This window comes from Hyaena hyaena, unplaced genomic scaffold, assembly GCF_003009895.1.
Source record: "Hyaena hyaena isolate Hyena2069 unplaced genomic scaffold, ASM300989v1 scaffold_86, whole genome shotgun sequence".
NCBI classification, from domain to species: Eukaryota; Metazoa; Chordata; class Mammalia; order Carnivora; family Hyaenidae; genus Hyaena; species Hyaena hyaena.
The window spans coordinates 2670294-2814472 of record NW_024080721.1 but is presented as its reverse complement, the minus strand read 5'-3'; the positions used below and the strand labels follow the sequence as shown (position 1 = coordinate 2814472).

General features: G+C 44.1%; 1 protein-coding gene across 3 annotated transcripts; it reads left to right on the top strand.

The window, feature by feature from the left end:
- Positions 1-45482: 45482 nt before the first annotated feature.
- On the top strand, positions 45483-131440 carry CAB39 (calcium binding protein 39). Of its 3 annotated transcripts, none has more exons than XM_039234591.1 (9): positions 45483-45558; positions 81907-82062; positions 106815-106979; positions 109121-109239; positions 114138-114306; positions 121488-121547; positions 124158-124223; positions 128164-128307; positions 128878-131440. In XM_039234591.1, the coding sequence occupies exons 2-9, from the start codon at positions 81949-81951 to the stop codon at positions 129064-129066; spliced, it is 1026 nt and encodes a 341-aa protein (XP_039090522.1). In that variant the 5' UTR covers positions 45483-45558; positions 81907-81948; the 3' UTR covers positions 129067-131440. The 3 variants fall into 3 exon arrangements, with proteins under 3 accessions (XP_039090522.1, XP_039090523.1, XP_039090524.1); XM_039234592.1 differs by lacking the exon at positions 45483-45558 and adding an exon at positions 46438-46581; XM_039234593.1 differs by lacking the exon at positions 45483-45558 and adding an exon at positions 54794-54911.
- Positions 131441-144179: the final 12739 nt, after the last annotated feature.

Sequence of the window (144179 nt, the reverse complement as noted above, 5' to 3'; positions counted from 1 at the left end):
ATTTTTTTATTAAATTTTATTTATTTCTAGGAGAGAGAGAGAGACAGCGTGAGCAGGGGAGGGTCAGAGAGAGAGGGAGTCACAGACTCTGAAACAGGCTCCAGGCTCTGAGCTGGCAGTCAGCACAGAGCCCGATGCGGGGCTCGAACCCACGAACCATGAGATCATGACCTAAGCGAAAGTCGGATTCTTAACCGACTAAGCCACCCAGGCGCTCCGCAAAATTTAAATATTTTTAAGTGAGCTATGGAGAGGAAGACAGTGGGAAAAGTAAATGAGACAAGCTCTTTGTAGAGTAATTTTGCAATAGCTGCCAAAAATGTCAGGACAGAGCTTTGGATTCAGCTCCAATTCTTGGGGTGTACTCCCCAGAGTCTACTGAGAGGTGATGTAGAAGTGTTCCTGCAACACTGATTGGAACAGCCAAAATATGCAAAGAGCTAAGGATCCATCAATGCGGTAGTAGGTAATGCTATGCACCAGAGTAAAGAATGGGGTGGATCTCTGTGTGTCAATATAGAAATTTCCCTAAGATAGATTATTAAGTAATAAAAGCAAAGTATACAGCATTTTATTGCATAATCAGATTTATGGCTTTTTAAGAATCCACATTCACTCAAGTATACATAACCACTTGTGAAAGAACATGTTTTTCTTGTATACCCTTTTGCAATTCTCATTTTTAACCACATAAATGTAACACTTTTGTTTTGAAAAAACTCATTTTTCAATGAGAAAAAGTTACTGAATGGAGCAATATTATTAAGTGAAAAAAGCCAGGTTATAAAACAGCATATATATTTATAATCACATTTTTCTCTTATATCTCTAATCATTCCCATATGTACCTATTTGTGAGTGTAAAAAACATCTGGAAGAATTTGGCCAAAATGTTAATTGGGAAGTGCCCAGAGGTAATGATTTTCCATTTGCTTCTCTGAATTTTCTTTTTTTTTTTTAAATTTTTAAATGTTTTATCTATTTCTGAGAGAGAGAGACAGCATGAGCAGGGGAGAGTCAGAGAGAAGGAGATACAGAGTCGGAAATGGGCTCCAGGCTCTGAGCTATCTGTCAGCACAGAGCCTGACGTGGGGCTGGAACCCACGAACCGTGAGATCATGACCTGAGCCAAAGTCAGCGCTTAACACTTCTTTGAATTTTCTATTATTCTGTAGTAGGATTTCTCAATCTTAACCCTAGTGACACCAGTTATATCTGGGGCCCAATTATTCTTTATCTTGGGGACCATCCAGCGTCTTTTAGGATGTTTAGCAATATCATTGGCCTCTACCCACTAGAAGCCAAAGATATCCGCCTTCCCCCTGTTGTGACAAACAAGGTACATCCAGACATTGCCCAATATCTTCTGGGGAGCAAAATCATGACCCCTACACCCAACCACTAGCTTGACAGTAAATATGATTTATTTGTGTAATCAAAAAGTTAAATATGTATAGATTAGGTAGAAATTTATGTGTCATAGGTAGATCATAGATAAATTATGATAGAGATAGATGATAGATACATAGATACATAGATACATAGATGTGAGAAAAAGCATGGGATATATACAAAACACACAGTGTAGGGGCGCCTGGGTAGCTCAATCAGTTAAGCTTCTGACTCTTGGTTTTGGCTCAGGTCATGATCTCATGATTCATGGGTTCGAGCTTCACATCAGGCTCTGGGCTGGCAGCATGGAGCCTGCTTGGAATATATTCTCTCTCTCTCTCTTTCTCTATCTCTCCCTCCCTCTCTCAAAATAAATAAATAAGGATTAAAAGAGACCACACACACAGTGTAACCATTGGAAGGCAGATCATTTATGAAGCTTATAGCAGCTAAAAAGGCCCCTCCACTGAGATTTTCTTCTGATCTGTTTCTAGGCTCCTCTTAGAGGGGTATAACATGACTAACTGCTCCCCAAACTCACCAGAAGGTATTCACTTGAATGAATGAATGTCCACAACACTATCATTTCGAGGCTTCGCCTATATTCACAATGATACTACCAGGATAAAAATATTTTTGATATTTCTCTTTGAATTTATCTTCAAAATATAGATAACATATATCTTTTAATAATTTCAGAGAGACTCAATATTTTTTTAAGTGAAGCTTCCCATAAGAACTAGACAAATTTAATTTGGGGTTTAAGAGTGATGACTAAGATATATAATTAAATTAAGCAATTCTGTGGAAAAATAAGCTGTGAGGATAGTTTTAAGTAGATGCTTATTGTTGTTACTATGTCTCCCTAAAAGATATGTTGAAGTCTTAATTCCTAGTGTCTTGGAATGTGACCTTATTTGGAAATAGGGTCATTGCAAAATAGTTACAATGAGGTCATACTCTACTAGGCTGGACCCTTAAGCCAATATGACTGGCATCTTTGTAAAGGAAGGGGACATCTTGTGACACAAACACACACAGAGAAAACAATGGGAAAATACACATGATGCAGACAGCCATGTCTTTGGAGTGATGCATGTCCAAGCCAAGGAACACCCAAGATCATGGACAAACACCAGAAGCTAGAAGGCCCAGGGAAGGATTCTCCCTTGGAGCTGTTAGAGACAGTAGCACCTTGCCACCATCTTGACTGTGGACATCTTGTTTCTAGAATTGTTTGGACATCTTGTCTCTAGAATTATCAGACAACACATTTCTGTTGTTTCAAGCCACCTGGTCCGGGGTACTTTGTTACAGCTGCTCCTGGAACTAATCCGGTTGTCCGTTCAGCATCCATTCCTCTCTTCCTAACAACAACCAGATTTTCCTTTCTGCCCACTACCACGTACCACAAAGGAAGGGACCTACTCCAATGTCAGGTCAAAACCCTGGTCAGCTTAGCTGATCAGCATCTTCCATTCCCTCACCCATGAGTCACTGGGTTAAGGAGTGGATGTATATCTTAAATTGGGCCAGAGTGACTTTCAGGACTCTCCCTTAAAATGTTGGGACAGGGATATCTCCAGAGAAGGATGTGAACCACCAGATGTGAACCACAAACCACGCAACCTGGACCACATCTGGTAACAGTCACCTTTGTTTACAGCCAACAGAGTGAGCAACAGAGCAGAGAAATGCAAACGCCCTGGGTCTTTGGAGATATCTCTAAAGCCCTGGATCATTCTGCCCTGAAACACACCAACCTTAATGTTAAAGGCTTTACAGTTTAAGACTTGGATTTTGTGGGGCGCCTGGGTGGTTCAGTCGGTTAAGCATCCGACTTCAGCTCAAGTCATGATCACACGGTTCATGGGTTCGAGCCCCGTGTCGGGCTCTGTGCTGACAGCTAGCTCAGAGCCTGGAGCCTGCTTCGGACTCCATGTCTCCCTCTCTCTCTGACCCTCCCCTCCTCACACTGCCTGCCTGTCTGTCTGTCTGTCTGTCTCTCTCTCTCTCTCAGAAATAAATAAAACATTTAAAAATTTTTTAAAGACTTGGATTTTGCATCCCTTGCAACCCATAACTTCCTAGATATCAAGCTAGCATCACAAGGTATATCCACCAATTCCGGTCAGCGCATGGGGCTTTAAAGAGGCCTCTTGGGGACCTAGACATGAAGGACACAGGGCTGGAACCACACCTGCAGAGTCTGAGGGCTGAAGGCTATGGCTTGAACTCACCCTGTGAATTGTAGGAAGCTAGCAGCTGGAGGAAGAGACGTGGCTATGTGGAAATGCATGCATTGGAGAGCCTGATGGACAAGGATGGATGTGCATCTCCCAGAGGCCAGAGGGGGGAGCTTGCTGAAGGGAGCCCAAATATGTCTTCTTAAGGGAGGCTGTGCCCAAGAGAAGTGCATGGAAGTATAGCAGGGGAATGAATTAGAAAGCATAAAAGGGAGTCATGTGTTAATAATCAGTTGAGCCAGCAAGAGGAGATATCAACCACTTCAAGGGAATGGTGGGTACAAGATATCCAGAAATGGTAAAACCCCTACTGAGCCCCCCCCCGCCCCAAAATGATCCCTGAGAAAATAATGTAGTGCCTGGGCATCTGCCCCATAAAGAGAACCCCAGCATAAAACTATAATGGAACAGGTCAAGCAAAGCCTTTCCTGTCCCTCCTCTCTTCCCCTGCCACTACAGCCTTGCAGAAACTGAAAAGAGCAGGTGGTAAAAGAGGAAAATGAGTTATTAGGAAAGAAAAGCAATCAGATCACTTTCCTGTTGGTCCTCAGACTAAGTCCAGCCCCAGCTAATGTCTGGGAGAGGATTAGAGTGTAATATCAAATATTAGAGCAGATGGGGCTTTTTTGATTATTAAAAAATAGTCTTGTGACTAAAGGGCCTGGAAAATATATGGACCCTCTCCAGATTTTAAGCAGTTTTAGCAGACACTGTAATACCCATAGGCCATGGCCTTAACCCTAGGCAGGAAGGCTGTGTATTGCCAATACCTGTGTATTGCAACTCTGGCTGGGGAGGGTGCCAAACTCTAGATAAAGGCAGACCAGAAGTGCTGCTGAGCACAAGATCCTGGAAGCAGTCCTCAGCCAATGAGGACCAGAAGGTTGTAGGGTAAAAGTACAGCTTCCTGCCCCTCACCCTCTACCCGGCTCCTAGTTGGGATGGCCCTGTGCTCTCTGGCTTGAAAACTTCCTCTTCATTGGCTGGTTCACTTTTCTATCTCACTTCCTCACTCCACCTACCTGTGGGTCCTGGGTTTGCCTCCATATAAACTACTTGCTCTCAAACTCATGTCTCAGGCTCTGCTTCTGGGGACACCCAAGATAAGATAATTTCAAAAATCATGTTGGAGTTGGCATTAGGAGGAGAAAAAAGAATGGTTTCTTGCTGCTTTTCCATTCAACACATCAATCACACTGGTAATTCAGGTTTTACTCATAATGAAGTTTCCTGCTTAAAACCTGGGGACAGGAGGCAGTGGGGTTTTCCATTCTCTTCTGCATGCTCATCACATCTTGAAACTGAATCTACATAGAGTCAGATGCTAATCACACAACTCTTCTGACTTCTTCTTGCCTTGTGAACTTTCCACTTCCTCCCATGGTGCCCTTGAAGTGAGATGAATTGTTCGTGGGGGCAGAGCTCGCATGATGCACAGCTCATAAAGTTGGGGTTGGCGGCTGGTCTATATCAGGGTAGCTACCTCCCAACAGCCCAACAACCCTACTTATTTTGTTTTCCCATTTTCTCATTAAAGTGTAATTTACGTGCAGTGAAATTTTCATCTGTAGCTTTGACACATTTTACTTTTTAAATAAGTTTTATTGTGAAGTATAATTCATAGATTAAAAGAGCATAAAACATAAGTATATAGCTGGATGAACTGCCACAAAGTAGACAAACTTTTAACAAGTTCTTATAACTACCACCAAAATCAAGATAGTCCATCACACTTACTGTTTTAACTTTCATGCACAGGACCAAAATTTATCTCAAAGTAATTATTGTGTGTGTGGTAGGGGTCAACATTAGCTTGTTCCATATGGATGTTTAATTGACCTGTATCACTTATTGAAAAAAACATGGTTTCCTTACCTACTTGCCATGGAGCAAGTAAGTCCAGGTACCATATACATGAGGGCAGTTTCTTGACTCTCTTTGCTATGGCATCGGCATATATGTCCATTCTTGTACCACTACCACACTATCTTAACTACTGTAGCTTTATAGTAATTCTCAAAATCAGGTAGTATAAATCCTCCAGCTTTGCTTGTATTCAGAATTGCATTGGCTTATTCTAAATCATTTGAATTTCCATATAAATTTCAGAATCACAAAGTAAGCAGCTAGGATTTTTACTGGGTTTCCCCTAAATTTATAAGTGAATTTAAAAACTGACAAATTAAGGTCTTAACAATACTTTATCTTCCAATCCATAAACAAGGTAGAGATGTTTACTTATTTTGTCCTTCTTTAAATTCTCAGTAAAGTTCAGAGAGTATTTGCTGCAAAAATATTGGACATTTTTCATTAGATTTATTCCTGGCTACTTGATATTTTCCCATATTTTCTCAGGGCCAGGACTAAAGTAAGACAAGAGAAGAAAATATGAGCGAATACTGACTTAAATCTTGCACCTCCAATGCCACTCTAGCCTCCCCCTCATCCCAGGCCTGGCTATTCTATGTGTGTCTTTAAAATCTTTATTTCTACTAAGTTGTTTCTAATATGTAAGAATTCAGTTGTTTCTTGTATATAGATTATGTATCCAGCAACTTTTGTAGCCCCGACTCCTAGATCCCAGGGAGGAATGTGGGCCATCCATGGCATGATTCCTGTCAATTTAAAGCTCAATGACATGAAGGTTCAGAAGGGGCTGCCCCACAGACAAAAAAAAAGAAAAGAATGGACTGTCTATATTTTCAGAGATCTGCAGGCTGTCCCCCCAAAGCTCTTAATTGCATCCCTCCACTTCTGAGTCACTTACCAGGCTCCCAGGGCATCATGGGAAACTGGGAATCCAGAAAGTGGAACGAGAAATCAGAGCCAGATAAATAGGTGAGGAAGGGCAAGTGCCAGGAGGAGCCCAGCTTCCATAAGTCTGTAGAAGCCAGGAGTCTAACCACCCATCTTCCTATCTAGCACCGCTTTATCTTTATTTTCCCATGTTTTGTACCCATTGCAAAGGGGATATGAGGAGGTGATTCACAGAACTGCCTACTGTTTGGCAAGATAAGAAGAAATGGAAGGGAAAATGGGGACACGGACATAAAATGAAATCAGACAGAGGTGAGAAAGCTATAGGAAGAAAAAAATAGGTCAGAGCCAGGGAGAGTTAAAGACAATGCCAGGGCCAGAACCACACAGAGTATTTAGAGCAGACTCAAGGATCTGCCTTACAACTCAGGGAGTCCGAATTCATTTTAACCATCATCATCTCTTGTCTGAATGACTGCATTAGCCTCATATCTGTTCTCCCAGTTTCCAACTCTTCTCCCTCTCCATAGTCTACTTCCAAATAGTAACCAGAGTGATCTTTTGAAAACACAAGTCAGTCCCAGAATAGGAGAAAATATCTGCAAAGCATATATGAAATAAGAGTCTAGTATCAAGAATATTTAAAGAATTCTTGCAACTCATCTCTCAAAAAGACAAATAACCCAATTTTAAACTTGGCAAAGAATTTGAATAGATTTTCCTCCAAAGAAGATATAAAAATGCCCAATAAGTACATGAAAACTTGCTCTCCATCATTGGCCATCAGGGAAATGGAAATAAAAACCATAATGGAATACCACTCCACATCCCCTAGGATGGCTATAATCGGAAAAAAGAAACAAACCAGACAATAACAAATACATGTGTGGATGCAGAGAAGTTGGAACCCTCATACTTTCAGTGAGAATTTAAAATGGTGTGATTGCTTTAGGAAACTCTTTGACAGTTCCTCAAAAAGTTAGCATGGAGGGGCACCTGAGTGGCTCAGTCAGTTAAGCGGCCAACTTTGGCTCAGGTCATGATCTCAGGGTCCATGAGTTCAAGCCCCTCATTGGGCTCTGTGCTGACAGTTTGGAGCCTGGACCTGTCTCGGATTCTGTGTCTCCCTCTCTCTCTTCTCCTCCCCTGCTCATGATTGCTCTTGTTCTCATTCTCTCTCTCAAAAAAAAAAATTTTTTTTTTAAGTTAGCATGGAGTTATCACATAGCCTGGCAATCTTTTTTATGGGTATACACTCAAGATCATTGGAATACTCTAAAGCAGTTAAAGTGAAAATTACTGCTATATGCAATAACATGGATGAGTCTCACTAATGTACTGTTGTGTCAATGAAACCAGGACAAATAAGTACAAATTGTACAATTCCATTTATACAACAGTCAAAAGCAGGCAAAACTAGTTTTTCAGCCCGTATCAAAAGCATGGGAAGAGACTGGAAGCTCTTGGACCTTGGGGACAAGAAGAGTCAGAGCCTCACTCAACACTTGGGCTTTGGGGTTTTCTTTGCCCTTGACTGAGTTTTTATTTAGAAGTCAACTTCAGTCTCTCCAAATATCTTTCTCTGCAGTGCAGACACCATAGCCCCTGCCCCCCTCTGAATACATGTATTTCCAACCCCCTTACATGGAACAAGACCTCTCCTCTCTTACTTCCCATCCAAAAAAGGTCTAGGGAAGGCTTCTAATTAGCTAGAGATTCTATTTACTGACCCCTGCCTAGGCTGGCAAACAATAACCTAGGTAGGAACCTAGGTTATTGAAATTGGAACCCAATTTCTGGAGCTGGATGTTGGAAAGAGGTCTCTCCCAAAGGGATGTGCTATTTCCAAAAGACAGAATGGGGTGCCAAATGGACAATTTCATAAATGTCCTTGTCATTCAGGAGAACATCTCTCTACTTGCTATCTGGGATATATTAATAAACCCAATCACATCTTCAAAAAAAAATGTGTCATTCAGACTTCACCTTTCCTGGAATTCACTCAACTGATGATTTCTGTATTTTCCAGACTGATAGTTTATGCCTCTGACCTCTCCTGAGTTACTCTTCACACTCAAAAGATGCCCCAGGCCTTGCACTCTTGTGAGCACACCCAAATGAACAGCCATTTCTTATTGTTGGCATTGACTCCTCTTGGTGCCCAGGGACATTTTCCACCTTCAAGAAACCAACAAACTGAACAACAATGCTTGCTTTGTCACTTTGGCAATGCCTACTCAATTTTAAGTGTTTATACCTTTGACCCAGCATTTCTGCTTCCTATGCTCACAGAAACACCTTCATGACTCTACAAAAACATATATGCAGTGTTGTTTATATAAAGGAAAAACTGCATTAGAAGGGGTTGAATTTCAAATATCTGTCAGTGGGGAACTCACGAAATGAATTAATTTTCATAGACACAATTACAGACAAACTATATAATTGTTAAATTAGAGAGATCCTAATACCAAAAGAAGTTTAAATGTCTTTGCGGAACACAATATCTATGGTATGATGACAGATAGGATGGTGATAATAATAAAACTATCTATGTTAGTAGGTGCAGAGGAAAAAAAAAATCTCAGCAGTGTACACTAAAGTATTAGCAATAGTTTTCTGGCATTGGGGGAGGAAGAGAAGGAGGCACAGATTTATGAGGAATTTTTCATGTTCTAAAGTATATATTTCTATAATATTTGAATTTTTAAAAGAAAATGTAGTTCGGGGTGCCTGGGTGGTGTCTGACTCTTGGTTTCGGCTTCAGGCCATGATCTCCTGGTTCCTAGGTTCGAGCCTGGGTTGGGTTCTGCACTGCCGGTACAGAGGAGGACTGCCTCTCTCTCTCTCCCTCTCTCTCTCTGCCTCTCCCCTGCTTGCACCCTCCCTCTCTCTCAAAATAGATAAAAAACTTAAAAAGAAAAGAAAAATTTGAGCTTCAAATTTAAAAAAATGAAAATGTATTTCTTTAAGAATGAAAACATAAAATAACGATTTGCTTTTTTAAGAAAGCATCTTGAAAATTGGGGACAGTGTGACAGATGTTGTTTGATTGCCTTTCAGACAGATGTCTTGCATTCACAAGGTTGTTTAAGAATTCAAACTTATCTCCTTGCTCACTGACCCATAACACAACAGACTAAATGTTTGACATGGGAAAATTCTCTGGGACAAAAGAGCTTATTCAAGCAGACCTAACAGCCATGAGCTATCTCATAATCAGCAGAGAGACAGACCTCTCCGGGCCTGTGCTGGGGATGGCCAGAAGCTGGGCAGGGACCCCTGTGGGCTGGGAAGGTGACTCGCCCTGTCCTCCCAACACCAGCTCCGGTGGCCTTGGCTTTGCTGAAAATGAAGTGATGGTGTCCTGCTGGGGAGTGGCTGGGCCGATCTGAATGCTGGGGAGCCTGCGTGGGAGGCATCAGAAGGAGAGTCAGGAAGCTGTTGCAGGGAGGAAGGAAGCCATGCACTTCAGAGGCCTCAAAGCTGGAGCAATCAGAGAGAGAATGCACAGGGTGAAGGTGGGTGGTTGGGGAGTTGCACACCGCTGAAAAGACGGCCTATTTTAGGAAGACCAGCATAGAACCTGCATCTTGAACTTAACTCTGAATCAGAAGGTAATAATAATAAATCTCTGGTTTACAAGCTGCCTTCCACTTCTCCAGGTATGTCCCCATCTAATCCTTGTTTGATCATTGATCCTATTTGATCATTGCAACCTTCAAAGAATGGAGGCAGGGCAACTACCACGTGTACGGACAAGGAAACAGAGGATCCCACTCAAGATGCACAGCTCCCTCATCCCTCAGTGGGCGGTGCTCCCACCCAAGACCCATCTCACCACACAGCCGCCGTGAGCCTGTTTCTGAGTCCATTTAGACTCAAGTGGACCCTCTACCGCACATTTTATTGTTATTTTACGGCATTGGTTTGTGTGACAGCCTCTCTTTGTGGGAGGAGCTGAGAAAGCGCTATTTCCATGTCTCTGTCCCTACAGGCAGGCGTTCCCCTTCCTTCTTCAAGGCAGCTTGGGGGGAGGGCACGGGTTCCCCACTAATCTTAGTTCCACTGAAGTTCATCAGAAATGTGCTCATGCATTTCTTCAGGAATGCTGAGTTCTTCCCAGAAGAAAACTGCTAATTTCCTCATACGCAAAAAAGTTCTGTCCCACTGCAATTTGGAGGCAATTTTTCTTTTACCGGCCATTGGCATGAAGATCACCAAATGTGTTCATAGAGGAAGGTAGGGGATTGAATCCTCCACACCCCAAGTTTGTTCAAGAGACACTGCTCCCAAAAGGTGGCCCTTTTCAAAACTCTCTGCCACACCAGGCACTGAACTCTTTGCTGCTGGGCACACCATGATGGCACGCTCTGGGTAAATGTGGCTGCCTCCCCCGGGGCCTCTCCAAGGCCAAGGGGGTGGAAGGGAGTTTGAACATGGGATGGAAAGTGCCTCCCTTCCTTTGCCAAGGTGAACACTCCAAACTGGGAGCCTACTTTATGAAAGTTTGGGGAGACAGATAAGGCCCATCCCATGGAAGAGACAAAGAATGGTCTGTTGACCATTCTGCCAGCAGTCATTCTACCTGCCCCACTCACCCCCTTTGCTGAAGCCCAGAACTCCAACCCCAACTCCAGCTCTAAAAATATTCCTCCCTACTTTATTATGCAAAGCAATGTACTTAGGACTTCCTACCACCAGCCTGGAACTCACAGGGCTTTTTGACTCATAAGTGTGCTCTACCGGATAATGGCCACCTTCTGCACTTCTGCGCTCTCTTTGGGTCCCTCCTCACTCTTGAGGAAGGAGGTAAGAAGCAGGTGGACCTCTGCACACCCACAACCTTCTGCTCTAAGGTGCTGTTTTCTCAGGGAAGCATCTTGAGGTTTGGGATTTGCAGGGGAAAGGGCTCTTTGGAGTGAATGAAGCCACCAGCCCCTGTACTCAATGGCTGTCCCCTTCCATCTTCTGTAACATGATGAGAATTCATCTCTGCACTCAATGGCTGTCCCCTTCCGTCTTCTGTAACATGCTGAGAAATCATCTCTGCAAAGGCTGAGGGACAGATGCCGACTGTAGAACAGAAAACGGGGTTGATGCCAACAAGGCTTCAGAATGTCCCCCCAACAACCTGTGTCTGGACAGTCAGAGACGCATCCCCACATGGATCCTGCTACAGAAATGAAGAGGAGAAAATGAAATAAATTGAGTATAATTGGACTGTGAGGAAAGAGAGTCACAGCAGTGGTGGGTTTCCAGAATTGGCTAATGTGTCTGCATTAGCCAGAAAGGGGGCTGAAGACAAAGTTGAATGGTAGAATAATTAAACTCTGCTTTAAATTCGTACACTTGGATCTATAGCTTTGAAATAGAATTTGCTGTTCTATAAATTAGATATTTGAATCAATGTGTTTATTCAGCACCTAATATAATTCAGGAACTGCTGGGTGTGAGGATAAAACATGAGAAACCAGAGAACGAAAAATCACAGCATGCTACCTGGTGCTCATCACAGGCACCAGGGAGCCCACGTGAAGAGCACCCAGGTGGGGAAAGTATGTCAAGGCAGTGACCCCTGAGCAGAGCAATTTGTGTCACGCCGATAGCCAGCAAACAATAGACATTTCCGGTTTAAAAAAAAAAATAAGGGCACCTGGGTGGCTCAGTCGGTTAAGCAGCAGACTTCAGCTCAGGTCATGATCTCGTGGTTTGTGGGTTCGAGCCCCGCATCAGGCTTTGTACTGACAGCTCATAGCCTGGAGCCTGCACTGGATTCTGTGTGTGTGTCTCTCTCTCTGCCCCTCCTCCACTCATGCTTTGTTTCTCTATGTCTCTCAAAAAATAAATAAAAACTTTAAAAAAATTTTTTTTAAATAAACAAAAGTAAGATAGAGATGTAAACACTGAGCAGGAGTTAGCTTGAGATGAAGAGGTGCTCCAGGCAGAGGGAGCAGGTACAAAGGTACGGGAGTTCCGAGAAAGCAAGGTCCAGGGGCTTCAGGTGAAGATGTCAATGGGCCTGAGTCCAGAAGCCCAAGAGGTGAGCAGGTGGGAAAAAGGGGGGCCCTGGTGCTGAAAGCTTGATTTGCTGAGGAACTGGGGTTTTATCTAGAAGCTTATTGAGTGTCATTAGGGGGAACTCTGGCGTGGAGTTTGCATTTCTGAAAGATTCTTGTTTAGCTCTGGAGAATAGCCCAGAAAGGGAAAGCCTGGAGGAGAGCCAGACATTGAAAGGCTAATGTAATAACAGGCAGGAGAAGACAGGGCCTTGGGGAGGAGAGGAGGGAAGATTTGAGAGAGTCTGAGAGGGTTGGACAAAACAGTCAGAGTCAGTTGGGTAGGTGTGGGAGAGAGGGGGTGGAAAGATCAGAGCCTGGGTAGGTGACAGGGCCACATCTCCGGACAGGGAGCAGGTGTTAAGACACAGTCATCCAAATGATGCTGTGGCTTCTGTGGGTGGGGCTGGGGTAGGCTTTCCTCATCTGGGTTCTGGAACACACTCTAGAACCGAAGTTGGGCCCTCAGGGTAACGCAAGGACTCCCAGATCCCGCTCCGGGGCAGCGAAGGCATCTCCCTGAGTTGCAAAGAAACTTGACCCTGCCCGTCTCCTGCTATTCCGCCCAGTGGAAATGGCCAGGCCAAGGTGAAAGGACACCTTAATCGGCTGTGGAGGGGCCCACACGGTGCTGTCCCAAGCAGTGCGGGCAGCATGTGTAAGGCGTGAGGCTGCCTGCCATCCCACAGGCAGTCAGCTCCGGAGGCCCAGGCTACAGAGTGCTGGGTCCACCCCGGGCAGGCAAAGAAGTGGTCTGGCACTCACTCCTCTGCCTCTCAGTTTGCTGGGAGCCTACTTCTGTAGCGATAACTGTACCACTTGCCAGGCCCGGAGCCAATGCTTCAGCACATCTGGTTTTGTGCCTGTAATGACTGAAACCACAATCACTAATCCCTAATCACCATTAGCTGCTGTCCTTCTCACGGCGACTCCTCAGGCCACCCCATTCACTTCCCACCATCCTTATGCCCTCATCTCTCTGCCTGTGGCCCGTACAGCCCTCAGGCCAAGTTCAGGGTCACTTGCTCTGTGCCCCAGACCACCGTGACGGCCTCACTCTGGAGCCCACACTCTCTCTGAGTCTTAAATAAGTAATTAAATAAGAATTCTTTGGGCACATGGGACTTCGTGCTTCTCCTTAGGGCTGGAAGTAGGGCTCTGCCTCATTCACCTCTCTCTCTCATGGTGCCCTGCACACATCGCGTTCTTTGCAGGCACCTGGAAGGATCTATGGCATGAAGGGAAGAAACTAGCCCTCTGGCTGAGTAGAGGGTCCCCAAAAGGGAGACTCTGCTCCCCACACCGGGGCAGCTGGCCCCTCAGTGCCTATTGTGTCCAAACCGCAGGTCTCGGCCCCAGCCCCACAGGGACCAGATGGCCCATGCTGGCCACCAGCTCCCTCCTGCATGTAGATGCCACCACAGCCTCTGGAGCCGTGCAGGAGCAATGTGCTCTTCCAGAAGAATGTTCCTCGGCCTCCTGTCTCTGATCTCATCCTGACTTGAGCGCCTACCCACATAGAGGGGCTCACCTGCCTCCTCTGAGACCTCCAGCCACCTCAACAGTCCTGCCGTGGAGCAAACAGCCCCTGCGCAGAGCAGGCTTCACCCGGCCGTCTCAGCTATGCCCCCGGGGACCCTCTGCCACAGCCCTGGTGACCGCGGCCCTTGGGACAGCCCCTGCCTTGAGAGCCTACCTGGCCCTCTGCTCCCACTGAGAGTGGCTCTGCCCTGCCTGAAGTAGCCCCAGAACCTTTAGCTGGGCCTCCACTGCCCTCCCACCTGCTCCCTACCCGCAGCCAGGAATATACCGGCGCTCCCCCCCCCCCCCCCCCCGTGAGGCCTGCAGGCCCAGCTGTCCCTGAGCAGCGCCTTCGGCCACCTCGGGAACTCGGCCCGCTGCGCCAGCCCCAGCTCAGGCCCCGGGGCCTCTCGTCCCGCCATCTCTGCTGCCAGCTGTGGTGGCTGTCCCGTGGAGTCGGGAAGCATGTGCTGCTCACTTCCCAGGGGAGACAGAAAGCACCTCCTCAGAACACAGCAGCTCCTAATTTCTAGAACTACAGAGTCATCCAGGAAATGAGAAGCAGGGTGTTGTGTGTCTGAGAGTGAAGATAGGAGTTTGGAGGGGTTGCAGGTTAGGGGGAGGGGAGCGTAGGAAAGGATGACGGTTATACTCCTTTTTCTAAAGAAGAGCCCAGAAGCCAGCCTGCAGGGCAGGATAAGTGTGGTTGGGAGGGAGGGGCCCTGCCAAGGGAGCCCCCTGGGACACACAGGAATACCCTCCCTGGCAGCTCTCCTCCATCAGCTGGTGCCCCGCCCAGCCCCCCGCAGCCTGCAGCTTGGGAGGCCCCAGATGTGCAAGCGCTTGGCCTTTAGCCTGTTGGCTGTCGGGCACCTGGAGCTGGGGCCTTGCCACTTCCTCAGACTCAGGCAAGTAGGCGTGGCCCTCTGGCTTCCCACCAAGGCCATCTACCCGCCTCTGTGCCCCGGGCCCACGGACACCACCGCCCTCTTCCCCTGCCAAGCACCTTCCCGTAGGCCGCCTGGGGTCTGGTGACAGGGGGTGGGCCTGCGGACAGGCAAAGGTCATGCTTCTGGGCACATGCACTCCATCCTCACCCTCCTAACGCAGAGACCCATCAGATGTGGAGGGCACACCTCCCCCACCAGGTTGGGCCACACTCACTCTTGGGGGAGACGGGGAGGTCACTAGCAGCTGCCCTCTGGAAGGAGTGGAAAAAAGACTGCCCTATTTCACCTGCACCAAGGTTCTGAGCCACAGTGTTCCAGGCTGTGAGGCCCGAAGCCAGGCTTACACAGCAGATGGTCAAAGCCTCAGAAGGCCCCTCTTCGGGGCTCTTTCAGCACAGAGGGAATCAGCCCCACGCTGTCACAGAGCATAGGCAGTTCACCACCCGGTACTCACTTCAGACTGTCCCCAGGCTGTCTCTGAACCTCTAGGAAGGAGCTGGAATTATCCAGGGAATGATCCAAGGGAATTCCCTCCCCCTTTGCTGCCATGGGTTGGCCAGGGTGTTTCACAACCGGCCACCGATGACCAAGAGCTGGTGGCAGGGGACACCTCTGCCTTCCCCATGTACCTGGCTGAGATGAGCACAGGGTGGCCTTGAAGGGGGATTCAGACAGAGGGGATGGCCACTGCTCCCGGATGGAGGTTGTTGGTGGGGGCGGGAGAAGCAAGCAGGCGAGGTTACCAACCACACACTCGGGAGTTCAGATCTGTATCACACTGGTTGGCAGAGTTTCCGTCGTCTCCCCCCACAAACTTCCTTCCTAATTCTCTGCCCAGTGCAGGGGGTTTGGGGAACATTTCCAACCAACTACAGCCTAAGAAAACACATGGCCAGGCATACAGCTGATGTGAGTTAATGGTGAAGCAAACCCGCACTAAAGTCAGACAGGATCCCAGCCCCACCACCCACTAGCTGAAGGGTCAAATCACCTGAGCTCTCTGAGCCTCAGTTTCCTCAGCTGTAAAATGGTGATAATATCAGGGACCATGGTGCAGTGCTGCTCAGAGAACTGAATGAGAAACTCTATACCATGCACTTAACACAGGGCTTGGCACCTTCCAGGACCTCAGTTAATATGAGCCATGGCTGCTGTTCCAGCTAAGAGTGGCCACTAAGGAACAGTGGGCCCCCCCACACCCTCCCCTTGGAGAACCTGGCTCTCTGGGCAGACCTGCAGGTCAGCGCACCAGCAGTAACTGCTCTGAGGGTCATTGTCCCCAAAGCTGTCTTATTTCTCCTCCCTCCATTGACCTCAGAGTCAAAACTGCACCATAGCGTGTCCGGCAGTGTCTCAGATCGCAGGACTCTGCCCATAGCTGCTGGTAGTGGGGTGCCTGGGTAGCTCAGCGGGTTAAGTGTCCAACTTCAGCTGAGGTCATGATCTCATGGTTCATGGGTTCAAGCCCTGCGTTGGGATCTGTGCTGGCAGCATGGAGCCTCGAACCTGCTTCATATTTTTTGTCTTCCTCTCTGTGCCTCTCTCCTGCTCACACTCTGTCTCTGTCTCTCTGTCTCTCTCTCAAAGATAAAAAAAAAAAAAAAATAAATAAATAAATAAACAGTATTAAAAAAAAAGGCTGCTGCAGAGCAGGTTGGGGTGTGAGAGGCTAGCACGGGCCTGTTTCCTCTCTGTGCCTCTCTCCTGCTCACACTCTGTCTCTGTCTCTCTGTCTCTCTCTCAAAGATAAAAAAAATAAATAAATAAATAAATAAATAAACAGTATTAAAAAAAAAGGCTGCTGCAGAGCAGGTTGGGGTGTGAGAGGCTAGCACGGGCCTGTTTCGAGGTAGGTTTGGGAGTAAGGCAGCCTGACTGCCCACGCTGATAAGGAGGGGCCCCTGTTGGATCAGCAACCTGGGCTCCCCCACCCCCAGCCCCATGAGGCCCAGCACCCCAACAGGTAGGCTTCTTCAGGCCCCCACATCAACATTTCCTGGCCTTAGTTGCAGCATCTACAAAGCACATACTATCTCTTCAGATTGTGGTTAAGATCAAATGAGACAACATGTACAAAACCCTCCAAACTGCACCAGGCATGGCTTCTGTATCATGTGCTAGGGCCGCCAGAGCAAAGGACCACAGACTGGGCGCATAGCCTAGATTCTGGAGGCTGGGAGTCCGAGATCAGGATGTCAGCACGGATGGCTCCTGAGGTCTCTCTCCTGGGCTCGTGGTTGGGCATCTTCTTGCTGTGTCCTCACATGGCCTTCCTCCTCTGCTTGTCTGTGTCCTAATCAGTTCTTCTTGTGAGGACACCAGTCACATTGGATGAGGGCCCACCCTACTGACCTCCTTTTAACTTCACTACGTCTCCAAAGACCCCATACCCAAATACAGTCACACTGGGAGGTACTGGGGTTAGGACTTCAACATGTGAATTTGGAGGACACAAGTCAGCCCAGAGCAGCTGGTGGTCAGGAAACACAGCTATTAATTCCATTTAACAAATGCTTTCTTTATGCCAGAAAGTCTTCCAGGCATTTAGAAATGCATTAAGGAACAAAGCAGACCAAGACCCTTATCTGTGTGTGGCTTCGTCCTGGAGATAGGAAGAAAGGGGCAGACATCATACAACCAACATAACAAAAGTAAATTGTATAGTATCCTAGAAGGTGATCAATTCTATGAAATTTAAAAAAAAAAAAAAAGCAAGGTAAGAGGGCTCTGGAAATAGGGGTTGAAATTTTGAACAGAGTAGTCAAGGGAGTTCTTGTTCAGGCAACATTTGATAAAACCTTCAATGAGGATTTGATCTATTATTATTCCTAGGAAATCATATCAGATTCATTGGGCTGTGAACCCCTCATCTCTACTATCCCCCTGCCCCCAGCTCTAGTATCAGAGAAGAAAAAGTGTCCCCGGAACTAAAGATCTGACTTTGACCCTTGGCTCTATTCCTTATTAGCTGTGTGATACAGGGCAAGTCACTTACCTTCTCTAAACCTGGGATCCCATACCTTTGAGCCATCACCTGTGCGTGGCGGGGTCAGGGAAGAGGTCCGGCCATCCATGGGCGAGGCTGCTCTGGGGCTGGGGTGGGTATTAATATTTCAGAAGGAGCCCTCAGATTTTGTGTAGGAAGAGCTATGTGTCAGGCAGGACTGTGTTTAGCTGCAGGGAACTGAAAACTAGAGTAACAAGGCCTTAAACAAAGAAGGGATTTAAAAAAAAAAATCTTGCCCAGAAAATTAAGTTTGGAAGTTGTCAGTTAACAGCTGGTGCTATTGTATAAGGGTGTCAGCCAGACTCCTCTCTTCCTCCAGCACAACTAGTACCTGGCTTTTCTCCTCACGATTAAATGATGGCTACTGTCCCTCCGGGCATCTAATCTGTCTTCTAAGAAGGTAAAAAGGGATAGGGTGAAGTCAGCAGTCAGAGGTAAAGGGCTGACGAACATGTCAGATGAGTCATTTCCTTTTTTAATATCTCCCCGCCGACTTCCCTCTTATTCCATTGGGCAGGACTGGGTCAACATGGCCACCACTAGCTACAAAGGATCCAAGGAAGTATCTTACCTGGGCCACGTGTACCCCCCCAACCCCAGTCAGGGTCCCGCTGGTAGGAAGAAGGAGAAACTAGACATTGGGTAGGTGTCTGGCACACTGCTCTCAGCAGAGCTTGGTACAGTGAGGGTGGGTGATGCAACAGACCCCTGCTGAGGCCAGAGCCAGAGCCAACAGGCTGGCTGAGGACCACCCCCAGCAGCAGCAATGGCCCCAAGCCTTGCAGGAGAGTCCAGAGCTGGGGGGGCAGAGCCTGGAGCTGCGGGTCTAGAGGGCCTGCCTGGCATGAGCAGGCCAGGGGTAGGTAGGTTGTTTTTTTTTCCCTCCTCGAACGGTGTACCCTCCCCCTCTCATTTACACATAGGGCCCTTGTGCACCAGCATCCACAGCCCCCATTCTACAGACTGGAGCTCTCTTATCTCTCACACACACTCACCACGAGGGCTCCCTGATGCCGTGAGCATGGTGCTCATGGCTGAGCGGTTGAGATCACCCCTGATCTCTGTTTCTCAAAGGTCTTCCTCTCCATTCTGCCAAAGAAGGAATGTGAAGCGGGGGTGGGGGGGGTGGGGGAGAAGGGGGTGTCAGGGTTTGTGTTCTGGTTTCATTGTTATTCCTAGGGAATCAGGGCCAGCTCCAGCTTGCAGTTGGTGAGGTCTTTAGCAGACAGGTCATTCTATGTTCCACCAATTCCCAAGGCTGGGACGTACAAGCAAGGTGTTGTGCTGGAAAGGGGGTCAAGGCCGTTATATAGGGAGAGGAACCTCCAAGTAATATTTCAATGGATGCTGCTGCTGGGCATGCTGGCTGCCTAGCAGGCTGCAGGGAAGGCTCTTGATGCTGTTAGCTTATGCTGGCCATTAATGACAGGGCGCTGGGGGCTCACCCTCATCACAATTTCTTAGGAAGTGCTCCAGAGCCCTCCTGCCCATGCTCATCATCCTTCATTCTCCAGAAGGCTCCTGCACACCTGCAGTTCAGGAGACATCCTGACCAGGGCTTGCATTTGCAACTGTCTCAGAGGCTGTGAAAGCTGGAGTTGGTGGCCCAGGAGGGAAGACCCCAGAGTGGAGAGAGACGAGAAGATGGGGTGCTGAACAGGACACTCTAGGGACCGGGACTGTGTTAGTGGGCTGAGGCCACCATTTCAAGCACCAAAAACTGGAAGGCTGGAGAAACCGAAATTTACGTCCCCATAGTCCTGGTGGTTTACAAGTTCAAGATCATGTCTGCATGGTTGCTTCGGAAGCCTCTCTCCTTGGCTTGTAGCTGGCCATCTTCTCCCATGTGTCTACACGAACCTTCTGTCTGTGGTGTCTAAGGACTCCAGTCATAATGGATTGGGGCCCACCCTCCTTTTAACATTATTACCTCTTTAAAAATTCTGTCTCCAAATATAGTCACATTGTAAGGTGCTGGGGGTTAGAGCTCCAACATGAAATTGGGGGCCCACAGCTCAGCCTATAATAAAAACCATGTTGGGGACATCTGATGTGACTGGGGTGGGCACTGTGTGGGAGAAAGGTGGGGGACATTGAGGAGGCTGCCCAGCTCCCCGTCTCCCCCCCCCCCCACTGCCACCACCCGGTTCCTCCCCACCCTGCCCACAACTCACAAGGTACCACATTGCTCCTTACCTCTCACACCAGCCCTGGCACCTTCCAAGGCAAGATTAGCTTTTCAAACAACCTCTAAGGCTTGATGTCAGCACCCGCTCTTTCCTTGTGGTGACTCATGGAGGGACCTTCAGGCAAGGTCAGCAAGGAGGCTGGCACAGGGTACAGTGGGTGAAGATAGGGTTTTCTGCTTGCTCCTCCCCCAAAGCCCCAGGAAGGTGCCTGCCCAGGCCTCTGTCCCGACTGGGTTTGCCCCATGGCAGTCACAGCTTGCTGGCCCAGGGAATATTCTGACCTGCCTCTGGCCACACTGTCAGAGCCCCCAGATCTGGAAGGGGAATGAGGAAGCAAAAGAGGAAGCAGTGTCAAGAAGGAGAGGGAGGGGAAGGAGAGGGACTCCCCCTTCCCTCATGCCTGGCTCCTGCAGGCCTGGGGAGCCCACATGGAGACTGGATCTCTGCTGGGAGCTACACCCCCTGCCCAGCCTAGCCCTGGGTGACCTGTTCTGCCTGCGGTGACCCAGGCAGAGCACGCTGTCCCTGCACACACTCATGCTTTCTGAAATTTGAGGAGGCCAGGGGGGTAAGGGGGGGGGTCCTGCACAGCCCAGGCCCAGCTGGTCGGGCTAATTTTAGTTTTTTCCCCAGCCTGACCGAGGCCCACTAATCTCCATCTGCCTAAGAATGTACATTGATCAGATGGTGCCTTCACTCATGGTATCCCGCACACCCATCGTGCAAGAAAGTACCTTCCTCTCTCTAATTTCAACCCCTTTTTTACCTGCCCCAACTCCACCCCTCCAAAGAAAACTGCCCTGACCACCGCCTCCCAAAGGGAGTTCTCCTCCCCCAACGCCTGGGGTAACTGCAGACTTGAAGGCACAGTGGAGCCCTGTGTTCCCTGCACTGGCTCGTACTGGGTTCCAAACAAGCACTAGATTAGAATGGGTGCAATGAATGAATGAATGAATGACGACTTTACTACACAGTGGCATCGTGTGCTATGTAGAGGTTAAGTCTAAAGTTAGCAAATAAGTTCTAAAGAACTCAAAGTTTAAATCATTCTTGAAACTTCAACAGGAAGGCATAAATCTCTCAATAAGTCCAGTGGAACCATAGTTCCTCCACAAGACCTGTCTCCTCAGACAACCCCCCCACACACACACACACAAAACCTAAGGAGAGGAACCTAGTCTTCCCCCTCACTCCTCACAGATGCCCAGATATCTTCCCAAGACTTGGGGCTGACAGGTGCTACGTTGTGCACCATGCCCCCCAAAGAGCTCACATCTAGAAATAAAAATAAGAGGCTCTCCATTCTGTTTCATTTTCCTCCAGGGGCTGCTCCTCTGTTGCCGTGACAGTCAGGGCAGGGTCTGGTAGCTCCTCAGAAGATCCAGCAGGCTGAGGATAAGCCAGGAAGAGGCACAGAGGTGGCCCCAAGGCAGACAGCAGAAATTGGAAACCTATAGTGAACAGCCAGTACGCTCAAGTTTTAAAGAGTCCCAAAGGGGGGCACTTGAGTGGTTCAGTCAATTAAGCGTCCGACTTCAGCCCAGGTCATGATCTCACAGTTCACGGGTTCAAGCCCTGCATCAAACTCTGTGCTGAACATTTGCTCAGAACCTGGAGCCTGCTTCAGATTCTGTGTCTCCTTCTCTCTCTGTTCCTCCCCCACTTGCCCTCTGTCTCACTCTGTCTCTCCAAAATAAATAAATTTTTTTAAGTTAAAAAAAAAAAAAGAGCCCCAAAGTACAGGGGAAACACTCTAAATTCAGGCATGAGACGGGAAGTCCTCAGTTGGAGCCTAAAGCTACCAGCCACGAGGGGATAGCTGGTCCTCTTAACTCATTTCCCCCCACGGTATTTTCCCTACCTTTTTCTTTGACAATTTCCAAACATAGAGAAAAACGGAAAGAACAAACAACCACCTGTGAAGCCTCCACCCAGAAGCAACAATTGCTAATCTTTGGCCCTAGACTCCATCTACCTACTTGTATTTGAGACATCTGATGGGGACGTCTGTAGACATGGTGACCCAGCAGCCCTCATTGCTTAAGTGGCATCTCCAAAGAATTGTCCATTTCTCCTGCATAATCGCAAAACCAAGTGTAATGGGTATTTGCATTAAAACAACAACAACTTGTAACTAATATTTTTTCTAAGTAAAAAAGCTTTGCATGATTAAGAAAATATGGGAAGGTCAGTGATTAGAGTAAAATCATACCAGCTCAAGCCTGAAGTTGTCCTCAAAAACTTCTCAATTGGCTTCTCATCACAGAAGAACAAGTGAGCTTTTCAGCTCTGCCAAACATCTACCCAGGAAGCCTCTAGGTATATATTTAACAGCAAGCCTGCAAGTCATGTATTTATACCTCCTGGCATAATGTTTTGTGAAACTGGGGCTCATCAACAAATGTATACTGATTGCATAGCAGCTGCTTAATAAGTCCAAGTGCAAATCGTTTTTGGGTGGTATCAAATCTTCGGAGCCCACCACCTGGGTCTGCAGGGGGCTGGGTCAGCCTCAGCCAACCCCAACTCAGCCTCAGGTCAGAATACCCCCTACTTACCCAAAGAGGATTCTTTTAGTCCCAGCTCTAGTGGCTCTAAGATCTCCTTAGCCATCCCCAATCCTCTCTTTTCTTCTTATCGAATCCCTAATTTATTTGTGGCCAGTATCTATTTTCTCACTGTGGGTTAGTTAGTCTTACTTCCCCAGCCAGAGTCTAACATCTTCCCCTCTTTCCACTGCAGCTCAGAGCTCTTTAGTCAGGGTTCCTTATGGGCTCCAGGCAGGTAAAGATCAGAGTCCCTACAGAGTCCCTGATTCCTGGCATGCCATGTACTGTGCTTAACCCCTTCCAAACTCAATTTCATTTAATCCTCACAAAATCCTATGTGATCCCCAATTTACAGGTGAGGAGATTGAGGCTCAGAGAGATGAACAGAAGTTGCACAACCAGTAAGGAGCAGAAGCAGAATCTGAACTGGGCGCTCAGGAGCCAAGTCCCAGATTTTTAGCCACTAGGTGCCAGAGATGGGATGTAGGGCAAAGGGGATTGCATAGGTTCCCATGCAGATGTGTGTGGGTGGGGATGAGGGTGCAGACAGTTGAGGCTCAGGTGGACAGAGCTACTGTGTTACCATCGCTATGGTTCTCTGTTCCGAGCATGAGTCTTGCATCCTACAGAAAGAGTCCCACAGAGCAAGGGATTCAATGTCCTCTGCTAGCCTTCCCTCTATAAATGCCCAGGAAACACAGGCAGTTATGAGAAATGCAACTTATTTCTCCTTTATCACCCTCCGCTAAGCAAATGTCCAGATGGCAGAGTCCAAGGGAATGCCTCAACCCACCCATTTGTGTCCCTTTGACAATTACACAGAGCGTGTTCAAGTTGTGTCCTGAGATCCTGGTATCATCTCCTGAAGGAATGGCTTTTCTGCAGCTGACGACCACAGGTAGAGACCCCACATTCTTCTATAATACATAGGACAGCTGTGTAGGTTACAAGGGAGGCCCAGAAAGGGAGCAGAGATGGTGGCGCTTAAGAGGAGAGAATAAAAGCCTGTCCCAACAGATTCCTTCATTGTTTGACTCATTCATTACTCAGAAAATGTGAAGAAGGAAACCAAGAGATCTCAGCCCTTTTCCTCAGACAGCCAAGCCAAATTTTTTTTTCTTTTGAGCAAGAACTTTGTATTTGTACATGGAGAATGGATGCATAGCGAAGTATATAATTAGCTTAAAAAATATTAATAGGAACTTGAACTTCCACCTTGGTCTGTGCTCCATCTGCCTGGGGACATTTTAAGATTAGTTATGGAAGATAAATTAAGAAAAACACCTAGGTGCCATTCAGCTTCTAGAGAGGAAAAAAATAGGCTTGCCAGTCAAGCTATTGCCTTGAAAAAGATGTGCTAAATTACTTGATCTCTCCCTGCCCTCCCTCCAACATAGCTTTTAACAAAATACGCTCTCCCCATCCTGTGTAGAAACCCCCTTCAGCCCAGGAAAAAAAGCAGAAAAAAGCCTAAGCAAATCAGGGAGGCGCATACAAAGCAGCCCCATATATGTCCCAATCAGTGGGAGGCATAGAGGATATAAACAAGAGCAAGGTGAAGGTAGAGGGGAACCCTTCTCCTCCACCAGCCCTACCCCATCCCTGCTCACTGCTCCCTGGTCAGGTCTCTGGGGAGACGCTGCTCGCACCTGCCTGGGATGTGGCCACATCTATGTCAGCCTGAGGGTTAGGCAAACCTCAGCTCACATTTGAGCTCTGAAAGCGATGCTTGGATCCTGGGCTGGACATGGCTGGACTTTAAAGGAGCTGTAAGGTAGATGGGGAGCTTCTCAGAGGGGCACAAAGTAACAAGGGAGTTAGGGTGCAAGCAAATGGCTAGCGGAACAAAGTGCAAGCTCCAAGCTGACCATACAGGGCCAGCGGCCCTCGAAGGAGCGAGGCAAGACAAGCCAGAGGAGCTATGATGCTGGGAGCATCGCGGAGCCACAGATGGTCTCTGAGGGCACTGCAGCCAGTATTCAAGGTCATCACCCCCGACTCTGCAGAGCTGGCCTGGGGACAGGTAGGCATATTTGCATGAAGGCCAAGAGCCTCCCAAAAGAAAAGCAACCCAGACCTTGGCCCCAGGGCTTCTGGGCTTCAGCATCATCAGAGCACCTCTGAGGAGCTGTCCCAAATGAAGATCGGTGCAGGAAGGAGCTCAGAGGGAAACCCACCGTGAGGATGGCTGGTGACAGATCTCAGGGCCCAGGTTCAACACAAGGGCTTTCAACAGCCCGGTTTACCCTGTGGAGTGGCCTTCAGAGGCCGTGGCTGAGTATGAGACTGTAAACTGAACATTCGGGAAGCCGAGGGTGGGGCTCTTCTGCCTTCGGAGCTAAAATCGGAGAAAGAGCATCATCTTAAGCAGGAACAAGGAGGCCTTCTTCCACCCAGCGCCTTTCCCCAGCAGCAGCTCCCTGTGGGAGGGGCAGAAGCGGTGGCAGCCAAAGTGAGGAGTCGGACTGAAGTCTCCATTCACTTTCCGTCCCCCTGACATTGGGGATCCTGCGCCATTTGGAGTGTGTGTCTCCAGGTCCTGGCCCCTTCTGTCCCTCTGCTGACCAAGATCCTGAGCCTCTCTCCTGTCACAGACTGGAATCCCAAAGTGCCTATAGCTCTGTGGTCTAGCTATGTGATTGACTGCAGAGGGGCTGGGCTATCCAGCTCCGGGAGAGGGTGCCACATCCCCCCTTCTGGCCCTGTACTGAATCCCAACACAAGAGTGAGCACCTGTGTGTCATCTAGCCCTACCCACCCCCAAAGTGGGACGCCTGTAGCTGCAGCTCTTCGTTCACCCGATCAGTACCTGTCAGCCTGGACACTTGCCCCACAGCCGCTGAAGCACACCCACCTCCAGAAGCCTTTCCACACTGTGAGCCAAGCATACACCAGGCTGGTCTTTCCTTCCATCCTTTGCTTGTGATCCCCTCTTTCCTCTTCCTACCCAGATTTGCCTAGAGATGTAGCTTAAGCACACTGGCTGCAGAAAACCATCTCTGAATCCCTAGTATGGATTAAACTGCTCTCACACCTGCAAAGACCTTGCTTCTAGTACTTCATCCATTCCTGTAAGAAACACTTAAGTACATGCTATGCACCTATCCTAGGTCCTGGGGATGCAGCAGTGAGCAAAAGAACCGAAAAGAATTCCTGCCCTTATGGAAGCTACATTCTAAAGTGTGTGGAAGGGAGACAAAAAAATAAGTAAGTAAAGTATATGGCATGTCAGATCTGAAGCTTTATAAAGATAAACAATCAGCCAAGGGGATGAGGCATGGAGAGGTCAGTATGTGTGTGTCTCTCTCACTGTGTGCTCCCAGAGGATGGGCATTTGGTTGTGTTCCCTTCTGCCTTGCCAGGCATCCTACTGAGTGGTCCAGTCTACCAGCGTGCCACATGCATGGTCATTTGCCCCTTGAGACCCCAGAGACCCCTTGATGTCTGAACCTGGGCCTCCCCCTCTCCAGATGACCCAACCAGTCTCCAAGGAGCGAAGGCTCAAGAAAGTCAAAGTAATGCTTCCCCAGGATCCCAGGACCACCCTAGAATCTCTGCCAATTCAGGCCTTCTTGAAACCAATTCTGGGGATTGGGCCAATGTCATTTCTATGAGCCCTTAAAGAAGAGACTGCAGGCAAAGAATCAATCAAAATTCGGAATCACAGTGTAGTATTAACAGCCAGATGACTAGCAGACAACCCTGCCCAGATAACTTCATAGGAACCATAATCCACTCAGAGACCCCAGCTCTGGACATGGGGAAAAGAAGCCAGCTTTCGTGCTGTTTTCTAGAAGTTTCTTTTGCATGGTTTATTTTTTTAATCAGTTATACTAGAAATGGGCATCATTTCCTTCCAGGCCACTGCTCACATAAGCAGCCTGTGTATCAGGAGATCCCTCTCCAGTTTCCCATGTCCACTTTTCCCATGGATTGTCCCTGACCTGATGTGACCTAATCACCTTCTCCTGGGGACGTGGAAGTGAATCCCGAGTTGCAGAGGTGCTGCGGCTCTTTGGAAGCTAGCTTGCAGACAGTGAAGCTGGGAGGTGACGTGTAGCAGTGCCGCATGCAAGGCAAAGCTCTACAAGCTGTCAAGGGGACCATAGAACAAGTGTGCATAGAGATGGGGGCTGTGAGAGAGAGAGGGACGCAGAGAGATGGAGAGGTAGAGAGAGAGAGAGAGAGGCTGGGTCTGATCATCTGATGCAATGTGCTGTGGTATGTGCAGTGGTAACGGCTCACCCAGAAGTGGGACACCTGGCTCTGCCTCAGGACACCAGATAGGTAAAGCTTCCTGGCAGAGAGGTGATGCCCAGGGTGAGCACTGAAGATGAGTAAGAATGAGACAGGAAGGGAAGAAGCGGAAAAGGGAGTTTCAGGCAGCGTGTATCAAAATTCAGAGGCATGAGGCATCATGGCACATACTGGGAAGCCCAGAGGGTCTGGAATGACTAGGCAGGGAGTAAGGCAAAAGAAAGAACAGGAACTGAGACCCAAGGGCACATATGTCATCCTCAGGAACTTGGCTTTGGTGACCAGCCATGTGGCGACATTCACGGGGCAGCTAGAGATGTAATCCACAGGTGATAGAATAATTTTTTTAACCTCAGAAGCAGTACCAGGGCTGAAGATACATATCAAAGCATTGGCACCATAGAGGTCATAGAAATTCTAATGTGGATGAGAAATGAGGCAGAGTATGAAAGAAAATAGCACTACACTGAGCACAGAACCCTGAGGAGTCATGACTCAGGTTTCAAGGCCCTGAGCCTCCATCAAGGAGCCTCAGAAGCACTGGTTAATGAGTAGAAGGAACGCCAGAAAAGAGCGAGGCTATCTTGGAAGCCAAGGAAGTGGGAAGACCCAATAATGAGATCATGGTCACCATGCCGAATCAACAAAGCAGTCCAGAAAGATAGGGAATGAAATGTATCCAGTGGGCTTGATAATCTGGAACTCACAGGAGACTTCTGTAAACAGTTGTAGTGGTAGAGTGCATGGATGGGGAGCGACTGAGCAGTGAGGGACTTCTACCCAGTGAAAATAGCTCTTCTATTAAGCTCAGGGAAAAAGGAGAGGGAAGAGGAAGTACAAGGTCAAAGGAAAGTGCTTAGGGGTGGGGGGAGCTTGAGCATATTTCCAGACAGAGGGTAAGCGCGGAGAGGTTGAAGACATCAGAGGGCAGTAAGAGTGGATGGAGTAAATCCTGGAGACATGAGAGGGAACAGAATCAAGAGTGCTGGTAGAAGGGTTGGACTTGACCGTGAGGAGGAATATGTCATTGCCCAAGACAAGAGACAAGGGAGGGTGGGTGGGTCTGTGTGAAACATGGGGGAAAGCAGGAGACTGAGCTGTGGTAGCCCTCAATGAGGGCGAACACTGGAGAGAAATATTAATAAAAGCTGGCCTGAAGAACTTGACCCCTTCCACAGGGAGTCCAAAATAAATGCCCAGTTCCAAATCAATGGCTCCCTCTTACCATCACCCCAGGAATGAAGAAGGATCAGAGTTTGGCTCAGAAAATGAGCAGTTTGTATCAGATATCTCAGGCATGGAGTAGTTCGAGGTAATAATTAGATATTTCCTAGATATAACCAGGTGATAATCAGATGTTTCGGGCATGGATAGTTCTAGGTCCAAGATTTGGAGATGGTATGGTGCTGAAATGAACAGAGGTAAGAGTCATCAGAATTGAGATCAGAGAAATCTGAGGCTAGGCTCCTGGATGGGTATATGAGGTAGGAATGATATTCAGCTGCGAGCAACAGAAAATGACTACAATGGCTTATGTGAGTACACTGTATACATAATAGGAAGTCCAGAAATTGACGGTTATTAATGATAGTTCAATAACTTTTTGATGACAAGGTGACTTCTGTCATTTATTTCCTCATGGTTCAAAGGTGGCGGCCCCTGCTCCAGGCTTCATGTCTGCAGTGAAGGAGGGAAGAAAGAGAAAAGATGGTACCAGACATAATAATAACAGGTGGTCCCTGTTATTAGGAAAGCCAAAGAATTTCCGGAAAACACTGCCTCACCCCCAAGAGATCCCTGCCTAGCTCTCCTTGAGAGAACAGAGTCACATGGTCTTCCCTGGCTGTAAAAGAACTGGGAGAACTGGGAATGAGACTGTCATGATAGATTTAAATCCTGAGGCTGGGCACTCCGCAGCATGGAACTAAATTCAAGGAAGAAGCAGGGACTGGATATTGGTTAGGGAAGGATGAGATCCATTGCAACGGGTCTTGTCCTCTTCCAGAAGGTTAGGATTCAGACCAGTGATGGGCAGAGGCAGGAGGAGAGTAACGGGAAGGCGGTCAGAGGCCAGAGCTTCAGGGTCCTTGGACTCCATGCCCAAGTTTACTTTATGCTCAAGGGGGAGATCTTAGCAGGATTTCAAGCAGGTGCACTCAGAGAGATGGAAGAGCCATCAGATATAGTGGGGCAGGAGGGAGGGCTGGATGGAGGACCATGGCACCAGTTTGGGTGGGAGCAGTGGCTGCCCAATCTCCCATACTCCCTTCACCCCCCAGAAACGGGCCACCCCGGATGACGTGTTATACTGCTCTGTTCACGAGCAAAGTCAAGACCCTGTGGCATAGCGTGAGAGGGGGCTCAGGTCAGATCGGCCCTCCGCCGGCTTCAGTGTCCCGTCCCTCCAGCCTCTTCTGCATGCCTGTGGTCCTCACCATGGTCCTCTCATTTGATGCTGGGCTTTTGACCCAGCTGCCCTGAGGCTCCTGTAACAGTATTCAGGCTCCATGCCCCAGCAACGCAGAGTAAGAGCTTCCCAGGACGACTGCCTCCGTCCCCTCCCCAGGGCCTTCGAGTCCCACTAGAAAAATAGACATAGCAACATACAGGGAAAGACCGTGGGCAAGACATCGGCTGTGGGGCCAGTGAGGGTTGGAGGGAACCCTGGCCCCATTTCGAGCCTGGGTGACCCATCCTGCAGGCCATGGCAGTCCAGGGAGCTGGGAAGCAGCAGCATCCCAGCACGTGACATGGATGTCAGGCTTTGTCTCAGATCAGCCTGACAGTGAGTAGATGAGCCCCTCATACTGAGCTCCTCCTGTCCCTCTGCCCTGTACCCATTTCATCAAACGTGCCCTGGATCCTCTAGCCACAGGACCTTTGTACAAGCTGTCAGCTTCCTGGAATACTCCTCCCCACACTGTTTTCCAAGTTAACTCCCACTCTTCCTTTTGACTCTGGTTACATATCGCTTCCTAAGAATGTCTCCCCTGACCCTTTGCCTGATCAGTTCTTTCTCTGTTTTCCCTCATAAGAACACGTGGTCTTATATTGACTAAGGGAATTACCATCAGTTGCTGAGTTAAATCTGAGGTCTCAGTGAGGAAGCACAACAGAGGTTTATTTCCTCTAACCACAAAGTTCAAAGTGGGGTGGGTAGCCCTCCTTGATTCTGCAGCTATGATTTGGAACACATGGTGCCCAAGGTCATCAAGCAGAGCAAAGAGAATTGAAAGAGAAGTACCACCTCTCAGTCTTTCCATGAAGGTCCCATACAGCACATCTATTCAAGGTCTTTGACCAGAATCAATCACACGGCCCCAACCTAAACTGTAAAGGGGCTGGGGGGTCTAGGGAGAAACACAGAGTATTTGGGGAACACTGTCTCTGTGCAGCTTTTCCTGAGAAACTTTTTTTAAATGTTTATTTACTTTTGGGGGGGCAGTGGAGGGGGAGGGGCAGAGAGAGAGGGAGACACAGAATTTGAAGCAGGCTCCAGGCTCTGAGCTGTCAGCACAGAGCCTAATACAGGGCTCAAACCCGTAAGCCATGAAATCACGACCTGAGCCGAAGTCAGATGCTTAACCGAACGAACCACCCAGGCGCCCCATCCTGAGAAACTTTTATTTATTTTTTTTATTTTTTTAATGCTTATTTATTTTGAGAGACAGAGAGAGAAAGAGAGCAAGCACATAGGGGAGGGGCAGAGAGAGGAGGGGAGAGAGAATCCCAAGCAGGCTCTGCACTCTGAGTGCAGGGCCCAACACAGGGCTCGAACTCATGCACTGTAACATCATGACACGAGCCAAAATCAAGAGTTGAATGCTTAACTGACTGAACCGCCCCTCAAAATTCCTGAGAATCCTTTATTACACTTGTCATTTTACATCTATCCGCAAGCTTCTTAGATGACCTCTGTGGCTCTTGCTATGCTATGAACCCCATGAAGGAAGGAACTGTGTATGTTGGCTTATTGTTCACCTCCGGAGCACCTGTACAGAGTAGCTGCTCACTAAATATGAATGAACAAATGGACGAAAAAGCCAGACAACCAGGCAATGGGTGCCGCAGGTGGAAGTTCACATCTGGAGACACCAAGCATCAGCTCGAGGAGTGAAGTTGAGTCAGGGATCAGAGCAGCAGCTCATTTTGACACAGAAGAGCAAGAAGGTCTGATAAGCAGAGGCATGTGTGGATTATCCTGGCAGCTTCTAGCTCCCTAAATCCGATTTTGTTAATCTACTTGCCGGGCTGTGGCCCCTGGCTGGGCCTGGAAGCTGGGGAAGGTTGTGTAGCCGTGGCTGGAACCCACTCCTTCCCCTCCGACCTAACAACACCAAAAATAATATAGTGGCAGCAGCGGAAGGGGTAGTCTCTATAATTAGGCGCTGTGCAGAGGGGAAGCAGTGGCAAAAAGGCAGTTAGTTGTTTTAGCTCGGTTAACAGTCAGGCCAACTTAAAGGGGAGGCTCTGTTTTCCAGGACAGATGGCTTAGAAAATGGTCCCTGACTACTGGCAGGTGGGGAAGAAGAAACTGCTCAGGGAAATAAAGCCTTCAAACCTCTGGAGAGGCAGTAAACTCTAGAACAACCTGAACTCAGCTCTGCCTCTTGTTAGCTCTGTGGTTCTGGCCACATTACCCAGCGTCTCTGAAAAATTCTTTATCATCAGTTTGAACATGCACTCCCCCCCCCCCGACACTTTAACACAATTTGGATGCAATCTGCAATCAGTGACAGGTTACAAAATAGTTGATTGTGGGTTTGTTTGTTTTTCTAAGGTTACATAAAGTAATGGTGAGTCTTACCACCAAAGTGTGCTGGATTTGATGAAATATGGTATTTCCCTTTTATTTCTGGATCCACAATCACATAGGTAAAGCCTCTGGCACAGGACCTGAACATAATAGAGACTTAAGAAAAATTTCCTATTTTAACCCTATTACTTCAGCGTACTTAAAAAGTTTTCAGGGACACCTGCGTGGCTCAGCGGGTTAACTCTTGATTTCGGCTCAGGTCATGATCTTGTAGTTCATGAGATCAAGCCCTGCATTGGGCTCTGTGCTAACGGTGCAGGGACTGCTTGGGATTCTCTCTCTCCCTCTCTCTGCTTCTCCCCCCCCCCCACTCTCTCTCTCTCTTTCAAAATAAATAAATAAACTTAAAAGTGTTTGACTCCCAGCCTCAGACTCCATATGAGCCTTAGGAGGTATCCTTGCAAGACTTGGGTGATGTGTTCTGACTTTGCAGGTGAGACTGGAATAGAGGCTGGAAGATTGAGGAGGGGAAGGGCAGAGAGAATTTAGCAAGAGGAAATACTAAAGGTGAAATATTAGTCAATCACCTCATTGAAACCTTACAATGGCAATTGAAACATAAGAGATGCTAGTTCCAAGCCTGAGAAAGGCAAAGAATGAAGCTGGGTGACTGACTCAGTCAGGAGCAAAAAACATCTAGAACAATAATCCTCAGCCTCAGAGAGCCAGTCCTGAAAGAATCAAGAAACCACAAACTTTGATCATTGTAAAGTTGGCAGTTGAAAACATACAATGTTTTCTTTTCTTTTTTCCTCTTAATTGGAAAGCTAGAGCCCATTGCTTGCTACAAAGCTCCCTATAGATTTTCAAGGAAATGAAAAAACAGTGTTAGGTATATATGGAAATAGATCTGGAAAGAATGCCTGAATTTACCTCAGCTTAGAATCCAGCTGATTCTCCCACTTATTGCCACCAACCCCCACAAGTGATTTGTTCAATTTGGATTGTATCCATTTTTTTAATGTTTATTTATTTTTGAAAGAGAGAGTGCAAGAGACAATGTGCACAAGTGGGGGAGGGGCAGAGAGAGAGGGAGACAAAGAATCTGGAGCAGGCTCTAGGCTCTGAGCTGGCAGCACAGTGCTCTACACAGGGCTTGAACCACAAATGTGAGATACGACCTGAGCCAAAGTCGGATGCCCAACGGAGGCACTCAGGTGCACCTGTATCAATTTTGTTAAATTTTTGTTAGTGTGTGAATATCTGGGTGATTGTACTTGAGTTTAATGTTTGAATGTTTAATTTTGTTTTTGAAATGCTTTCTACAAAAAGATTTCATTACTTAATGGAGCGGGGTAATATTTAAAGTAAAAGCAAGGTTTGATCTGTATTGATCTGGAAAAGTTCTGCAGGATGTCAAGTGTTTATGACAGGTCCCCGTTATAAGAATCAGAGAAGGACATTAGAACATCAAGATGAATAAGCTTACCAAGAAATATGTGTAAGTAGTGACTCAGTATGTTCGTTATTTGGAGGGAAGGGAATTATTAATGAATCACCCTAGGGGTAGAATTGCCAATTGTTACATTTTGTGGCTGAATAGAGCCCAGTGGAAACGCTCAGTTTTGTATATAATTCACCATACGATTATATAAGTGGGGCCAATTCTGCTCAAGGAAAGTTTAAAGTTGTATGACTGAATTATATTCAGAAAAGACAGATCATACAAAAATGCAGAACTGAGTTTTTGATCATAAGAGAGCTTGGCAAGTAACAACATGTTTATAAATATTTTCTATGATGTAACGTGTCCTTTAATTTAATCAAGATGCCTTTACTTTGGGGATAATTTTTGTTAAAACAGTCAGTCATGAAACTTACATGGAAAATGGGCTGTCTTAATGTAATTTTAATTGAAAACATTCCATGTTAGGGTTAATTTCCTTGGTAACTTTGATGGGCGCACGCAATGATGATCGGTGAACTCAATGGGATTTTGTTTTTAGCTGTATCTCATCTATCCACAAGCTGGCTTCTCTTCTGGGGGTGGTTTGTGGTGAAATCGCCATAAAATAGGTCTGGCCATCTAAACCCTTGGGATCAACCCCAGCTTACAAACAGACAATAGACACTTAAAAAAATTTTTTTTAATGTTTATTTATTTTTTGAAAGAGAGACAGAGTGTGAGTGGGGGAGGGGCATACAGAGAGGGAGACACAGAATCCGAAGCAGCCTCCAGGCTCTGAGCTGTCAGCACAGAGCCCTTTGCGGAGCTTGAACCATGAGATCATGGCCTGAGCTGAAGTCTGAACCTTAACGGACTGAACCACAGGGACTAAGCCACCCTGGCAGACTGAGCCACCCTGGCACCAGGACAATAGACACTTTTAATGAAGATGTTACATTGTTGATACTTCATATATTTTGAAGGTAATTTTTATCTCCTCTCACTTGAAACTTGCTTACTGCTTAGTCAGTAGCTATCCCTCAGCTGGTTCCTGAAATGGCTGGAAATGTACTGGCGCCATCCTGGGAGTGGCTGGGAGGCCAGGCAGCGAACTTGGAATTGCTCTAGCTGGATGCACTGGGGTGTGCAGAAGCTGCCTGGAGACTGTGACTATGTACATGGATCCTCAGCCTGGGAGAAATCAAGCTTCAGTTTGATCAATTTGATCTGGGCCATCTCCAGCACATTTATATATGCACCTTATATACTGTCATGTCCTGTTCCTCAGACACTGTGGCAATACAAATAACATCTTCTGCGTGATCTTAAAATAGCTGAAGAGATTCCTCTCCTCCTCTGGGGTCCTGCTGGCAAGTAGGGGCCGAATGCCAAATCTATCAGCTACATTCGAGCTGCACCAATCCGGGCACGGGCCAAGGTGCACTGTCATCCAGACTATGCCTGGACGGGGAAGAGCCTGTCTTCTGCACCATTCTAGGTCTGAACAATCCTTTCTGGAAGAAGTGAGGCTAACCCACAGTGGCTAGCAGCTTTTCTGGGCTCTCTCTCCGAGAAGGCTGAACTCCAGCCAAGGCTTCTGCTTGAGTGTGGGCCTGATCCCTGATGTTTCTTCTTCTTCCAGGAGGTAAGCCAGTGCTCACCTAGGAGAGGTCACTGATCGCCCTTCCATGGGAGGTCAGGTATGCCTCCACTGGGGCTTGCCTCACCTGCACACTCAACTCATTGTTTTTGGTGGGGGATGAACTAGGCAGAAGACAGCAGGTTAATGGAACTCTACGTCTTCTTCCTTTCCTGACCAGCCCGGTATGCACTGCCTGGGATGGGTCAGTGGTTTTTTATGTAAGCATTATAGGCCACCTCCTGCTGTCCCTTGCTCACATTTACACACATTCATGCTCACTCTCACATAGGCTCACTCACCTGTACTCACTTCACACACACACGCCCTCACCATCCAATGGGCAGACCACCCAAGGCAACCATGCATAGCACATTCCTCAGCTTAATAGATGCTCCTTTGCATCTAACCCCTGTTAGCCTCCAAGGATAATATCATTCACCAGGAATTAAGACCCATCCCTCTAACCCTAAAACCCCAGGGCATAAAGGATCTGGCTACCTCTGGAATTGCAGGTAACTATAATCTTTGTCAGGACAGATGGCAGGGTGTCAGAGAGACTTCTGAACTCTGGTCCATACCAGTATGGACAAACAGACAGCACAGATGAGTCCTCGCTCCTGGGGTGCCTCGCTGCTGCCAAGGGTGAGCTCACAAGCTCCTCTGCTGCTGTCCATAACCCCCACTGATGGCGCCACTGCTCCTGGCCTCATCTAACCATGAACCCTTGGCCAGTGCCCTTTCCCCCACATATATATTCAAATTACTTGAGGTTACTGCGACCAGGTTTCTTCAGTCAAATAGCAAACCCTTATAACACCAGGAATAATAAAAATTCTGCTCACTATGGGTATCCAGAAACTTATATTTCCATTACCAGCCTGTCACTGGACTTCCTGAAAATAAAAGGAATATTATTTGGACCCCAAAGTGAGCCTAAATTCCTCAGGAAACCATGGACTGGCTCTCCTCTGTCCCCAAGACTGCCCTAACTCAGGGGTGGCGGTTAAGCATCCGACTCTGGCTCAGGTCATGACCTCATGGTTTGTGAGTTTGAACCCCCATGTGGGGATCTGTGCTGACAGCTCAGAGCCTGGAGCCTGTTTCGGATTCTGTGTCTCCCTCTCTCTCTGCCCTTCCCCTGCTTGCGTGCTCTCTCTCTCTCAAATAAATAAACATTTAAAATAATTAAAAAAAAAAGACTGTCCTAACTCAGCCCACCCATGTCTGCCTGACTTAGAAGCCTCCCAGCCATGTATTTGGGGCCACCATGTTGCTAGGGAACTTTTGCTCCTATGCCTGTTTTTCAAAGACTCTAGTTCTGTTTGAAGCCAATTTGTGTCCTGGGGCTTCACGGCTTGGAGAGGTGAACTCAGTGGAAACTGGCATTGGTGGGCCTTGAAGGCTGACCACTGTGGCTTGAAACAACTCTAAGAGACAGACAGACTTAGCCCTGGCCACTTGGAGTGGGCACTTGACTTTCAATGATGGGCATTTTCAAACAACTAGCCTAGGTAATCAATCCACGAAAACCTTGTCATACCATCCCAAACAATAGGAACCAGCTGAGGACACCCTAACTTGAGAAGATTCTCTATTCTGAAAAAAAAAGAAAAAAAGAAAAGAAATCGTATCTAAGATATCTTAGAACCACCAGCATGATCAGATACCAGCAAGAGAGTGTTGCCTTCAGTAACCCCTGGACAAGGTCCTGCACCATTCTGTATAAACTTCTAGGATGCAGGGGATATGGGAGGTTTGCTCTGCCACTGCTACCCTTCTAGCATGTTCCTTGGTGAACAGCCAGAGAACAAGTATGTATTGACACCAACCCAGAAGGACTCAGGTGTCAGGTCTTCTGGCAGAATACGGTTAGGTCAAGGTAAGGTCCAGAAAGACCCTGAAACCTCCTTTATCCATCTCAGGTGTCAGAGGTGCCTAAAAAACTAAACCCCATAATGGTCTTGGCCTCTTGAATTCCTGGTGTTATGACAATGAACATGATCTCCAGGATCAGAGCCCCATTTCCAGCCATCATAGCACTGCTCATCAAGGTTGAGCTCCAATCCACTGGGCCTCAACTGGCACCCCAATTCCGGAAGCATAGGTCAAAGCCTAACACGTGCCAATCCATTTCTCCATCCTTCATTTTTGTTAAAAGAATAAGTGAGCCAGACCCTAGAGAAGTTCTACCATTGCTCTGCACAGGGCTGATTTTCAGCCAGAATCCATTCTGCTCAGTATGGGTTTGCATGGCTCTAGGTGTTAAATAGTTTTAATATGACCACTGGCTACACGTCATATAGTCAGCATGACCTATTCTCTTACGCTGCCTCTGATGAGTTTTCTGGCTCTGCCAGTCTCTGTATAACCCAGAACACACATTGCACAGTAAGCAGACTCTCTAGTGCTGTGAGATGTCTCCTGAGCACAGAGAATATGCAAGGGCCCTGAGAATTCTCAGGGACTCACTGGTTATCACTGGACCCAGGGACCTCACTCCAGATATGCTCACTTCACTGAGGGGAGTCCGATATCTGACACATCAAAGAAAAAACTACTACAGATGCCTAGAGCCTTTAGGCTACAAGAGAGATGATTCCAGAATGGTGGCTTCTAACCCTTCTCTATGACATGCCCCTGCTGAAATTGGGAAGGCCACTTTCCGATTCCTATAAAGTTGCAGAGGTGGCGAATCCTGCCTCATGCTGCCTTCAAACGCCCCTGACTTTGCACATTCTACCCAGGGAAGTGGAACCTTCCCCGCCTGCCCCCAATTCTCCAACAAGAAGAGGAATGGGAGGGGTTGGGGTTTATTAAAAGCTTGCCTTTTATTTATTTATTTTTTTTGACCAGTCTTATCCCCTGGAGTTTCCCTCTTTGGGGCTTCCACTCCTCCCAGCTTACAGGGCTGCCCCCCTGACATTTGTGCATTTCAGGGTCACCCTTGACCTTCATACTGGCCACTGTGACAGCTTCCCAGACTTGAGTGGCTCTGCACTCTGTCTGGCACCTGTGTGGGCTGGGATCTCAGCTGCCTCAATATCATTTCCTGTTTCCTTTCAAGGCGTAACTGGGTGTGTCTGCCCCTGGCTCAGCTCAGAAGCATGTCAGGCTGATTTCTTGCTTTCTCCCTTCTACAACTCCATCAGGACCCGAAGTATCTAGGACCACGCATCCTTCTCTCAGCTTACTCACGTCTGGGGTTGTTGAAAGGGCGGTTGCCCACAGGGTTGAGTCGCAGTGGGGCTTCAGGGGGACAGTCAGTGGTGATGTGCAGGCTGCCACCAAAGGGAGGTCTTCCTGGAGCTGCAACAGACAAAATTCACTTGGTAATTAATAAGGTATTTTTATTCTGGCTATTGCCGTAAAAAGAACATTAATGAAGAACATCTCGAAGAAAAGGAGAGGGGCCTGGAATTTTATCGAGATAGGTCAACAAGGGGGTCATCTTGGAATTTTATGGGAATCACCAGGAAGGATGGGGATGAGACCCCTCTCGGAAATTCTGAGGACACTGTGGCCCTTTGTGGTCAGCTGGTTTGCCGTTTCCAGAACACTAAAGAGAGCAAGATCTCTTAACCATCACGGCTGAGGGTACACGGGCTCAGATAAAGTTCAGCAGTGTCAGAACCACCTTTTGTTCAAGATGAAAGTCATTTGTCACTGAATAACTCAGAGGTTATTCAGAGCGGGATGAAGCAAGGCCTAAGAAATAGTTCCTCCGAAATTCTTGCCGGTGTTGTTCCTATAAAATTGGTGAGCCATCTCTTCAGAGGTGGGGCAAAGGTCGGTGGATTTAGAGTCCTAGAGATCAGACATCTTAAAAGAGGGATGCCCCAAATAGAGAAATAATACTATAGTAGTTGTATTAGAGTCAGGAGCCAGCAGTTACACCTTGAGAATTAACCAGGCCAGTGGACTCCAGGGGCCAACAGAAGAAAATCTAGCAATATCACTTCTTGAGTTTCTCAAAGCTAAGATGTCTGTGCTCTTGGTGATGTTGTCCATAGTCTTCAAAAGCACGCGTGACCCATGCATTTTGTTATACTTCCCTAGTGGCTCAGCGTCAGTTTGTCCAGGGAGAATGCCAGCCCCGTGCATGGTCTGCTGTGGTGCTGGATCCCTTAAGGTTGATGCCAAGCTTTGGGCCATTAGCTCACAGAGCTTCTTCAGATTCTGGAGGAAAGACCAGGGCAAGGCCACCTAGCATGCCTCAAGGACAATCACTCTAGCCTGCAGCTCATTGTAAGTGCTTTCAGGGAGGCATCAGAGAAAAACAGCCAAACTATCTGCGGATGACAAAATAACCTGTGGTTAACCTATTACTAACAATTTTTAAAAGTGTACGATCTCTTGAAAGTTTATAACAAGAACAGTGCAACAGACAAGGACATTTGGTTGTTTTTGTGGCATACAAACCCAAATAATAAACTCAATCCAGACAGCCTGTAGACAAAATGTATCTATTAACATAATGACTTACTCTATTTTCAAAGAGGAGCAGATATTATATTTAATTTGTAAAAATGGAAGACTGTAATCTTCACAGAGAAAATAAATCTTCAGATATAACATTGAAAAATCCTGACATAATAGTCCATGGATTTACCGAACATATAGATAGAATACACTAAGAATATATAAAGAATGTCAAGTAGAGATACTCTGGATATCTGGAATATGTTCTAAACTTTTACATATGAATACAACTCCACAGTTAGGTGATGTGAGTTCTGGTTGGAAACCACCACCCAAGGAGATGCTAGGTTGAAAATAAGGAAGTTGTAAGCAAGACACCATTTGGAGAAATAGCTGAAATTCTAACTGACAGCATCTATTTTGGTGGTCTACTATTAGCTACAGCAGCACCAAAAAATATCAGGGCCAGCATGGGCATTGGTAAAGTCCCGAGAATTTCCCACCCAATGTACAGTTCTAGAAATCTGAACATAATTACATATCACCGATTTAATCCAGGACAGGCTAAGCATCTCTTCCTCTTGATGCAACTCGTCAAGAACAACCATCAAGTAAACCCAACTATTTCCTAGCATTTCTCTTCTTAAGAACAAATGGAAGAACAAATCATTTGTGGTTTTTCCTTTGGGAACTCTCAAAGACAGTTTTAGGTGCAAAAGGTATCGCTTAGATTCAACTTGGGAAAGACAAAATAGTAAACATCATCAGGAGATTTGAACACCTGAATAAGGTAGGATCATGCATTCCTGAGAAATAATACTGTGGTGATCATTTTCCAATATGCACACATATCTAATCATGTTGTACACCTTAAACTTACATACATTATATGTCAATAAGATCTTAATAAAGCTGAGGAAAAAATAGCAGTAAAAAAAATTCTCTTCTAAAACTCTAAGCTCTTGCTGGGGTGCCTGGGTGGCTCATTCGGTTAAGCATCCGACTTTGGCTCAGGTTATGATCTCATGGTTTGTGGGTTCAAGCCCCGCGTCAGGCTCTGTGCTGACAGCTAGCTGAGAGCCCAGAGCCTGTTTCTGATTCTGTGTCTCCCTCTCTCTCTGACCCTCCCCTGTTCATGCTGTCTCTCTCTCTCTCTCTCTCTCAGAAATAAATAAAACAAAAAAAAATTTAAAACTCTAAGCTCTTGCTAAGCGAAACTAGTCAGGCAGAGAAAGACAAATATCATATGACTTCACTCATATGAGGACTTTAAGCTACAAAACAGATGAACATAAGGGAAGGGAAGCAAAAATAATATAAAAACAGGGAAGGGAACAAAACATAAGAGACTCTTAAATATAGAGAACAAACAGAGGGTTGCTGGAGGGGGTGTGGGAGGGGGAATGTGCTAAATGGGTGAGGGGCATTAAGGAATCTACTCCAGAAGTCATTGTTACACTATATGCTAACTAACTTGGATATAAATTTAAAAATAAATTAATTATAAAAAATAAAAATAAAATAAAACTCTAAGGTCTATATACTGAGCTATTCATATGCACTTCCCCAAATTCACAGTGCTTTCTTGCTTTCATGGTATTTGCATGATTTTCCTTGAACACTTACCCTCATCTTCAACTGCCTAGATCTTATTTATGCTTCATGTCTCAGCCTACTGTAATTGCCTGTTTGCTGGTGTGTCTCTCCTGGACTACAAGCTTATTGAGAGCAGAGACCACGGATAGTTCAGGGTCTTATTCTCACTGCTTATGTTCGGTAATTATATGTTTCCAAAAAGTCTTTGTTGAATATCTAAGGTTTCATTGAGATTTAGAGCAGGTTTGTTGGGTCTGAGGGTATGGAGAGGGTACATAAATGTAGTTACCCAGGGAAGTCACAGAGTTCAAGTTTCAAAGGGAGAGTCTGGCCAAGGTAGAGACCAAGGTAGGACCAATCAAATTGTTGTTGAAGTGGAAGGGAAGTGAAGGTCACTGGAGCAGACCATACAAGGAGACTATGATCCGACTTACTAGATGAGTGGCACTTACGTTGCCCAGGAGAAGTCAGGCACGGGGTGGGGTGGGGAGGAAGCTGTGAGTCAGGCTCCAAAGTCCTTTTACAGATGATATGATGAAGGCTAGGGAGGTGCCTTCATCTGATGGCCCAGCTTCAACAGAGGAGAGGAAGGGAGATGAAAGCGACAAGACATTTACACAGGACCATCACTGACTGATTTTCCTTGAAAAGGATGACCCTGCCTTATGATCCTGAGATCTGTAGACATTGCACAGGAAGGTGGAGGTGGGGGTGAGGGTAGGGGCTGTGTGTGAAGGGTGTTTCAAGATGAAGAGGTAGGAGAATTTCCTAGAAAGAGGTTGTGCCTACAAAGAAATGTATTTGTAGAAAGGGCTTTCCAGAAGCTCTCTGGAAGGATTGAGAGGGTGTCTCCCAGCTAAATTCAAGCAAATGACATGACTCCTTCCACTTGGGCTTCAGAATTTGTTACAAACCCTTGCTCCAGAAATATCTGCCATCTTGCCTCTGCAACGGGTTTATTCCAGTTAAGAGATTAATCTGGAATCCTGCCCTGACCCTTGAAGCAAAGGAATCAAACCCCTTCATATGGGATTATCCACCCCCGTGCATTCTTTTATTCTGTGGGAAATTGGGTCCTGAGTTGTTTTTGCTAAATGTGAGCACACTAAAGGCCTCCCTTTGGGACTATAATTAAAAACACATACAAAAAAAAAAAAACAAACAAAAATGGAGTAGGGGTAAAGTCCTTATTGAACAAAATTTCAAAGTTAGATAAAACTTGAGACTGCCAGACACCTTCTTCCCACTGTTACCAGAGAACTCCAGGAACCAGCCACTTACAGTTCTAGAGTTTGCTCTGGACGGCTTGTCAGCTTATTTCTCTCTGAGCAGAGACAGCCCCTGGACAGCTGTGGCCTTTCTAACAGCTTGTAGTATGCTTGACATCAATTGTCCTTGGTTGGGGTGGACATTACTTTAAACATGCTGCTATTGTGCTTATATTTCATACCTCTTTGTTTAGATTTTTCACATATATTGACTAGCAAGATTAGTGTAGTTTTCTGTGTGTGTGTGTGTGTGTGATATTAATGGAGGTTTTGGTATCAAGACTACTAACAAAAGTAAGAATAATCAGCATCTTCCCCCATTCTACTCCCAACTTGTTTGAAATGTAGGAGCATGGACCCCACCCTAGACCAACGGAATCAGTATCTGCATTTTGACGAGGTCTCCTGGGAATGCAAGTGGACATTACAGTTTGAAAAGTGTGCCAGGCCTTGCATTTACTCAAAATTGCTCCTCACATGATCTCACTGCAAGTAATCTGGCTTTTCAACCAGTATCTCCTTTCCAGCTCATTCCCCTTACTGTGCTGATTCCGACAACCTTTTCACCCATCATTCCATAGATTCTACCACTCTTACAGGGTCTCTCCCCAACCACTGCCTCCACCCCCCCCCACTCCAATTTTCTTACTCCCCTCTTATCTGGCTTGGATTCAACAGCTGGCCATTGTCACTATTACTTCTTTGCATACATCCTCTCCTTCCTTTCCCTTTCTCTCTCCATGGAGTTATCTAACCAAAATAACCCTGGTTGAATCCTACTCCCCACCTTCCTGTGCCTGCACCTTCCTCACAAAATGTGGCCAGTGAAAAGCACAGAATAACCCTGCTGACTGATCCTTCTTTACACCTTCTCCTCTTCCTTCGAGTTTCCAACACCTCCTCCCTCTCCACACTTCAAGCTGATGACCTTGCTTCCTGTTTCCCTGAGAAAACAGAAGCTCTCAGAAGGACAAGTCCACAAGTTCTGGCACTTTGTCCAACCGGCTCCCTGCCTCTGGGCCCACACTCTGCCTGCCCTCTGTTACTGCCAGTGAATACCTGTCTTGCTGGTACCCAAGACCAGATCTTCTCTTGTTGCTCACTCAGGAAAGCTCTCCAGAAAATGCCCCCTGCCCCACATCCTTGCATTATCAAATTTTCCCTCACTGCTAAATCATTCCCATCAGCACACAAACAGGATAAACGAAGTATGCAAAATGAAATCAACCCCCCCCAAAATCTGCTTTGAACCTATATTCCCTTCCAACTATCACCCCAATTCTCTGCTCACCCTCAGAGCAAAACTTCATGAAAAAGTTGTCTGTACTCATGATCTCTTTCCAGAGTCCCATTCTTTCTAGAGATCTTCCTAGGTCTCATTCTTCCTAGAGACCACTGCAGTCAGGCTTTGCCACCCACTGTTGCCTCAACAGCACTAACCAAAGCCACTAGTTACCTCTATGGTGCTGATACCAACGTCTAGTCACCAACACTAACATTACTTGAACTATTAGCTGCATATGGCGGCATTAATCCAGCCTCTATCCTTGGACTTCTAGCACATGATGCTTTCCTCAGTCTCCCCCTGTACCTTTGCTCCTTTCTTCAGAGTCCTTTGCTGGTTCCTTGTTATCTCCCTGACTGACCTCTCAATGTCGGGGGCCTCGGGCTCATCTTACGCTTCATTAACACTCACTTCCTAAATGTTCTCATTGAGTCCTGAGATTTTACCTCTTCTGAGGACTCCCAAAATTCCATTTCCAGCCTGGACCTCTCCCCCAAGCCCCAGACTTCTATATCCAGTTTCTGACTTGGGTGTCTGACAGGCAGCTCAAAGTTAACATGCCCCCAAATGTATTCCCAAGTTCCTCCTTTCCTGTCTGCTTCTATTTAAGTCTTCATTTCACCAACTGCATCTTCCAGTTGCTTGAGAAAACAAACAAAAATACAACAAAAACGTTAGGAATCAGCAAAAATCTGTCAGCTCTATGTTCTAAATGTGTCTAGAACCTGACCACTTCTTTATTCTTCCAGTCGCCCTGGACTGAGCCTGTCTTCTCTCTCTGTCTCTCTGTCTCTCTCTCTCAAAATAAATAAATAAATATTAAAAGAGAGAGAGAGAGAGAGAAAGAACCCCAGGCAGGCTCTGTGTTGTTAGCACAGAGACCAGATGCAGGGCTCCATCTCACCAACTGTGAGATCATGACCTGAGCCAAAATCAAGAGTCAGATGCTTCACCAATGCAGCCATCCAGGTGTCCCCTGTCTTCTCTTGACTAGATTATTTCAAAAGCCTTCTGATCAGTCTCTTGAAGCACACAAAATGAAATAAAACTTTAAAAAAATCTGCTTTGACCCTATGTTCCCTTCCAACTATCACCCCAATTCAGTCTCTTGGCTGAAACCCCCAGGCCCTTTAGGCTGGTCGGGCTTTCTCGTTTAGAGTAAAAACCAAAGTCCTCACTTTGTTCTATTTGGCCCCCATTCTCTCCTTCTCTGTCGCCTGTCCCCTCTCTCAGGGCGCTTGCCTTGCTGGGCTCCATGAAGGTCCCACCTCACGGCCCTCATCCTGGCTGTTCCCTCTGCCTTTCCCTAACACGAAGCTCACAGCATGCTCTTTCTTCAGGTAGCTGCTCCTTCTAGGAGCGCTCTAACAATACCTTCCGTTCTCTCCCCTCCTTACTTGTGTTGTTTTTCTCCATAGCACGGGAAACACCCAATGACATATATATGCTGGTTTATTTGTTTATTGGTTGTCTCAGGAGCAGGGATTGTTTCGTTCACTGCCCACCAGCTAGAATAGCGGATGACAAAAATAAAGCTTTTAGCAAAAAGCAGCCTTTGTTAAGAGTTGAGGAAGTGGCCGTAGAAAGCGGCTGTAGGATTCCTCCAGGAAGAGTGCTGACACCCACCAGAAGGGCTGAGCACCAACATTTAAGTGGCAGGTGAAATAACCCGGGTCCTCCGCTGCTGCTTTTCTCGGCGTCCCCTCCTGCTTCGGCCTAGGTGTCCCAGGTCCGCCCGGCCGCTCGGGGGCGCCCGAGGCTGAAGGGGGCGTTGCGGCACCGCCCGACGTCGCGCCCTCGGCGGCTGCGCAGTGCGTACGTCAAAGCCGGGTTCGGGCCGGGAGCGGGGAGCGGCGCGGCCTGGGAGAGAGACTGAGCTTCCAGGAGCCGGCTACAAGGCGAAGGCGGCGCCGGGCCCCGCAGCAGCCGCAGCCGCAGCCGCAGCCGCAGCCGCAGCCGCAGCCGCAGCCCGAGCGAGCGAGCGCAGCAGTGCGGCGGCCGCCGCGGGAGCCCCTGGGCGCCGTCCGCCCGCTCAGCCGCCGCCGCCGCCGCCGCCGCGGGAGCCCGTCGCCGGGAGCAGGAGCAGGCGGAAGACAACGGAGGGGCCGAGCGCCCGTGCCGCCCCGCGGGGACCGAGCGAGCAGCCCGAGGCGGCGGCGGCCGAGGACGGGGACGGCGACGACGCGGAGGCGGAGAGGGAGCCGCCCGGCCCAGCCCCGTGAGTGACCCCCGGCCCGGCCCTGCTCGAGGCGCGGACGCCCGCCCGGCTTCCGCCTGCCCCGGCCCGTCACCGGCCCCGGGCTGCCTCCATTTTCTCGGGTGGCGGAGGCGGCGGGCCCGGGTCGGCCCGCCCTCCCGGCTCGGCTCGGCCCGGCCCGGCCCGGGCCGCTCGCGGAGCCTTCCCTCCCTTGCTCTCGCCGTCGGCGGCGCGGCGCTCCGCGGCCTGCGGCCGGAGCTCTCGGAGCCGGGTGCTCTCCTGCCGCCCCTCCGCGGTGCTCTGGCGGGGCTGGCGGCTGGCGGCGGCCGCGGCCGGGGTCGGGAGGGCAGGGAGGTGCGGGCCGTGCCAGCTGTCACTCCCACCGCGCACGGGCTCCTGCGCCCTCGCTCCCGGCCCCCGGTAAACTTCCTGTTACGGGGCGGCAGGCAGCATCTTTGTGATCTTCGTTTCGGGAAAATGCCTAACTGACTTCTGGTTAGGAATTGTGCGGCCGGAGCGTTCCCGAGTTCGGTTGAACCAGGCTGCCCGCTGCACTGCGTGCAGGTGCCCTAGTAGGTCCCCGCCGGGGGAGATTCAAAGGCGAACGGGGGCCCACGGTCCCCTCCCCCGAGGAGCTCACTTTCTGGTGTGGGAGATAAGGCCAGTACACAAATAACCTCGGTACCAGGAAGGAGGCGATAAGTCCTGTGAAAGAACTACAAAGTGCTAGAAAGGCACCCAGGGATGACCGAACCGATCGATCACTTCCGTCTAGCAGAAATCTGGAAGGCTTCCTGGGCGAGGTGGTGCCAAGCGGAGTCCTGAAGGCTTACGGGGTTTGGGAGAGGAGGACGGCTGGGCAAGAGACGGTGTGTGGAGGGGCAGCAGACTAGAGGACAAAGATAAAAAGGCGTAGTCTAGAAGTATTGGATAATTAAGTTACCTATGGCCATGTTGGGGAGTTGAGGGTTAGGCTAAAGAGGTGTTTGGGGGCCAGATCCTTGAATACTGTACAGGAGCTGTTTTTTTGAGCGGCATTCTAAGGTAAACCTAGAGCTCATTTCTCAGTGACTCATGAGCCCGGAAATGTAAGCTAGGAGATATTAAAGGCGCTCTTGTGAAAGAAAGAGGAGGCCCAATGAAGAGTTGACGTTCTGTGCCTTGACTATAATCCAGTTTGAGATCGATTTTGACAGCTACAAATAAATTCATGTTCAGGCTAAGCAAAGTACCTTTTGGAAACAGCTTCAGTAGATATCATGCTCTTAAGAGGTGTTGGAAAGATGTGTGTAAAATAAGCTCGTCCGCAAACAGGCATTTCTGTTGATGCAGTTCACTAAAATGCATCAGAACTTGTTCCATTGTGTATTAGGTGACTGCACTCTGGAATACTGAGCTGATCATAACGTTTTTCAAAAGGCATTTGTGTAAAGCAGTCTAACTTGATGATTTTTTTTAAAAAATCAGGTTTTTACTAATATTCTAGGTTGGCAGGTTGAACATAGAACCTATTTAGAAAAAAAGTAAACATTCCTTTATTAGTTTTTAGTTATGAAAATGTAGGAGAGTGAGAAGTGAAACTCTTGTGTGATTTTGTACATTTTTTCCCCAAATTACTAGCAAATAGTTAGCTATATTTGAAGTCTGGAATATGATCTGTGAAAGCAGCTTAGAACCCGTGTTGGTTTTGTAAACACTTACTTGTTTGCTTATATGACAAATGAATGTCAACATTTTTAGTTAAAAAAAACTTGTAAAGTGCAGGAAGTACTGGAACATTTTTTGAAAATTATCTTCTCTAATCTTACCACTTAGATTTGGTTACTGTTAAAATTTTTGCATGTTTTGTTTTCAGGCTTTTTGTGCTTGTTTTTCCTTTGTCATTAAATATCTTTATGTAAAAACATTTTTACCCAAGTAAAGGAAGTCTTAAATGTATTATTTTTTTCCTGGTAAGTTGCATTATGTATCTCAGATCAAATGCAGTAGTCATGCTCAATAACTGCTGCTGTGGGTAGAACTTTCTCTAAAGGCATTTGTTTGAAGTATATTTATTAACTTCTTTGTAGGATTTGGATCCTATTGCTTGTTGAGTAAAGAAAAATTTTATTATTTGGGGTGCCTGTTGTCATCAGATATGGAAGAGATCACACATCTGTGCTATATAAGTGGATGAATTTTTTAAAAGGCACTGTAAAAAGATTATTTTCTTAGTTGGAATAGTATCTCCCATACACAGTGATACACTTCCCCATTCCAAACCCCCGCCCCTAAAAATAGTCTTTATGCTAGGTCTGGTCCTATAGGTTAACTACTTTTTGATCATGAAATCACAGAGATTTAGGCTGTATGTATTAGTTTTTCTGTTGGTATTCTTTAGTAAAATGCAGAATTTGGTGAAAAAATTTGCTGCTATAACAAAAGGGACTTTTTTAAAAAAATTTCAAGACTGTTCCTTTTAACTCATTTGCATTTCATACTGCAGGTTCTCATTTAAAACAGTTTTTTTCCCTTTTGCTTTACATTCTAAAATGTATTAATGAGGTCTCTGCTTCTGTTTCATCTAAAGTGAGATTTTGAGTTAGGGCTTATAAACTCTCATAAAGTTAATATAAAAATAGTTAATAGTTAAGAAAGTCTAGTGTAAGTATGGGGTTTGGTTTTATAACTTGGTTTTATTTGAATATTTATTTTTTAATATTGCAAATGTATATGCCATGAAGCTTCCTTTATTACTTTTGAACATTTACTAAAATTTTTTCTTTTTTTTTAATTTTTAAATGTTTTATTTATTTCTGAGAAAGAGACAGAGCCAGCATGAGTAGCGGAGGGTCAGAGAGAGGGAGACACAGAATCTGAAGCAGCCTCCAGGCTCTGAGCTAGCTGTCAGCACAGAGCCCGACCCGGGGCTCAAACCCATGAACTGTGAGATCATGACCTGAGCCGAAGTCAGACGCTCAAACCCAGGCGCCCCTAAAGTTTATTTTGATCAACTTTTGTAGGCTGCAGATTTCTATAATTACTGCCATGCTTTCCAAAGGATGTTTTTTCCGGGAGGGATTGATTTCTGATCATTCACAGTTTTGCCATCTGCCGTAAAAATACAAATACAAATCCACCCCCAGCACTCAAAATATAAAATCCAATATAGGGCATAATTTCACTTAAGTTAATGTCTTCTGGTTACCTTGCTGGTGGTGTTTCTGTTTTAAAATCCATTTTCTTTTTTTCCATGGCTCCTTTTGATTTGGAATTTTATGGATGTTGTCTGTCTGGTGTTACAGAAATAGGAATGTGTTTGGTGGATTAGTATGGATCATAGCAAAATGTTGGTAAAACTTTGTTGTGTTATAAAATTGTGGGAAAGAAGATCAAATCTCTGAACCTCCAGGTTAGATTGCTTGTGACATGTTTTATTATTACTGAGGTGTCAAGGTCTTGTATTTGTTTGAATGCACATCAAGCCAAGTAGCCTAAAAATTGCATAAAGATTTAGTCATCAGTCTCTAGTTTGGCTTTTACTGGAGAGAAGACTGGGGTTGGGCCATTCTTAATGAAAGAAGGAACTGAGCTGTATGAGGGCTCTTCCTTTGTGTGTCTCACCCTTCTAATGCTATCCCACTGGACCCTCGTCACTGCCTTTATCAGCCCAGAGTATGGCGGCAGAGCAAAGTGAGACAAACATTTCCACCGCCAGCATTTGTAGAGTAGACCAGTCCGGCAGTAAATGTGAAATGTTTGTTCTGCTTCTGTTTCTCAGGCCTTCCAAAGATTGGAGGAGAGTTATTATAGAATGGGTGACAGATGCTAGACTGGTAGTGATAAAATGAAGGTTCACAGGTGGTTGCCATTAGCATTTTGTTTTGGAATTTGTGTGTGTGCATATGTGTGTGTGTCCTTCTCTACCTTCCTGAGCTTTCTGGCTCCACTGTGCTTTTAACTTTTCTCTTGAGACAGAAGGAGTGAGGGGATGAAGGAGTTGTGCTTTATTAGCATCTGTGGTGTTAGGCTGGCAGAGGAAGGAAGAATGGCATTCAGAGAATTGCAGGAGTTCAGTCAGGTGTGAAGTGGCCCCAGAGGAGGGAGGTGAAGACCGCTCTGGCCATTTATATTGGCAGTGTCCAGCACATAACTATTTGCATAACCCTTAAGACACTGTGCTTAACTTCACATTTTGATACCCAGAGTACAGTGTGGTAGGTTTGGGTTTGCTTGTTTGTATGTATATATGCATTTTTATATGCATAGTTGCAAAGACTGGGAAAATCTAGTTAACCAATGTTTAGTGGCGGTCTCGTTTTTTTATGATAATTGTTCCTTGGGAACATTATCCGGAAGACCAATTGTTGATGACTAAGGAAGTATGATCATGTTAAAACATCACATTACTTTGATTATTTTGATAAAATGTTTAAGAAACAAAATACACATTTTGTAGCTTGATCTTAATTGAGTTGCTACTTTATAACTTTGTCTAATAGCTTGGTCTTGTACTACTGTTAACATGTTACTCATGGTTCTCTCCCTCAACAGTGGATTGTGATGTATCAGCTGTATCTGGGCACCAGGAAGAAATAGCATGAGCACATTTCTTTTTACATGCCTATAGTTAAGGCCCACTCTGGGATTTATGGAATTCTGAGAGGCAGTATTACTAGTGGTTCACAGCACTAACAGACTCCCTGCATTGTTGAACCCTCGCCCGTACTGTGAGCTCTGTAACTTTAGGCAAATTTCTTCACTTCTCTGTAGCTTAGATTTCTTGGGCAGATATAATATAGCTCATATGTGAGAAATCCATAAGGGGATTAAATTAGGTACTACATCTCAAGTGCTCAGAACAGGGCTTGGCACATAAAAAGCGCAGACATAATAAGTTTTGTGATGATGCTGATGCCAAACTTGTTGCAGGGGGAAGAAACGTGAGCATTTTAGAGACCCTGCGGTCAGAATAGTTCTTTCTGCAGACTGGAACACAGGCCCACTGTAACTGGAGTCGTGTGTGGCTGACTTTGAGCAGTAACCCGTGGGGCTTTCTGCAAAGTGAAGTCACTTGCCCCAGGGTCCTGTGACTTACTAGCCACAGAACTGATCCTGGAGCCTGGCTCTGTTCATTCTTTTTCCAGTTTGCTTGAGAGAATCTAAGTTTTATACTTTATGCAGCAATGTCTTCTTTGAGCCTTTTCACTAACATTTACAAAGATTGTATCCACATTTTAAATGCTCTTTGACACATAATCCTTTTTTAAAGGTGTCCATGTTTAAAATTGTGATGCAGCTGGCAAGTCTTTAGGGGGTGGTTGTATGAAGTTAAAAGTTGGAATAGATGAAGATCAAGGGGGATGGACAACATATATGGGGGAGGGGGGAAATTACCATTTTAGTACCGCCTAGTGTTGCACAAACCTCTGAGGTAGGTCGTGTTGTCCCCTAGCTTCATTAGAGATGGGAAATCAAAGGTGAGGGCCTTGTCCAAGGTCACACAGGCACTGCACAGTTGAGCTAGCATTTGAACCCAGATTTGCCTCACTTCAAATGTGTGCTCCTTGGAATACGTATGACTCTCAGTTTTATTTTCTTCTACAGAGTCTTAGTTTTTTTGCTGACCATTTTTGATTTAGTACTTTAGAATCAAGTTTGTAAGTATAGCCTAATGAGGCTTTTAATAGGTTTCCAGACAGTAGCCACCTGTTACAAAATGAGATGGTTTGTTCTGCGTGCTCTGGTTGTATAGAGTCGTGATTTGATTAGTGGTTTATAGTTTTAGTTAGGCCAGTAGGTCGTGTTTATTTTTCATGGTAGTCTTGTAGAGAAGATGGGAGGCCTTTGTTACAGCGGGCAACACAAAAGCCTGGGTATTATTGGAAGGCCTGGGCTGCGTCCTGACTCAGTGTCTACTCAGTTCACTCTGGGCAAGTCATTCCACCTCTCTGGGCTTCAGTCATACCATTGTTACACTAAGACGACCAGACTGAAAACCCCTTGTCTCTTTTGCTCTTTTTTTTTTTTCCTCTTCATGTTAGTGGGTGGGGGATGGGGGGAGAGAATGTTAAGCAGGCTCCATACTGAGCATGGGGCTTGATCCCACGAAATCAAGAGTTAGATGCTCAACCGACTGAGACACCCAGGCACCCCTCTTTGGCCCTTATTTCAGTGTTCCTATGTGTAAACTTTCTGACTTGCCTTCCCCAGCCCCTCCCCCCCCCCCCCCTTCTGACTTGCCTTCCCCCCCCCCCCCCCCGGTACTAGGTGCCTCTCCTTTTGCCTTGGGTCTTGAAGTCAGTTTCTTTATGAGGGTTTTATGGCGTGTAACCACACTTTAACATTTTTCTTTTCTGGTTGGTCAGGTGCCTAGTGTTATTTCACAGTACAGTAGTTCTCTGCTTCAGGTAATATCACAATATGTGTTTTTAAATTTTCTGCTTTTGTACTTACAACTAAATGGCTAAGAACTAAATGTTATCTGGTTGTAAAGTACAAGCCTAGTAAGTCAAACTAATGATTAACAAATTCTCAAGTGCTTCACATCAGATTTCATAGTCAACTTTTAAGTATTTATGCTGTGGAGTTCTAGGAGCTCTTTGTTTTGGGAAAAAGAAAAATACTAACCAGAGACAATTGGAGTGGAAAAGAAAGGACCAAAATGTAGAATCAAATTTGAAGATGTGAAGAACATGCTTAAGAGAGTATTCTTTGGCTATAATTGATACTCTACTAAAGGTGGCATGCTGGTTTAGACCATAGGATTATTTCCAGTCCAGGGTTCTATCATTGGTAGGAGACGGCAGAGATATTTGCCACCCCTGAGCATTCATAACTCCTAAACTTCTATTATGCATTAATTTGTTCCACAAGAAGTTTTTATAGCCCATTATGCTGGTCCTGTTCTATATGCCAGTCTCAGAGGGGTCCTAGTCTAGGTAAACAACTCTTCCCTCGTTGTATCAGCTGGTTCATTTACTCCTGGATTCTCTAAGTTGTGAGACAGAAACTCAGGTTACTAACATGACCTTCACAGATGTTGGCTGTCTTTTTACAGTATGGTTTTATTCTCTGTTCAGTGTTCGTGTGTGAGTTTTAAGTTTTTCCTATGTATGTAAGTTTTGTACAGTAGATTATAAGTTATTTGAATTGCAGATTTTAAAAATCTTTTTTCATATCTTTTCCCTCTTCCCCCACTTGTGTTTTCATATGTAATACATTATTCAGTAAATGTTTATTAAATGATACAGCTGTGTGATATTCTGACAACTGTTCAGCTGAGATCAAAGGTTAAACAAAATACAGTTTTCTGTGTATTTTATTTACCTCTGCTGTATTTGTGCTTATTAAATGTTTACGTACTATAACAACTGAACTTTCTTAGGATCTCTCTTTCCCAGAGAAGCTCACTTAAAACAGCATTTCACAAATTCTGTTTTGTAGAACACTAGTCTTATGAGAGAGTAGTAGTTGGGAGAAGTTTCAGAATGAAATTTAAGTTTGGGAAAATACTGGGTTAAAAACAGTTAATCAGATTTTAATTGCGGGTAGTAATTGTGTTACTGTTTTTCTGCAGTGCTTGTCAGAGTTTTTAATAATGTCCATTGTGGCTGTCCAGGAAGGAAATATAATGTGCAGTACTTCCCAATTTGCCAAGTTTATTTTATTTGTTTACAAGAACACCCTCCCACCCCCCAGGAAATACTTCCCTCAAAGTCTTGAAGGAGGGTTCTACTGAAAGACAGTTTGAGAAACCTTATTTACATACTTTTTACATATCCATACATAGTGCGGAATTCAAAGCATTTACTTTTTGATTGGGATGATTACTTATATCAGGTTTGGAATCCAACTAAGGTTGGAATAACTTAATTTTCAGTTTTATTAGGTAAAAGAATGAACACTTTAGAGAAGTTTTTTGTTTTCTGTTTTTTTTACTTCAACTCATGTGAGAAATTACATTTTCAATCAGTGACCCACCACCATACATGAACACACTGTCAAAACTGAGAAGGAAGTTTCATGAAACAATACTTAGGCCTTCCTGTGTATGATGTGCTCGAATACTTTTCATTCTACTTTATTTTTTAATGTAAGCTGTGAGCTACTAAAATAAGGCACCATGTAATTTGAGAAACACTGTGAAATTACATGAGTTTATAAATGCCTCAGCTGCTATTGTGAGAAGGCAATGGAGAGACTTAAAAAACTAAAGCTTGGCATAGAGATAAGAAGAGGAGCTCTAGCCTTGGAATTCCTGGATTTAGATTCCGGTTGTGTTTCCTTGGGCGGGATGTTTAATCCCCATTCTGCTTCCACTTTCTCATCTGTAAAGTAGCAAGAATGGATCCTGTGCATTAAGTAGTTGTGAAGATTCAGTGAGAAATACTCTGCGTCATGTGTCCGATGTGCTCTAAGTGTCCAGTCCATTTTAGCTTTTATGATAACTGAAGCTGTGAGACTCTCTTCTGTACCATACACATTGTCACAAGTATTTTAAGCCTTTGAACGTGTTAAAGTGGACTTCATGTGAGCCTCGACTCTTTTGATCTATAGCTAGATGTATCATTCATTGTGATATCAGCCTTCTGGAATAGTTTAAAATAGCCATAAGCACCCACTTAAAGTTGTTTTGCCTCATAGTTGCAAATGGACTCATAATTGCTGACCTTTATGCTATATTATTATATTTTTAAAACCATTCTTTTTAACTATCTAAAATTTAGAAAAATTTCTCTTTATAATGTCATTAAATACAAAAATATGTACATACCCACATGAATGATTAACTTAGCATTCCCATAGTTTTAGTTTGCTGAAAGACGAACAAGGCAAGGCAAAAGTTGCTGTTTCTTGTTTTATGCGTGTTTCTGCAGTTCTAAAATTCCCCCATCCTCAATATTTTATATTGGTATTGGGAGTTTAATTCTGTGTTCTGACCTCAGGAAAGGGACATTTATAGGGATTAACAATGGTAGGTGCCAGATCTACTCTGCAGACTGTTCACTGTTGTCTTCCTACACTTATGTAACCTAGAGGCACCTGCACGGCCTGTCCCTTGCTGAAACGAGAGGTTCTGATCGGCGTCGTTGAGGTATAACAGTTCAGGGTTAAGCAGCATAAAGATTATCTACTTGTGGAAGCAAAAAACAAAGTAAAAAGAGTAAATAATTGCAAACATAGCACATGTATGTTACCTGCTGGTATCAGGTTGACCTCTCTATTAACCTCATTTAATCCTATAATAACCTTGTTTTCATCCCCATATTTTCAGGCGAGTAAATGGAGAGAAAGGAAGCTAGATAACTGGTCTGAAGCCCTACATCTAGATTTGAAATCCTGGTCTCAGAGGGTACGCTTGTAACCGACCACTGTGTTGCTTCCACCAGAAGGTACTGGAATGTAGAATCATCCTGGAACATAAGAAACTTCTGTAACAGAAACACGAGGTCAAGTCTTCTGGTTAGGATGTGTGAAATCCTAGGACGCTGAGAGAATGTTCACATTACTGATTTGCCATCCGTTATCTTTTTTTTTTTTTTTTTAATGTTTTATTTATTGAGAGAGAGATTGAGAGCTGGAGAGAATCCCAAGCAGGCCCCAGGTTGTCGGCGCAGAGGCTAACACAGGGTTCAATGACCTGAGCAGAAATCAAGAGTCAGATACTTAACCAACCGACTGAGCCACCCAGGGGCCCCTGCTGTCAATGACCTTTGAAGACTTGTGAAGACAGGGGGCTGTGCCAGGAAGATTTGAGAGCTAATGTACTGTTTTCCCGAAAATGGGAAAGGTGGAACCCACAAATCCTAGAGACTGAAATTGATGTTGATTCCTGAACATATTCCAGAAGGGAGTGAGTCCTTAGCATAGTGTTGATTTCTGTAAGCTACAAAACATAGTTTATTAACTATTTCCTTTTGTAATAGAATTCTGAGTGTCTTGGATAAGAATGTAGGCAAGATACAGATGTCTGTAAAGATAGTTTCACTCACATTTGAGAGTATCTGAAAAGTGTACAAGTGCATAAGTTGGAATATTTTCTAGGATTTGAAGTCATTTTGATGTTTTTACAAGATCACTTATGTTCATTGCATTACAATATAAGCTGCGTAATATGCTCTTCTTATTGCTGCGTAGCACCTTACCGCAGTCAGGGGCCTGCGTCCCTGTGCCTTGCCTTCCCCAGGAGACACAAAGGAACTAGAACTGGTAACGTCTTCCTGGCATGTGCACACAGCAAAGTACATACTTTCTAGCTTTATATTGTTAAGATTATTCATCCCTGTTCTTTACAGTGGTCATAACCCATTTGTTTACTCAAGAGCTAGTCTGGCTCCTATTCCTGAACACTCCATGGTGTGTGATTAGAAGCTCCGTCAATGGGAAGAGGGCTGGACAATAGAGTGCATTCCTCCTTCACACAAGGTATAACCTTACGGGGGATGGTGGTGAGGGCAGGCATGTTAGTTTTTCCTTGTTTATCTGATGAAAGCTGCCCCACTTTTACACTTAAATACACTGAAAGGAAGACGAGAGGTGAGGGTGCTTAGCATAGGGCACTGTGTACAGACACTCCGCAGGTGTGTGGAAAGGTCAAAACTATCTTCTACAGAGACTTGCATTGTTGTTGAAAGGAGAAAGAAATAAGAAAGAGGAGGAACAAGACAGACTTTAAAATTTTAAAGAGATTTTTCAATAAATGGTCTCATTTATTCTGGATCCTAGAAGAATACCAAAAGATAACAAAGTCATGTTTCAGAACTAGCAAAAACTCTTAGAAACCTGGTCAACCTGTTAAGATATTACAAAGGAAGAATACTATGTTTCAATTTAACTTAGGGAAGTAGTCATGAAAATCCTAAGTAAAACACCAGCAAATAATTGAATAGGCATTTGTTTTCATTTAAGACAAATAACAGGTAACACTTGCTATTTACTGTGTGCCAAGCCTTGTTATAATGATCCTCCCCACAGCCCTGATGAAGAGGTTGTTATTAGTATTATTACCCTCATTTTACAGATGAAGGAATTTAGACCAAGAGGTAAAATCATCTGCCCCAGGGTAAATGGGTAGTAAGTCACAGAGCCTGGGGTTTCAAACCCTTGGGGTACCTTGGGGTACGGCACCAGTGTGCATTACACCCTTGTGCTGTGTCATCCAGTATGTGACAAGGTAACAGTGCTAATTTACCAGTTCTTGATTATGAGCTCTTTAAAAGCCAGCAGGAGAGAAAAGATTATCTGTCTTAAAGCAACAGCAAACAGCCTGCCAGTGGGAAAACTATGGTAGACTTCCCCTTGAAATAAGAAAGTGAAGTAGGCGTGCCTAGTACCACTTCCGATGCTCATATCATCCTGGCCAATGCTAGAGAACATTGAGTAGAATGTATTAACTGTTGGGAAAAAATGGTGGAAAATACCAATATGTGCAGATGTTACCGTCTTAAACCTAGGAAAGCCAACAGAATCAACTGAAAAACTCAGAATTCAGTAAGGTAGCCATATACCACATAAAGATATTTAAAATTGGTAGCTTTTTTTTTTTTTCTTTCTAGCACTGTCTAGTTGTAAAAATATTAGGGGGCACCTGGGTGGCTCAGCCAATTAAGCATCCGACTCTTGATTTCAGCTCATCTCATGGTCGTGGGATTGAGCCCAGCATCAGGCTCCACGCTGGGCGTGGAGCTTGCTTAGGATTCTGTCTCCCTCTGCCTCTACCCTGCTTATGTTCTTACTCGCTCTTTCAAATAAATAAATAAATAAAATATATATTATGTAATAAATATAGTAAATTTATAATTCTATTACATATAATATGTATTTTATTATGTATTATGTGTGTGATTTTTTATGTAATGAATATATAATATATATTAGAAGAAAAATCTCGTACGACAATGAAATGCCTAAGGTGGGTGGGATCTCTGTGAAGAAAACTATAAACTTAATTGAGTGGAAAGAAGATGCAAGAATAGAGAGTTACCATGCTCTTGAATGTGAAGACTGAATGAATGTTAGGAAGCAAGAAGATTGTTCAAGTTAGCTTACTGTTGGCTAGAGACTAAAGTCACATCTTTAAAAGGTTAACTTAGGGAGCTCAGTGAAAGGTATATATGTACCTCCTAGGTGAGTGAGATCAGACATCAGTGGAGAAAGAGGAAGGATTATTTAGCAGAAGATTTTTAGATAATTGGTTATTCTTTGGGAAAATCAATTCGGAAAATTGATGAAAGAATGCATTTAAAACATAAATTAGAAGAACATTTATATGAATATTTATCAGACCTTTGGATGAGGAAGTAGGCTTATTTCCATTGCTATCAAGTGATCAAAAGAAAAAAAACCCCAAGATAAATATGTGAAACAAGTTTGCATGATGAAGATAAAGGGTTAATATTTAGTTCAGTATAGCAAAAGCTCATTCAAACTGGCAGCTGCTGTTTATTAGTAAATGCTATCCTGGATGCTTAATTGATGTTAAAATTTTAAGTCATGATATCATTTTATAGTAAGGTAAATGTTTTGCCCCAGGGTTTCGGTATATACCTCTCTTCTAAATGGCAGAACTGGGGTTCCAACTTGGGTCTGTTAAGTGCTTCTCCTCTTAACCCTTGAAGCATGCTGTTTTTCAAGCATGTCAAAGACTCAGACACTGGATAAATGAACAGCCAATTCAGGTAGTAGCTAGATAAAAGAAATACAAATAAACAACGAGGGGGATGTTAATTGAGATTTTTTTTTTTAAAGTGGTAATGCATATGTTAGTAGGGATGCATTGAGAGGGCGATTAAGGCAATGATGGTATTCTGCCCGTTTGGCCTTTCTGGGAAATACTTTGGTCCAGTATATATCCAGATTCTTTAGATGTTCCTTTCATGTAAGCCAGGAGAAGATAAAATAAAATGTATTTGTTTTTCATCCTTACTGCAAGTGATCCCCAGTGTCTTTAAAAAAAAAAAAAGAAAAGAAAAGAAAGAAACCCAGCTATTTGATTGATTGTGGTGATGGCTACACAACTCTAAACTATTGGAACTATTGAATTAGTATACTGTAAGTAAGCGAATGGTGTGCTGTGTAAATTATTGTCAGTAAAGCTGTTACTTTAAATTAGCTATTAGGTGAAAGAAGAAAATGGGAGTGTGCTTCTCTGAATCATTGAATTGTTAAAGATGTTCAGTTGTTAAAGATGTTCAAAATTAGATTCTTCCAGTTGATGCTGCTCTGATTTTATTGGAATACCCTATTTAATGTAGCACATAAACCTAAAGAAGGTGAAATTAGTGCTGAGGATATCCTAGTGGTCAAAGTAGAGCGAGCTGGTAGCCGAGCGAGGTCACCTCTTAGCAGGGAGCTCACAAGTTTTATGGTTTCAGGTTTATCAGTCATTCCTAAGATCACGTGCTTGGATTTTAGGAGACACCTTACACCTAATCTTTCTTTAAAACTCATGAGTGTGCACAAACACACCTCTCACTGTTGATTTTCTTTAGTATCCTACCTTATGAAGATGATGTGAAGATGGCCCTTGTTCTCTAGGGGCATACATGAAATGTGTTTCTTGTAATTTTCAAATACAAGGGTAATAAGCCAGGGAAAATAGCTCAGAGGTTGGGGCGGGGGTATGGAGATGGGGAGCTCACACTGAGATATACGGAGCTCTTGCAGAAATTAGATCAGTGGGATCAGCCTGTTCTGATCCCTTCAGCAGTGACAGCATGGTGGAGTGAATCAGACTAATATTTCAGTTTGTAAGGGAACTGACAACTTGTTGACCACCTGGCCTGGAGCAAAGAGTATTTGGTGGGAAGTGAAGAGTTACAGTTATTCTTTGACATGGGCATATTCCTTCATCAACCCAGTGAATTTTGATGTTTACTGATTTGAAATACCAACTATTGCCAAAGGAGACCTACTTTTATCACCACTAATAAATTATTCACGTGCAGGTGATTCTGCTAGCCCCTGCTCTAAGTGGAGGGTGCTTTGCCATAATCGGGGAAATGAAGTAGAAAAGTTGGGTGGTCATAGGGGAGGCAAGGTAGCCACAGTTTAGTATTAGTGACCAAATGTCTTGTTTGCCATGAAAAGTCCAGGTTTATGTCTCTTGTCCCCACATACTCATTGCATCCCCCTTCGTTCCCCACAATTGTCCTGGTTTGGATGATAAATTATGTCATCTAACATAGAGCAGTGGCAAAACTTGCTGTTTCTTGACCCCCCCTCCTCTCATTTTTTGATGCTTAGAGTACAAGGCTGTTTGTCAACCCCTTAAGTAGCTTGACTTCCAGGTAGTAGTTCTGGAGCCAGAGTAGCTACACGGTCCCTTTGAAACCCAGAGGATTTTTCACTAGATTGTCTTGACTTCTCTGAATGAGAGCTGTGATGTTCTAACTCTAAAATGTTCTGCTTTGCCTCAGGTCAGACACTGAGACACTAAATGTAAACACTTTGTTTTCACCCAGATTCCCTCCACTCTCCCTCCGCTTCTCAGGAACTGCTGAAGAAGAAGAGAAGGTGTGGAGTCCTAGTTTTTAAACGGTTGTTCTTGGGTGCCTTATAACTGCTTCAGGAGATGACCTACCACTATTCATACACCTTATTTATATAATTTTTTCATCTTTTACTTTGCCATATTTCTTCCAAGTTTTAGAGCAATAGTACCCGAAGGGAAAGATCAGGAGTTTCACAAGATCATCTTGAGAGTTTGCTTTAGGATGGCTAGTAAGAAAGTTGCATTCAATTTACATTTGCTTGTATAATCTTGAGCTTTAGTCTCAATTTGTGAGAATAAACAGACATACCTATTCCACATTTTAATTTTTTTCATGTTTCTTCCACTGTCACTTCATGACACATTTCAGATATTCAGCTCTGAACGCAGGTATGCAGGGTCCATGCAGGAATAAAAGTGCCGCTCTCAGTCTTCACTAGCCAAGTTTCGGCCCTCTACAGGGTCAAGAGGAGAAATTGCTTAGCCCTGCCCCTGTTGGAGCTGACTTTTTGGCGCGCAGGACTGGAGCAGTGATACCCCTGTGTTCCTTGGAATTCTCTTGTTTCTGCCAACAAGATAGGGAATCAGTGGACACTTATCTCAGGAGAAGTACGGGAAGAGGCAGTAAAGCACCTGGGTCTTCGACAGTCGAAACCAGGAACGCCAACTTTATTATGACTCCATTTGCTGCTGCCTTGCTCTTCCCTGCTCTGCTTGCTCACGTCATCCTCTCTGTGCAGACCAGCCATCAGGCCACCTGCACTCCGTAAATATTCTTTTCATGGAGCTTCAGCTCTGCAGTTGAGCCTTTGACTAAGGAGAGGTCTACCTGCCCCTCTAGGTTACTTTGCTAGGGCCAGGGGGAGTATGCTTCTTACAGCACCTGGAGCACCTCCCCCGGAGCTGTGTTAATGGCAGTGGGGGGGGGGGCGGTGGCGGGGGCAGGGGCAGTTGCCAGAAAGGATGGGGGGGGCATCTTCAGAGTGACCTTGTGACCTTCACAACTGTGAGGATTGTTGGGATTCTTACCCTCCTGTCTGATTTGTTTAGGTGACCAAGAATAAGTTCACATGAACTGCTTGGTTATTTTTCTGCCCTGAGGCCACATACCCCTTCCTTTTCTCATTTTGTCCTCACATTTTAGCCTGAGAAGCCGGCTCCTTTTTCTCTTCTGCCCATAGATATCCTCAAGGCCAAGAGGAGTCTATAAAGGACTGGATCACAGAATCCCAAAGGAATTCCACCCCAGACTAAAAGCTACTGCACTGATACTCACTCAGCAGTCCCAGAAATACACAAGGAGGGACTGGAATGTTTGCTCCGCAAGGGTGGAATGTTCGGCTTTGTTAATCTGCTTTAGTCTAAAACACCAGTATTTGACTAGGTGGCATTTTGGTTTCTCTCTTCATTTGCAGTTTGTTTACATTTACCTTGTGCCCTCTGCCTGTTTCCTCCTCCCTGCCCTCCCCCCAAATCATATTCTTAATTGCTTTTACTAATTTCTGAGAAGAGATTGGGATAGAATATAGAAGTTTAAAGTACAGCTCAGCCATTTAAATTTATGAATGGTATTTTATACACTAGTGGAATAGAATACATTTTGTATAACTGGTTAAAAAGTATTTTTCTAGAAATGCAGCCATTTAGACCTTAACATCTGCAATGTCTCACATAATAGAGACTTGAAAAATATTTTGAATCAACTTGGAAATTTTTTTATTCATCCTTACTTGTCAGAAAGGAGAACGACAGGGACTAAATAGGCGTTGTGCGCTGGAGAAGGTGCTGTTTGAGAGATGGGCTTGTGCCGACCACCTCTCAAATTACAAGAATGCCTGGGCTGTTGTTATCACAAATAAGAATTATTGGACTCTGAAGAAAAATGCTACAAGTACCTTATTTGACAGTACCCCATGCATGTTGATTGCCTTGATACATACACTTTCCCTGTTAGACTTAATGTAGTCATCTCTCCCAGCCAGGATGTCCCCTTAGCAAGGTTACCTGTTTTCACCTGATGGAGAAAACTGACACACTAGACCTTGCGGTGTTTACCCAATTTATCCTGTTGGCAAGGTTAAAAGCCACCCCCTCGTGCTAAAATTAGCTGTTCTTTCATGTTCCTTGCCTTCTAGTTTAGGGAAATGGAAAAAGTTAGGGGTATGTTTCCTTCTCTTTTCTTTCCCCTTATGTCCCTTCCCCCTCCCCCACCATCACCCTCAAAGATTTACATAAAGAGCAAAGGAAAAATAAGGAAAGGCAAGTAGAATGATTCTTGGGCAGGGTAAGTACACAAATAAAAGCATGTCTTTTACACTAGATAGTTAGGCATCAGACCTGTGGCTCTTAAGTTTTAGTGGCCAGAACAAAGAAGAAAACAAGATCAAGTGCAAGACTGTTCATGAGATAAAAAACAAACCCGCCACTTAGGAGAAGTGTAATCTTTCCAGGAATGGAGATCTGTGGATCCTTTATTAGCAGGCTCTTTGAGTCCGTAGTACATTTCTCTCAATTCTCTACAGTGTCTGTAAAACCCAAGTTCACGTTTAAGGTTATCTTAGTATAAAAACATAAGGAATAATATTAGGCCAGAGTACAGTTCAATTAAATCGTTACTTTTCTGATGCCCTGGAGCATATAGAGGACGTGGCCCTCTATAATCGTTCATACCATTGAACTTTTTATTAAAATTGGGTACCAGAGAAGTCCAAGGTTATAACTTTCTAGTAACCACTCTGCCTTAACGGTTGGCTAAGCTGGCCAGCAATTCTAATATCGGCCTTTGAAAATTAGAGAGCTTAGGGGCTCAATCAGTTAAGCTTCCGACTTCGACTTCGGCTCAGGTCATGATCTCATGGTTAACAAGTTTGAGCCCCACTTTCAGCTCTGTGCTGACAGCTCAGAGCCTGGAGCCTACTTTAGATTTTGTGTCTCTGCCCCTCCCCCACTTGTTTTCTCTCTCTCCCCCCCCTAAATAAACATTAAAGCATTTTTTAAATAAAAATAAAAAAAGAAAATTAAAGAGTTTAACCAGGACTTGATTTCAGATGTAGTTATATAGATTGACTTGGAGGCCAGGTCAGTGTTTTCCTCAGAAAATAGTTCTGTGTTCAACATGAGGACATGATTATTATAAAGTAGTAGTTTAAACTTTTTTGTTAAATTTCTGACACTGAAGTTCAGTATGAAAAACTGATAGGAAGGAGGTGTTTGGGCTCACCTGCCTTCTTTGGGGCTTAGAGAAAGTTTTAAAATTGGCTGTTGGATTCATGACTAATGTCATTTTAGTCTGGAAAAATTTAAAAAGCCTGCATCGTCAATCACCCACTGGAATAGGCTCGCCCTGTGCAGCCTCCTACTCCCAGGAACACCTATAGAAAGCCCAGTTTTAATTAACATTAACTTCCTGTTTGAACCATTAAAATTTTTACAGGTTGACGATATGGTTAGCAATAATCCAAACATTTGAGAGAGAAGGTTAAAAGCCAGGCAAGTTACGGTATCTGGTGGCTCAGTCGGTTAAACATCCACCGCTTGATTTAGGCTTAGGTCATGATGTCACGGTTCATGGGATCGAGCCCCGTGTCAGCCTCTGCACTGACAAGTGAGGAGCCTGCTTGGGATTCCTCCCCACCCCTGCCTGCCCCCCAGTCCCTCTCTTCCTCTGCCCGTCTTGCAGGCACAGGAATCTCTCAAATAAACATAATAATAATTTTAAAAAAAAGTGGCTTTTGAAGCCTGCAGAGAAATTATAATCTCCAAATGGTTTTTTTTTTTTTTTTTTTTGCAGACTGTAGAGCCCGTAAACGAATATTTTAGTCACCACATTCACTTGGGTTAGTAGATTCTTTTGCTGAAATAGTAAGGAAAACATGAAATGCCCTGTTCTGAACTTTTGTAGAAGGAAATATATTTTCAGTGTTAAGTAATTGCATCCATCGTAGCTCTTCCTGAATGTTTGGGGCCTCTAAAACTTAACTTTTTGTTCTCCCTTGGGTATAAGATGTTTTCGTTGTGTATTTTAGATACAGCTTTCAGATTAAAAAGCAGTTTTCCATTGTGACTGTATTGTGATGTCAACACTCACCTGGAAAGCACCACTCCATCAAGTGTGGAATGTTCTTTGGGCAATAAAAGAAGGCATGTGATTGTTCTGTAAACAGCACTTGGGTTTACAGTGAGTTTCTTACATTCTGCCTTACTCTTCACTTGATACTTTATTTCCTGCCAGAGCTTGATAAAATTACAAAATAATTTTCGTTTTCTTGTCATAATTCAGACTGTTGCATAAAGCCCTCCAGTATATTTATTATAATACATTTTCTGACTCTCACCCAGATTTATCCTGTCTACAGAACACAGCTCAAGACGCACCTATCTCTTCAGTTGAAGTCTGAGGTCGTCAGCACACAGTGCTGTGTCTGTCCTCCGAACTTCCCACTCATATCATGTATCTGGGTTTCTCATACGGGGTCTGATGGCATATGGTAGTCTTCCGTAGATTTCAGTCGTCCTGTGTGTGTGTGTGTGTGTGCGCGCGCGCGCGCGCTTTGCCTCCCCAGTTATATTCTAGGTCCTGGGACAACTCCTAGTGAATGTGTACCACAGGAGGAGGCCTGACTACATCTTTTGGTCCATGAGCTGAGTTTTGGCTCTAGGATCAGGAGCTTTTTCCTTTTAAAGGTGCCAGCAATTTTTTATATTTCATCATGCCGATCAGTTGACAAATGATCTCCAGTTACTTCCTTTGAAATGAATTGTTTTCTAGCCTCATTATTTCACCTAATTTTTCTCTCAGCCCAGGATCAGACATCTGCGTGCCACTTGGTATGCTGATGTGGAGGGCTGGAAGGGGTCTGCTGACTGGCTGGGAGAGAACCTCCCGGAGTAAAGTGTTCTGCGCTGTCCTCTAAGAGCCGTGGCACGATGTGTTCTGTGACTCTACACGCTTCTGCTGGAAAAAGCCTGTTTACACAAATACCACTATACGGTGGCCTTTGAGCAGTTTAAAAAGGAAACAAACCTTCAAATCTCCAACTATGGTGCTTCGGCTCAGGCTGGTTTTGTGGCATGTTTGTGCCTTCATGGGCATTTGTCCAGAACAAAAATAGCAATGCTGTGCCCTTAAGGAAAGTGATTTTCCAGGTTTATATCTGATCCTTTAGATGGAAGTTTGAAGGTTGTAAATTTTCAAAAGGAAATTGTTTTTTTGAAATATAGGAAATTATTTTTTCAAAAGAAAAAATAAACATTTCATTCCTCTCAGGTGTACCTTTTTAGAACCACAGCATTTTTTAAACTTTTTTTTTTAAATCTATCTTTTCTTTGACACACAAGCATTTTTCTAAAATGTTCTTTTTTTCATATTTGAACTTTGTTTCAAATTCTCCCCCTTGTTTACAGTTCCAGTTTAAATTATACTTTGTTTTTAAGGAATTGCCAGCTTTTTAAAAGATCAGGATTGGCTGTTTGCTTTTCTCACTTACTGAAACATGGGTGAAGCCATGATGTTTGCCCGTGATCGTATGGACGATGTTTGCACAACCCAGCAGCTGAGGGAGTAGTAAATTTAACTAGAAGAAAAATGGGTTTGTGGTTTCATGCTTGAAGACCAGTGGTGTCACATTTTAATATGTGAACCTTGATTAACCTTTTCTATTATTAAAATACAGTGCTAGTTTGTCAAGAAATAGTTGTGAAGTTCACATTTTCTCAGACTAATTCTCAAACTATAACAATGTAACTCTTAATTCCTTAAGACTGTCTGGGGCTTAACTTCCTTAAATGTGGGGCGCCTGGGTGGCTCAGTTGGTTTAGGGTCTGACTCTTGGTTTAGGCTCAGGTCATGATCTCCTTGTTCGTGAGATCTAGTCCTGCTTCTGGCTCTGCACTGATGGCTTGGGGCCTGCTTGGGATTCTCTGTCTCGTGCTTGATTCAGCGGCACGTATACTAAAATTGGAATTCTCTGTCTCCCTTTCTCTGCTCCTCCTCTGCTAGCACACACACACACACTCTCTCTCTCAAAATAAGTAAATAAACATTAAAAAGCAGCCTAAAATTTAAAAAAAGACTATACATGAATCAATGTAGGTAAAGTTAAAGATGGCAGATCATATTGATAAAAGGGCTTTAACATATTCATGGAATCAGTCACGTATTACAGATGTTTCTAGATAAGGTTTTGTACTATGTAATTGTAATTTCAAGTCTTAAACCAAGTCTGAAATCTTTTTGCCATATTATGATAATTTGAGAAGTTCAGCATTGTGAATAAGTTAGCTGTCATTAGTCAAAGAGCGACTCTGATTGATTAGAAGTCAGTTTTACAAACTGCAGGTTCCATCCTATCACTTGTTTGTGAAATCAGCCCAGAGGGCTCTGAGTAGTGTTTTAAAGGGAGGCAGGGAGCAAGCAACTAGTACGGAATGAAATAGAATGGAGAATATCACTGCAATGTTAGTTCTTAAGGATAAGTACTGTTTGGTGGTACTGTGTGTGTGATACTTTTTTTAATGTATGAGTATACTTGTGTCATAAAGTCAGAGAAATCTGTAAGCCATCACCACTAGTGGTAATGCAGTTAGGTGGCCTGGTGGCCTTTTGGTTGTTTAAACCTGTAACACAGATTGATGGCATGCTTTAATTGGAAGGCTTCGGTATATGTACTTTTAAGAGGGAGTAAAGGAAGACCTGTGCGACTTGCCGATCAGGTTTGTAGCTGACAGGAATCTGGTAATAAGATGGGGAACATGGGGAACATGTGGAGAAGACTTAGGTCAATTAACTTGCTTAACAGAAAGCAGCCATGTCTGTTACTATCAAAGCTCTTAATGGAGTCCAAGATTAACATTTTTGAAATATATGGATGGGTGATCTTAGCTGGTCAGAGCACGTATGGAATACAAGGTTCTGTTTGAAACACTACTTTTTTTTTTAACTGAAATTTTGTTTCAGATTTTTATTTAAATTCTAGTTAGTTAATACATAGTGCAGTATTGGTTTCAGGTATAGAATTTAGTGGTTCAGGGCACCTGGGTGGCTCAGTTGGTTAAGCATCCGACTTCAGCTCAGGTCAGGACCTCATGGTTTGTGAGTTCGAGTCCTGCATCGGGCTCTGTGTTGACAGCTCAGAGCCTGGAGCCTGCTTTGGATTCTGTGTCTCCCTTTCTCTGCCCCTCCCCACTTATGCTCTCTCTCTCTCTCTCTCAAAAATAAACAAACATTAAAAAAAAAAAGAATTTAGTGGTTCATCACTTCCATATAAGACCCAGTGCTCATCATAGCAAGGTGCCCTCCTTAGTACCCATCACCCATTTAGCCCATACCCCTCCCACCTCCCTCCATCAACTCTCAGTTCTCTATCATTAAGAGTCTTTTATGGTTTGCTTCTCTCTCTCTTTTTCCTTCCCATATATTTCTCTGATTTGTGAAACACGGCACTCTTAAGAAGGATAGTGACAGGCTGGAATGCCTGGAGAATAACTGAGGGGGTCCTCTGAGTCACCTCCCCCACAGTTCTCTGTAACAAAACCCAAACTGTATAAATTTTATAGGAATTTGATTGCCAAGTATGCTTAATGTAGTGCAGATTGGATGTGGATCTATGGCTTTTGCACACATACAGCTCACAGGCTAGTGTGGTGATGATAATTTACATAATAACTTGTCTGATTAGGCTGCTCAAAAAGCTTTGAGTTCTTTCTACAGGAATCTCTCACTTTCCTTTGACTCTATTCCTGGATGCATGAGTCCTTAGGACATGAGGATACATGTCTCCTGCAAAATATTCCTACCTGATGTTCACTGAAATTGCTACCGCGGTTTGATGGCATATTGTCAATTTCCTTCTAATCCTAGTATTTGCCTCTGGCTTGCTTAGACTGAGATAAAGTATAGGAACAGGGAGTTGGTCGCATCATGTTGGTATCCATGTCTAAAAAAGTCTATAGATTCATCTTAAAAATATTCTCAAATCATACACCTATAATTTTGAAAAATACCAAATTTAGTGTTTATTTAACATTGTACTTAGTAAACATGCATCTTAGTATTTTGTATAAAGAATGCATTTTGTCCTCCGTCCCTCTCCAATAACTTGGTGATTAACTCGAGAAAGGTCATGAATTCATGAATTCATAGTAGATTTCTTGACTTTTTTCCCACAACTAAGTAGTGCTAATGTAAAAGTTGACATGCTTTGTCAAACTGGATAATGTAGTGAGGTTTGTTAAATTAGATTCTCCTAGAACATTATTTCAGAAAGGGATATTCATTGTTTAAATGTGAATAATGTCTGATATTTGTAAATATGGAATCTTGCATTCGTGTTCAGCATGCAGTTACAAGTCTGGTAGAAACTCTGGTATTCATAAAGAAAAAAGGTTGTAGATAAAGCTGTAAGAAAATGATTTGTATGTTAAATTTAAAAAGTTGAAATGCAAATAGCCACGTAGGATAACATATTTGCAAAAAAATACAGCCAAAGAGGTAATATTCATAATTATACAATATCCTACAAATCAGTAAGAAAAAGACATACTCCAGACCCAGTAAACTAATGGGCAGTAGAGACGTATAGTTTTACTAAGAAAGTGCATGTGGGCAGTAGGCACGCACATGTGTTCATTGTTATCACTTACCAGCAATTCAAGTAAAAAGAATCGCACTGATGAGAATGGAAGGGAGAGGAGGAAGTCAAGAAAATAGCATTTTTAATCTGATGAAAGAAATCAGAAGGATTACTAGAGCCTGCTGTCGGTGAGCTGGTGCACTGTTGATGGCAGTGTAAATTGGCATGTGCTTTTGGCACAAGTTAACAATCTTCATGTTTTGACTCTCAGACTGCTGCCTTACCTGAGTCCTTCAGAACCTCCTTGGCTTCTTTTCCTCTGGCACAGAACATTGTGTGGGCTTTTTGTGGCCAGAGAAGCCCATTATTTACTTGTTCTTAATGAGACATTACCTTCTAAGGTGGGCAGGTCAGGGATCATTTCTTCAAAATGATCATAAAGATGAAGAACTGACAATGCTCAGTGCCGGTCCTAAGTCTGATATATCTGGCTAGGAGAGCAAAGACAAGGAGTTTCTTTACCCTTGCTCATTTTATATGCCTTCCAGGGACAACTGGCCCCGGTACCTTAATGCAAAGTAAAACTGGACAGATCTGAACATAAGGGAGGGGACATACAGTTGCCCATTAGAAATAAGACCTAAATGCTGTGTGTGTGACATTAGTATTTCTGCTGAATTAGTTACAAACCAGCCTGTCCTCTGGAGAAATCCAACAGTGACACCCTGCTGACTCAGAAAAGAGCTGTGTTAATTCAACAATTTCAGCTTTGAAATGCGTGTTTACTTTCATGATGAATTTAAAAGACATTTTTAAATATGTATTTGCATGGAATTATTGATATAAAATATTTTGTGAAGCTGTGTTCATACAGAAAATTGAAACATAAAGACATGGACCTTAATTTTTAAAACTCAACTTTGTAATATTACTAAGCTGAATTAGAATTTGATATTCATTTAGTCACAAGTAAAAGAAAAACATTTTTTCAGTGTTTATTTTTGAGAGAGAAAGGAAGAGAGCATGAACAAGGGGAGGAGCAGAGAGAGAGAGAGAGAGAGAGAGGGAGACAGAGAGGAAGACTCGGGGCTTGAGCTCAGGAGCTGTGAGATCATGACCTGAGCTGAAATCAAGAGTTGAGCGCTCAACCAACTGAGCCACCCAGGTGCCTCTAGAAGAAAAACATTAAAAAAAATTTTTTTAAGTTTGAGAGAGAATGAAAAGCAGGGAGGGTCAGAGAGAAAGAGAGATAGAGATTCCCAAGCAGGCTCTGCACGGTCAGTGCAAAGACTGACCGTGGGGTTCGAACCCACAAACCATGAGAACATGACCTGAGTGGAAACCAAGAGTTGGATGCTTAACTCACTGAGCCACCCAGGCACCCCTAGGAGAAAACCATTTTCAAGAGTATCCCATTCGTGCATCTTGCTTTAGTCCTAAGCAAACCACCCTTCTTTTAAACAACAAAAGACCCTTGACATTTGAAAACTGCTACTGGGGCCAGTATTCAATTGGGACAAAGAACAAATATGTATACAAAAAGCAAACTTTTTCTGCAGAAGTGAAGTTACTAGTGTGTGTGCCAAAGGAAGTCCTACTAGAGTTCTGATCTATGATATATTCTTAACTCTTAAGAATTACTTAGCTGTATTCAGTTAAGTTAAAATACTTCCAACTCTTTCAGGTGAATCGTAGAACTGTTTGAGTGGATGTTGATATATGTCCCACCTTTGTTTCAGAAAGGATTTAGCTTGAAATATTCTATTATACTTAATTATCTTACTTTAGTTTGGCAAGTCCATGATGACTGTATGCTGTACTGGAATTACCACCGTAAAACTTCACACAATTAGTAGGATTCTCTCAAGAAGGGTTTGAAATTTATCATGAGATTCCTCTTTGTAAAATTAATAGAGCTCTGTTGAATTTTTTTTACAAGATCTAGTATTTTAAAGCAAGTTCTTGTAAAATTACTTTTCTAAAAATCAGCTACTAAAGCAAAGCCGTCTCCTATAACCACGTGTCTCTTGCTTTATTGCTCAAATATAGGATGAACTTTACCGTTAGAGAATATTTCATAAACATTCATAATTTGACACTTCCATATTTAGTAAAAACAGGATTAACAGCCTATTTCATAAGAACACAAAAATGAAATTATTTCTAAACATCACTTTTACTAAGCCCATTTCATTAAGTACTCATTGTGTAATTTACTTAGAACAAAAGGCTGGAGAAGCTCATGGTCACTCACATATGCATGTGTTTGGGAGACTTGAAACTAGAGTGTACAGTGTTCATCACCTGGCTCCCTATGCAGTGCAGTTCTGATATTTACTAGAGAAGGAAATTGGGTTGTCAGTAACGAGTAGTAAAAATTCTTTCCAAACCATGTGAAACAGAGATATAGACCAGTTTTTGTTTTGTATGTTTTTTAGGGGTAGGGTAAATAAAGGGGTATTCTGTTCCTATTTATTTAACTTAGTAATCTTAGAAATTGCCTTTTGCCTATTTGATCAGAATTTTGAAAATCAATATTTTTTAAAAGGTGACTTGGTGAACATTTATTTCTAGATACTCTGATAATTTATCATTGTTATGATGTACATTTTAGTAATACTTCATCTGTATATAAGATGAAAGGACAGATGGGCACCTGGGTGGTTTAGTCGGTTAAGCATCCAACTTTGGCTCAGGTCATGATCTCATGGTCTCATGCTGGGTTTAAGCCCCACATCAGGCTCTGTGCTGACAGCTCAGAGCCTGGAACCTGCTTTGCATTCTGAGTCTCCCTCTCTCACTGTCCCTCCGTTGCTCATGCTCTGTCTGTCTCTCTCTCTCAGAAATAAAGAAACATTAACAAAAAATTTAAAAAGGTGAAGTGACAGATAAATACAAAGAATTTGGAGTGTAAGACACTTGGCCTTACAAGTGTTCGAAGGAATATATGCACCCCTACATTTATTGCAGCGTTATTTACAATAGCCAAATTATAGAAGCAGCACAAGTGTCCATTGATAGATGAATGGATGAAGATGTGGTATATACGTACAATGGAATATTATTTAGCCATAAAAAAGAATGAAATCTTGCTATTTGCAACAATATGGATGGAGCTAGAGAGTATAATGCTAAAGCAAAATAAGCCAGTCAGAGAAAGACCAATACCGTATGATTTTGCCCATATGTGGAATTTAAGAAACAAAACAAATGAACAAAGGAGAAAAGAGAGAAAAACCAAAAACCATACTCTTAACTATACAGACTGTTGGTTACCAGAGAGGAGGTTGGTGGGGAGAATGGGGGTAATAAGTCAAGGGGATTAAGAGTACACTTAGCTTGATAAGCAATGAATAATACACAAAATTGTTGAATTGCTATATTGTACACCTAATATAACACTGCATGTTAACTACATTTGAATTAAGGGGAAGAATGTATTGGCATGCCTGGGTGGCTCAGTTAAGCATCCAGCTTCAGCTCATGTCATAATCTTGTAGTTCGTGAGTTCAAGCCCTACATCAGGCTATGTGCAGAGCCTGGAGCCTCCTTCTGATTCCGTGTCTCCCTCTTTCTCTGTCCCTCCCCTACTTGCCCTCTGTCTCTCTCTAAAATAAATAAACATATTTTGAAAGTGTCCATAGACATTGGATTAAAGAATATACATCACAGTATAATGTACCAGTGATCAGTGCTATTAAATTCATTCAACAGTAATGAAAGCAATCCATGGAAAAAAAAGTTGTGCAGGTCAAAACAAGATAGTTCTATGGTTGTTTCGCCATCTTGGGAACCCAGCAGTATTCCATGTCAGTTAACTATACCTTAATCTGTCACACTTTAATCAGAATTTTGCCATGTTTACATGGCAAATTAGAGACACCCAGTAAGTAGGGGTCCAGCTTTGTGCATAGCAACAGGTAAATTATAGGGGCTTTGCTAGGATTTCCTGTTCACTTAACATCCAAAACTATTTAGGTGGTGGCCCCTCACCCCTTTCAGGCTGGGTTTCAAATTAAAACTTTCTAGTTAACTCCTGTTTGTTTATGTATCAGTCATTTCTCTGGCCTCATTTGTTTTTGTTTTGAGAAGTGTTTTTCAGTTCCCTGCCAATAAATTTATCTGGAGTCTTGTACAAAGCATATAACATGATGGGTAATACTCAGTTTGCCACCACAGGGCTTTCCAACTCATTGTGGGTGCTACACATATAAATAACAACAGCACAGCATCATCCAGGTTTTAAAAGCGTAGGAGTGTGAGAAGGGTGGGGACTTCCACTGTGGGATCTTCCTGGAGGGGCTGGCATTTAGCTGTGGTAAGGGAGGGGGGCCAGGTTTGGGGCAAGTAGAGAAGTAACGGTGCTCCCAAGGAGGGGCTGCCCATGGTATCGCTGTAGTTTTCCAAGGATTATTTCAAGGAGGGACACTGTATGTCAGCATTTGACGGCATTGCCCATGTACTTACTCCTCGGTAGATGTTCCCCCTCCTCCTAGCTGCCATCAACAGGAAAGTTTGCTAACTGAACTGCAGGGGACAAAATGAACACATGTAGATTGGAACTGTGCAGTAAGAGCTCAGAGGCTCTGTAGAGAAGAATGTGTTGTTTCTATGTCAGAAACATCAATTAAGGTGGTCTTTTGCAGTTAACACATACATTTTGAACATTTTGGCAAATAAGAGGGGAGGGGCAAAGCAAAGCACAGTAGACAGACCAGTTCTTCAGAATAGGAACTTTTCTTTTTACTAATTTTTTTAAATTATGAAGATGTTCAAGCATATACAAATAGGCTGTAGTATAATAAACCTCCGGCTTCAACGTTAATATTTTGCTAGCCTTGTTTCCTCTGTCTACCTCCCCCCCACACCTAACTCTTAGGGAAGAATACCGGAATATTTTAAAGGAAATCTCAAATCAGTAATACTTTGGTATGTGTGTCTAACAGGATTTTTTTTTTCATATCTGCCGTAGTCTGCTGTACGCAAACAAGGTGGGCCTGGGACATGTTCGTTGGACCATCTACTCTAGTCCATGCTAATAGCGGACACAAGTAACAGTGATTCTTTAATTATATCCAGTGCATAATTTTTATGATTCCCAATATATTGGTTTGACAGTTGGTTTATTTGATTCAGGGTCTAGAGAAGGTCCGTATATTTGACAATGTCTTGTGAGTATCTTATTATTTAATATTCTCTGCTTTTCACCCCACTCTGCCTTATGCTATTTAATCTGTTGTAGAAACCCAATTATTTGACTTGTCCTTTGTTCTGGGCTTGACTTACTGCTTCCTAGTGATGTTGTTTAACTTGTTCCTTCAGACTGGTGGCTCTAGAAACTTGGTTAGATTCAGATTTTTTTGTTTATAGTGGGGGAAAGGAGATCAAATTTTTATAGTTGGAGCTTTGTATTCCCTATTGCATTGTATCATGAGACAGATTGATGTCTGGTTGTCCTATTTTTAGCAATAGATCAGTGTTTTCCAAGTTGTCAGCTCCAGTGTATCCACTATGAAGTTCTCCCTCACCCTTTCACTTGTGATTTTAATGGCCATTGATGTTTGTTGTCTAGATCCATTATTTCATAAGGATTACAAAATGGTAATTTAAAATTTTTCTTCCTGCATTCCTTATGTTTATGTGAATCTTCTGTAAAGAACTTTTCCTTGTCACCTGTTTGGTTACCCTCAAATACAGGCTGTATAGAAAAGACAGGATAAATGTGCTGTTCCCTTCCTTTTATTTACCAGTTTTGGGGGTATTCTGCTGTGGCTCTCACAAACTCTAAGGTGACCACTAAATTTTATTTTTTAGTACTATAGTTTTCATAGATTTTAATGTTGTACTTCTATAATTATATTACTATTAAATATATATAGCAAAGGTATAATTTGTGTGCCGGTCATTGTGGTCATTTTTCTTTTTTTATGCCCTAATTGTATTACCTTAGGCCTGTGGAAGCCTTCTCAGATTGGTTCCTCTGTCTTTTTTTGCATGAACCCATTCATCTTTGCTTTATGAAGTAACTAACATGTCCCAGGCTTATCTTGTGTATTTCCTGCTCCTTCATGGAGACCTGATTCCTCTGTGACTAATGATCTTGTATTAATTTTTTTTTACTTTTAGAGAGCGTAAGCAAGGGGAGAAGGGTAAAGGGAGAGAGAGAGAATCTTAAGCAGGCTCTATTCTCAGTGCAGAGCCGAATGTGGGGGCTCTTTCCCACAACCCCAGGATCGTGATCTGAGCTGAAATCAAGAGTTTCTGGGTATACATCAATGAGTGAAACCAGTGAAGTCCTTGTTTTCCTAGGACTTATTTTATCAGGAGCAGATAAACATATGTCAGTTTATGGTGATAAGTATTGGAAGAGCAATGAAGCAAGATAAGGAGATGATTGTAGGAGAGGTGCTATTTTGGAAACAGTGGTCTGGGAAGGCCCTATTGATAGGGTGTTGTTTGAGCAGAAGTTTGGGTAAAATGAGGGAGAGAGATTTGAGCTAAAAGCTCTCCATAGACAGTATGAGGAATTTACATAGGCCTGGCCCAGGAATTCAAGCCAGGGAGTTTGGAATGTAAGAGACAAGAATAGAAAGGAGTGGATCACAAGGAGCCTTATATGCTTGGGTCAGGAGTTTAGATTTTATTCTGAGTGAAATGGGAAGTCATTGGGGTGAGGTATTGAACAGAGAGGTGACAGTGCTTTGTAAACTGTGAAGTGCCAAACTACATGAGAGATCTTACAAATAATTTAAATACTACTGCTGTTACTACGACAACCCTCTGGTTTAACATCTAGGCTATAAAAGAATGTCAATTTGACTCCTGCATAATCTCCAGGGTTGAACATCTTTGGCCCTTGCAAGGTATATAAATTGCAAAACACACTCCAAAGTCTTATATCTCTTGGACACTTAATTTTGGTTTTGATGGAGTTGATGATGTATGTATATATTTGGTGGCATTGGTAATTAACCAAAAGTTCAAATGCTTCTTAAAGCTATTCATGGTTTATTTTAATAGAAGTAAGTTATTACATCTTATTTACAGCTAAGAAGGACATATAGCCTGTTCATCCAAAAGCTGAATCAAAACTTTAAAATGCAGTTTTGAAAAGAAGAATAAGATCACCCATTTTATATTGCTCTCCAATCTGTGTAGATACCTTTTTTAACCCATTTTTTTATTCTAGAAATGGTCACAAATCATAGTTTAATTTTTTTGAATGTTTATTTATTTTTGAGAGAGAGAGAGAGAGGCAGAGAGAGGGAGACACAGAATCCAAAGCAGGCTCCAGGTTTTGAGCTGTCAGCACAGAGCCTGACGCAGTGCTCGAACTCACAAACTGCAAGATCGTGACCTGAGCCCAAGTCAGACACTTAACTGACTAAGCCACCCAGGAGCCCCACAGATCAGATTGTAGAAGAAAAAAAAAACCCACATAGCTATCCTTTATTACTATTTATTGATATTTTTACCATATGCAGATGCTGTGCGAAGCATGTTCAAACATATAATCTAATTCTTATGCTAAGATGTAAGGTAAGCTATTGTTTTTCTCATTTTAGAGATGTGGAAAAGGGTCCGAGGAAAGTAAGCTAAGGCATGATGCAGTCAGGATCTGAACCCAGGTTATCTTTAAAGCTATATAATTATGCAAACTGGTGCAGCTGCTCTGGAAGACAGTGTGGAGGTTCCTCAAAATATTAAAAATAGAGCTCCCCTGTGACCCCCCAATAGCACTAATAGGAATTTATCCAAGGGATACAGGAGTGTAATTCATAAGGGTACATGTACCCCAATGTTTATAGCAGCACTTTCAGCACTAGCCAAATCATGGAAAGAGCCTAAATGTCTATCAGCTGATGAATGGATAAAGAAGATGTGGTATACATATACAATGGAATACTACCTGGCAATGAGAAAGAATGAAATCATGTCATTTGCAGCAAACGTGGATGGAACTGGAAAGTATTATGCTGAGTGAAATAAGTCAGTCAGAGAAGGACAGATATCATATGTTTTCACTCATATGTGGGTCTTGAGAAACTTAACAGAAGACCGTGGGGGAAGAGAGGGGAAAAAATAGTTACAGAGAGGAAGGGAGGCAAACGATAAGAGACTCTTAAATACAGAGAACAAACTGAGGGTGGATGGAGGGGTGGGTGAGAGGGGAAAATGGGTGATGGGCATTGAGGAGGGCAATTGCTGAGATGAGCACTGGGTGTTGTATATAAGCGATGAACCACGGGAAACCAAGAGCACACTTCACACACTTATATGTTAGCCAATTTGACAATAAATTAATAATAATAAAAAGCTGTGTAATTAACCATTGTGCTTTATATAATTGCCCCACACAACTATATGGATAGACTAGTACCTAACACAATATCTGGCATGTTGTAGATATTCAGTATTAATTTGAATTAAGTAACATTAACTGTAGAAGCAGGAGGTTAGGTTTCAGAGCCAGCTATCTAAAAATGGGTTCAGGTGCGCAGTACATCCCACACTTCCCATGACTGCTTAATTAAGTACCTTAACTGCCCGTGTGTGCAACAGTCTTCTTATTGTATGTGGGCTTATTTGTCAATTTTCAGTTTTGGGATTTGACCACCAAGGTTATGAGTCAGGTCTGACAGATATGTTAGTGTAGAATCCCTTTAACTCAATTGTCTAGGAATGTGTTGTCATTCAGCAGCTTCTCATTATTGTCTCTAAACACATACACCCACATCCATACACACCAGGATATTGTCGTCTTTAGAGCAGGTGCCCTTGATGCCTTTAGCTTGTGGCATATTGTGAGTGCACAGTTGGTATTTAAATGAATGAAGGTTCTAATCAGTGGCTTTTGGACCATTGGACTACTTTTCAGTATTTGTCAGTATGTAGGTGAATAGAGTTAGTTACAGTTAGGAGGGTGTTGCACAAGCCAAAACAGATTGCCTAAGAAAGGCAGTGCCTAGCAGTGCTAACTCTAATTATGTTAGACTATTATTTTCCCAGTAGGCTTTCTGGGTATGTTCTCCAGCACTTTCTTGGGGTAGTATTTTGTACTCTTCTGAGTATTCACATAACAGAGCAGTGATTTGCAGTTTTTGTTCTTTGTAAAATATTAAGTGACCATTTCTAGTATCATCTGGCCTCTGTTTTGAAGAAGAGCATAGACCCCTAGTACAAACGACCACAGATATGGAGCAAGTAATCATAAGGAGAATGTACAACAGACTGTTAATACCTGTTGTCTCTATAGGCTTTGCAGGTGATTTCCACTGTCTACCTTGTGTAGTGCTTTAGTGTTTGGATTTTGCATAATGAATAATGTAACCATTTCTTAAAAACTAGAACTTTAACTCTCAGTGATTGACATAAATGCAGAAGTAGATAGAAAGAGTTTCATTATTCTGATCCCTAGCCCAACCCCACACCCTCAAAGATATAGAAGCTAGCTGAAGGCTATGCTTATGTGACAACAGCACAGAAATTGTTTTTGGTTTTTGGGGTTTTTTTTGGTGATTTCAGTGATCCCAGTCATTGTGTGAACCAGATTTTCCAAAACATCCCCTAAAAGTGATATTAGCCCCATTGACAACCACTGCCCTACATGGAGAATAGTGAAAGTCTACATTTGGTGTCTGTAGGATAGAGAGATTTAGAAAATAGAATTGACTGAAACTGTGAACTGATTATATACGGAAGAGTTAACAAGTGGGAAGAGGCTGGTATGATGACTGGGTTTTGTGATTGGGTGATCCGTGGATTCATTCACTATGAAGGGGAACTTAGAAAAAGAAACAGGACTTGGGGATGAGGTTTGAGTTGCCTGGAGCACATTTACAGAGAATAGTAGTTGGAAATGTAGGCCGTTTGGTTGGAGCAGGAAATGGGTTTCAGGTTATTGAAACCATGGGTAGATGAGCTCAATCAGAGAAGTACAGAGTAAGAACACAGCCAAGGGTGTAACCCTGAAGGACATCAACATTGGAGTAGAGATGAGTCATTGAATTAAATGCAGAAAGAAAGGGTATTCGGAGAGAAAGGAAAACAGTTAAGGGAGAGCAGTGCACGGAAGCTAAGGGGGGTGCGGTGCTAAATGTTCACGCAGGTTCCTTTCATGCAGCTTTCGTGTGCAATTCCATAAATGTTAATTTTCTTATGAAACTAGTATGTGTAATTTTTCCCCACCCATCCCCAAATCCCTCAAAATTTAAACCTAAACTTCCCCTCCAAGTCTTTTTTATCTTTGGGATTCAAGCATATATACCACTACCATCAGGAGCAAGCTTATCTCCAGTTTGATATTTGTAGGTATGGGTTTCCACAGCCCTCTTTAGACTCCGAACAGTGGCTGGTTTTCTCCCAATTGGATTAATAATTTTGGCTCGGTCTAAAGAATCCTGCTGAGGTATATTATGAACCAAATATATATATATATATTTTTGAGGGACAGAGGAAATTTGTTATATTTGAAAGCTAAATGAATTTTTCAATTATAATACATATTTTTGTCCATTTCTTTCATGATCTCCAGTAATGTCCAAAGCATAGTTTTAAAAACGGTATCAAGAAGTACTTTGAACATATGCAAAAACTGAGTAACAATGAAAACCCATATATCCACCATCTAGATTTAAAAATTAAGATTCTTACCATATTGCAGATGTGGTACTCTGGCTTAGTGTAGTAGTTGGCATATTCTGGGAACAGAAAGGACTTCATTGTGGCTGCACCTCAGTGATAAAGGTCCAGATGCTGGGCCATGAGTTGGAGATGGGTAAAGCCTAGGAGGGCCATGGTAGGAATTTGCATTTTATTATACAGGCAGTGAAGAATTATCAAAGGGCCTTCATCAGTGGGTTCTTGTTACTGGTCCCTAAAACTCCCTCAGATATTTGAAATGAAATGCTGATGATCAAGGAGGAAGAGGGAAAACAGGAAAGGCAGGTAGATTGTTATGGTGAAAGGTGTCTTTTAACCATGTTAATGCTTGTTTAACCGTTGCTACTCCCAGCCTGGCTATGTCCATAATCTTGGAATTGCCAGTTCCACAACTCAGACATGTGCCACGTGTTTCACATCCTTCAAGGATCTTGCTGAGGGGTGGCCACTTCTTGTTTTTAGTACTTCTTATTAACTGTATTTCCTCAAAGCATAGTCTTACTAGTTTATATGTTCTGCAAAATCTTGGCTGTATAGTATACTAATTAAAAAAGGAATGATTGTGTCATGCTTCCTCCTTCCCTCACAGAAGCAATGTATATGTGTTATCTTCGGCAGCTGTACTCTTTTTTGCTATGATGAGTGTTTGGTAGAACCTTTTAAAACCCTCTTTACCCTGGAAAGTCACTTCTTCCACCATTTAGCCCGAGCTGAAAATATCTCTGTTGCATAGCACCATAATACTTCCTGCAAAATACCATTAAACTCTTCCCACCCTCCACCCAACATTGACTTGCAGCATTGTTGCTATTACTTGGAGAGTACAAATAGGAAAGATTGCATTTTGAGAGGATTTATTGTGATTCTGAATTCACTGTGTTTCTGAAAAAAAACCTCTGCATTACTCCCTACCTCCTCAAAAAGCAAAAGGTTAAAAAGAAAAGTAATGGAAAAGAATGATCAGGATTTGTGTACCATCTAGCCAGGTAATCAGATAATGTAACAGCCACTTGGGATAACTCACCTATAAAATCCAAACTTCTTGTCATAGAAAAGATATTTAGAAATAAATTTATTCATCTTTTGATTTTGAAAACCTGTGTTTGAGGATATTTCTCTTTGGTTAATGAAGATGTGACCAAAGAAGGATTTACAAGCTGATAGAAAGTGAGCTCTATTGGTGATATGTGGGTGTAAAGATTGGTCAGGACTGATCATATCAAAACATGTCAAGAATTAACATCTTGTTCATGATTTAATTTTAAGCTTAACATTAGCCTTCATTTGCAGGCTCTTTCCCCCTGTATGTTTATTTGTAAACAGATAGGCAGGTCACTGTATCTCAAACTTTAGAAAAAAAAGATTTAAATACTTTATTCAAATAAAGTCTTAGGTAGAGCTCAAAAGTGTTAATGGTGCTGTGCAGTGGAGATGTTTTGTGTTCACATGCGGAGAAAAACGAAGTTCAGTTGGAGCACCTGAGGCCTCCCTCTCCCCACTTCAGCAAAGGAGGGCCAGTGGGCACTAGGGACAGTTAACTATGGGAATTTGGAACTCAATAGTTTGAAAACCACTGACCTAAGTGATCTATAAGGTTCTCAAAAAAAGTTGTCTTTTGGCATCTCCACAAGGTTGTTTAATGTCTGTGAATATAGCTTCTTTCAGTTTAGTAGAAGAAATTGTAAGTTCTGACTGGTTCCCGCGTATTGTTCATCTTGTTAACTGTTTTTTCATGGTGACTTCTTGGAATAGTTGATGTCCTCATCTTACATGATATAATAATGTAGTTTATGTGGTTAAAATGTTGTTTCCTTCTACCCATAAAAAATTAAGACCTTCCAGAAGTTAATTATCCCAAGGGTTTTATCCAGTGAGTTCCTTCATAGGAGATAGTCCTGTTGAGGCAGAAAGAGTACATGTTGAAACTGTCACATAAGGGACTCGAGGATCTGCTGGGAGGTTTGCCCAAAGCTCCGTCCAAGATTCTTTTAAACTCTTGAGACCTCGACTGGCTGAAGAGAGGAGGTGTGTGCTCACGGGATGCTTAGCAGGAAACGGCATAAGCCCAGGCCAAGGTGTATGTGGAGAGACCTGGATAGTGAGCCTGTTGCTAGTGCTGTTTGGCTAAGCTCCTTACCTAAGTTTTGGCCTCAGTTTCCTCAACTGTAAAATAAAGATACCTATTAATTAGAGGTACCGTGTGGTAGTTAAGGACACTTTGAACTAAGATAGACCTGAGCTGGTCTTACTGCTTGGTACCTTGAGCCAGTTTCTTGACCTCATTAAAGTTCACCTGTAAATGGGAGTAATAATGTCCCTCAGGGAATTGTTTGAAAAGATCCTGTAAGATGAATTAAAGCGCTTAGGGTGGGGCCTGGCAGTAGAGTTGCCCTGCTCACTGGCACCAGCACGTTCCACCTCAAATGGGTGGTTAGGGGAGCAGGTGATAAAAAAAAAAAAGTGTTTTGAGAGGTCTGGAGCCTTCTGTAATTCTAAGATCTCTCTGCATTATCATTTCCTGTGTATATTTGTAGGTTTCCCGATTCCTACTCATTTTGCAAGTCTTGTAAAATGATACTGGTTTTCTTCCCAGATTAGGTTTTAGAAAGTATGTCTTCCAGTGACCCCACTTCTTCTCACTTGTGCCTTGTGCTGTGTCCCCAGGTAAAGCAGGCAGAGCGCAGCGAGGCACCTGTCGCTGCCGCCATGCCGTTCCCGTTTGGGAAGTCTCACAAATCCCCAGCAGACATTGTGAAGAACCTGAAGGAGAGCATGGCTGTTCTGGAAAAGCAAGACATTTCTGACAAAAAAGCAGAAAAGGTATGTATTTGGTTTTATTTTATATTTTCAATCTTTTAATTAGGAGCAAATGTAAAACAGATTATGAAGTAATTTTAAAAGATTGGTAAACCCCAATTTGGGTTCATTTTGAGTTTTTAAAATAGAGTCCTAACATAGCATTTGCTGCTGCCTAAACACCACATGCTTTCTTCCATACTGCCATCCAACGTTGCTTTCTCACTTTTTCATTTCAGGTTCTCAAATTTATTTAAATTGGGGGGGGGGGGGTCATTGTTGAAGTGGTTTATCTGATCAGTGTTTCTGCTGGCTGTCTTCTTGGAGAGGCATCCCTCCTAATTTCCTTTCTGTTCCCTGTATCCATGATGGTGCCTCCCTCTGCCCAGTCACCATAGTTGTTCAAAACCTGGCTTTCATCCTGATCTGTCGTGTCGCCGCCGCCGCCGCCGCCTCCTCCTCCTCCTCCTCCTCCTCCTCCTCCTCCTTCTTCTTCTTTTTTATGTTTGTTTATTTTGAGAGACAGAGAGATAGAGCATGAACAGGAGAGGGGCAGAGGGAGAGGGAGACCCAGAATTCAAAGCAGGCTCCAGGCTCTGGGCTGTCAGCACGGAGCCTGACATGGGGTTTGAACTCAGAAACTGCGAGAGATCATGACCCGAGCTGAAGTCGGATGCTCAACCAAGTGAGCCACCCAGGCGCCCCTGTCTCCTTCTTCTTTAAGATGTGATCTTCCATGAAATAGTATGAATCCTATTTCCTAAGGGATTAAGAATTGATCCTGACTTCCATTCCCATTTGATGAAGATCCTTATGACCTCTCCTATGGACCTTAGTAATAACCACCTTAATGCTCTTTCTAAAATATCTCCCCTGCTTTAACCTGCAGTGCAGACTCCTTGCCTAGCACACAAGACCCTTCATGTCCTGGTCTCTGCTTTTCTAGGTGATTTTCAACCCCTCTTTGCATTATTCTGTGTGCTCTAGCAACCTCAGCTTGCCGCCGTCCACTAGAGCAACTAAAGCAAATAATCAGCTATACCATATTTAATGCCTTTGTCTTGTCCACCCCCTTGGTTTTTCTACCTCAGCCCCCATTCATCTTTCAAAACCACCCTATAGCTTTCTTTTTCCTAGATGGCTTCCCAGAATACTCCCTTTGCTACCTCATCCTTGCCCCCTAAAACAAATCTCTACCTTTTGGTCACCTCCTTTGGAAATGCCAGCACTGCCTCCATCTTGAACATGATTTTATTTGTGTCATATTTTTGTCTCCCTTTTTGGAACATGAGCTCTTTGATTTATATTTTTTTTCTGGCCCACCTGTGCCCTCCACAGTACCTGACTACCATGTGCTGGATACATGCTATTTCTCAAATGACTATTTGATTGTAATGACCTCTTCCACCCTATTGTTTAGTTTAGGAGGTTGTTTCCTGTCTTGAGTTGATTAGTAGATTGCTTAACTACTACTCTACTATCTTTTTAAGACTCTGTGGTTTACCTGTGTTCCTATAAAGAAAAGAAATTCCCACTCATAGGATTAAATATTGAGTTAATATATCTTTCTGTCATTGGAAGCAATCTAGGAGTGCCTGGGTGGCTCAGTCAGTTAAGCATCTGACTTGGGCTCAGGTCATGATCTCATGGTTCATGAGTTTGAGCCCCGCATTGGGCTCTGTGCTACCAGCCCAGAGCCTGCTTCAGATCCTCTGTCTCCCTCTCTCTCTACCCCTGCCCTCTCCTCAAAAATAAATATTTAAAAACAAAAAAGCAATCTAAAATTAGTAAAAAAATTTTTATAATTCAACTTTAGATCTTTCATGGAAATTCTAGACAGTTTCTTGCATTCCTGTTGTAAGATAATAGATAAATGTTTATGATATGATAAAACTTTATTAAAAATTCTGGTGTAACAAATGATAGCTAGATTTTCATATTTGTGTGTGCATTCAGTCTGCTGTCATATGTTATTTTGGTTGAAGTTATAAAGTCTGGCCTCATACAGATGTATAATTGGAAAAGGGAGATGTGTTTTAATAGCCTTTCAGATAATTTTGGGTATTTTTTGGTAGCCACACCAAAATTCAGCAATTGATAGTTCCTAGGAGCACCTGGGTGGCTCAGTTAGTTCAGCTTAGGATCATGATCATGAACTCAGGACATGATCTCATGGTTTCATGAGTTCAAGCCCCACCTCACATGTTGCTCTGGGAGCACAGCCTGCTTAGGATTCTCTCTCTCCCTCTCCCTCTGCCCTTCCCCAACTCATGCTGTCTCTGGCTCTCTCAAAATAAATAATTAAAAAAAACATTTAATAAATAAAAAACAATTGATAGCTCCTTGGTTGTAGTAGAATCTGAAGGTATATAAATAAACTTTTCATACTCTGCCGTTTGAGATTTTTTTTTCTTTTTGAGAGAGAGGGCATAAGTGAACAAGGGGCAGAGAGAGGGGGAGAATTGCTGAGAGAGAGAGAGAGAGAGAGAGAGAGAGGAGTCAGAAGTCAGAAAAGACAGAAGCAGGGCTCATGCTCACTCAGTGTGGGACTCGAACTCAGGAACTGTGAGATGGTGACCTAAGCCAAAGTCAGATGCTTGACTGAGCCACGCAGGTGTCCTGAAAAGATCTTTCATCCATGCCTGATATGTATTGATCATTTAGAAAGTGTTGGATTACTGATGTATGCACATCTTCCAAATATTGACACATTATATGTCAAAGATTCACATTTTAAGTGTTACTACTAATCCTATCAGAAAAGTTTGGAAATATTGGGAAGTGGTCAGACTTATCCATGTTGTATTCAGATTTCAAAATTCAAATTTGACAACAGATACTATAGGGTGTTTTCCTTAAAGTGACAAGCTCTCACTTCATTCATTTTCAAGAAAATGTCTGCCAAATATCTAAGCCTGAATGATTTGTCAGTTTTTCTTTTCACATTAAAACGATGTTCCATTAAAAATGTGGCTGGTTCAGCTCATGGCTCAGTCATGCAATTACTTTTCCTTAAGACAGCCCATTGTACTTTAAGGGGCAGAAGGGGTTTTATGCACACTCCCCATATTTATCACACCAGATATTAAAAAGACGTGTGTACTCAAATACCGATATTTAATAAAATGAGTATTTTTTCTACTTCCTCATGACATTCTTAAGCAAAACTGGCTTTTTTTTTTTTCTTTTTGTTTTTTTAACTGAGTGCATGGTGATGAAGACGGCAATGGTGGCTGGTACAGTTTGCTGTCCCTGTCTTGACTCGGGCTAGAGGGTCAGCACTGTCAGTGCAAAAGGCGGTACAGCAGAAAAAGGCAGATAATGTGTTAGTATTGATTGAAATCAGTTCTGACTTCCTGGTCCCCTTGAAAGGGTTTTGAGGTCCACAGGAGTCCGTGCTTTGACACCTGTGGTAGTCCATGGAAGGTGTGTGGGGGGCTGCGGGGCGGGAGGGGAGCATCCTGACTGAGATGGGCTGTATGAGGAGGTGGCGCTGGAGATGAGTCCTGTAAGTTACAGAAAGCATGCTTACTCTCTGGTAGAATCCATGTTAGCTACTTGACTAAACCAGTGGTTTTCAACCAGGAGCAGTTTACCGTCTGTGGGACATTTGGCAGTGTCTAAAGGCATTGCTGGTTTTAACACTGGGGTGCGGGTTGTGACTGGCATCTAGTTAGTAAAGTCCAGAGATGCTGCTAAACATGGGACAGTCCCCACAACAAGGAGGTACCTGGCCCCAAATGTCCATAACACCAGGGTTGAGAGCTATTGCTTTAAATGTTAGCAAAAATCGACCTCCTGCAGTAGCTTAATAAGGATAAACAAAGCAAAGGAAAATAGTTGAACTTATGAAAAATAAATTTCATTTCAGTGGAAACGGACAACTCTGAAAGGAACTTGTGTAAATTACTTATTCTGAAATAGATTAAGATGAGAGAGGAGAACCCTGAAATTTCCATTCATCTTGTTATGAACATTCAAAAGGCAGTAGCAACTGATTCAAACGGCAGAAAGAGAATGGAGACCTGAAACAAAATGGAAAGGTGAAAATCTAATCACTGAATTAAAAACCATGAAAAACAACTTCGACCTCATACTTAAGACTGAAAGCTTGAAGGTAGTCCCATCAAACAAGTGCTTGCTATGACTTATTTAACATTGTTCTGTAAATCCAGTCAGTGCTTAAAGACATGGTTTAGAAATAAAAAATACTACTATTGCAGATAAACAGGGAGAATCACATTGTTGACATACTCATGTATCTGTACAAAATACAAGTGAATCAGTGAAAAATGAGAGTTTACAAGAGCAGCTAAATCAATAGAAAATTCATAGCCTCCCTAAATACCAATCAGAACTATCTAGAAAATGTAATTTTTTAAGCAAGTATTTAATTTACACTAACAACAAAAATAGTATAAGATGTCTGGGAATACTTTCAATAGGAAGCACACAGAGCCATGTGAAAATAACTATGAAACCTTGTTCAGAGAATACCTGGCCCGTGTTATCAGATGGAATATAGTTAAGATGTCGTTTTTTTCTCAAATTAATTTTTAAGCTTAAAGTGATTTCATTCATATCAAAGCAGGATCTTTTTGTAAATTGACAAGTAATTATTCTGAAGTTCTCGAAGAATACATAAAAGAACTACAAAGTTATAGCAGGATTGAAGGAATATAAATTCTACTTTGTTTTGAAGCAAAACACCCACTTCACACATCCATTCACAGTCTTTACAAGCATGGTTAATGAGACTTGTTCCTTCTGTCCTTCTTATTGTTCCGGCCAAAAGTCTTAAGTCTTGTGTCATCCTTGATTCCTTTCACACTTCCCAAATCCAATTCATGAGCAAATCCATTCACTTTGGTGGGGTTGATTTAAAAGCCAGACTCCAACCATGTCTCCCATTTTGCTAGTTACCCCTCTGGTCTGATTTACCCTTATCTGTGCTCTGGAATACCACAGTGTCCTTTTAACTGGTCTCTCTTGCTTCCCTACAGCCATATTGGTTCTTTCAAAACATGACTCAAATGGAGCACCTGGGTGCCTCAGTCGGTCAAGTGTCCAACTCTTGATTTGGCTCAGGTCAAGATCCCAGGGTTGTGGATTGAACCTTGTGTCAGGCTCTGCACTGAGCATGGAGCCTGCTTAAAAGATTCTCTCTCTGCTCCTTTCCCCTAGCCACTCACTTGCTCTCTCTCAAAAATAAATTTTAAAAATGAAAAAAAAAAAGAAAAAACATGAGTCAAATAATATTTCCCTTAGAGTAAAAGTCAGAGTCCTTAAAAATCTTTGCTTAGGCCTGTTTTTGTAAGGCTTGTGAGTTAAGAATGGGTTTTACGTTTTTAAAGGGTTGGTTTAAAAAGCAAAGAAGAATATGCAACAGAGACCTTATGTGGCCTACCGAGCTTAAAATATTTACTATCTGCCCTTTAGCAAAAAAATAAACAATGACCCTTGCCCTGGACAGTCAGGCCCCACAGCTTCAATGGTCCTTTCTCCAAGTGCTCCCCCCACATTGACTTCCTTTCCTGATATACTCCAGTCATGCTTTTGCCTTTAGGCCTTTGCATTTGGTTGTTTCTTTTGCCTAGAATGTTCTTCCCTCAGCTCTCTGCTTGGCTTAGTTCCTTATCACCTTCAAATCTTTGCTCAAATGTCACTTTTCACCCAACTCCCTACTTAAAATGCAACTCCTCCTTCCCCTTGATCTCACTCAGTTTTCCTTTATAGCACTTAATATTTTTAATATACTAATGATGTTTGTTTATTCTTTCTTCCTCCTGTTAGAATATAAACTTTCCAAAAACAGAGCTCAGTAACTATTAGGATTTATTGAAAATAGAATACAAAGCAGAGTTAACTTGAAATACTGTCGGAACTCTTTTGAACTCTTAATTCCTACTTAATAGGATAAAACAGGTATTACTGAGAGTATGTAACAGTTTGTTTTTTGAGTTTGTGACCAGTAAGAGGGTATTATAGCCAGGTAGATTTTATGATGATGCCGAAGTATCATATTCTCTTTAATGCTACTGCACACAGAAGTAGTGAGGTAAATGACCCTTCGTGGGAGATCTACCTGGTTAGGCCTAGTATCTTCCATATAGGTTTATATTTGTTAATTAGTTCAGGATACTCAGAGGACATTTTTAATGAGTGGATGAATAATTATACCTACTACATGATTAGTGGATCACTGTAAGCTTCTAGGCAGGGTTCTAGTGATCTGTTTTAAGATACTGTCCTTAACTCTAAACTGTTTGACATTTATTGTTATTGATTTATGTGAAGAGAATTAAGGGGCCTATTAGCAGAGTTTGTGAATTACAAATATTGTAGAAGCATAGTAAACTCTATAGGTAATTGAATCAGGCACCAGAGGGTTAGCTGTTAGGGTTGGTGGGATAAAGCTTGAAGGGCATGATCTTAACTGATAAAATGCAGTACAGATCAAAGTATAACTTTGTACTAGAATCTTCAACAACAGCAACGCAATAGACGAGGTGCCAAAGGAGAAAATAAAATATTTGATTAAGCCAGAAGAAAGCAGAAAAAGAGGAAAGGGGTGAGGGGGAATTAAAGAACAGATGGGACAAATGGAAAACAAACAGGAAGGTGATAAACTCAAATATACCATATCCATAATCACATTAAATATAAATGGGCTGAATAACCCAGTTAAAAGGCAGAGATCATCAAATTGAATGAAAAAGTCCTAACTTTGTGCCTATATGAAATGAACTTTAAAGATAATGACACAATTAGATTACAAATATGGAAAAAGATAAACCATGTTAATACTTGTCAAAAGAAAGCTAGAGTGCCTCTATTAATATCAGACACAAGTAGATTGCAGAGCAAAGAATGTCACCAGGGATAAAATCATTTCATGATAAAATAGAGGTCAATTAATCCAAGGGATGTAACAATCTTAAATATTTATGCACCTACTAACAGAGCCTTAAAGCAAAATAAAACAAAGCAAAAACTGTTAACACTGCAAGATGAAACAGTCAAATCTACAATTACAATTAGAGATTTTAGTGCCCCAATCTCAACAATCAATAGAGCAAGTAAGCAGAAAATCAGCAAGGATCTCTAGTAGACCAGAATGATAGTATCAACCAATTTGACCTAATTGATATTTACAGAACACTCTATCCAACAACAGCAGAGCACTCCTACACCCTTTCTACATATGACACATTTTTAGTAAATGTAGACTATATTTTGGGCCTTAAAAGAATACTTTAAAAAGATAAACTTATATAACATATGTTCTGTGACTACAATAGAATTAAATTAGACATCGATAACAGAGCCTGGGAAAAATTCCAAAATATTTAGAAACTAAGCATCATACTTCTGAATAATGCATGGACTAAAGAAATTATAAAATTATTTGAGTGGAATAAAAATAACACAGCATATCAATTAGTGTGATGTTGCTAAAGCATTACTTGGGGAAATGTTATAGTACTAAATGCAAATACTAGGAGAGAAGAAAGGTCTTAGTGTCCACCTTAAGAAACTAGAAAAAAAAAACAAAACAAATTAAACAGTAAGAAGAAAGGAAATAAAGATCAATGTAGAAATCTGTCAAATAAACATCAGGAAAAAAAACCAATCAGAACCAAAACTGGGTCTTTGAGAGGATGAATAAAATTTATAAACTCTAGCTAGACCTGATCAGGAGAAAGACAAATGACCAGTATGTGGAACAAAAGAGTTGACATCACTACAGATTCCACATATATTAAAAGGGTAATAAAGGAATATTGTGAACATCATTATACCAATAAATTTGACAGCTTAGATGAAATGGGCAAATTTTTTGAAAGACATAACCTCCCCAAACTCACTCAAGAAAAAAGTGGATAACTTAATAGCCCTATATCCATTAAAGGAATTCAAAATTTAGTTAACAATTTTCTCACAAAGAAAAATCTAGGTACAGATGGTTTCACTAAAGATTTCTACCAAACATTTAAAGAGGAAATAACACAATTTCTGCACAAACATTTTTTAGAAAATTTAAGAAGAAATAGTCTTAACTCATTGTGAGGCCAGGATTATCCTGATACCACAACCAAAGACATTACAAGAAAACTATAGACTAATATCCCTTATGAACATAGATGCATAAATTAAAAGCTAAATTTTAGCAAATCGAATCTAACAGTAGGACAATGCATCATGACCAGGTGATGTATTATTTTCAGAACCCGTCTCTGGTTTAACATTCAGAAACCAGACAGTGTAATTAATTGTATTTATAAACTCATGTCAGTACATGAAAAGAAAGAAAAAGAAGAGAAAAAACAAAACAAAACAAAAACCAGCCTCTGATCCTGATAAAACTCTTAGCAAATTAGGAATAGAACTTCCACAACCTACAAGGGGCATCTACAAAAACCCTCCAGCTAGCACTGTATATAATGGCAAAAGACTGAATCAGGTATCTCTAAGATCAAAAATAAGAAAGGAATAAAAAGGAAAAAGATGGTGTCTGTTTAATTTCTATTAAATAGAAGTACCACTTCTTTTTAACTTTGTGCTTAGAATTTCTAGCCCATGCAGTCAGGCAAGAAATAAATAAAAGGCATGGAAAGGAAAAAGTAAAACTGTCTTTATATGTGGATAACACACCTAGAAAAGCTGAAGGAATTTACAAAAAAGCCAGTAAAACTAATATGTAAGTTCAGCAAGGTCACAGGGTATAAAATCAAAATGAAAAAAAAAAATCATTTGGAGTAGTATCAGAATATGAAACACTTAGGGATTGTCTTACAAATCAAGTGCAAGATCTGTGCATTTGAAAACTACAAAATATTGCTAGGAGTTGAAAGACCTAAATAAGTGAGAGGTATATACCTTATTCGTGGGTTGGAAGCCTCAATATTGTTAAAATTTCAGTTCTTTCCAAATTGACTTACAGATTCATTGCAATCCTAACAGGCTTTTTATAGAAATTGATAAGCTGGTTCTAACATTTGTGTGGAAATGCAAAGGATTTAGAATAATCAAAACAAGTTGGAACAAAAACAGAATTGGAGGGTTCACACCATCTAATATCAATAATTCTAAAGATACAGTAATCAATATAGTGTAGCATCAACATAAAGATAGACAAATAAGACAGGGAAACAACAGACTATAGAAATAAACCTACACATGTATGGAAAATTTTTGACAAAGAAGCAAACGCGGTTCAATGGAGACAGGGTAGTTGTTTCAACAATTGGTTACAGAAACAATTTGATAGCCACATATGCAAAAAAAAAATGTTGGACCCATAACCTGTGCCATATACAAAAATTAACTCAAGATGGATCACACAACTAAATGTGTGTGTAAATGTAAAACCTAAAATCATAAAGCTTCTGAAAGAAAACAAAATCTTTGTGACCTTGGGGTAGGCACAGCATTCTTAGATATGACACCAAAAGCATTTAAAAGAAAAAATTAATAAATTGAATTTCATCAGCACGAAAACGTTTGGCTCTTCAGAGGACACTGGTAAAAGACTGAGAAGACAAGCCACAGAATGAGGGAAGATCTTTGCAAAGCATATATCTGATGAAAGATTGCATACAGAATATATAAAGAACTCTGAAAACTTAATACGGAAACAAACAATCCAGGAAAAACCAGGCAAGAAATCTGAATATACACTTCACCAAAGAAAATATTTCAGATAAGCGCTTGAAAAGATGTTTATCATTAGGGAATTGCAAAGTAAAACTGTGAGAAGATACCACTATACACCTATTAGAATGGCAAAAATTGAAAACTTGGGCTATAGCAAATGTAGATTATTATGTAGAACATCTGGAACTGTTAGGGATGTAAGATGATAAATCACTTCTGTAAATAGTTTGACAGTTTCCTAAAAAGCTACACTTACATCTAGCCATCCTATTCCTAGGTATTTACCCAAGAGAACAAGAAATATATTTCCACACTAAGACTTGTGCATAACTGTTCATAGTGACATTATCTGTAATAGTCCGAAATAAGAAATAGCCCAGGTGTATGAATAAAGCAGTTGTGGTGCATCCATATGATGGAATACTCAGCAATTAAAAAAAAAAAAAAACTGTTGCCATACACAACAACATGAACAAATCTCAAAATAATTATGTTGAGGGAAAGAAACCAGACTATATAAAGAGTACATAATGTATGCTTCTATTTATACAAAACTCTCTGGAAAGCTATAATGACAGAAAGCAGATCAGTGGTTGCTTTGGGATTGGCAGGGAAGTGGAGGGTAGAGTGAGGTTGGCAAAGTATGGGACTGCAGAGGGATCTCATGGTGACGGATACGCTTACTGTCTTGATGGTCTCATGGGTGTACACGTAAGTCCAGACTTACCAAATTGTACACTTTAAATCTTTGTGGTTTGTTGTATGTCAGTTATAAGTCAATAAAGAGTAAGAAAAGACTGTCCACGAACCAACAGAGATAGAGGTGGCTTACAAACCACATAGGTTTGATTGCCCTGAGAATAGATCATGTCATAGAATACCCAGAAAGACTGTTGAAAGCCCTCGTGGCAGTAATAGAAATACACTGTTTAAATTCTAAGTGATCATCTATCTGCTCTGTGTAGACAAATCCTTACTTGCGAATGTAGAGAAACTGAAATGTGTTGAGAGGGGAGTGACCAGCCAACACCAGTTGAGAAAGAACTCTGCCATGGGGAGTAACTGAACTGAAGATGTGAAGTAGAGAAAGAATAAAATGTGGGCCCTGGGCTCTTAGTAAGATGTTTTTAAGGGAATATCTCGTATGAGGGAAGGGAAGGTTCCAGATAGTTACAGGAGATAGAACTAAGACTGGTAAGTGGAAGTACAACAGGGAGTCCAGTTTCATCTTGCTGTTAGGAAAAATAATAGGTGGAAATTGTTTTCCTTATGAGATAGCAGATTTCTGTCTCATAAGGAATGGGATAAGATATATATTTGGATGTGGGCTAAGAGCCCACTTAGTTCTTGTGAAAGGAATACAGGCTTTCATGGTTGACACATCCTTACGTGAAGACAACACCATATTTTACAACGTGCCTTCGTAGAGAGTAGGCATCCATTTTATTTCGAGGTAGAGTAGTTTCCTGTTGTTTTTCTCATGATCCACATGAAGAAAGCTATTGTTTCTAATATAACCCATTGTATTGGAGCCGGAGATGGAATTCATTCCCAGCTCTGCCAGACCCGTTGTGAAACTATGCCTGTTTCTGATTTACTCATTACATCCATGTGCATTTTTTTAATTCATTTCTTGTGATCTTGTAGACAGAATGATAAATACAGCATTCGAGTGCCTATTCTCTTATTTGTAACGTGTTTTATATCGTATACAGCTGCCGTATTATGAATTGTGTATAATACAAATAGATTAGTCCCTTAGGAACCATGTCACACCTTTTTAAAAGAATTTAAAAACTACTCTCCTTATGCCTGTAGGAAAAATATGGTTTATCTTAACATCCTTATTTTTAGGTAACTAGGGCATGGGGGTGGAGTGGGATGGGGTGGAATTTGTTCTTTCATTGCTACCAGCCACATAAATCTCTGTATGTAATGACTATTTACACACTCTTTGCCCACAGCATGCTATATAAAGAAGGTATGACTCCCTTGTTCAGCTTATACTTGGGTCCCTTCATCACTGTGAATGCATGTGTTCACAGCGTTGAATAGCTATATTCACTCATTTCATGAGAGGAATAAGTTTGCTCTATGTTGGCATATTTAAGAGGGGCGGAGGGAGAAGCCTTTCCTAGCAAGGCCATTTCAAAGTGACTCATGGTTACTAAACTTGTTGAGAGTAATCTTTGACACCAGAAGATTATTAATAGGTTATTCTTAGTCCGTGATCTTTCAGCTTAGAAGACTCAGACAGTTTCTTCAGTAGAGAGGCGCACATGTGTGTGTATGTGTTTTTAGGAGTTTTTTTTTTAATTAACACAAAAATTAATGTGAAAATAGAATCGCTTTTGTCAAATGTTTGGCACCAACATTTTTCAGTTTACTTTTAGATTTCATCTCCTTTATCTTAATTTACTTCGATTTAAGAACTTCCTTTTTTTCAATAAGGTCATTTAATAGATCCCTTCTTGAGAATGAATTGATATTTAAGGTATTAAATATAGATTGAGATTGGTACGTGTTTAGAGGACTCTGGTTTGTTTGCTAAATGTTTTTTTTTTTTTTTTTTTTTTTTGCTAAAGAGTGGGTATAAAGAAATGCAAAAAAATAAAAGTAGAAGACAAAATAATAAATTTTTTAGGCCTCCCTCCCCCCTAGCCCCCCAAAAAAATCTAGGCTCATTTGAGACATTTCTCAATAATAATAACTAGTCACATGTAAATTTTAATAAACTCGATTATATAAACTTATGGTGAACAGAAGCATGGAAAATTCTGTTTAATAGATCATTTCAAAATTGTTTCTAAAAACGAATGCTTTATAAACAATGATTCCCCTCTGAATTATGTTTCCTTATGTCAAGTTTCATGTGCACAGTGGATGGAAGGACAGTCTCTTGCAAAAGATGACTTTGTTACCCCCGTTGTCAACTTTTGCAAAAGATGATTCCCAACTTGATTGAATCCACAGACATTTTAGTGCCCTCATATATGTGGGCAGATAGACGGGCACACAGATCACATTTTTTTGTCCCTGTTCTTAAGGAGTTTATAATCTACGAGATGAAATAGGTATATAAATAGTATAGTATAGAGAGGCTTGGAGGTAGGAATGCAATTCTGTGGGAAGCAAGGGGATAAAGCAGTTAGTACCTCTGTCAGAGACAGGTACATGTAGAACGTTAGGTTTGAAGCGGTATTTGAACTGGATTTAAAGATGTTGCCAGGCAAAAAGTGAGAGGGAATGGACTGTCCAGAACATGGTGACAAGTTCAGGATGACATTATAGGGGTGACTGGATAGAGGATTGTGGTGGGAAGTGACCCTACAGGTGTAGATTGTGGTAGTTTGAAAAGGGCCTTTGGTACAATCTAAAGATATACTGAGGGAGCTGCAGAAATCTTTGTTGTTGTTTTGCTTTGTTTTAAATCTATTTTTAAATAATTATTAATTCGTGGAAGTTGCAAAAAAGTATACGGAGTGATGCCATGTACCTTTCCTCCAGTTTCTCCCAGTGGTAACATCGCACGTGACTGTGTCCAATATCAAGACCGGGAAACTGATGTTGGTGTGGTCCACAGGCCTTGTTCACGTTGCACCAGTTTTGTCTGTGTAGCTATGTGGTTTCTTTGTAACCACCACCACAATCAAGACACAGAACTGTTCCATCACCGCAAGGCCGCCCCCCTTGCTGCCCCTTTATAGCCACACCCGTCTCCTCTCCCCCTTTCCCTGACCCTTGCTGGCAACCACAAATCTGTTCTCCAAATCTGTGATATCTGTGATCTTGTTATTTCAAGAATACTTTATAAATAGAACCATCCAGTGTATAACCTTTTGAGACTGGCTTTTTTCCACTCAGCTTAATTCCCAATGAGATCAGTGCAGGTAGTTTTGACTAGTGACCATTCCTATGGATTGTTGAGTTTTAGTCCATTCTGTGGATGGATCCCAGTGTGTTTGGCCATTCACCCATTGAAGGACATCTAGACTGTTTCCAGTTTTTGGCTATTACAAATAAAGCTACTGTGAACATTTTTGTACAGGTTTTGTGTGAACATAGGTTTTCATTCCTCTGGGATAAATGCCCAAGAGTACAGTTCTTGGGTCATAGGTAACTGTTATGTTTGGCTTTGCAAGAAACCTTCAGACTGTTTTCCAGCTGTGTTTCAGAGTTAGAGATGGGGTGAGATGGGAAGTGTGTTGGGGAAGGTGGACGTAACGGCAGAAGATGCATTTTGTAAGAGTACCCTGGGGAGAGGCAACGCGTAAGGACAAGGAGAATCAAGATGGGAACCAAAGTTTCTGAGGGAGAATTGAGAGGATGTGACGGTTGTCCATAGCGAATTCTAGGGTCATGTATCCAGATATTTTCCAGATAGTAAGTCAATAAACTACAGCCCAGGGTGGCCCCTTACCTGGTTTAATAAATAAAGTAGTGTTAGTACACAGGTGCCCATCCAGAGATACGGTCCAGGGCTGCTTTCCTGTTGCAGTGGCTGTGGGTTGGGTAGTTGTGACAGAGACTATACGACCCACAAAAAGTTTGCTGCCTACTCATCTAGAGGAACTTGGTATTTCTGACGAGACAGATTATAGCAAGGATTTTTAGTGTGGTTAGAAATGGGAGCAGGGGAAAAGTGTGTATTTTGTGTATGTGTTTGCTTAGCCTGATGTTCAAGGGTGTGTGTGCTCGAGGTGGAGAAGCAGGCCCTGCTTCTGGGTGCTCCTCGTTTGTGCATTTGTTTAGTTTCCCTTTATCCTCATTTGTATATTGGGATTCTACTTAAGATATTTATAAATGACGATGGACAGGAGTAGAAAACAGGGTATCAGTGGCCCCAAAAGGATTGAAAAAAAACACTTATTTGGAGGATTGCTGATGTCTCTTTCAACACTTAAGGTGCAGCTTAACAGTACAATTCATGATTCATTTTCTCGGAGACAAATGGCCTCTCTCCTCCTGACTGACTGGTTTAAGAAACATTGCCTTGGGGCGCCTGGCTGGCTCAGTCATTGGAACATACGACTCTTGATTCCGGGGTTGTAAGTTCAAGCCCCGTATAGTGGGTCTAGAGAACACTTAAAAATAAAATCTTAAAAAAAAAAAAAAGTAAGGAAGAAAGAAATGTTGCCTTTATATTCCTGGCTCACAGCCTTAGTCTTCAGATTCTTTCTCCTTACTTGAGTATGTATCTGCCACAGCCCTGTTCATTTGAAGTCGTTTGGTGGGAAAAGAGGAGGCTGACATCTGCACCTTCTGTTTTTTCTGAAGTGCAGTCTGTGGTAACGGGGGTGCGGGGTGTCGGGGGCAGCTCTCTGAGAGAGCCTGCTCCTTTCATTATGTCTAATAGTGGTGATTGATTTCTACATGTGTATCCCCCTAACTCCACTACCACATGAAATGACTGGTGTTCACATGGTGAGAGATCCTTCCGGATTCTTATTCCTGTTCTAGTGCCCCCCTCTCACTCTGTCTCTCTGGGACAAATAAGTAAATGAATGTGGGATCATACTGTTGTGTAACCTGGCTTATCTTTCATTTTAATGTTAATGTCTTTCCATGTCAGTATAGATCTACTTATTTTTAAAGCTCACTATTGTCTTCCGTTTTATGGGTACATTATAATTTAACCGGTTCAGTGGGATAACTTTTCTAATTCGTTGATATTACAAATCACACTGCTTATACTTATATCTTTGCATAATTCTCAATTTCCCTTGGTAGATTGCTAGGGCTATGATGTGGGATTCATAGAGATTGCACCTTTTAAAGCTTTTTGCTGCATTTTGCCAAATTGCCATCTCGTGTGTTGTACCAGTTTATTTTTGACCCACCAGTGCATCTTTTAGAAGTCTTTGCCTCTGGTAGGAGGGAAAACATATTGGACCATTTAAACTTAATTATTATTATGAAGGATATCTTTTCTTAAAAGGGTTTTTTACCTCTTAATTTCAAAATCAGGCATATCTATACTTTAAACAAACTACTTTAGCTGTGGTTATTTTTAAGTGTGCTTTGTATCTTAACATTGGGCTAACCCTAGAAACTGGATGGAAACCTGGGGGTAAGAGAGTGGGCAGACGCAGTCTTACAGCCCACCAGATTCAGCCCTGTGCCTGCATCGGGAGTAACTACCTTCTCACCTCACGTTCCTCCTGTCAGGCCACTTTGAGATCTACTGTCTGGGCCTTGTTGGGTCCAGAGGAGGAGAGTGAAAAGGGATATGAGCATTTGAGGGACATGGTCTGCAGTCACTAATGAGTGAGTGAGTGTCTCCTCTTGTCTTCTAAAATTCTATTTCCGCAACACTATTTTGTGTCTGACTGGCTGCCTCTAATAACAGTGAACTCGCACAGTGATGGCTGCTGTGGGAACATTGGGCTAAGGCAAGAGATTTCACACAAAATCTTCTGAGTTGTTGGAGATCTTGATACAGGCCATTTTAACCAATGTTTGGCTTGCTAATTACTTATTTTGCCACTTTACTTTTTTTGTAATGGGAAACCAGGTGGTACAGAGGCTCCCAGCCTTAGTTCCAACTGGAGAAATTATCATATGGACGCTACACTTAGAAATTTGAAGTAGTTCCTATGTCCTCACCCTGGGAGGGAAAGAGGTATGGATCTGATACCGTTACTAGTGAAGTGAGTGTGGGAGGCGAACTTTGGAGTATTGGTTACTGCTTAAGTTGATCCTGTAACGTAAATCATTAAATTTTAAAATATCTCTTAAAGATATTAATTGAAAATGAAGTTGTTACCGTCAGTTGTATGTGGGAGTCAGTGAGGCTTCTGGCATTGGATTAATGTGCCTGGGCGCTGGCAGTCAGCGGCCGTGCTTCTCACCTTGGAGCCTCGACTCCAGAAAGCTCTGCCAAGCCCTGGACTCCTGTCCCTGTGACTCTGCTCTGCTGGGCATCCCCAGATGCCCACTGTGTTGGCTCAGAAGCCTCAAGAAAACAACTAAGAACTTACTCTGCTTCTCACCTGGACAGGGCAGCAGCACGATCTAAATCATTTTCCAGTCAAGTAGGTGGCTGGTCATGAGGGGGGCTAATTGTTTCACATGGTTCTCTTCATGACTGCGTAATAGTAGTCTGTGCCCGTGAAACTTGATGTGATGCTCACTGGACACCCAGGGTAGCATCTGGGTCCCACAGGTCCATGTTTGAATGACCAGAAGTCTTGGTTTAGTCAGTTAACAAAATCATGAAGTCAGGCCAGTTGTAAGTCACCATCTCAGACACTGGAGAGTGAAGGGGATAGGAAAGTGTAAGCAAGCCTTTTCGAAAGCCCTGGACTAGGTTAGGGAAATGCGAGGTAGAGATGAGAGGATCTAACGCTACAAGGCCAGGGGCTGAAACAGCATAGCGGCTGCTGTGGCATCCGAGGAGGAGTGGGGGGAGTGAGGGAAGGCTTTGTGAATGTGGGGCTCTGAGGTGAGAGGAATAGAGTGAGCGTTCAGTGTCGCTTGAGGAGACACAAAGATATCAGGGCAAGAGAGTGAGGAGAGGATGGGACAGTAGAGAACACAGAGAACCTTTATTTGGAATCTGAGTTCCTAAGGTATGGAATCGACACCTTCCACAAGACCATGCACCTCACCTGCGAAGAAAGCAGAATAAGAGAGTAGATTTAACCTTATAATGATTGCAAAGAGAGTACCTTTCACCCAGCTTCCCCAAATGTTAACATTTTACATAACCACAGTCTAATGATCAGAATCAGGAAACTGACATTTATATGATACTATTAACTAATCTGTGGGTCTTTTTCAAATTTCATCAGTTGTCCTACTCATGTCCTTTTTCTGAACCAGGATGCAGTTCAGGATGTCACATTGCATTTAGTCATGACATCTCCTTACTCGCCTTTAATCTGGAACAGTGTCTCAGTCTTCCATTGACTTCTGTGACCTTGACACTTTTGAAAAGTACTGGCCAGTTATTTTGTAGGCTGTCTCTTTGTTTGGTTTTGGCTGATTTTCCTTATGATTCAATGCAGGTGAGGCCTTTTTGGCAAGAAAATCACAGAATGCCGTACTCTGTAGTACCTCCTCTCGGGAGGCGTATGAGGTCAATGGTCTCATTACCATTTACTTTGATCACATGGTTATGGTGGTGTCTGCATGTGAAAGTACTGTTTTTCCTTTTTTCATTAGTAAGTCTTTCAGGGGGATTGGGCATCTTTTTTAGAAGTCCCCAGGTAATTCTGGTGTGTGTCCAGAGTTGAGATGGAGGATGGCAGAAATACATCAAGATGGATGGAGGAAGTTGAGGATGTTTTCATTATGAAATCTTACCTCAACATGGAGGGAGCGAAGCTAGATGTTCAGATAGGGAGCAGAGAGAGAGGCTGAAGTGTCTTGAGGAAAATGGAGCAGTTTTGAAACATCTGCTCAGAGCTACTGGTTGGAAATAATCCAGTTTGAAGAAATGTTTCTGACTGGATTGAAGGCAGTTGAGCAGCATGAACTTTGGCAAACCAAGTGTCCACAGGTTCCGGCACTTTTCTCTATAGTGCTCAGAACCCTGGTTGCTGAAATAGAGAAAGTTCCAGTGAGGGATATCCAACGCTTAGGAGGGCAAGAGACCTGGAGCTGTGGGCATGGGCTGCACTAAAACATGCAGTCTTAGTAGGATAGGTAACATGGTCATTAAGGAGCCCAGTGGCTTAGGTGACATGATGATCTCAGCAGCTTGAAAGGGTATAGTGCTTGGAGAAGCACAAGTGTGAGCAGCTTACTCATTTGGTGCGAAGGGACAGATAGGGAGGTGCAGGTACGGAGGATGTGGTCAGAGAGGCAGAGAACACGATGCAAGCAGGTCAGAGATGGGGGACCTAGGCGGGGTCACCAGTGTGAATGCTGATGTAGGGAACTAAACCGAATCTACACAAGAACAGATAAGTGCATTTGTTCTGTCTTATATCTTCATTCAGTGACCGCCTGCCGGTTTTCGGATCATATTTTAGTAAAATTTAGACAGGTTTCTTTTTTTTAAGCTGTAGTTTAATCAGCTTGTAATTATCCATGTCATATGGAACAGACATCCCAGAAACAATTGAAATATGCATAAAATCAAGTCCTCAATCAAACTATGAACCTAATCTCTCACTTATCAGGACTGCTAATAAATAATAAGGTTGATGAGGTTTAGTTTTTTTTATATCATGCTGCTGATTATCCTCTGTAGATGGTACCTAACCATGGATGTCCTCATTGTGAAGTCTTACCTCGTTCTGACAGGAGTGAAGCTAGATGTTCAGATACGGAGAGAGAGAGAGAGATGTCCAGTTTTGGAAGTCTCCTGTCCCCATTACCACTCTCTGCTTCTGATGAGTTTGAGTTGGCCTTTTGTTAAACCTCATTCCAGTCTCTAGGTTTTTATTTAGCAGTGTTTGTGGCACTGTTGATTTTCAAGGTGTGATTAGTTACTACTTATGTATGTAAACTTACATACTAAGTTATTTGTTAGAAGTCTTAAAAATTTAGAGGGGCTGTCTTCTGAGGAGGAGTGAAAAAAGCAAACAAAAGCAGAGATAAGATAAATCAGGGGCGCCTGGTGGCTCAGTCAGTTGAGCATCTGACTTCAGATCAGGTCATGATCTCACAGTTTAAGTGTTCGAGCCCCACATTGGGCTCACTGTGTCAGCACAGAGCCTGCTTCAAATCCTTTGTCTCCCTCTCTCTCTGCCCCTTCTCCACTCACACTGTCTCTCCCTCTCTCAAATATAGATAAATAAACATTAAAAAAATCAAGAAGATAAATCAGCACCAACATAGCAAGCACTTTGATCTATTTATCTCATTCCTTTGATTTTTTTTTTTTTGTTCCTTTAAAAAAAAAAACAAGTAAAATGTGAATTGTAAAATATACAGATCTAAAGTAGAGCAAGTGAGGGGCGCCTGGGTGGCTTAGTCGGTTAAGCGTCCGACTTTCGCTTAGGTCACGATCTTGCGGTTTGTGGGTTCAGGCCCCGCGTCGGGCTCTGTGCTGACTGCCAGCTCGGAGCCTGGAGCCTGTTTCAGTCTGTGACTCCCTCTCTCTCTGACCCTCCCCTGCTCACGCTGTCTCTCTCTCTCTCTCCTAGAAATAAATAAAAAAAAATTAAAAAAAAAAAAAAAAAGAACTGAGAAGAGAAATCATTAAAAAAAAAAATAAATAAAGTAGAGCAAGTGAAAATATTCTTCTTGGGGCGCTCAGTCAGCTAAGCATCCAACTCTTGATCTCAGCTCAGGTTGTGATCTCATAGTTTGTGAGATTGAGCCCCGAGTCAGTCTCCACCCTGACAGCACAGAGCCTGTTGGGATTCTCCCTCTCCCTGCCCCTCCCCTGCTCTCACCCATGTGCACGTGTTCTCTCTCTTTCTCTCTCAAAATAAATAAATAAGCCTTAAATATTATGTGTGTGTATACACACTTCTTACTTGTTTTCATAGGCAGACTATACTCAGTTTGGTGTGTCTTCTTCCAGATTATTTTCTGTGAGAACACAGGGATTTATGTTCATTGCTCACCAATGGAGCTCTGTCAGGTAGATTGCCTTTCTTGGATGCACTATGTTTTATAAGGCCTGCCTTGGCTTCATGGTGGGATAACATCATATTCCCCTACCTCTGATTTTCATATGGATTTTGTAACATCCCGGTGATGATGCAAGCACTGGGCTCCTGACAGAGCAGAAGGAAGCACACTAATTAGAAATCACAAGGAAAAGCAGAATTATACAACAGTAAGAAAAGAAGTACATAGTGGCGGTGAATATATGATGGAATTTACCTGGGAAGATCACCTCTGAGGAAGTGAGCATTGAATTGAGCGATGAAGGAAGAATGTGAGTTGCCTGGGAGGTTGGGGCAGAGCATGGGCCTGGCAGACCACATGTGCAAGGATCCTGAAAGGATTCCAATGTGACCAGAGTATTGATGGAGAGATAATTGTAGCGCAGGATAAGGTCAGACAGGGAGTCAGACCATGCAGAGCTTTACGGGCCATGTTAAGAAATTTTCTCGATCCCAAGAGCAATAGGTAATTGGAGCATTTGAAGCAAAGGTAATGACGATTGTATTTATGTTAAGAAAGGATCATTCTAAGGATGCCCTCGTGGCTCACTCAGTTAAACATCTGACTTGATGATCTCAGCTCACGTCATGATCTCACAGTCCGTGAGTTCAAACCCCATGTTGAGCTCTGTGCTGACAGCATAGAGCCTGCTTAAAATTCTCTCTCCTCTTTCCCTCTGCCCCTACCCAACTCATGCTCGCTTGCACTTGCTCTCTCTCTCTCTCTGAAAAAAAAAAAAAAAAGGATCATTCTACTTGTGATATGGAGAATGGATTATAGGGAATTCAAGAAAATCCGTCAATAAGCTATTTATAGTCCAGCAAGAACGGTGGGAACTCTGATGTGGGTGGTGGCAGAACAGGGATAAATGGACGGATTTGGGAGACACTAATTTGTTGAATTAGATATTGGGACGGAGTGAAAAAGAGGGAAGGGTTGAGAATGGCTTCTGAGTTTCTGACATGCACAGGAGCATGGGTAGTGGTTTCATTCCCGGAAATAGAGAACAAGAGAAGAATGCATCAGGCATTAGGGCAAGATCATGAGTTCTGCTTTTGATTGCATTGGGTTTGGGGTGCCTTAAGACATTCAAGTAGAGACATTTCAAGCAGGCTGCGGAATGTACTAGTAAGAGAACTGGATTAGAGATAGGAATCTGTGAGGCATCTGCATTTAGGTGTTAATTAAAGCTGTGGGTGTAGATGACATCATTTTGAGAGAGATGATAGACCGAGAAGAAGAGGCCTTGTACCCTGCCTTGAGGAATTCCCAATATTTAAATGGCCTCGTCAGGAGGGACGAGCTGAGGAGCCACCAGGAGACAGGCAGGAAAAATTAGGGTGGTGGTGAGTCACAGAGGACAAGGGAGGAGCAGTTTTAAAAGAAGGGTGTAATCAACACCTTTAAATGCTGCCAAGAGCTAACATGTACTAAAGACTGAGAATTGTATTTCCTGGCAGGCAGGTCATTGGTGACTGGCTGAAAGCTGTAAGGTACTAGGTGGAGAAGCCACGTGGGACTGGGCTGGGAGTGCCTGGGAAGGAGATGTGGACGGTCGCACTCCCAGGAAGACGCTTTTTAGAGGCTTAATTACAGGTGGGCAGTAGCTGGGAGGGGGCTGTGTGGCTGGTCAAAGGAGAGCTTATTTGATTTTGTTAATATTTTGATCATATTTAAAACCTGATTGGGGGAAAAAATCAAGTGAGAAGGGGGTTGGCTATAGGAGAAGGAGGTGAGAAAATAGACGTGTTGAGTTCCTGAGAAAGCCAGAGGGTGAGTGGAATCCAGAGGATCAGCATAAGTAGATGAGTACAGTGGTTGGCAGGTACGGGAATGCCCTTGGTGGCTCCCCCGCCCCCCATCCCGCCACCACCCATAATATAGGCGACAGTGTCATCTTCTGAGAGGGAAGAAGAGCGCTTCACACATGGGACTAGGTTGCATTTCATCTCAGAAACACTAGAAGTTGCTTTCTGTTTCCTTGCTTCTCTCCTCCCTGTTTTTAATAATAGCTTTATTGAGGTAACTCACACAGCTACGTGGTTTTTAGTTTATTCACAATGTGCGACCATAACCACGGTTGATTTTAGAACATTTCATCACCTCAAAAAGAAACTTAATACCTTTTAACTATCACCTTCCCCTTCTTATTTGTCTTTTGCTGTCAGAAGAAAGCATAGAGTATGGTCTGAATTCACATCTAAAATCATGATTTCAAAGAAGAGCATATGTAAGCTGAGGCATATGAAAGGTTATGAAGAGCCTGAAAACTGTGAGCGAGCCAGGGGAGCGCGGGGGGCCCCTGCTGCTTAGGGTCACTGGTATCAAACCTACAGACTTACCCTCAGAAAACCTGCAAACTGTCAGCTTCCTCCCTGTCAAAGAAAATCATCTGAAGAATAAAGATTAATAAAATGAAATTACAGAGGTAACACATGTAATTAGTTTGTAAGAGAACATTGACTATTGATAAATGATTTTATCTACTGGTCCCCAAAAAGTACATTTTGGGATGCTTAAAATTGGTATATTGGATGATGAACTGCTATCAGAAATCTAAGGCATTAACAGAACAGGGTGGTAACAGCAGACTGGAAAAGGCAAAGATTCTGTTGAACGTTGATCCTGAATAAGGTTTTGTATGGGATTAATAGGATGATTTTAAATATTTAGGAAAGAAAGTCGTAGTGATTAGAAATCAGCATGGGCTCAATAAAAAGATCACACCAAATTAACTTTTTCATATTCTTATGTTCAGGAAATGTGGAAGAAATAGTATACAGTTGACCCTTGAACATGGAACTTAACTTCTAATAGCTTACTGTTGACCATAAGCCTTACCAATAAAATAAACAGTTAACACATTTTGTATGTTATATATGGATTCTGGATTCTTAAAGTTAGCTAGAGAAAAGAAAATGTTACTAAGAAAATCATAAAGAGAAAATACATTTATAGTACTGGCGTGTGTAAGTGGACTAGCATAGTTCAAACCCTTGTGGTTCATGGGCCAAATGTTTTCTTATTTTATCAAAAGTATTTGACAACCCTTTGCATGTGATTTGGAAATATGTTTATATGCAAGTCACTGAGCGACCATGCCCAAAGATTATTAGTTGATTGTTACTGAAAATAGTATGATTCAAATGCATGACGATGGGTTCCATTCAGAGTTATTTCCTTTTCAGTGTTTTGGTTAATGACTGAGGCCATGGGAGGTATCCCTGCCAGATCTGTGGACAAGGCAGATCTGAGAGTGATAGCTGGTATGTTGGATGCCCTTCAGACTCCAGAGCTGCCTCCACAGGGCTGTAGGATGGGCTGCAAGTGATGTTAAATTAAATAGTGAGAAGAGTTAAAACCTTCATTGCAGTGTCATTCAAAGACCTGAATTCTCTTCGAGTGAATTCTCTGATTTGGTTGCAGAAATTCGTAATGGTAGCCTTGGGGTGTATAGCATTTGTGACATTTACAGGGAGGTGGTGATCTGGTGTCTCTGCATCATTCCAGTCTAGATGGGTTGGAACATTAGCTTCACCTCCCCAACCCCCCCTTCCTTAAAGAACAGTTACAGAAGCTGACAGGAGGTTTTCTGGAGAAGACCAGAGATGGGCAGGCTCTGGAAAGAGCTCCCCAGCTGTTCCCTGATTTTGGGTGTGTTCCTCCCGTGCACCTGCTTCTCAGCACTCGGTTGCAGAGTACAGGTCTCTCCTCTCCCGTACCCTGCCCTGCAGAGTCCCAGCTCTGTCCCCTCAACTTGTGGAGATGGCTTCTTCTGCCTGCCTTCTCCCTCCCTGCGACGGAGCCTGGAACCCTCTCCAGGCAGTACGCTGGGGCACGTGTGAGCCTCACTTCATCCGTTTCCTGTCTCTCAAGGGTCACTGTCCTGTGCTGCCTGAAGTTCGGTGTTTACAATGTATTGTTTCATATCATTTCTCCTATTTTTTTTTCATTGTTTTCAAAAAGGAAGTTAATCTGCCTCTTGTTCCTCTGTCTTGGCCAGAAGTGGAGGCTCTTCAGTGATTTTTTATTTATTGCTAACATTTTTAGCTCTACATTCAAAGCCCTGCTGTCATTCCCTTACCTCCCCCGCACCTTTTGTCCGACAGACCCTGTGCTCTTCCTGCTCCCTCGTGCGCACCTCACGCCTCTCCTTTCTCCTCGGTCTCCTCCCTCATTCTGGCTTGTCAGCGTCTCCAGTTCTCAGGTCAGCGCGGGTGCCTCTTCGGTGTTCTCTCCCCCCACGTGAGGCGGAAGTAAGCCTTCCCGCCCTGTTCTGTTCCTGCCACAGTAACACTGCCCGCAGTATTCGGGTGTGCGTGTTGTACTCTGCGGGCCTCCCCTCTCGAACACGCGTGTCGGTGCCCACATGTGTGCACACACCCGCAGTGCTCAGCTCCCCGGAGCAGGGACCACGCTTGTGCGCCTTCGGTGTCTTTCACGTAGCTCTCCAGGAAGGTAATATGGAGAGAAGATATTTAACAATCGTTAAGTGTGCTAATATATGGTTTTTTAAAATGAATTGTTTCTCTTCTCTCCCCCCAAATCAGGCCACAGAAGAAGTTTCCAAAAACCTGGTTGCCATGAAAGAAATCCTGTATGGCACGAATGAGAAGGAGCCGCAGACGGAGGCGGTGGCGCAGCTCGCTCAGGAGCTCTACAACAGCGGCCTCCTGAGCACCCTGGTGGCAGACTTACAGCTCATTGACTTTGAGGTCAGAAATCAGTTTCTCATTTTTCAAAAACAGTACCTTATTCATGATCCTTTTCCTGGTGTTCTGTCCTTTGAAACATCCTAAGATTCCTGTCGAGCTCTTGGCTCAGGGGTTACTGACCTGTAAGCATGCCCGGGCTGCCCGCCTGATTAGCAGAGCTGGGCAGGAGCTCAGGGGTGCCCCAGGCTTGGGCCAGGTCTCTCTCCTGCTCCATCACATCCCATATGAAGCTTCTTAGGATTCATTGTGCCCTTTTGTTTACGTCGTATTTAATAAACACCTGCTGTTTTACATAATTCACTGGCCTTTGGTTCTCAGAGAATAATAAATCTAAAGAAGACTGTAGAATGTTAGACTTTTAGAGGTAAAGAGATTTTTGAAGACATCCAGTTATGTTCTTGGTTTGTTTGTTTTTTTTTAACCTGTTGAGAACTCATTACAGCAGAGATCATGCGTTTTGTTTGCTTGGCACTACTTTTAAATGTTTAAATTAGGATAACAGTTAAATAGCAGGAGATTTTATATACAGTTTTGAATTTCTGGCTTCCCTTGAAAATTCTGGCTCTGGCAACATTGAGCCTATGGGCCCCCGTGGCCCCTCAGCTGGAACAGAGCAGCCACTGTGCCGTGACACGCTTGGAGTGCTGCACACGCAGCTTGCTGTTCTATCTCAAGGCCTGCTGGGCCCATCGGCATCTCCTGCCTGGCCCTGGTGGGCATCTGCTGTTATTGCCCACACTTACATAGCTGAGCCATGCCGTGTTAGATATTTAGTGACTTTGACAGTGAGAATAATGGTCCTTGATACCAGTCTGAAACGTAGTCTGAGGAGTATACGTGTAACGCAGGGCTCTTGCAGGCTTGCGAGCAGCTTCCTCTGAGTCTTTGTCCCGGGGGCCTTGTTTGAAGCCCCAGTCTTCATCATCCAGACCAATCGATTAGATGTCTGTGCAGGGGCCTGAAAAACCAGGAGAGAGAATGGCACATCCATAGCCAGATTCAGTTTTGAAGAGTCATGAGAGAGTGCGGTTCGTAGGTTGCTTGAATAATATTGATAATAAAGGACAACAGAAATTTATTGCTATCCTGCAGAACATATAAAAATGATATTTCCATTTAGAGAGCTGATTTCATGTATTTTTAATAGTGTATCAAATTCCACCAACAACAGTTTTTATTTCCTGCAAAGTGGGGAACACACTGGAACATCCAGTTCCTTCTCTTTTGTCCACCCATCTCATTCCCCAACGTGGACACTGAATTTAATACTCATTTGGGACTTTAGTGACTTAAATTTATAAGAAGTGTGTGCCTTTGGGTTGGATTCTTAGAGACTGCCGTTGCTGCTCCTGATCGAGCACAGGCCCCAGGATGGCTCTGGCGCTGGAGAGCTGGCATCTCACTCACTTCCCTGCAAGCTCGTCAGCCCCGTAACAAGCGGCCTTTCTGAGACCTCTCCTGGGGTTCAGTTCTCCGGTTGTTAATTTCTTGTGCAGTTTTCTGAGTCTAAGGTTCGCTGTATAACAGTCATGTCCTTCTATTTCCTTTTGTAAAATACAGTCATATAATTCTGGTCCCTGAACTGAATGTCATGTGGTACTTAGAACCTTCATTATCAATCCATAGAAAATCTCTCCTGAGTAGACCTAACTTAATAGGGGGATATGGCTACTTGCCAGGAAAGCTCAGCTTCTTACAGAATTCTTTCATTTTTTAGCATAGCAGCAGCATGCAGCTTCTCGTCTTCCCTCAGTGTGAAAGGAAACTAGGTGTATTGTTTACAACGCGAGCATTTTATTTGAGGCTGCTTGTTCCATATGTTGGGAATCAGATCCCTGAACATTGTAAATATATAGCAAGGTTTTACTTTTCATATCTGAGTCCACATGATTTTAAGGGTTAGAAATTATGTAGTGAGATTTCACTTTGTGTCTACATTGCTCATGATAAATATAGTATACTATTAAAACTTAGAATTTGGAATTATAAATAAAGAAAATTTAGTATCTGTGAGCACTTTAAAGTCAGATATTCAGTCATAATTATAAATATGCAATGCCTTAATTTGAGTTTATTGGGGGGGTGGATGGGCTTTTTGGTGGTTAGTCGGGTAAATATTTTAATGATTGTATTCCTAATAGGGCAAAAAAGACGTGGCTCAAATTTTCAACAATATTCTCAGAAGACAAATTGGTACAAGAACTCCTACTGTTGAATACATCTGCACTCAACAGAATATTTTGTTCATGTTATTGAAAGGGTATGTACAATATAACAAAATTTATATTCTCAGTTGAAAAATAAAGAAAGATGGTCTTAGGCAAAAACACAATGGTAAATGTGGGAAAGCATTTTCTCTGTAGTTCAGTCATTTCATTTTTCCGTAGATCTTGAACATACCTCTCTTTTTTTCTTTAAGTTTATTTGGAGAGAAGAGAGAAAAGCATGAGCAGGGGAGGGGCAAAGAGAGGGGGAGAGAGAATCCCAAGCAGGCTCCACACTGTCACCCCAGAGCCCAACTCAGGGCTCAAAACCCATGAACTGTGAGATCATGACCTGAGCTGATACCAAGAGCTGGACGCTCAACCGACTGAGCCACCCAGGTTCCCTGAACACACTTCCCCCTTAAAGTTCAGCCAGTGAGCTAAATTGAATTTGAAAATGCCTATGGGAGTTTAAAGGTGGGTGAATCGTGAGCTCTTAAATTTTCAAATCCTATGCAACCGAAGAGAAAAGTCTTCTGTGGTCTTACTTCTGTTCTCTAGATTTTAGAAGTTTATTTATATGAAATATCAGTTAAATCATGTGTGTAAAAGCATCTTTGGGCAGACACTCATGCTGTGAGGCAGTGAAAGCTGCCTAGTAAATGGAACTTGAATGCTATATAGTTTAACTTTGTTCGGTCAACAAAGAACATGTTTATGGGGTCATGCTCTTTGCTTTGTACCTGTTTGTGTCCACTCACTAACCCACTTATTTGGTAATTCACAGTGCATTTAACTACTAGACTAATAAGCAGGCATTTGTGGTAGCCTGTTAGTATTAAAAAAATAAACAAAACACCAAAACTTCAAAACAAAAGAAAACAAATCCTCTCTTCTCCCTCATCAGTGAGCCTCCCTGACTGGCAAGGTCACCTCTTGTTTCACACAGGAGCTGTTCGCCAGCTCTGGGTCTGGTGTGTATCTGTTTGTCCCAGCGTTGGTGCTATTCTATTAAATTGGCGGACAGGCGTTTTACTGGCGTGACTGTTGGCGTGAATCAGCTTGTTCTCCTACCCCTTGCATTATAGCCTGCCTCCCTCTGATTCATATCTCTGTGGTTTAACACTTCCCCCAAGTTCAAACTTGTTGAGACAAAGCATGAGTCAGTGTATGTGTTTGATGCCAGCATTCTCTTTCCTTCATTCTGTTTCTGAATGTCTGTGTTGCTTCTTCAGATGTTGCCATACAGAACTTTTGGCATCTCATTTTTTGTTGTTACCAATCCAGAGTTGTGTATGTAAGCATGTAGTGAGTAGTTTGAAATTGTGGTGTTCTTAAAGCACCTTCCAGATGCCTTTGTGTATTTTTAAACCGAGTATTTCCTTTTCCATAGAAAGCAGTAGTGGTTAAAAATGATAAGTTAGTTTGCCTGTGTTTTCACTTGAGAGTAGCCAAAGGAATGATATACACGTTGTTAAAGTAAGAATTTTAAGATACAATTTATCTTTGAATTATCTTTTTCTTAAAAGTTGAAAGCTCTCATGTGAGTGGCCGGAGCAGAAAGGCCAGCAGGGAGGCGAGGAGAATCCTGGGCAGTGTCCCTGGTGCTGGGCCCTCTGGGGTCCATCTCCCCACCCTGTTTAGCCCTTAGAGTAGAAACTATGCAGAGACCTGAAGGGAATAAAATAACCAGCCATTTCCTACCCGTCACCCAGCTCGGACAGTTAACAGCATTCATCATTCTTCCTTCACGTGCCCTGCTTCCTTTTTCCCGTCCTCATACATAAGATTGCTTCCGTGTGCGTCCCCAGTACATAGTGCATCCCAGGATTTTTTTCCCCTACCAGAGTCGCCATACCATTTACAGTCCTAACATTGTCTTGTATCCAGTGTTCAGATGTCCCTGATTTTCACGCACAAAAATGTCATTTTAAATCCAGTTCCACGCAAGGTGCACAAACTGAATTTGGTTAACATGACTCTTTGGCCTTCTTTTTTTTTTTTTTTTTTTAATGCCGTTTACTTGTTGAAGCAACAGGGTCATATGTTTTGTAGAAAAATTACATATTTTGAATTTTACATCCCTGTGGTTTCATTTAACATGTTCCTTTGTCCTCTGTTCTTTTTAAATTGGTGATCAAGTCAATATGAACTCATGTTTGGGGATTTTTAAAAATATACTTGGTGTGTTTCAATCCATCACAGTCATGATGTCCAAATTTTTATATTCAAATTGTGTCACCTTGGGCCATTGGAAAGCTCCTTCAGATTGGCCCCTGTGTCCTCTTGGCAAGACCTCATCGGTGTTTGGTAGCTTCCTTGCTTTCTAGCACGAGATGTCCCATGCTCGTTCCGTACAGATTCCTGCCTCAGACCTGGAAACAACTGTTTCTTCAAGGAGCCTTGTAAGCTACCTGTTAAGGTTTTTGTACTTCACCTAACGAGTCTAGACTACTCTCCTGCAGTGTGACTACCTGCATAGGCCGTAAGTACTTTGACATTAGCCATCCGGGGGAGTCAGTGTGCGTTTCAACATAATCTTGTTGCTACTGTTAGGCTACGTCTCGAAGCAGCAGGTTTCCCCTGGCGACTTAAACGTTCCTGTGCTCTCCACTCGAGTGCTCACAGGGTGTACAGCATAACTGTTTGCCTCGTACTTGATAGTTTATGGCTTAATCATTTAAGACAACCTTGACATACCACTCAAAACCTGCCCAACTTGTTGTACCAAGCTGTCTTACTCCTGTCTTTCTGGTCTCCTGCTTATAAAATTCAGATCAGTGAAGATGAATTGTTGGACCAGCCATTTTGTGAGCAGACACTGTAGTCACACACGCGCCGGTCAGCATGCTAGTTGCTGTGCCGGAAGTGATCCAAAGGAGCCATTGGATCTTCTTGAGGCTCTGAGATGAACCCGCATGTAACAGAAGGATAACACTGTAGATAACGACTAGGACTGTGGGCTTTCAGGGGGTGCAATGTGGATTTAGTCAACAGGGCAAGGGTTGATAAAAGAGGTGAGACTATTCATTGAAGTTCCAGAGGGTTTAGAATTCTCCCTAGTAGGAAAAAGGAGAGTGGGCCGAGGGACAGGAATGAACATGATGATTGGCAGCAATAAGGAGATAATCAGAGTGCTTGATGGCGGAGTGGGAGGTGATGTTTTACCAAAGGAATGGATCTCCTGAGGGGAGGCCTGGACGTCAAGCCCAGAAGTTTGTCTTTATTTGATTGGCAAGGAGAAATCATTTTGAGCTCCTAAAGTGGAAATGCTGTCTATCTACTAGTGTGTTGGGTAAATTTGTTAAGACAGAGCTCAAGCAAAGATGCCGGTTATGGAGCACTTGCCTTTCTCTAGGTGCGAGTTAATGCAACTGTGGGAATGGATCAAAGGAAATGAAACTAAAATGTTTCAAAGAAGTCTTAAAAAGGACCAGTGGTGGCTCTGAAGATGGGAGGTTTGGGAGGAGATAAAGGGAGAAGGTTCCAACCACTCTGTCCAATGCAGTTCTTACCACAGGCAGTCCTTTCATTTTACATTAAATTAAATAACAGTTAAAATTCAGTCCTTCAGTCATACTAGCCAGATTTCAAGTGCCCAGTAGCCACGTGTGGCTAGTAGTAACTGCAGCTATAGAGCACTTCCGTTATTGGATGAGAAGGTTCTGCAAGACCTGTTTTAGACTGGTTTCTGAAACCAGGTCATGATGCCGGAATACAGAAATGAGGAAGCAGGGCAGGGCGGCTGTTTTGTGGGGGGAGAGGAGATTCGAATTTAGATACTTAGTGCTATGTAGACCTTTAACTGAAGTTGTCCAGAGGCCACAGAGAATGCCTAACTAGATTCCAGGAGCAGACCTGGGGGAGGGGGGGTTAGGAGTTGCGAGGGGGGAGCCATGAACCACCAGCAAGCAGGCGGCCCCAGAGGGATGCCCTTGACCAGACAAGAAAGAGGAACAGTCCAAGGGGTGGAAAGGAGAACTGAGAGCTTTTTCTTTCCTTTTCCAAAGACGAGATGCAAAGGTCAGCACTGTTGAGACACTGAGTAGTGGAATTGATGTCATGAGAGAAGTTTGTTTCGGCCAGGAGGAGGTGCTCGCTAGTAGGGTGTGGGGAGATGTAATGAGTGCTGGAGGGTAGAGGGGACGGATGCCACGTGGGAAGGACGCCGGCCGGCGCGTGCAGCCTGCGAGGCAGTGGGGGGCCAAGGCCGTCCCGGACACTTAGCGCCCGTCGGAAGGGAGCAGGCTGTGGGGCTGAGAGGAAAACGGGACAGAGGGGAGAGGGGACTTTCTGGCAGAGGGGAGACGTAGACATGGTGTGGAACAGATGCCGGGGCGTCCCCAGTACCCGCTGCAGAGGCCGTCAGGGCTGCCTCGGCAACGCTTCTCAGGATCTGGCCTCCAACTTTGTTGTGTCGGCGTTGCCGAGAGTCTTGAAGGTGCTGCTTTGAGTATTGAATTAAACAAAGAAGTAAAAATGCATGTTTGATAGACCTACTTAGATACTATGACTTTGGGAAATGATTTTGTTTCTTTCCTGTTGGTTTTTTTTTTTATTCAGCTTTTGATTTTTCTGAAGTCTTGTGAGCACCCCACATGAAACTAATTCCTGTTTGCAGGTGTGACCCTGGATAATTCTCCTCAAATCTTTTAGCTTAAATAATGAATGTTTGTTTATGTGATCACTCCCGTGCCTTTTATTTTTCTTTGGGTTGAAGCAGTTGTCGCCCTCTAATATGTTTGTGTGTGTGTGTGTGCGTGTGCACACCCTCTTGAGTAAACCCACCTGAGCTCACACCCTGTTCTAACAGAGATGCCTTTTTTAACCTGCTCTGGTCACTTAATTAAGACACATCTGAATTTCCTATTATAAAAATGTGAACTGTTTAGTGTTAGGGGTTTTGAAACAGCAATCATGGTTGGTTTTGTTGTTTTTTTTCTTCTTTTTGCAGGTATGAATCTCCAGAAATAGCTCTAAATTGTGGGATAATGTTAAGAGAATGCATCAGACATGAGCCACTTGCCAAAATCATTTTGTGGTCAGAACAGTTCTATGATTTCTTCAGATATGTCGAAATGTCAACATTTGACATAGCTTCAGATGCATTTGCCACATTCAAGGTAACATGAAAACTAGAACTCTAAATGTACTTGTGAGATTAACCAGTTTGCTGTTCTTTCCTAAACCTAACGTCTGAGTCTGTACCCGTCTGCCCTCTAGCGGGAAGAGAGAAGATCTGCTTTCTGTGTGTCTCTGTGACTTTGGTGTGCGCTTTAGAGTCACAGCTTAGGGTGGAAGAGTTAGACTGTAAACTCTGTCTAAAAGTACAGCCAGTCTGGTCACAAGTACACTTTTCTGTTAAGTTACCCATCAGCTGCGGTATGTTGATACACAGTGTGTGGAACAAACGAGTTTCTCTCCTGTGTTGGAACATACCGTAGCTGTTCCTTCGGTTAAACACCAAGCCGTTGTCTTCTGTTCAGGGCCATGCTACTTTGGAGTCTGCAGGTCTTGAAATACTAAAACCACAATCAGAACAGAAGTGTCCACACTGTGGACAGGCCCCAGGCATCAGCGGACTTAGCTCTCCATCCCATGCTCATGCCGAAGCTTATTTATTGAACGCTGGAGGCAAGGGGAGCAGAACCGCCCGCACTGTTCACGTTTTTCTGTAGCCTCCCTTCCCTGTGCACCCTGTTGCCTGGTCTATATTTGCATAAATTAAGTGCACATAGCACTCGATAGCGCTGTACAGCATAGCATGCACATTTTCATTTTTATATGTTACATTCCGTTATATAAAATGACCTCACAAATGACTATTTAGAACCGTGACTTTAATGTAATTGGAATTTAACGTACTAACCTGCAGACTCCTGGGCCCAGGGACCATGAACACTCGTCTGTGAGCAGTAGCCACTCCTCATGAGGGTTCAGTTTTATGAGGATAAAGAGCCCTTGAGATAATGAGCACATGCCGTGGTCTCTGGGTAAAATGTATCCCTCACAGTGAATGAACACCCTTAACACAGGATGAAAACCTGGGAACCTGGCCGTTAGGGTTTCACCTGGAATGAGAATAAGGTAATAGCGTGAGAAGTGCCCGAGGATTTATTTTCCTGAAACCATTAAAGAGGATGTCAGAAGCCTTAGGTAAGATCTCAGATATTTATATGTCAATTTACAAAGCAAAATGAAATGAATTCAAGATTATAACCTAAAGCGACAAATCTGATGTCTTTTGTATCACTGCATTTCGGGGATAGGACTCACAAGTAGGATATATTGGTGGAAGGGGTTGTTCCATTCAAAAGCAGCAGGCCTGTATGGAGGGAGGTATGGTAGCAGCACATGTTGGGAAGAGATCCTTCTGTAGAAAGCAAGCCTTGAGCTGCGGGGGAGGAGGAGGTGCAGTCATACCTCCAGGCCCTGTGGAGTGCCCAATGCCATGCTCCTGGCGCGGGTGGCACGGCTGGCTGACAGGTAACGGAGACGTGTTAACACTGTGCCAGCAATGTGATTCGCAGAATCTGACAGTTTCGATTGGCCTGGCTGATAATTTCATTAATTTCAGCCCTCAGTCAGGGCCACTTCTTTGCATTACATTCTCCCCAAGGAGAAGATGGTGGCGATGGAATCACTGTGGGTAAAACAGCCCTGTCACCTCATGTTAAGCCAGGGAGGGAAAGACTGGCCAGAGCCAGGCAGGTAATGTGTCCCTGAAGAAGGGAAACTTCCAAAGACGATTCAGGATTCAAAGGATGGACTCTGGAAGAGACTGTGTCGAGAAGCTGGCTTGGCTTCTGTATCTCAGAAAGGGCAGCGCTCTTGAAAGAAGCCCCTGAACAGAGAGCTCTCTAAGACACAAAGTCAGGTAGAGCCCAAAACCAAGACAGCATGTGAGAGAGAGGCATGGGACCTATCAAAACAGACCTTCCCTCCCCATCCTTCCAAGAAGGAACCCAGTCAGAGCGATGTGAGTCTGATAGCCTCATGCCAAAGATGCTGATGAGGAGGAAGGACTCTCCTGTCCTAGTTCGCTGGTGTCCCCTTGAGAGAATATTTATGTAACAGAAAAGGAGGATAGATCCATCCATGGCTCGTGCTCTCCTTGAAGAATGTGACCAGACCTACCTCCCCAGAAACTGCACTCTGCACACAAAAACTTTGAAGCAAATGCATGCAGCTCATCCATAAACTTGAATTTACCAGTCTTTGGAATGGGTGCCGAGTCTCAAAAAGAAATTTTTTTTAATGTTTTATTTATTTCTAAGAGAGAGAGAGAGAGAGAGAGAGACGGCATGAGCAGGGGAGGGTCAGAGAGAGAAGAGATACAGAATGTGAAACAGGTTCCAGGCTCTGATCTGTCAGCAGAGAGCCCGACGTGGGGCTCAAACCCACAAACCGTGAGATCATGACCTGAGCTGAAGTTGGACGCTTAACCAACTGAGCCACCCAGGTGCACCCCCAAAAAAGAAATTAAAACTACTCACTCGAAATTAAAACTACCAAGATCAGTAGTTTGAATGAATGTATACTAAGATAGCAACTCAGTGGCCAGTACTGTTCATGATTTCTTTTTTGAGGACTTAAGGAGATGGGGAGGGGCATCAGAAGGCCAACAAATATATTTCCAATTTTTCCAGAGTAAAAGAAGGTAGATTCCCCAGAGAGGCTGGTGGAGCTTGGAGCTTGATGTTATACCTGTGTAAGGTTCTAGAAAGTGTTTCTAAAGAGATGATATCTGAGCCTTTTGGAAAGGAAACCGTGTACCCACAGCCAGCATGGATTCACGAAGAGTAAGTGCAGTCATATTAATCTCATAGTTGCCAGTAGATGAAGGGACTAAGAGCATGGCTGCCTGGGTTCCGTTCCCAGCCCTGCTGCAGATTCAGGCTCAGCCTCTTCATCGGTTAAAATGGAGGTAAGAATACTAGTATGTCAGGGTTACTGTGTCACCGCACATTATGTGTGCAGCAAACAGAAACGATTAGAATTACTCCTTTATAACCATGAGGATATACTGGATGTTGAATTATTGTAGAGATCTGTTTCTATGGAATCAGTGAAAAGACAGGAGCTAGGTAGAGTTGCAGTGTAGTGATTTATATCTTACTGAATGTTGTATCCATAAGGTGCTGGAAAATGGATCGCTGTCACCCTGGAGAGAAATTTCTAGTGGATTTCCACAGGGCTTTGTCTCAGGCCAGCTGAACATTTTATTAATGACTTAGATAAAGGGTGACAAGGCCTACAACCTATCAAATGTATAGGTGATAACTACGAAGGGAAGGATAGCAGACCATGGTGATCCTGGAATAAGGCTTCAGAATGATGCAGAGAAGCCAGAATGGAACAGAACATGCCTGAGGTCTTCCACTTGAGGACCCAACTCAATAAATAAGGAATGTGGGAATAAGGCATAATAATATACTTAATACTAAGTATAATAATTGCTAAGTGTAACAATTACTAAAATGTAGGCGGTTTCATATCCTACTCAACCAACTCTCTGGAGAAGGTATTGTTACTATCTCGTTTACAGATAAGGAAACTGAAGCCTAGACGTATTGCGTAAGGTCAAGCAAAAAATGGGAAGCTGGAATTTGAACCCAGGCAGTCTGACTACAGAGCCCACTCTGAATACACAGAATTCTGAATATGTACAGTAAAATTAAACAGTATGATGCTGCTACCCCGAAGCTACCTGTGACCACATAGTGTGTGACCTAAGGAGCTGTTGATGGTCTGGCCCCACTGTGAGCCATTAACGTAACAACACGTAAATGTGTTCCATTCCAGGCGCTACACTGTAAGAGGCACATAGACAAATAGATGGCTCTCAGAAGACAGTAGATGGTGAGGGGGACTCAGATCCTGTCTTTCGAGGAGTGGTTAAAGGAGCTTGGACGTATTTAGCCTGGAGAAGAGAAGACTCGGTAGGGACTTGCTGTGAGAGCACCTCATGTATGTGGAGTGGGGGCCTGTAGAAAGTGGGTTGAACCTATTTCTGTCAGCTCTGACAGTTTCTGGAAATAACCTGGGCACAGGTTTGACTCTAGCACAGCCAGGACATTCTGTTAAGAGCGCCAGAGGTGAAGCGCACACATTGGGTAGAATTGAGTCTCTTGTCCTGGGACATGGTCACACATCAAGGAGGAAATTGGGCCAAACCTTGCCAGAGCTCTGTGAAATTGAGCCCTGGGGTCAAGCAGCATTTCTTCAGGGATCCCAGGGCTGTCTTTGCAACATGCTGTTTGAGGCCCAGACTCACTGACTTTTAGGGCTCTTTCTACATTCGGCGTACCCTAAAAGTCAGCTGCTCAATCTGCTGGGCTCAGGAGATGACCCCTGCCTGTCTGCACTCCTACCAGGCCTTGGATAGACTGGAGCTGAGCGAGGTGGGGAGTCAGGTCCCGCTCCTCCTCCCCACCACTAGCCGACCCAGCACCTTGTGGTCTGGGACCATGTGGCGCCCTGGAAACTTTGCAGCTTGCTGACCACTGACTGCATGCCCTTTCCCCTTCATCTTTTCTTCTCTCGATTTCTGTCCCCGACCCTGGGAGAGCCCTCCAAAGCACGTGGCTCCAGCTCCTAGGGTGAGATTCCTTCTTATCACTCAGTAGGTAGAGGCTCTGCCCAAGTCCCCACCTCCTCTTTTCCCAGCTTGGAATCAGCCTTTTCTCGTTGCTGACTCTCAGCAGTTGCTCCCTTCCTACCAGTGTTTCACTCTCCTCTCCAGGCCCTGGTGTGGGGCTTTCGTCCTTCTGTGCACTGGGGTCCGTCTCCTGCGTTAGCCGTCTCAGAGCCGCCCTTCAGTTTCTTCTACCCCAAGGCCACTGAAGACTTGATTCCTAGATTGGCAGTGGTTTTTTGAATTTCCTGGTCTCTTTAAACCAGATGATAATAACGAAAATCTTCCATGGTTGGGGAGATGTTGGGGATCCCCCTCTTCATGTGTGGCCCAGCTGCGAGGCTCTGGTTCCTACCTGAGATCTGTCCTTCACAGTAGTTTCCTTTCTCAGAACTTCAGTAAAAATGTATTGTACAACGTGTCTAGGAAGTTCGCTTTCTAGAGCAATATTTTCTATCTCCCTGTTCCTAAAATCCAACCCTAGTTGAGAGCCATTGTCTCTAAGCCTCCCTCCTTTGACATTTTCTTCTGTCAGATTATGACAGAGCAGTGAACACCGGGTTCCCTTTCTCCATACTTCCTTATAGTGGTCTCCAGAATGATTCAGCCACAGAAAAAGTAGAAATGACACATAGTCTTACGTGGATCCTGACACACTAATCCCTTAATTCGTTTATTCATTTGTTCATTCAGCTCATTCCACGGGTCTGCCTACCTTGTGTCAGGCACTGTTCTTTAGGTGCTGGAGTTCAACAGTGAACCAGACAAACCCCTGCCCTTGAGGCTCGTACGCCGCTAACAAGCATGCCTGATACATTCCCTTCAAGTTCTCATGTACCTGTCTCCCTAATAGCTGACCCTGTGGGCCAGTACACTCAGAGAATATAAATTCTCCCCTCCCCGTACCCATATGCCCCATACCGAGAAGCTTCATGGCATTTCTTTCCAGCTCTTGAGGATGCTCAGACTCCAGGTTTTCTACCCTTGTGTCTGTTTAATTCCCAAGGGAGATTTGAAAAAATTGGGTAGGTCTTTCTTGAACATACGATGCATACCCTATCCAGCAGTTTGAACACCTGTAAATCTTTGGGGTAGAGTTAGAAACCTTAAAAGCATACTTGAAAGATTGCTTGCTGTGATGTTTTCCCAAACCTGTTCCCTGATTTTGTTGGTTCATTCTTTCATTCATTTATTTATTAAATATTACACCCTTCTATGTGCTGGGCTCCGTATAGCTGCTGGAGATTCAAAGGTTCGTAAAAATAGACATGACCGTTGTATTTCTAAAACTTATGGTCTGGCGTGGGAGATGGCAGTCAGGTAATCCCACAGACAGACGTAAAGACAACTCTGTCCGTGCTGGTGACCAGTCCGGAAGGCTTCTGTATGGCAGTGACGTGGGTCTGCAGGCCCAGAGGAAAGCCTGTGTGAGGAAGGCCTTTCAGGGAAGGGCAGTTAACAAGGTGAGTGACAGAAGAGCTCCCTGTAGGGTCTCCAGAGACCTGCCCAGTCCCCACGGGGGAACCGGAGCTGTAGCACTTCCCACGAGCATTTGGCCTTGGGATGTTTCCTAGACCTTTCTCAGGACTGCTATTACACTTGGACATACTTCAGGAAACACTAGTTCATTGTAACCTGGGCCACTCAGACATAAAGCGCTAAGAGAACAAGGGAAGTTGGTTCGGAGAAAGGGGATTATTGGCATTAACCCCTCCAGTAGGCGGTTCTAAAGGAATTCTATTCAAAAATCCACCAAATATTGATGGTTTCTGCTGCCCTGAGGTCCCATTCTATCCCCCCTGGTGAGACCAAGGCTAGTCATTGCCGACTGCTAGGTCCTGAAAGGCGGGGACCACATCTTTTTGTCTTTGGAGCCCCAGCACCTAGAACTTTACCTGGCACATAGTAGATATTTGCTGAGTGAATGACCCTGGAGTTGTTTTCTGGGAAAGCCATGTGGTGAGGAATGCGGGACTGGACTCCGGGTCACTCTGATGTTTGAGTCTACACGTGAGCAGCATTAGTGTGCTTACTTAGGAGTTCATATTTATAACACGATAGCGCTTTTAAAAAGCATTCTCTCTCCGGCAGCTTTCTGCCCACAGGTCCTGTCCTCGTGCTTTAATAAAACCACCTTTTTGCACAAAAAAACAAACAAACAATGAAAACATTCTGTCACACACAAAAAAGATTTTGTTAGATATGAACTGAAGATAACAGAAAATACAACAGAAGTTAGGAGGAAGAAAATGGAGCCTCCAATACTTTTTCTAATGAAAGAAATTCCCTCTTTCTCCCCCAGGAGCAGTATTCTATTTGATACTTTACCACAATCATTGACTTTTATTTCACTTTATTGCCTTATTCCTTTTCTTTTAATTTGTATTTCTGTTGCCTTATGTGTTTGTTTTTAAATTTTTCCTTCTAAGCGCTGTAGACCTGTGACTAATCACGGTCACAATCACAGTTGCCAGCTATTAATGATTTTATTTGCTCTTCCATAGAGTCAACATTTTCAGTGCAATTTGTGTGCAGTGTTTTTAAGTATAGTGAGTTTTAACAACAGTTTTTATCAGGTAAAATGGCGTGGCATGTTTTAGGATTCTCTTTTCTAAAAGAACTTGAATGCAGAACACCTGTAAAATAGTGTATTTTTTTTTTCTCTAGGATTTACTTACAAGACATAAATTGCTCAGTGCAGAATTTTTGGAACAGCATTATGATAAAGTAAGTATATGAAATTCTACTTTAAAATTACAAGCTTTATACCAGAAATGAAAGATTTAAATTAGATTGTGTGCCAGGTACTTATTTTGCATATGTAATGGTTTTAGACAGTGCCATAAGCCCTTCCCCTACTGAACTGAGGTGTAGACCATTACGTGGTCAGAAGCAGAATTTTTATCTTTTGATTGACACACTACCCTTTGCATCTTTTCTTGCTTTAGGGGAGGAAATAAAAGCCCTTTGCTGCTGAAAGACAATATACAGTTAAGATAAAAAGAAAATTATTACCGAACTTTAACTTTCCCTGCCTCTCCATCGGCTTCCCACACTCCTGCCACTTCCAGGAGGAGGGGGATGCGGCAGCTGCGAGGGTGAGCAGAGCACCAGTGTCGGGGAGCCCTGCTCCCGCTGCTGCCTCCTCAGGGCCGCGGCCGAGGCTGTTACTGCCAGGGGACTCAGAAGTCCATCCTCCAGGAGGACACTGGACTAGCCCAGCAGCTTGAGTTGATGTCCGACTTCCTGAGTGGCGTAAACAGTTTTGAGTGCCCTTCACCCGCACAGCCTTCAGGCCCCAGTGTCAGGGGCTCGCCTCCACCGCACGCCAGCTCTGCTCCCGCCATGCCCACGGGCACGTCCTTAGGCTGGACTAGCCTGACCTACACGCTGCCCGCAGTTCGACGACAGGTGCTCTTAGAGAAGGCAGGATCGTAAGAGTCCATTTAAAACTTCCTGTCTGACCGCAGGATTTGGCATGGGTTTTCATTCTTCACTAGGTGTTTGAATTTTTGAGATCCTAGGCACTGCTGATCCTTCGTTGTTCAACTGAGTTTAAATTGTAAGGTTCTCAGAGGCAAAATCTATGCTTTCAAACTCCTGTGTGCTCCTCTCTCCTCCCACTCAGCAGCATCCAGCATGCAATGCTGAGTGCATCAAAGTCCCTCAGAGATAGCCTATGAGTGGCTTAAACATTGCTGGTCACATGTTTTTAATTTTCCACTTGGATACGATATGTGTCTTTGTGCGTTGGTTTAAAATGGGAGCACAGTCATCTCACGGGTGCCTTTCTGTAGCAGTTAGAAGTGTGGGCTTTGGCACCGACTGCCTGGGGTCTGGCTTCGAGCGCCAGCCCCACCTTGTGCTTCCAGACCTGTGGCGGCTGCCTTCATTCACCCTCTGCCTTCAGGATCTTCAGTCCCAAATAGAAGGTTCATAATCACACCCTCACCATTGTGGTGGGTTCTTGTGAGGATTAAGTAAGAATGTGTGTGCTGAGTGCCTGACAGCCCTGCCTGGAACACAGGAGGTGTCAGTAAATGTCAGCTAGATTGTTTGTACTACGACACGGCCTCAAAGATTCTTTAACCTAACATACCAGTATCTTAGTTTAAAGCCTACCAAAGATACAAACTAATTTCCAAGAAATTTAACTTCACCAGTGACATCAGTTTTTGTAGTAAAATATTTCCCTATTAACAGAGGACATTAGTCAAACAAAATTTTAGGAAAACGTACGTGAGGCAACTAACAGAAAGTGTCGCTAATACAGCCAGATCCGAGAGAGGGAGAAGGAAAGGGAGGAGGCCGGTAATTTAAATTAACCCAGGAGGAGTGTTCTGACACAAAATTACGTGATCTAAAATCCTGCACCTTTGGCCCTGAGCTTTCTGATAACTGAAAGCACCGAGGGAAACAAAATCGATTAAAAGATCACAACATCTGTAAGACAAAACACCTTTCTCCCGTGGGCATTCTCGGGGGCTTGATCACAGTGGCATGCGGTGGGCGCAGCCCTCGAGGTGAGGTGGCTGAATCCTCGTTCCCTGAGAGTACCTCCGTGAGGAGTCCCTGCTCTGTGTTCAGGCGAATGGCTGAGAAGGACCCGTCGTAAAGCATAGGCCCAGTTTGGCTCCTGTGTCCCTCATGTCCATTTCCTACCTCCTGCTTTGATCGGCTTCCACGCCTTACCATGCCAGTGACACCGTGCTTGCTGCCAGCATTGTGTAAACCTGGTGGACACGTTCCCTCACTTCCTACGTCTGTCACATCGTGCATTCTCCAGCCTTCAGTCACACTGGGTCCTTCCCATTTTATCTCCTCCCCTTTTCTAAATGAAATCCCTGCTATTTTTCAAGATTGAGCCCAAGTCCTGCCTTTTCTAGAACTCATACCTATTTGAGAGTGGTGAATTTCTCCTCCTGTCTGTTTTTAATCATTTTCTTCTCTTGCCTGATGCATTGAAAGAATCGGTAACTTTCTCTTTGTGATTATGCTTTGGACTCACTGAATTATTTTAAAAAAGTCATTTTCTAACCTAAAACCAAGAAACGAGAGCAGACTCCACCCTGAGAAAACAGTTGGAGGGTAGGGTTCTGTTTTATGCACGTGGAGTTTGGTTGACGGGGGGACCAGATTGAAGCTGTGCGGGCCTGGCTAGCACTGGGCGACAGCGGTCCCAGGAGCCCTCCCCCACAGGCAGTCCTCGGGGCGGGTTGTGTGACACAGACGGGCACCGCTTGGCCTTCGTGGTGTTAGAAGTTTGTGCTCAAGCTTTCTAAGGTTCTCTACCAATCTTTTAAAAAATAATTTGATACATGTTTTCTTGTCTTTTAGTTCTTCAGTGAATATGAGAAGTTACTTCATTCAGAAAACTATGTGACAAAAAGACAGTCACTCAAGGTATAACTGATTGTTTTATGTATTTTACTTCTCTTCACCCGGCATGTGAAATTTGTGTTTGGGGAAAGGGAGATATGCTGGTGTGGGTCTTAGACCTTTGAGAGGAAACTACTCTTGTCCACGGTCAGGATTTTTGTGGAAAGGAAGGTCAGCTGTGGTCCACACGGGCCATCTGCCCACCCACTGGGAAGTGGGGAAACCAACATGGAATTAGAGAATTTTGAAGCGGTCTCTACCTCTTAGCAACACAGTAGTTTAGATTCGGAAGCCTGTTTTTGAAACTTAAGCTCATGTCAACTAGATGAAGTCCCAGTAGCTGTTGTGCTTCCCAGGATGACAGAGGCTTGTTCCATGGGCGGGGGGGCGGGGCGGCCGTGAGCAGTGAAACCTTCAACCACAGGCAGGTGTGGCTGCTTTGTGTCACACTAGGACATGGACAGTTCCGTTTGAAATTTAAATTTAAGGGGCACTTGGGTGGCTTAGTAAGTGCCTGGCTCTTGATTTCAGTTCAGGTCATGATCTCACAGTTCGTGAGATCTAGCCCCATGTCGGCCTGGTCCACACACTGACAGCACGGACCCTGCTTGGGCAAATGCTCTCTCTCCCTTTCTCTCCGCTCCTCCCCTGCTCATGCATGTACATACACTTTCTGTCTCTAAATAAATACTCTTTTTTAAAAAAAGAAGATATTTAAGATTTAAATCTCAGGAATACGGGCTGGCACACTGTAGCTCATGAGCCAAATCCAGCCCAACGCCTGTTTTTGTGAATAAAGGTTTATTGGACACAGATACATTCATTTACTTCTGTATTCTATAAGGCTATTTTAGAGTAGAACAGCAGATTTGAAGGGTTGCCGCAGAGACTGTATGGCCTGCAGAGTCTAAAACATTTACTGTCTGGCCCTTTACAGAAAGTTTGCTGACCTCTGCTCTAGAAAATTCTCTTTGCGGTTAATGAAAGCCTGCCCTCACTACAGGTCCTGACAGGAGCTGCGGGTGCAGATCACAAAGGATTGGGGGGTGGAAATTTCATTCCACCTATACTTTTGGCCGTGTCCACTTCAAATTCTACTCTTCTCTCGGAATCATTCCCCTCAGAGGTGTCTGAATTCACTTTGATCAGGACTTCATTCCTGCCTCCCCTCCTGCTGGGGGGGAGCTCACTCTTCACCACCGTATCTTTCTCTGGGGATTGACTGAAGGACATCAGGAGCCTCTTCTATACTTTGTGTCCTTTGATTAGAATGCTCTCGACCCTCCACATTTCCAAAAGAATCCTTTCCATCTGGCCAGATGCTTCCTCCTTTTCTCTGAAGACTGTAACTCCTGCGCTTGGGGCCCAGGAACAGGCGCAGCGTGGAAACGTATCCCGGCCGCAGCGCTCCTGTCGGGCTGGGGCGCTGTCCGCTCACCGCCGCTGCTGGGGCCCCTCCCGGCTCCAGGTCTCCGGGGGTGCTGGCAGCCAGGGCCGCTCATAAGACCAGTCCTCTCATCCCCTGGGCCGGGTGTGGACATTCTGGCAGCTGTTGCAGGAATCGTTCTTCCCGTACATCGGTGCGGTGTGACGTCATATATACTTGTAATGTTTGTAATACAGTGTAGGCTCCCTTTTGATTTTCAGCACAGTAAAGTGTGGTGCTGTGCCAGCAACGCCTTCATATCTGAGGGCCAAGACGCCCGGTCTCCCCAGCAGTCACACAGGCATGAGCAGCCGGATGGAGCCGGTGTCTTCCACGGCCAAGGAGGCTGGGCAGGACTACCTGGGATAGTAGCTTCCATAAGGGCCAGGACCTCTTCACGGGACGGGGAGGAGGGTAGTGTATTGGCAAATCAAATTCTGAATCTGGGGGCTGCTTCGATAAGGAGAGAGGCATTCAAGATCTTTCTGCCACTTTGGAATTGCCAACCTGAAAAGGATGGTTAAGACTGCTGTCTGCAAGCCCTCAGTCATGGACATGGGGCCCGTCCCTGGCTCCTGCAGCTCTGTGACACCTCAGGACACACGGAGCCATTGTGAGGACCACTGGTACTTTAAACATGGATTTTCATTTATACTCTCTTTTTCCAGCTCCACAGGCATTTAGTATTCCTGTATTTATTTTACCAGCAAGTGTGTTTTCCCTGTGCAAGACCTCCAACTTCTTTTTTTAGGTCTAAAGAAATTTAAAGAATTAGCAGTTACCCTTCTCCAGATAACTAAACTGATAACCTCCAGATAACCAAATGAGCCATGCTTGGTATTTCTTTGGTTTCTATGATAGAAAATGAACACCAGTAAAGCTGTATCTCTTCACATGCCTAATAGTAACTTTTGAGTCTTCATAAGAGTAAATACTTGTTCTTTCTTACCTTGAAAGTTGTATATTTTGGGGTGGTCTTTTTTTTTAAGTTTATTTTGAGAGAACGCACACACGCTCATGCAAGCTGGGGGGAGAGCAGAGAGACGGAGAGAGAGAATGTCAAGCTGGCTCCGAGTTGTCAGTGCAGAGCCAGACTTGGGGCTTGACACAGGGCTCGAACTCATGAGCCGTGAGATCATGAACTGAGCTGAAATCAAGAGTTGATTTCAACCGACTGAGCCACCAGGCACCCTGGAAGTTGTACATTTTGTGATTCAGATTGATGTGAAGCCTGAGCTACAGCTTTTGAATTCTTCCTAGAATTTCATTGTAAATCCTGCATAGAACAGATTTGTTCTCCTGCACATCAGGTTATTTTTTATTTAATATTACGTATTTCTTATCTAGAGATCAGTTGTCTGGAAATTTTCAGCTATCTAGAACATAGCCAAGAATCCAGAAAGAAATTAACCAGAGCAAATAACCCAGCACAGAATAACTCTCCTCATGCATTTTCCTTCCCTTAGACCTCAGTGCATGTCTCTGTGTAGAATCCAGTCCCACGTGCCTTGCACATATTCGTGCTTTTATTTCTCGTTACGCTCTCATAAGATGTAGGTACTGTCATCCACTCCCACTGTGGACGATGAAACTGGGGCACCGGGAAATTAATGTGCTCAAGGTTGCATAGCTCACAGGGTGTGGGGAGTCAGGATTCGAACCCAGGATTTGAACCCAGGGCTGACGCAGGGGCCAGGCTTCTACCACCCTGCCTCTGCCCGCAAGGACTATCCCTGGCCTCCTCCCCCACGATGGGGACACTAGACCTTCCCTAGAAGCTGGCTCACTGACAACGTGAGGAGGTGACTGATGGTTTGAGAAGAAGAGAGCTAGAGCGAGCAGAGAACAGTTGGAAAGTCAAGGACCACTGTGGGATAATGACTCTGTAAGCCCTGGACAGACATTTTTTTTAGCTTAATGTCATTAGTGGTGATGAGGAGTCATTAAGAAAAAACTAGTGTCTTCAGGACAGTTTGCTAAAGAAAGAATAGAAATACTCATTTTTATAAACTTTCCTGACTCAGGTCTGATAAAAGCACAGCCTTGGCAAGTTTAAGGTAAGTGTATGGAAAGCTTTGGACCTGTTTTGAAACACTCTTGTCCTGGGAAATAAAATAATTTTAATTAGCTAAGAATTGTAGTTAAGTTAAACAAGAATTATCAATAACTTCTAACCATTTTCTTTGATAGGTTTTGTTTTGTTTTTTAATGAGACACAGAAATGCTTATGTGAAAAATAGGCTCTGCCGGTTGCGGATTCTAGGCCAAATGTGCGCTGGCGCCTGTCCAGACCAGGGAGCAGTGCTGGACGCCCCCTACGGTTGAGCCCCCCCAAGAACGGTGCACACGGTCAGGTGGCACGTGGTGGGCCCTCGCTAGCTCCTAGGCCAAAATTCGATTCCACTCATCGACCTTTTGAGTGACTGCTGTTCTGGGCTTAACAGTGATGATTAAGAAGTGAAATATTTTTCTTTTAACTTTGGTTTTACCTGAAATTTTGATGACAGTGTAAGAGTAATTGTTTAAATGTCTTCTCAGCTTCTCGGTGAACTACTGTTAGACAGACACAACTTCACAATTATGACAAAATACATCAGTAAACCAGAGAACCTCAAGTTGATGATGAATCTCCTACGAGACAAGAGTCGTAACATCCAGTTTGAGGCGTTCCACGTGTTTAAGGTACAGTGCGGGAGCCGCAGACTGCGTTTCCCTCCAGAGCCTTCATCGCCTTCATTTACCAGTAACTGCAATGTATTAGCTTCGTGTTGGTAATCGGAGTTGATATTTAACAAAAATAGTCCCAGAAGCAAGGTGTACCATCTGGACGGGGGGACAAGGGGCGAGTCATTTATTTCTGACGTAAAATATTATTAATCCAAAGTAAAGCACTTTCTAATGTGTTTTTTAATCCTTTCTGTGGAGGTTTTAGTACTGAGAATCCGTTCTGACTTTCCTTGCCCAGAAATAATTTCTGCCCATTTTATTCTAAAATCAGTCTGTATTTTAATACCAAGCTACTGAATTTCAGAGCACAAATGAATACGTCAGTCCGTTTTGTGCTGAAACATATAATTCTCCACTCCTGCCCCACCATTGTAAAACAAGGTTTTCTAGAACGAAATTCTCTCTCAACCTTGGACCGCGGGCCCCGGGGAAGCATCGGGCGCGTGTTGCTCATGCCGAGCCGGCTGCGGGCGGGCGTCACGGGCTCATTCCTTCTGCTACTGACGCTGCTTTCTCTGCATGCAGGTGTTTGTAGCCAATCCCAACAAGACGCAGCCCATCCTAGACATCCTCCTCAAGAACCAGACCAAACTCATAGAGTTCCTCAGCAAGTTCCAGAATGACAGGACCGAGGACGAACAGTTTAACGATGAGAAGACCTATTTAGTTAAACAGATCAGGGATTTGAAGAGACCAGCCCAGCAAGAAGCCTAATTTCCAATCAACACCTAAAATAGTAAATCCAGATTCAGCATTTGCTGTTAGCTATTCAGCATCAGGCTCTCTTCTCGGTTCATGAGGAACATTACTGCTAACCTGCTGTTAAGTGAACGGTTTTTCATTTTACCTTTTTTGTTTTTTTTTAGTCCAAGTTGGAGAACGTAGCTGCTGCTTTCTTGCCCACTAGAGCACACGTGGACTGTTTCTTGATCTGTGTGTCGCTTCAGAATTCGAGGGCTCTGTTCGCGGGGCTATAGCAAGGCCCCTGCAGGCAGATGCGTAGGTGACAGTGGGGTCTAGGGAAGAAGGGGGTGGTGTTTTCAGATTCAGTCTGTGTTTGCCTTGGTCTCTGTCAGAGATCTGAGCGTGGATTCATGGTGAGGTTGCGCCTTCACTGAAGGAAGATTGAGCAGAGCTGCAGCTGAGATCAGAGGGGAGCTGTATCCAAGATAGGAGCTTTTGGGGGTGGATAGAGTTGACGTGCGAATAAAACGATAGCAACTTCTCAAAGGTGTGAAGCTTCATAAGGTCATAAGGAAAATGTATATACGCTTTTCACAGCTTTCTAGAATTTTTCGACATTTGATTTCCTTGAGACTTGTAAACCTGGATACGTTGAAGGGTATTTGTTAATTTTACTTTTTGGAAGGTATTTTAAACCAGTAGAGCTAACAGTGACACCTTGCATTTCATTTCAACAATGCTTACAGGTTTCTTTTGTATATAATTCTTAGAATGCTCATTTCTTTTAAATGATTTAATTTGTACAGCAGAGGAATGTTACTGTATTAGTATGTAACTATTACCTAATATTGAGTTTTTGCAAAAAAAAAAAAAAAAAAATGAATGCTCATATGTAATTGAAAGACTTCCGATCACATGAAAATGCTGATTTAACTTTTAAGTATCACAGCATTAAACGAGAAAATGGAAACCGATCCTTCGTATTCCGCTGTCTACTGGGCACCACTCGGTAGGCCTGGGACTCCACCCGCTGCACTTCCTGCGCCGTGTCGGCCTTATTCATTAAATGAGTCATGAGCTCGCCAGACATGAATGATACCGATTATGCTAAATTCCTGCTGATTCTTCATGTGTGGAGGAAACCTCTGTAGAGCGCCTTTTCTTTCTTAGAGTAAGTAATCCAGTACAATAGTTGTGAAACTGAATAATTAAAACTTTGGCTTCTCTTAGGAAAAGAAGAGCCCCTAGTCATAGGTGTCCTATGGGGAAATTTATTTTTTTTTAAATGTCCTGTTCCTTAATGCTGCAAATTATCAGTATTTATAAAGTAACTGATTTTGCACCACTTTTTGTTACTGTGACCATGGCAGAACGTCTCCTAGAACCTATCTATGTCAAGTTCTTAGAATGGTATCTGTTCATCTTAGCGATACAAAGTTCACAACTAACAACAAATCAGAGTTTGCCAGTTTGAATTCAGCATGGCTGTAGCTGATTAAGAAATTTATATCCTTACTCTTTGCTAGCCTCTCTTACTAATTGAATTATTTATCAGCCAGCAACATGAGACTCCCAGTTGATGTTTTGAGCATAAGCAGGTTTTCCGACCTCCTGGGCATACCAGTGAGGAAACGAGCTCCCGAAGACACAAATGTGTTTTCTCCTCTCAGTCAGAAGGCAGTCTGCATCATACTTGCTTCTCCTGAGGCTGTCTCTCCCAAATTCTGTGTAAAATAAGTCATGTTTTTCTGTCGGAAGTCGGGAAAGTGACCGAAGCTCCCCGAAATGAAACATACCCGAGATACTTAGGAAGCGAACGGGGGACTTGACCGTGAGGAAACGTTCTGGGTCTCGCGGTCCAGTGCTTGGCGTCTGGATTTGGCGCAGAAACATCAGTTACACCAAGTGGAAGAAAGGTGTCCCTGCCAAGCCGGTTCCTAGAACTTGGAACGACAACACAGCTTCCACTTGGGCGGAGGCTGCGTGGCACCCGCCCTCACACGTGGGACACCGTGAGGGTACAGCACGTCCCAGGAACCAGCAACGGCCACCGTTGCCTTGGGACCTGGGGACAGTTAGGACTTGCTTTGTTTTTGTTTTCTAACAAAAATGTGAAAACATTTCAAAGGTGAAAAGTTATGATCATTTAATATATTCATCTTACCAAAACTATTATACTGGAAGTGCTTTCTTTGTGTTATAAAGGTTTCACTTTACCTGAGTCAGGTACAGTCACTCAGTGTGGTTTTTAGCCCTTAAAAGACAAAAAGGTGGAGATGTATACAGTTGTTAACAGTGCCACGAAAGCATTTCCCTTCTCCCGGGGAAACGGAGATTTCTCACCAGAACACCTGGCTGGCCCTCCCTGTGATTTAAATTAAAATAAAATTTTGGAGAAACAGCACTGTCCGTTCTCGTGGTATCTTCCAGAGAAGCATGTGTGTCCGTGAACAGCCCCGTCAGGACACACGGCGTACATGTTGTCACAAACCAACGGGGACCGTGAGCACACGCGCCTGAGTCCTGCTTCCTGTTCAGGGTTTGATTTTGGGGCCAGATGCGGCTTTCCCTTCCGCGTCGGGCCTCGCAGCCCCGCAGCCCCTCGCCCTGCCTTTCACGGTCACCGTTACCACATCTTGTTTGACTGCTTCTTGAGACCCTAGCGTTTGGGGAGCGGACCCTTCGTCCATGGCCCTGTGAGCCTTTATGTAACGTTCGAGGGTAAAACTGGACACTTGGCGGGAGGAGTAGAAGTTCCAAGGGGGAGATCTGGCCCCGGGCTCTGTCCTTGCCTTTCATTTTAACCCTTGTCTGTCAGTGGGATCACCGTCCTCAGGGGTCCTGGCCCGGGACACGTTCTTGCCACAACACTGCCCCTGGGCGCGTCTTCGTCGTTCCTTCGTTCTTCCAGGTAGCTCAGCCCATTGTGTCCGTAGATGACAGGGCCCCATGAGGTCAGACCTTGTGAACTTGCCCTTTCTCTGAACAGACAGAAGTGGCTACGCTGCGGGCTGGACTCGTGCTTCAGCTCACGTTCTGTTTCTCATCGGTCACCACTCGGTGTCACCTCCCCGCGCCAAGGAAAAGCGACTCTCAGGCTGCTCGGGGGTAACTTGTGGCCCTTACCCTGCCCTCCTTAGTCACATACGTTATTTGTAAGGACCGAAGAAGATCATGACTGTCATGGTGTTTGAGGGCTCCGTGCTCGATAACCTTTCTCCGCCACTCCAAGGTCGTGAATGAGGAATCCCCTGAGAATTTGCCAGAAATGCCCCCAGACACACTACCCTTCAGCTGCTGCTTGGTTTCCCAGGAGCCTTCTTCCTCCCCGGCCCTTCGTGGCCTTCCCGCCACTTTCAGAGCCTCCTGCCCTCTCTCCGGCCGTCCTGTTTCTGGAAGGTGTGAGGGACGAGGCAAGCCACCCCACACCATCTCCACGCCCGCTCCAAGCTCCCAGGAACGAACCCCACAGGGAAACCTCCCTGCTGTGATGGGGCCGCCCGTGTCCGCCTGCCAGTACTTCCCCGGCCGGGTCTTAGGGCCGGAGGCACAGTTAGTAGGGACAGGCCTTCCCGCCCCGTGGAGACGCGTCCCTGCCCCTGACAGCTCCCGCTGACCGAGGAGGTGGCCACCTTTGCACAAAGCCGTATCCCCTCGCGGTGGCGCAGGCCTGCGCACGGTGTTTGTTCACCGTGACCGCCAAGGTCCCCTGGCGTTTGGCTGCCTGTGTGATGGGACAGCCACAGGCCCCGAGGTAGTGCTGGGCTCCTCCCTGGCGGCCTGGGGCTCCCAGCACAGTGACAGCCAGGTTTCTAGGCAGGAGGTCATGTCCCCCGTACCTCGTGCAGTACTTCTTTCCAGCCAGCACTTCAGGAGGACGAGCACCGGGGATTTAGGGGGAGGATTTCAATTTTTCAACATCCTCCACCGGGTGGACTTTCGCTTCTCAGAACTCCTGTCCCTTGGTAACAGATTCTTACCACCTGAGTACTCGGGGTGCTGTGGAGATGACACGGTCCTGTTTTTCGGTACCTGGGTCTTCCGTTTGGTGGAGATTAAGCAGGGGCAGTGGGCAAGGCTGTAGGAGGAGCTTCAGGGCCAGCCCAGGGGAAGCTTCCAGACAAGGCCACACGCCCGCTGGCTCCCTCTTCCTCCCTGGTGGGCTGCCCTGCACACTCCCTTCCACGCGTGGGAGAAATTGACATCTCCCCACCTGTGGAGAAGGCATGATGGTCCCCTCGTCCGCCCCGCTCCTAACCCAAATAGTACCGGCTCTTGCTCAGTGGACTCTGCTGTGGTCCTGTGCTCTCCCCAGCCCTCAGGCCACCCCACTTTGGACCTCTCCGAGGGGGGGCAGGGATCTGGAGGGGGGGAGGGTCGGGTGTCAACCCCCAACACATGAACACACGGAGAAGACCGGCCCCGAGCCTCCCCGTAGCACCCACCCTGCCCTCTCGAAGCTGCCTGCCGTGGGCCGGGCACCAGAAGGGTGGCAGTTAGAGCATCCCCACAAGCAGCCCTCACCCCAGCGTCCTCAGCCGTCAGCTGGGATGGGGGCTCCCAGGAGGGATGAGCTCCAAAACCGTGGCGTGAATGGTTTAATGTATCTGATCTCTTCCCTCCCCTGGCTCCCGTCCCACTCCGTACAAGGGCTTCCTGGGATCCAGTTCGAATAAATGACCAGCGTTCAAACCCTTGTCCCGGACTCTGCTGCTGGGGAGACTCAAACTAAGGCACACTCTGTTCCTCCTCCTAACCCTGAGCCTCAACAGCCACGCCTGGGCTCAGCCCCTCCGCTGGCGGGGGCCCCTTAGAAGAGGCGGCCATGGAAGGACAAAGCTGTGCCGCCTGTCCTTCAGGTCACACACTCCCCAGCCCTCCCCTCTTGCCTCCATATTCAGGAGGGGCTGTGGCCACAGTGTGTGTGTCAAAGCCACACACGAGGTACCTGTGGCCCCGGACAGGCTGCAGACCTGGGCCTGCCGTCCGTCCCCCCGGGGCCCCAAGCCCAGTCGGCCGACGCCCCTAGACACTTGTCTTTCCGAAGCAGCGGGACAGGCCATGCCACTGCTCCGAAATTATTCTTCCTGGTCATCAAATTACTAAAGCACAACTGGAAAACTCCCAGTTCCCTCATGCTCTACCTCCTTCCAAAAAAGACTTTGTTGAAAAGTGTAGTAAGAATAACCCCACGAAATGGCTGCACAGTTGGGAACTGGGGCCAGAGTTAGCAAATGTCCGGGTCTAGATAAGAACTGGCGGAGGGGCCAGGGCCTAGCAGGGCATAGTCAGCGGCCCCGCAACCACTCAACTTTCATTTCTTTCGGTATCCACTGGGTGGCAGTAGAGCTCTTTGTTTCCAGCAGCGGCTGAGGCTGCGGAAGGGGTATTCCCAGAGCTAACCAGACCCCGAGACCCCGAGACTGGTGGCATTGAGAGCCCACCTGTCCCAGCTCCCCAAGTGCCATTCTGAGCAAAAAAGAGAGGGCAGTCAAGAGAGGTAAACAGAGACGGATAAATGTGTGATACAAATATAGTGTCTGATATGGACAGTCAAGTGTGAAGGGCAGAATTTAGGTGGTGGGTATATGGCTACTTTGTTTTGAAGCAGCTCTATTGTTTAAAAGAACTTTAGATTTACAGAAAAAAAGGGAAAGATGATACAGAGAGTTTCCACATATACCCGGCACCTGATTTCTCCTATTATTAACATTGTAAATTAGCATGGTATATTTGTCATAATTAATGGGCCAATATTGATGTGCTATTATTAATACGTGAAAGTATTATTAATACTTACAGTCTGTACATTACGCAGATTTCCGTAGTTTTTCCTTTCCCTGTGCCAGAGCCCTTCCAGGACCCCACGTGACACTTACTAGCCATCGTGTCTCCGTAGATGACTCTTGGCTGAGCGGCCTCTCAGACTCTCCACGTTTTCCATGACAGGCATATTTTGTAGAATCCCCCGAAGTGGGATCTGTCTGATTATTCCTTTCCTGATTAGAAGACCACCCAGATAGAGCACTGCCGTCATCATAGCTTATGAAGGGTGCACGCAGCCCCATGACTTAATCCCTTGATGCTGACCTTGATCACCTGGTGGAGACAGCATTGTCTGGTTTCTCTGCAGGAAAGCTCCTCTTTCATTTTCCCTCTTTCGAGTCTGTCCCCGGGAAAAAGTCGCTCTGTCAGCCCACACTCAGGGAGTGGGGATTAGGCTCCACTTCCTTGAGAGTATCTAACATCGATTACTTGGAATTTTTCTGCATGAGAGATCTGTTTCTTCTCCCCATCAGATCATCTTTCCCTGAAAAATTCCCTTGTGGAATTTTCTGTACAGTTGAAATGTTTCAAAATAAAATGGTAGCAACAAAATAAATGATCCAAAAAAATTGCCCAGTGGAGGGGGATGTATGCCCAGTAGGTACTGCTGAACCCCAGAGCCACTTGGCTTTGAGGGACGCAAGGGGACCAAGCGGAGTTCGCTCTCCAGCTGCAGCAGCCACAGCACATGGGGTCCGGCGGCGGAGCAGACCTGCATGCAGCGGGCCCAACCCGGAACTCCCGTCAGCCCACCTGCCAGGGCGCCCCCTCCTGCCCCCCCCCCACACGCCATCTCTGGCTCCTTAGGTCAACAATCATCCTGGACTTCCTGCCTCCTCTCCCACCCCGTCCGTCCCCCTATTCGGCCTTGCTCTGCCTTGAAATGCGTCGGTCTGGAAGTTGCAGATCAGACATCCTTAGAACAATGATAACAAGCCTTCTCAAATCCTAGGAAAACTCTCTTCCCTTCTTAGGAAACAGACTTAGAAATTCAATCGTGTGATGATGCAATACAGAATAAGTATTGATGGGGCCCCTGGGTGGCTCAGTCACTTGAGCATCTGACTTTGGCTCAGGCCATGATCTCCCGGTTCATGAGTTCAAGCCCCATATCTGGATCACTGCTGTCAGCCTTTCAGCGCAGAGCCTGCTTCTGGATTCTCTGTCCCCCTCTCTCTCTGCCCCTCCATTGCTTGTGCTCTCCCAAAAATAAATATTTAAAAAAAAAGAATAAGTATTGATTTAATTTCTATTTTGTGGTAACTAGTAGGTAAATATTTGCTGACCTCCATGTGCTAAGCCCTCTGAAAGCACCCGGGTCAACAGATTTCCATTCATTAACAGAGGTTCTTTGTTAACCGCCTACACCCTCGTTAATATTGACTGATTCCCAAGTGTCTACAAGGGTTAACTCAGTCCTCACGACACTCAGATAAGTGGGTCCTCTAGGATCCTGATTCGACAGATGAGGAAACAGGCACAGATAGGTTAAGCAATTTGGCCAAGGCCACACAGCAGTAAGCGGGAGAGCCAGGAGTAGACCCGGCAGGCAGTTTCTCTTTTCTTTAGTCCGATGTCTGATTCCCTCTTCCAGCTGCCTGCCTTCCTCCAAAAATCATCAATAAGCAGATAATGAGGCCCAATTGTCACCAGCTGGAGGCCAGGTCCGAACCTTTACTGCTCACCTGCTCGTAACCATCAGCCTCCCACATTTTTTCCTTAAGCCCTTCTTTCCAGTTTATCTCTTAACTCAGGCAAAGGACTTGACGGGCACAGCGTCCCCTGTTGGAAACCCTAACTATCCTTCAAGCAGTAACTGCCCGGATAGACAAAGAGTCCAAGCGGCCCAGACCGCCCAGACCAGTTTGAGCTCAACCCCTGACTTCCACCTGCTCAGATGAACCTTGAAATGACCCAAGGGGTGACCCAGTTACCTTTACTTCCTGATAACACTGAAATCTCCACCCAAAGAGGAACAGGAGCCTAATTTACATCACAGACTGTGAGAATAGGTACCTTACAGTGCATGTGCCCCCTATGCCCTCTGCATACAATGACTAGGCTCCCCTTTCTCAACATTCACCCTCACCCTAAATAAAGAAAACCTACTCACCCCTGCCGGGGAGCCACAGCTTCAGAAGTTATTACCTGTGATCTCTTTATCTCCTTTGGGGGACAACTCACCTGGTGTAGTTTCTACCTGTGACTCACCAAGGAGCAAAATGAACAGTAGCGGGGGGGGGGGGGGGGGAGGGGTCTCAGAATCCCACCCACTCCGATCACCTGTTTTACAGTAATGCGCTATTTGTCTGGCACTCTCCTCATAGGTTAGACTGGAGTGTTTTACCGTCCTAGGCTTCTGGAGCCCTGTGGAAATCCAAGATGCTCCCCGCCCCGAGGTCTCCCCGCTCCGAGGTGCGTCCTGCTCCGAGGTATTCCCAGACCGGAAGTGCTCCCATCTCCGAGGGGCTGCCTGGTCTCGGTGATGTGCTTGCTGCTCACCCAGGGGTTTTGATAAAAGCCTTGCTCTTAACCGGAGGGTCTGGGATGGGGCCTGAGATTCTGCTCTTCTAACTAACCCCCAGGTGCTGCGGCCAAGGAGCCATACCTAGAAAAGCAAGAGAGGGCAAGTGGCATCACCTGCACGTTATCTGGCTACCAACGCAAAGGAATAAGGAGTAGTCCCCAGGCCCAGGCTGGGGTTTGAGGTGGGCGAGCCTCCCCAGGATGAGGGCCGGCCCCAGGCCCGGGGCAGGGCTGTGATGCCACCCACCTCTCACCAGAGAGACCTGGGGGGCTGGGTGCGGTACGGACCAGCCTGGGGGCCATGGACGGAGCCAGGCCTGGACCCACCCCCGGAGCTGCGGTCCCCCAGAAAGGGTGTGGGTCTGAGCTGGACACCCCCAGTTGGTTGTCTATCCCTCCCCTGCATGTCACACTTTCTGTTTCTGGGTCTGTCCCTGTCCCCCTAGACCATGAGCTTCTCCCAGTCAGGGAGATCAGGGCTCAGGCTGAGAGCTGCATCCCAACAGGAGACCACGCGGCGCGCCTCTCCGGGCACCGTCACATTCCTATCATATCCAGACTTGTCTGTTCAGTCCGACAGGTTTCCGGCAGAAGGCAGGGGACATCTTGGGGACAAGTGCCCACAAAACCCCAACAGGGCTGCCGCTCAGTGATGGAACAGAAGAATGGAACCTCAGCTGGGCTGGTAGTTTGGGTTCTTAGGGGCCAGGAGCTCAGACTTGCCGAAGGCGGGGCTGGGGACCTGAGCGTTCCTGGGTCTTCAAGCCCTGCAGCCGGAAGACTGGCCCAAGTTCTGGCTGAGGAGGGGCGGGCACCCACCCTCCCACTGGACCTTCCAAGAGGGTCCCCGCCTTGTGGCCTACCATTGCTCCGGAACAAGGCATGTGAGGGGGACATTCCCCAGCTGTCACCGGGGTGGCTCTGAGTCTGGCTGCAGGAAGCATCACCAGCTAACGCGGTGGCAGGTGTCCCATCCTAGAGGCAGGCAGACGAGGCATGAGGCGGGAGCACGGGTTCCTCCAGGCTGGGCGGGGGTCCTGGAGGCCTAGTTCATCCGCATCCCACAGCAGCCTGTCTGGGGACAGTGCAGAGGAGACGGCAAGGATTGAGGCCCTCGCGAGGTGCTTCTGGGAGAGCAAGCTGCTGGCTGAGGGTGGCGTCCCAGGAGGGGTGGGGACATCTGGGAGCTTCAGGGTGTTTCTCTCCAGCTCGTGACAATGCTGGGCGCAGGCTGGTGGGTACCCAGGAGCCTTGATGACCTAGTTCCTAAGAGCACTGAGGCTCTCTGGGTGCGCTACGAGAGCTTCTGTGGGGATAATAGCAGTCCTGCCATGGATGGAGAAGCTTTGCAAGGGTAAGGGGCAATCAGCCAGATCTTAGAAAATGGAGGGCATTCCTAAGACAGACTGGGGTCTGGAAGAGCCCCAAACACAAGGACCGTTCACTCAACCCAGAAATTCCCTCCTCTGAGTTTGGCCAAGAAAACAGCAGTATGGTAGGGGGTGGTAAGTAGGAAGAAAGCATATAATCCCTACCACTCATGCTGTGACCTGATTCTAGGGCTCTTCCAGAGTCTAAACAAAGATCGTTCACCCTTCATAAAAATTAACTCGAAATGGATATAGACCTAGGGGTAAAAAGCAAAATCATGAAACTCCCAGAAGATAACATAGGAGAAATGACCTTGGACATGGTGATGACCTTTACTCTACAACCAAATGGATAACCCACGAAAGAAAGGACTGATAGGCAGGACTTTATTAAAGCCACCTGTGTGGCTCAGTCGGTTGAGCGCTCAACTCTTGATTTTGGCTCAGGTCATGATCCCACGGTCATGGGGATGGAGCCCTGTGCTGGGCTCCAAGCTTAATGTGGATCCTGCTTGAGATTCTCTCTCTTTCTCCCTCTGCCTTGCTCTCTGGCTCAAGAGCTCTCTCTTTCTCTCTCTCAAAAAAAAGGAAGGGAAGGAAAGGGGAGGGGAGGGGAAGGAAGGGGAGGGGAGGGGAAGGAAGGAGAGGTGAGGAGAGGAGAGGAAAAATTTCTGCTCTGCAAGTGACATTACCAAGAGAACGAAAAGACAAGCCACAGACTAGGAGAAATATTTGCAAAAGACACATCTGACAAAGTGCCATTATCCAAAATATACGAAGAATTCTTAAAACTCAACAATAAGAAAGCAAACAACCTGATTTAAAAATAGGCCAGAGACCGTATTAATAGACACCTCACCAAAGAAAATATTCCAGTGGCAAAGAAGCATATGAAAAGATGTCCTACATCATAGGTCATCAGAGAGATACAAATTAAAACAGCAAAGCAACACCACTACATGCCTATTAAAATGGTCAGGATCTTCAGGGTAGTGGGGAAAAAAAGTATGGATACATGTCATTATACATTTGCCCAAACTCACAGAATGTACAACACCAGGGAGGAAGCCTAGCGTAAACCTCGGGCTTTGGGTTATAATGACACATCAGTGTAGGTTTATCAACTGTAACAAATGCCCCACTCTGGTGGGGGATGTTGATAATGCGGGCGGCAGATGGTTTATGGGAAATCTCTGTTCCTTCCTCTCAATTTTACTGTGACTCCAAGATGTTTCTTAAAAAAAGAAAGTCTTTTTAAAACCTGGGTGCCATTAGTAAAGAGCTGGAAACCACCAACTCTTGGACTTAAAATAGAAGGCTTTCAGAAAAGGACGTATCAAAGGAAGATCTGAACACTGAGAACAAGTGGAGCTGATGGCCAGCATTATAAGAAGCCTCGGTCTTCAGAAGATGTGTCAGGACACATGGCAGTCACGTACCTGCGGCCAGAACAATCTTCAAAATACATCAGAAGGAAAGAAAAAAAAAAAAAAAAAAGAACAGCTTTGGACGGTGGTAAAGATGCTTTGGATGAAAATGATGGTCTTCAGAGATGCACGAAGTTGCTTTCACGAGAAGCCAAAGAAGAGAGTAAGAGAGTCGGTGAGCAGATTCAACAAAGTGAAACGTTAGGAAACTCGGAAGAAAATCAGATCATGCCCCCCGGTGACCACTCGCTAAGGAGTGCCTGGGCGGTGGTCTACGGGGAAGGTAGCCCGGACGGCGGGGCTGGGGACCGGGTACAGGGAACACAGGAGCAAACAGACGCTTCCTGGACAAACGGAAGGACTTTTGAAGACACTGGCTGATGCCACTCAGTTAAAACGTTATTTCAAGATGCTTTAAAGGAAATCAGATGATCACTAAATCAGCCGAGGAAGATGAAGCATAACCAGTGTCGGCAGATGCAAAGTCTTCAACCTTGGAAAGCTTCACTGAGGTCAGGAAAACACAGAAAGGGAGAAGCAAGAGCACCAGCAGCAATGTTGAGTCCTTCCTGAATTACAGAGAGACAAACAATGAATGCTCACCGAACAGCCAGGCTAGAAGGAATTTGCCCTTTAGCGCTAGAGGAGAATCTTTCCAAAGCAGATGGCAGTACCGCTGTGCTGGACAACTGCGGAATAGGAGCCAAAATTCCTTCAGGAAAATTCAAAAGCATCATGGGCCATTACAGAAGCCAGCTTATTTCCCATGAGAGGGAAAAAAAAAAACCTCTTGGTGATGGGCAGAGAGCTCTGGTGGCTGGAAAAAAATAAGCGCTTAAAACATTGAGAACATTCACACACCAGATGTAAATTTCCAGGGAAGAATATATGTATTTTTTTTTAATTTTTTAATGTTTTATTTATTTCTGAGAGAGAGAGATACAGCATGAGCAGGGGAGGGTCAGAGAGAGAGGGAGACACAGAATCTGAAACAGGCTCCAGGCTCTGAGCTGGCTGTCAGCACAGAGCCCGACGCAGGGCTCGAACCCATGAACCGCGAGATCATGACCTGAGCCGAAGTCGGACGCTTAACCGACTGAGCCACCCAGGCGCCCCAGAATGTATGTATTTTGAAGAGTATCCTTACACCCCTGACATCCCACAGGGACAGTTGGCAGAGGCCAGGAGGGCCCCTGGACAGGGCTGCCCCATAAATCACAGGATGCCCAGTGAAAGTGACAAGTGTCTCCTCAGCCTGGTGATTATCAGCATCAACAGGAGTGAGTCATGTTGATAATGTGTGTCCCTGACATGAGGCAGCAAGAATAGCGCCTCACCTCCGGTCCTCCTCCCCCAAACCCCTAATCCCCATCTAATCATAACAAGCACATCAGACAAATCCCTTTGCGGGACTTTCTACAAAATACCTAAAAACTGTCAAGGTCATCAAAAAAAAAAAAGGTCTGAGAAACTGTCAGAGCCAAGAGAACCTGTCAGAGCCAAGAGGAGCCTAAGGGAATGTAATTACTGCCATGTGGAATGCCGGGTGAGATCCTGGAACAGAAAAGACACATTAGCTAAAAACTAAGGAAATCTAAATAAAGCACGAACTGTAGTTAATAATAATATATCGATATGGATTCATGATGTTAATAAAACATCTACATGTGAGATGTTCATTGTGAGGGAAATTGGATGTGGGGCATATGGGAACGGTCTGTCCTTTATATGCAATTTTTCTGTAAATCTGAAACTGTTCTAAACAATGAAGTTAATTTTTTTAATGTTTGTTAATTCCGAGAGGGAGAGTGGGGGAGGGGCAGACAGAGAAGAGAGAGTGAGAATCCCAAGCCAGCTCCATGCTCAGCAGGGAGCCCAATGCAGGGCTCACTCTCACGAAACATGAGATCATGACCTGAGCCCAAATCAAGAGTCAGACGTTTAACTGATTGAGCCCCCCAGGCACCCCTGAAGTTAATTTTTTAAAACTTTACTGAGCAGGGAGGCCTGGAGGCTCAGTCAGTTAAGCATCCGACTTCAGCTCAGTTCATGATCTCACTGTGAGTTAGAGCCCTGCGTCGGGCTGTGTGCTAACAGCTCAGAGCCTGGAGCCTGCTTTGGATTCTGTGTCTCCTTCTCTCTCTGCACCTCCCCCATGTTCTCTTTCTCTCTCTCTCTCTCTCTCTCTCTCTCTCAAAAATAAACATTTAAAAATAATAAAATAAAATAAAAAGTTACTGAGGATACAGGAGATTCAAACAACATTACCAACCAACGTGCCATAATTGACATTTGTAGAACTTAAAACCCCAAACTGCACAAGATACACATTTTTTTCAAGTGCACATGGAACATTTGTCAAGATCAACTATATAAAGGACCACCAAGTGAGGCTCAATAAATCTGAAAGAAAAGGCATTTAAATTATTTGGAGCACATTCTCTGACCACAATGGAAATAAATTAGAAATCAGTTACATAAAGATAGCTCTCAAATCCCCAAATATTTAGGAATTAAAGAACACTTTTCACAATAATCCTGTGTGAAAATAAAAAGAGAGAAAGAAGGAAAGAAAGAAACAGAGAGAAAGGGAGACAGAAAAAAAGAAAGAGAGAGAAAGAAAGAAAGAAAGAAAGAAAGAAAGAAAGAAAGAACGAACGAACGAACGAACAAGGGAAATGAGAAAGTATTTTTAATATAAATGAAAATAAAAACCTAACATATCAAGAGTCATCCTGGCCTGTGGCTTCTTCATCCAGGTGACTTGACATAGTCCCATGACTTTAAATTCTGTCTGTAAGTGGCTGAATCCCACATTTTTATCTCTAGCCCAACCTCCTCGCAGAGTTCACAAATCAAGCTGCTATTTGATGTCTCCTGGATGCAGAAAGAGCATCTGAAACCCCAGATGCCTAAGAAAATTCTAGATTCCCCTTCCATTTCCCCACCATCCATCCTAATCCTTAGGCCTCCAACCCAGGAATCATTCTTGGGAGTTCTCTTTCCTTCCCACCTCCCCACGGATCCAATCCCTCTCCACGTTCTTCTGACTCTACTTCCAGCCAATCTTGAATCCACCCACTTCTCTCCATATCCAAAATATAAAGCCTCCCTTTTCAGGGACCCTGTCAACCCCCCCCCCCCATTGTGTATCTCTAGTGCCTGGTACAAAGCAGGTCCTCAATAAATAAAACTTGGGAGGGGGAGAGGGGGCAACTCTTTCCCAGTCAGGGGACTTGGAAAGCTCACTTCGAAACTAGAAGGTTGTGTGGTGAGCGCCCAGCAGGGCAGAAGGGTGGGTGACGACAGGGCAGATTCTGGAAAACCCTGAGGACGTCTGCCTGACTCACCAGGGCACTGCGGCCCCAGGCTTGGTTAGGTTCCACTTCCTTGGGCTTCACTGCATTCCCACCGCATGGCTCCCAGCACGTAGGTGCTCCTAAACCTTCTAAGCCTGTGTTTACAAACATGTCTTACAGTAAGTCATTCTTTTCAACCATCATACTTTGATTGTCTTAAGTTTCATTCTAAAGAGAACATTAATCTACATGGATTGGTCTGTTGAGCTGCCCTAACAAACACTGTAGACTGTGTGGCTTACACGGTAGAAAATTACTTTCTCACAATTCTGAAGGCTGGAAGTCCAAGATCAAGCTATTGTCAGTTTTGGTTCTAATTGAGGCCTCTCACCTTGGCTCGTAGGGGCCGCCCTCTCCCTGTGTCTTCGCGTGGCCTTCCCTCTGTGTGTGTCTGTGTCCTGATCTCCCCTTCTTATAAGGACTCCGGTCATTTTGGAGGAGGACCCACCCCGATGACCGCATTAACTTGATGACCTCTTCAAGCATCCTGTTTCCAAATGCCATCGCATTGAGAAACCGGGGTTAGGACTTCAACTTGGGAAGAAGGGGCCCAATTTAGCCCAGAACACAATGGGTCATTGATTCTTAGACTTGCTCTTTTATATCGACAGCAATAATTACAGCCGAAAAAGAGG

Coding starts and splice junctions, on each gene's coding strand:
- CAB39 (XM_039234591.1), top strand. CDS start 81,949: ATGCCGTTCCCGTTTGGGAAGTCTCACAAATCCCCAGCAGACATTGTG. Junction 82,063..106,814: donor CTGACAAAAAAGCAGAAAAG/GTATGTATTTGG, acceptor CCCCCAAATCAG/GCCACAGAAGAAGTTTCCAA. Junction 124,224..128,163: donor CAAAAAGACAGTCACTCAAG/GTATAACTGATT, acceptor ATGTCTTCTCAG/CTTCTCGGTGAACTACTGTT.